The sequence below is a fragment of the Aspergillus steynii genome (genome assembly GCF_002849105.1).
Source record: "Aspergillus steynii IBT 23096 chromosome Unknown P170scaffold_6, whole genome shotgun sequence".
NCBI classification, from domain to species: Eukaryota; Fungi; Ascomycota; class Eurotiomycetes; order Eurotiales; family Aspergillaceae; genus Aspergillus; species Aspergillus steynii.
In genome coordinates this window covers 109,791-227,815 of record NW_020194403.1, presented here as the reverse complement: position 1 = coordinate 227,815, position 118,025 = coordinate 109,791, and the positions used below count along the sequence as shown (strand labels likewise).

General features: G+C 52.2%; 36 protein-coding genes across 36 annotated transcripts; 20 read left to right on the top strand and 16 right to left on the bottom strand.

The window, feature by feature from the left end:
- Positions 1-1,975: 1,975 nt before the first annotated feature.
- Positions 1,976-3,277, top strand: P170DRAFT_477251 (NADH:flavin oxidoreductase/NADH oxidase family protein; the record flags this gene model as incomplete). Its single annotated transcript, XM_024853432.1, has 1 exon — positions 1,976-3,277. One exon carries the CDS (start codon positions 1,976-1,978, stop codon positions 3,275-3,277), a length of 1,302 nt encoding a protein of 433 aa, XP_024701673.1.
- A 459-nt stretch (positions 3,278-3,736) lies between these two features.
- P170DRAFT_361960 (putative GABA permease) lies at positions 3,737-5,746 on the bottom strand (the record flags this gene model as incomplete). The annotated part of the gene is made up of 8 exons (XM_024844492.1): positions 3,737-4,225; positions 4,289-4,618; positions 4,690-5,087; positions 5,137-5,219; positions 5,269-5,358; positions 5,421-5,444; positions 5,498-5,568; positions 5,624-5,746. The coding sequence occupies 8 exons, from the start codon at positions 5,744-5,746 to the stop codon at positions 3,737-3,739; spliced, it is 1,608 nt and encodes a 535-aa protein (XP_024701672.1).
- Positions 5,747-6,696: 950 nt separating this feature from the next.
- On the bottom strand, positions 6,697-8,034 carry P170DRAFT_363647 (uncharacterized protein; the record flags this gene model as incomplete). The annotated part of the gene is made up of 5 exons (XM_024844592.1): positions 6,697-7,162; positions 7,217-7,359; positions 7,411-7,635; positions 7,714-7,818; positions 7,876-8,034. The coding sequence occupies 5 exons, from the start codon at positions 8,032-8,034 to the stop codon at positions 6,697-6,699; spliced, it is 1,098 nt and encodes a 365-aa protein (XP_024701671.1).
- Positions 8,035-9,900: 1,866 nt separating this feature from the next.
- Positions 9,901-13,938, top strand: P170DRAFT_411579 (ABC transporter ATP-binding protein; the record flags this gene model as incomplete). The annotated part of the gene is made up of 7 exons (XM_024846901.1): positions 9,901-9,981; positions 10,029-10,199; positions 10,250-10,851; positions 10,904-11,510; positions 11,564-12,134; positions 12,184-12,356; positions 12,403-13,938. Exons 1-7 carry the CDS (start codon positions 9,943-9,945, stop codon positions 13,936-13,938), a joined length of 3,699 nt encoding a protein of 1,232 aa, XP_024701670.1. The 5' UTR covers positions 9,901-9,942.
- A 208-nt stretch (positions 13,939-14,146) lies between these two features.
- On the bottom strand, positions 14,147-16,207 carry P170DRAFT_498170 (Zn(II)2Cys6 transcription factor domain-containing protein; the record flags this gene model as incomplete). Its single annotated transcript, XM_024854126.1, has 2 exons — positions 14,147-16,062; positions 16,149-16,207. 2 exons carry the CDS (start codon positions 16,205-16,207, stop codon positions 14,412-14,414), a joined length of 1,710 nt encoding a protein of 569 aa, XP_024701669.1. The 3' UTR covers positions 14,147-14,411.
- P170DRAFT_214706 (uncharacterized protein) lies at positions 16,108-16,892 on the top strand. The gene has a single exon (XM_024842827.1). It carries the CDS (start codon positions 16,341-16,343, stop codon positions 16,731-16,733), a length of 393 nt encoding a protein of 130 aa, XP_024701668.1. The 5' UTR covers positions 16,108-16,340; the 3' UTR covers positions 16,734-16,892.
- Positions 16,893-17,051: 159 nt separating this feature from the next.
- Positions 17,052-18,348, top strand: P170DRAFT_477246 (RTA1 domain-containing protein; the record flags this gene model as incomplete). Its single annotated transcript, XM_024853431.1, has 4 exons — positions 17,052-17,270; positions 17,321-17,456; positions 17,517-17,908; positions 17,983-18,348. 4 exons carry the CDS (start codon positions 17,052-17,054, stop codon positions 18,346-18,348), a joined length of 1,113 nt encoding a protein of 370 aa, XP_024701667.1.
- Positions 18,349-18,605: 257 nt separating this feature from the next.
- Positions 18,606-19,655, bottom strand: P170DRAFT_448281 (putative phosphoserine phosphatase; the record flags this gene model as incomplete). The annotated part of the gene is made up of 6 exons (XM_024850953.1): positions 18,606-18,730; positions 18,787-18,935; positions 18,997-19,296; positions 19,362-19,438; positions 19,494-19,507; positions 19,562-19,655. 6 exons carry the CDS (start codon positions 19,653-19,655, stop codon positions 18,606-18,608), a joined length of 759 nt encoding a protein of 252 aa, XP_024701666.1.
- A 1,362-nt stretch (positions 19,656-21,017) lies between these two features.
- P170DRAFT_362335 (putative class III aminotransferase) lies at positions 21,018-22,550 on the top strand (the record flags this gene model as incomplete). The annotated part of the gene is made up of 3 exons (XM_024844523.1): positions 21,018-21,333; positions 21,417-21,760; positions 21,843-22,550. 3 exons carry the CDS (start codon positions 21,018-21,020, stop codon positions 22,548-22,550), a joined length of 1,368 nt encoding a protein of 455 aa, XP_024701665.1.
- Positions 22,551-23,229: 679 nt separating this feature from the next.
- On the top strand, positions 23,230-24,735 carry P170DRAFT_498157 (MFS transporter; the record flags this gene model as incomplete). Its single annotated transcript, XM_024854125.1, has 3 exons — positions 23,230-23,466; positions 23,527-23,541; positions 23,608-24,735. 3 exons carry the CDS (start codon positions 23,230-23,232, stop codon positions 24,733-24,735), a joined length of 1,380 nt encoding a protein of 459 aa, XP_024701664.1.
- A 614-nt stretch (positions 24,736-25,349) lies between these two features.
- P170DRAFT_363201 (Dyp-type peroxidase) lies at positions 25,350-27,198 on the bottom strand (the record flags this gene model as incomplete). The annotated part of the gene is made up of 8 exons (XM_024844561.1): positions 25,350-25,585; positions 25,643-25,942; positions 26,004-26,083; positions 26,151-26,261; positions 26,326-26,415; positions 26,467-26,768; positions 26,842-27,076; positions 27,137-27,198. The coding sequence occupies 8 exons, from the start codon at positions 27,196-27,198 to the stop codon at positions 25,350-25,352; spliced, it is 1,416 nt and encodes a 471-aa protein (XP_024701663.1).
- A 2,412-nt stretch (positions 27,199-29,610) lies between these two features.
- P170DRAFT_427684 (putative galactose oxidase) lies at positions 29,611-31,704 on the top strand (the record flags this gene model as incomplete). Its single annotated transcript, XM_024847790.1, has 1 exon — positions 29,611-31,704. The coding sequence occupies one exon, from the start codon at positions 29,611-29,613 to the stop codon at positions 31,702-31,704; it is 2,094 nt and encodes a 697-aa protein (XP_024701662.1).
- A 500-nt stretch (positions 31,705-32,204) lies between these two features.
- P170DRAFT_511150 (Zn(II)2Cys6 transcription factor) lies at positions 32,205-34,290 on the top strand (the record flags this gene model as incomplete). The annotated part of the gene is made up of 6 exons (XM_024854857.1): positions 32,205-32,342; positions 32,404-32,475; positions 32,531-32,953; positions 33,011-33,232; positions 33,292-33,572; positions 33,638-34,290. Exons 1-6 carry the CDS (start codon positions 32,242-32,244, stop codon positions 34,288-34,290), a joined length of 1,752 nt encoding a protein of 583 aa, XP_024701661.1. The 5' UTR covers positions 32,205-32,241.
- A 29-nt stretch (positions 34,291-34,319) lies between these two features.
- On the top strand, positions 34,320-36,673 carry P170DRAFT_511149 (serine hydrolase domain-containing protein). The gene is made up of 4 exons (XM_024854856.1): positions 34,320-35,158; positions 35,220-35,315; positions 35,370-35,634; positions 35,691-36,673. Exons 1-4 carry the CDS (start codon positions 34,600-34,602, stop codon positions 36,490-36,492), a joined length of 1,722 nt encoding a protein of 573 aa, XP_024701660.1. The 5' UTR covers positions 34,320-34,599; the 3' UTR covers positions 36,493-36,673.
- A 207-nt stretch (positions 36,674-36,880) lies between these two features.
- On the top strand, positions 36,881-38,093 carry P170DRAFT_438178 (uncharacterized protein). Its single transcript, XM_024849531.1, has one exon. The coding sequence runs from the start codon at positions 37,163-37,165 to the stop codon at positions 37,901-37,903; it is 741 nt and encodes a 246-aa protein (XP_024701659.1). The 5' UTR covers positions 36,881-37,162; the 3' UTR covers positions 37,904-38,093.
- Positions 38,094-38,121: 28 nt separating this feature from the next.
- On the top strand, positions 38,122-38,952 carry P170DRAFT_411572 (HAD family hydrolase; the record flags this gene model as incomplete). The annotated part of the gene is made up of 1 exon (XM_024846900.1): positions 38,122-38,952. The coding sequence occupies one exon, from the start codon at positions 38,122-38,124 to the stop codon at positions 38,860-38,862; it is 741 nt and encodes a 246-aa protein (XP_024701658.1). The 3' UTR covers positions 38,863-38,952.
- Positions 38,953-39,440: 488 nt separating this feature from the next.
- On the bottom strand, positions 39,441-42,497 carry P170DRAFT_438177 (uncharacterized protein). The gene is made up of 8 exons (XM_024849530.1): positions 42,127-42,497; positions 42,002-42,056; positions 41,898-41,935; positions 41,653-41,830; positions 41,068-41,601; positions 40,595-41,011; positions 40,033-40,538; positions 39,441-39,967 (listed from the first exon to the last, which is right to left on the bottom strand). The coding sequence occupies exons 1-8, from the start codon at positions 42,239-42,241 to the stop codon at positions 39,543-39,545; spliced, it is 2,268 nt and encodes a 755-aa protein (XP_024701657.1). The 5' UTR covers positions 42,242-42,497; the 3' UTR covers positions 39,441-39,542.
- Positions 42,498-43,818: 1,321 nt separating this feature from the next.
- On the top strand, positions 43,819-47,719 carry P170DRAFT_438175 (uncharacterized protein). The gene is made up of 4 exons (XM_024849529.1): positions 43,819-44,264; positions 44,318-45,983; positions 46,032-46,091; positions 46,155-47,719. Exons 1-4 carry the CDS (start codon positions 44,106-44,108, stop codon positions 47,504-47,506), a joined length of 3,237 nt encoding a protein of 1,078 aa, XP_024701656.1. The 5' UTR covers positions 43,819-44,105; the 3' UTR covers positions 47,507-47,719.
- A 385-nt stretch (positions 47,720-48,104) lies between these two features.
- Positions 48,105-49,179, bottom strand: P170DRAFT_438173 (glutathione S-transferase family protein). The gene is made up of 2 exons (XM_024849528.1): positions 48,855-49,179; positions 48,105-48,779 (listed from the first exon to the last, which is right to left on the bottom strand). Exons 1-2 carry the CDS (start codon positions 49,005-49,007, stop codon positions 48,225-48,227), a joined length of 708 nt encoding a protein of 235 aa, XP_024701655.1. The 5' UTR covers positions 49,008-49,179; the 3' UTR covers positions 48,105-48,224.
- A 12-nt stretch (positions 49,180-49,191) lies between these two features.
- P170DRAFT_438172 (uncharacterized protein) lies at positions 49,192-49,663 on the bottom strand. The gene has a single exon (XM_024849527.1). The coding sequence runs from the start codon at positions 49,501-49,503 to the stop codon at positions 49,279-49,281; it is 225 nt and encodes a 74-aa protein (XP_024701654.1). The 5' UTR covers positions 49,504-49,663; the 3' UTR covers positions 49,192-49,278.
- Positions 49,192-51,947, top strand: P170DRAFT_465895 (glycoside hydrolase family 31 protein; the record flags this gene model as incomplete). Its single annotated transcript, XM_024852366.1, has 1 exon — positions 49,192-51,947. Exon 1 carries the CDS (start codon positions 49,560-49,562, stop codon positions 51,945-51,947), a length of 2,388 nt encoding a protein of 795 aa, XP_024701653.1. The 5' UTR covers positions 49,192-49,559.
- Positions 51,948-52,448: 501 nt separating this feature from the next.
- Positions 52,449-53,272, top strand: P170DRAFT_477232 (MFS general substrate transporter; the record flags this gene model as incomplete). The annotated part of the gene is made up of 5 exons (XM_024853430.1): positions 52,449-52,652; positions 52,717-52,793; positions 52,843-52,894; positions 52,946-53,121; positions 53,173-53,272. The coding sequence occupies 5 exons, from the start codon at positions 52,449-52,451 to the stop codon at positions 53,270-53,272; spliced, it is 609 nt and encodes a 202-aa protein (XP_024701652.1).
- Positions 53,273-56,118: 2,846 nt separating this feature from the next.
- Positions 56,119-69,489, top strand: P170DRAFT_477231 (lovastatin nonaketide synthase; the record flags this gene model as incomplete). Its single annotated transcript, XM_024853429.1, has 10 exons — positions 56,119-56,752; positions 56,807-57,454; positions 57,517-60,277; positions 60,332-60,552; positions 60,606-62,841; positions 62,894-63,591; positions 63,645-65,438; positions 65,496-67,310; positions 67,368-68,403; positions 69,222-69,489. 10 exons carry the CDS (start codon positions 56,119-56,121, stop codon positions 69,487-69,489), a joined length of 12,111 nt encoding a protein of 4,036 aa, XP_024701651.1.
- Positions 69,490-73,539: 4,050 nt separating this feature from the next.
- Positions 73,540-73,923, top strand: P170DRAFT_362060 (uncharacterized protein; the record flags this gene model as incomplete). The annotated part of the gene is made up of 1 exon (XM_024844504.1): positions 73,540-73,923. The coding sequence occupies one exon, from the start codon at positions 73,540-73,542 to the stop codon at positions 73,921-73,923; it is 384 nt and encodes a 127-aa protein (XP_024701650.1).
- Positions 73,924-74,742: 819 nt separating this feature from the next.
- P170DRAFT_411558 (MFS transporter) lies at positions 74,743-76,585 on the bottom strand (the record flags this gene model as incomplete). The annotated part of the gene is made up of 2 exons (XM_024846899.1): positions 74,743-75,576; positions 75,657-76,585. 2 exons carry the CDS (start codon positions 76,583-76,585, stop codon positions 74,877-74,879), a joined length of 1,629 nt encoding a protein of 542 aa, XP_024701649.1. The 3' UTR covers positions 74,743-74,876.
- Positions 76,586-77,505: 920 nt separating this feature from the next.
- On the top strand, positions 77,506-79,308 carry P170DRAFT_457035 (cytochrome P450; the record flags this gene model as incomplete). Its single annotated transcript, XM_024851678.1, has 5 exons — positions 77,506-77,553; positions 77,627-77,777; positions 77,845-78,287; positions 78,371-78,614; positions 78,677-79,308. The coding sequence occupies 5 exons, from the start codon at positions 77,506-77,508 to the stop codon at positions 79,306-79,308; spliced, it is 1,518 nt and encodes a 505-aa protein (XP_024701648.1).
- A 229-nt stretch (positions 79,309-79,537) lies between these two features.
- On the bottom strand, positions 79,538-80,017 carry P170DRAFT_477227 (uncharacterized protein; the record flags this gene model as incomplete). Its single annotated transcript, XM_024853428.1, has 2 exons — positions 79,538-79,872; positions 80,002-80,017. The coding sequence occupies 2 exons, from the start codon at positions 80,015-80,017 to the stop codon at positions 79,538-79,540; spliced, it is 351 nt and encodes a 116-aa protein (XP_024701647.1).
- Positions 80,018-80,571: 554 nt separating this feature from the next.
- P170DRAFT_363559 (FAD/NAD(P)-binding domain-containing protein) lies at positions 80,572-82,126 on the bottom strand (the record flags this gene model as incomplete). The annotated part of the gene is made up of 4 exons (XM_024844582.1): positions 80,572-81,453; positions 81,521-81,715; positions 81,775-82,013; positions 82,066-82,126. 4 exons carry the CDS (start codon positions 82,124-82,126, stop codon positions 80,572-80,574), a joined length of 1,377 nt encoding a protein of 458 aa, XP_024701646.1.
- An 834-nt stretch (positions 82,127-82,960) lies between these two features.
- Positions 82,961-93,340, top strand: P170DRAFT_465890 (acetyl-CoA synthetase-like protein). Its single transcript, XM_024852365.1, has 9 exons — positions 82,961-83,235; positions 83,329-83,448; positions 83,502-85,157; positions 85,204-86,045; positions 86,273-86,489; positions 86,560-90,253; positions 90,368-91,730; positions 91,943-92,928; positions 93,019-93,340. Exons 1-9 carry the CDS (start codon positions 82,999-83,001, stop codon positions 93,306-93,308), a joined length of 9,405 nt encoding a protein of 3,134 aa, XP_024701645.1. The 5' UTR covers positions 82,961-82,998; the 3' UTR covers positions 93,309-93,340.
- Positions 93,341-98,389: 5,049 nt separating this feature from the next.
- Positions 98,390-100,158, top strand: P170DRAFT_448261 (cytochrome P450; the record flags this gene model as incomplete). Its single annotated transcript, XM_024850952.1, has 5 exons — positions 98,390-98,588; positions 98,721-98,870; positions 99,050-99,126; positions 99,202-99,662; positions 99,750-100,158. 5 exons carry the CDS (start codon positions 98,390-98,392, stop codon positions 100,156-100,158), a joined length of 1,296 nt encoding a protein of 431 aa, XP_024701644.1.
- A 513-nt stretch (positions 100,159-100,671) lies between these two features.
- Positions 100,672-103,546, bottom strand: P170DRAFT_438161 (catalase/peroxidase). The gene has a single exon (XM_024849526.1). It carries the CDS (start codon positions 103,104-103,106, stop codon positions 100,860-100,862), a length of 2,247 nt encoding a protein of 748 aa, XP_024701643.1. The 5' UTR covers positions 103,107-103,546; the 3' UTR covers positions 100,672-100,859.
- Positions 103,547-103,680: 134 nt separating this feature from the next.
- Positions 103,681-105,430, bottom strand: P170DRAFT_438160 (uncharacterized protein). The gene has a single exon (XM_024849525.1). The coding sequence runs from the start codon at positions 105,388-105,390 to the stop codon at positions 103,975-103,977; it is 1,416 nt and encodes a 471-aa protein (XP_024701642.1). The 5' UTR covers positions 105,391-105,430; the 3' UTR covers positions 103,681-103,974.
- An 813-nt stretch (positions 105,431-106,243) lies between these two features.
- Positions 106,244-106,633, top strand: P170DRAFT_477218 (uncharacterized protein; the record flags this gene model as incomplete). Its single annotated transcript, XM_024853427.1, has 1 exon — positions 106,244-106,633. The coding sequence occupies one exon, from the start codon at positions 106,244-106,246 to the stop codon at positions 106,631-106,633; it is 390 nt and encodes a 129-aa protein (XP_024701641.1).
- Positions 106,634-107,223: 590 nt separating this feature from the next.
- P170DRAFT_477217 (uncharacterized protein) lies at positions 107,224-108,497 on the bottom strand (the record flags this gene model as incomplete). The annotated part of the gene is made up of 2 exons (XM_024853426.1): positions 107,224-107,284; positions 107,836-108,497. 2 exons carry the CDS (start codon positions 108,495-108,497, stop codon positions 107,224-107,226), a joined length of 723 nt encoding a protein of 240 aa, XP_024701640.1.
- A 958-nt stretch (positions 108,498-109,455) lies between these two features.
- P170DRAFT_477216 (NAD(P)-binding protein) lies at positions 109,456-110,603 on the bottom strand (the record flags this gene model as incomplete). Its single annotated transcript, XM_024853425.1, has 2 exons — positions 109,456-110,503; positions 110,560-110,603. The coding sequence occupies 2 exons, from the start codon at positions 110,601-110,603 to the stop codon at positions 109,456-109,458; spliced, it is 1,092 nt and encodes a 363-aa protein (XP_024701639.1).
- Positions 110,604-111,157: 554 nt separating this feature from the next.
- P170DRAFT_411542 (uncharacterized protein) lies at positions 111,158-113,136 on the bottom strand. The gene has a single exon (XM_024846898.1). It carries the CDS (start codon positions 112,870-112,872, stop codon positions 111,541-111,543), a length of 1,332 nt encoding a protein of 443 aa, XP_024701638.1. The 5' UTR covers positions 112,873-113,136; the 3' UTR covers positions 111,158-111,540.
- Between the last annotated feature and the right edge of the window lie 4,889 nt (positions 113,137-118,025).

The following is a 118,025-nucleotide window of genomic DNA, read 5'->3' as shown; positions in this document are numbered from 1 at the left end:
TCATCGGAATCCGACTCGGGCGATGAAGCTTATTCGGCGACAGGATCTGATTTCGAGATAGAAAACCACGACTCGCTCAGCGCCGATCCAGCGAACGAGCAGTATTCGGTGACGGTGACTGACATTCTCCAACTGTGTCAGAATCTGGTGATCGTTGATTCGCAACTAGGCGTGTTTCGATTCGCACACCTATCTGTCCGTGAATACCTACAAACGCGGCCTGGGTACACCGATGCCGAACTGCATTCTCTGGCCATGAGAAGGTGCATGGACGTGTATCTGACTGGAGTTAATCTAAACTCGGCGCATCAGCAGGCCCTCAAATCCTATGGCATGTTCTTTTGGCCGCTGCACTACAAAGCTCTCGAGGACCTGGCGTCTGCGGGCAAATGTACACCGGACGAGCTGGAGCTGTTTCTGCCTTTCTTCTTACAGGGAATGGAGGCAGCTTCTCCGTACGTGACATGGGCCACAGATATGATCTCCCGATTTACGATTGGCCAGCGAATCAATACTCATCTGCGACTAGATAGAGACAACTCTCTGGGTCTCCGACTCGAATCTGCGGCGTCTAAACCACCGAATCCGCTCAGGGCTGTCTGTGCTTTTGGTTTCAACCATTTGGCCAAGCAATTCGATACTCTCTCGGACGTTGAACTAAACGGCAGCGACCTTCAGTTGGCTCAGATTGCTGCCTCGGAGGGCCAGGATGAAATGCTGCACTGGCTGTTCCAGAGAAACGTGGATGTGAACACGCAGGACAGTACCGAAACGCCGCTCTGTCAGGCGGCGTCTCGGGGGCACCTTACTACGGTCAAGTTACTTGTAGAGCAAGGTGCCGATCTGGAACGGCATGAGCGGAGGCGCATGACGCCACTCACATGTGCAGTGAACAGCGGTCATCGTGAAATAGTCAAATATCTCCTCCAGGCAGGGGTCAACATAGAGGCTAAGGACAGGAATGACTGGACGCCACTTATCTGGGCTGTCTACCGGGGAAACAAGCCAATCGTCGACGTGCTTCTTAAACACGGGGCTGACTTGGAAGCCAGGGCGGACACTGGTTTTACGGCTTTTGTCCAGGCAGTGTTATACGAAGACGTGGAAATGATCAACTATCTTCTCGAACAGGGTGCCAGCATTGAGGCGGAAGACAAATATGGCCGAACCCCTCTATTCCAAGCATTAATGCGAGGCAAGCAAGCTATGGTGGAACTGCTTCTCAAGAAAGGGGCCAATACGGAAACACGACACGAAGAAGGTTGGACACCACTGACGTGGGCAGCCTTTCAGCCAAATGAGCCGATGGCCACTCTGCTTTTGCAAGCAGGGGCCGACATCGAGGCCAGGGAAGAAAACGGCTGGACACCGTTGTTCCGCGCAATTTGCCAGGGCAACGAGGGAATGGTTGAATTCCTGGTCAAGCACGGTGCCAACATCGATGCCAAAGACCAGGACGGCGAGACACCACGTTCATGGGCGAAAGTCATGTCAGAGTACGAGCTGGAGGAGTTGCTTGGCTGAGCGACGCTGTCAGGCAGACCGGACGAACGTCCTGACTCGGAGCGCACGGCACAGAGAAATTGATTTCGCTGGCCATTGCCTTCGATTCTTGGAATCAGAAAAGCGGCGGAGGGTCCCTTCGTCCGGATCTTTCTAGAAAAAGGCAATTCTCCGGCCCACAGTGAATAGTAATCATGATTAATGCAAATTATGCTCGGAATGATGTCAAATCCGTCGAATTGGCCACCGGGGAGAGTCCACCAGAGAAGAAAATGGGAGAATTGTGGATAGAAACCCACTTTTCGCATTAATAATAGGACTGTGAAGAGGATCGGCGCAGGGATGTTTGCCGCGGTCCACAAAGTCCCTGCATTTTCTAGCCAGACGTTGGGATTTAAGAGTAGAATCGACGGTCAAGCATATCAGGGACAGAGACATAGACCCGAAATCACCTACGCAAACCATATCCACGATGCCTTCCGACAGCGTTGACGTTTCGCCTTTGGGACAGCCTTTGCACTTGCCCTTCAGCAAGCGCACGGCGCCCAACCGTTTCTACAAGGCCGCCATGACGGAGCGCTTGTCCTCATGGTCTCCCACGGACCTGGCGGCTCGCGGCGTCCCGAGTCCGGAGCTGATCAATCTCTACAAGTGCTGGGGGGAGAGCGGATACGGCATGATCTCGACGGGCAACATCATGATCGCGTACGACCACCTCGAGGCGGCCGGCAACCCCGTCATCGATCTCGAGAACCCCTACCACGGCGAACGATTCGAGGCCTTCCAGCAACTGGCCACCGAGGCCAAGCGACACGGCAGTCTGGTGGTGGCCCAGGTCAGCCATCCCGGCCGCCAGGTGATCGAGCGAATCCAGCCCAACCCCGTGTCCGCCAGCGACGTCAAGCTGGAGCAAACGATGGGCATGACCTTCGGCCAGCCGCACGCCGCCACGATCGACGAGATCCAGGACATCGTGCGCCGCTGGACCCACGCTGCCGTGTACCTGCACAAGGCCGGCTACGACGGCATGCAGCTGCACGGCGCCCACGGGTATCTCCTGGCGCAATTCCTGTCCAAGACCACCAACCGTCGCACCGACCAATACGGCGGCAGCCTGGAGAACCGCGCCCGCCTGATCGCGGAGATTGCGCAGTCCGTCCGTCGCGAGCTCCCGTCGTCCACGGGGTTCATTCTCGGTATCAAGATGAACTCGGTCGAGTTCCAGGCCGACGGATTCACGGCGGAGGAGGCACGCGACGTGTGTAAGATCCTGGAGGAGAACGAATTCGACTTTGTCGAGCTGTCGGGCGGCACGTACGAGGCGTCGGCGTTCGGACCTCGCCGCGAATCGACGAAGCGGCGCGAGTCGTTCTTCCTCGACTTTGCCTCGCTCATCACGCCGGCCCTGCAGCAGACCAAGAGCTACCTCACGGGTGGTCTCCGCACAGCCGCCGGAATGGTCGAAGCATTGGAGGCGGTGGACGGCGTGGGCATCGGGCGACCGGCGACGCAAGAGCTGGACTTGCCGCGGGCGATCCTGGCGGGCACGAAGACGCGGGCGACGGAGCAGAAGTACGACCAGTACAACTTCGGACTGACGAGTGCGGTGGCGGGCACGCAGATGAAGCAGGCGGGTAAGGGCCAGGAGCCGATCGACATGAGCGACGAGACGAATGTGGCGGGATTCATGCAGCAGCTGAAGGAGTGGATGCAGCGGATGACGCAGGACGCGATGAAGGAGATGAATCTGTATGGCTTCATGGAGCTGCGCTGAGTCAGGGCTGAGTCAGGGCTGAGTCATGTGTTATGTAATCCGGTTCTGAGATCTGCCTCAGGTGTACATATTAAGCGAGCCATCCGGACTAGCGCGGCACGTGCCCCTGCGGTCTCCCATAAAAGGCGCCTCTGGCGGTCCGCCGTTTCCTTCTTTCTCTTTCTTCTCCAGCTCTCTTTGCCTTTTGGCTTAGATCAAGTGTAGTATCTGTTCTTTTCAGTTTAATCTCTGAAAGTGTTCTAAGGAACACAACATTGATTATTCTCATTTTTGGATCTCGTGGCTGGACCTCTGTGCTTGCGCATGTCTGGCCACACAGTGTCATCGGGCTCACACTACCCCCGATCGACGCGAACCTTTTCATCAATGCGGTCGGCTTGCCGGCGGGTTGGAGAAGAGTTTATGATCTTATTACATTTTCAGTCTACCTCTATGCTTTATACATTCATTCCCCTCTGTTCACTGGTTCAAGTGCACCTCCACGATCGGTCCCTCGTACACCCTCCTCGCCCGCAGAAAGTAGTACGCCAGACTCAGGAGGATCACGCCCACCGTGCCCACCACGCTGAAGTTCATGTTCTGCACCGTCACCTGGTTCTCCGGAGGCCAGAAACTGAAGAACACCGCGATGGTCATGTAGATGAGAGCGAACGTGTTCACCAAGACTCCCCAGATACCAGGCAAATGGAATGGACCCCAGACCAGTCGCGCGCCCGCTGTGTTGACCATCGTCTCGTCTCCGGGCTTCGACTTGCTGATGCCGCCCGTGACGCGTCGGTAGAGAAGCAGTCCGGCGACCACCATGTACGACAAATACAGACCCGAGATGGACATCGAGACCAGGTCGTTGAACGCGACGTCGGAGCCGATGTTGATGAGGGCCAGGAGGCAGGAGATCACCGTCGTGAGGGCGACCGAGTACGTCGGCACGGACGTACGCGCCGTCACCTGCAGTGGATCAGGTCAGTCTTCTTTGTTTATGACGGTGCAGTAGAATGCGTGTCGTCTTACCTTGCTCCAGATGCGCCACCCCGGAATCCCTCGATCGCGCGCGAACGACCAGAACTGCCGCGACGTCGACGCCAGCATGCCGACCGACGTGCTGATACCCATGGACGTGATGATGGCGCCCATCGTGGCAGTGCCAGCCACCGACCCCGTTGCCTGCAAGAAAATCCCCATAAACGGGAATCCCGTCGGGGACTCCAGCGCCGTCTCAATATCGCCGAGGCAGAAAAGCAGGGCGATGAGCATGCTGAAGCCGAGCGTGCCGTTGATGGCCACGCTGAGCATGATGGACCGAGGCACTAACACGGGCGCGTTGGCGATTTCTTCGGACATCTGTACGGCACCGTTAGTAGACGCAACGAGGCGAGGCCTTCGACTTTGAAGGAAAGAGATGGGTATCATACGTGCACTGCGGCATCTCCTCCGGCAAAGGCAAAGACGCAGCCCACCAGGCCGATGAAGAAGGACAACCCCTGCGTCGGCCATCCGCCCAGGTTCATAAACTCCGTGAACACCTCGCGGGCCGTGCCGTGGTCCGCCATGTACGTCAGGGGGATCAGGATGGCGAAGAATCCCAGGATGTGCAAAACTAAAATCAGCCCCTCGAACCGGGGGAGCACGTTTCCTCCGAAGCTGTTGATGCCGACCGAGAACACCGACACGGCCCAGAACAGCAGCGTTCCGTGCCAGGCTTGCGGTTCGTAGCTTGGGTTCGTCAGGACGATCAGGCCCTGGATCAGCGTGCCGCACAGAAAACACGACGTCGCGTAGGTCGCCTGCCATCCGATCACCGTGAGCCAGCCTACATATTGTCAGCGAAAGTTCCGAGCCAGCGAAAGAGGTACACGCACCTGTGAGGTAGCTGAAGAGTCGCATGGCCGACGGAGGCGCCAGCATGGAGCACCAGTGATACTGTCCGCCCGACGTGGGAGCCCTGGAGACGTTAGCAATTGGTCTGCAGGTCGCGAAACGCGCGCTCTTACATGGATGCCAGTTCCGATAGCACCACGAATGTCGCCGCCACGCCAGCCCAAACAAAGATAAACCCGTATACCGCCCCCGCTGGGCCGCCACTGGAACCAGGTTAGAATGCAAAGCAATGACCCCGATGGAAGGTGAGCGAAAGGGGTCGTACTTCTGGAATGCCTGCAGGAAAAGACTGTTCAGGCCGGTCAGCAAGGAGTCTCCCAAAATAACGTGCCGAGCACCTACACTGTAATGCCCTCCCAGGTGATCAATATCGTACAACTGAAGCCCAGCATGGACATCAACCCAAAATTCCGCTGCGCCAGAGTCAGTCTCGTTCGGGTCATTCAGTTGGAATCAGACACTACTTACCTTCAGGACCGGACGTTTTCCCATGCGTGCCAGCTGGATGTCGTCCATCTCCTTGCTTGAGGGGTTTCCCTCGATTTCGCGCAGACTGGCGGGCGCCATATGCTTCACCTCGTGCGACGACATGACGAAGAAACCGAGCAGTAGGCCAACAGCACCCGAATGTGAGTGTTTCAAGAACGGATGGCTGCACGACGATGCGCCAGATAAATAGAAACGAAAATTCGCAAAGAGAGGCTAAAGACAAACAGGAAGGAGCGAGAACGCAACAGAGCGAGCGAAAAAAATTAATTACCACCACCGGAAAGGGGACTACTGATCCCTGACAACCTGAGACTCTTCTAGACCAGGATAAAGGATTCCCGTGGGCGCTCACACATGGAAATGGAAATGCACTTCCTTGGCCGTGCCATCGGTTCATACCGGTTTAATATCGAATGTTTAATTAGCCCACGACACCAGCGGCCAGCCTGGCTCCTTAGTCCACGGGGAGTCCTCCATTGGTGAGGGCATGGCATGCAGCCACTCCGACGATGCGACATTGGCCACGGTTGAATCGACTAATTGGTGACCCGTTGGAGGAGAATCCCAGTCGCAGCTGCGTCCTTCGACCGTGGCAATCCAATGGGCCGCGGTTTACGAGCCCGGAATGTAACAAACTTGGACGGCGAGTCGGACAAGCAGGGGGTCAGAACTTAATCCGCCGACGACTTCAAAGAAATCCCTGGCGTCGCAGGTCGCACCAGACAGTTTCCTTACAGACCGACGAACCGGATCATTAAGCAGCTCGGAGCGCGTCCCACCCGCACGACCAAACAATGGGCCCACCGGCCAGGGTTGCCAATGATCGCCCATTATTGACGTTGCACCGCTAAGGAAGCTAATCATGCATCTGGCTCGAGGCCAAGCCGCTGGACCCTTGGGCCTGGCGATGGCTCCGGAGGCCTTTCCCTTCGCAGCGTCACTGCCGCCCCCAAACCCTAATATACTCTCGGGTTTTGCTTTGCATTGGAACAAGGAGTTGACATGCAGCGTTCAAAAGTACCGTCCTAATTAACTTCCATGCATGAAAACAGCTATTGCGAATCGCCCCCTGAACTGCGCGGCGCATCCGTCACCGTCCACGTTCGAACCTCCCGAATGATCCGCGACTGACTGGTCTGACTCTCCGCATCCCAGTCGCCTGCGCCGCCCGCCGTCGTCACCGTCGCTTGATGATGGCTGTCCTTCGCCGGCAGCGGCACCAGCTCGTGGACCTCGCTGCGACGCCGACTCCGGCTGTGCAGCGTCGCCGCGCGCGAGGCCGATTGCGATCCGTAGCCCTTCTGCGAGGTGCCGTATCGCGTCATCCCGTCGATACGCATCCCCGTCGATCGCAAGCTGTCCATGAACGGCTTGAATTGAGGCGAGCAGGCCGTGACGATGCTGAAACATTGCGCCAGCTGCGTCGAGATGGCTACGGGCCACGTATCCGAAGTAATGTTGGTAGAATTCGCCGTCTGCCGCGCGTAGATGATTTGGCACAGGATGGCGACAATTACGCTGCATCCATTAGCAGAGCTCCCACCTGTGAGTGTTTGGTTTGGGTTCACGAACAAGATGCGCAGCGCGAACACGCTGCCCAACGTCATCTTCTTCTTCACGTTCGTCTGAATGCGAGCGACCACCAGGATGGCTTGCACGATGATCCCCATGTCAGTCAAGATGTTGGACACTCCAAGATAGTCCCACCAGGCATCCTGCAGCTGCCGTTAGCTCGGGTCGGTTGTTTTGGGTCCACGGTGGCATACGATTCGAAAACATTGTCCCTCCATATAGTCCCATGTTCGCGGCGGCTTGCACTGAAAGGCGGCCGTGATGATGCCAACCAGTGCCCACAGAGAGGTCAAGACTTGTAGATAGACCGCAAAGCGTCGGTCGGATGTGGCAGGCGTCAAATCGCGAACAAAGCGAATCAGAGCCAATTTCGAGAAGCACATGCTGATGATGAATAGGATGTTGGCGGCGTATTGCGCCTGGTAACAGAGCCGTCGCTTGTCAGTAAAGGCTATCTCAACCAGGTTCAGTAAATCGGGAAACGGTCGTCGACCCACCTTCATGATATTCTGCATGCTGGAGTCAGACACAGTGTCGTAGGGTTCGCCATACCCATTTGCCGTGGCCATGGAGACCGCGATCGATTGTCCTGCGCATGATATCTGGCCCCATTAGCCCGGATTCTCCGACGTCCGGCCCCTAGGATAGAGATTGTATACCAGCGAAACCACGCTCCAGTAATCATCGGTGGTCAATTTGCGAAAGATCCACCACTTGGTGCCCAGTCGAGTCAACAAGCTGAGAACGGCCGTCACCAGCAAATACCAGGTCAGCACGTTCACCGCGGGCGTCCAGCTGTCCGGCGAGAATCTACCCATGATGGCACAGATCGAGGTCGATGGCCATGAAGAGTACTTCCGGGGAGGGATTCCGGTATTATGACCCCCCGAGAGCAGTCTGGCATGTCATCTCCGTTGGGAAACAGCCGGCTAGATTCGAACCCCCCTGTTCTGGAGGAGGAGCGCCTATTTTCCGCGCCATGGTAAGGAACCTCGGCCAGATTGGGCCAAAAGAAATGAATTGAGACGAAAGGGCCAGAGCGCGCGAGCTCCCGGCGAGCGATGGAGCCACTCCGTCAAAGGCTACCAGCCTACCAGGACTCCTTGACCGTGGCAAGAACGACAGGATCCGGCGATAATCCTTTGGCCGGCGGGACCTCGTATTGGGCCGTGCCGCAGGGGTGTCAAACTTTGATCATGATCATTATTATTAAATGCAGGCCGAGACTAGTCGGGATGATGGTGACACTTGTGCGACGTCGGTAGATTAAGCCGCCAGTCCAGAGGCTGGTCCTCTTGGCTCCGACCGATGGTTCACAATGGTGAAAGAAATTGCCATCGACGTTTCGCATTCCCCCTCAAACTCCGGACTCTGAATGCTGGTCGTGGAAGGTCAGGAATCCCCGGAATATCCGGAGTTATTCTAGTCCGTCTCGAGATCACGGGACTGTCGGCGCTCGATTGTTGATGTTTTGCTCCAGATGAAAGATAAATTATGTTTGTTCCATACTGATTGGATTTATGTATTATTATCATTATTATTATTGCTGTTTTTGTTTTGTTTTTTTGATCCAATCCGGGTGGAATACAAAGTGCTGTGATACGGAGTATATACTCGGTTATCACCACCACACCGGTGATAGGATATATATTTCGACAAACACAGCGGATTACACCCCCTGACAGTCAGAACAGCACTGATTTCGTCGCTGAAGAGATGAGAGTACATCCAAAAGACCATTAGTCATGAAAGCCAAGGAATGATGTTTTCAGGATAGGAGGACCGTGGTTCTGCGACCGGGGAGGGAGAGGGACCCGAAGTCGACACCTGAGGCATCACAGACACCCCAGGCTGCAGCAGTGTCAAGCTCAGGCAGCCACTGTGCGATCAATCAACTCTTGTCCTCTGGTCCTCTTGTCCTCTTCGTCTCCATGCGTCCCCTAGCCACTGACCACCAGCCACGAAGTCTCTCGACGCAAGCCACAATCCCGGACGCTCGTATCAGCCACCGGACTTTCGCCCCTGATTTATCCCCTCATCGACGTTGGGACAAAATGCGACCGTGCGATTGTCTCGCTTCGCTAGAGACGATGCAGCCTGAGCCATTCGGCAAGCGCCGGCGAATGGCGCCGGGTCTGACCTTATCGGGACACCGGGTGAAGATGATGATTCGCTGGGATTGGGACGGTGACACAGTGAGACGGTGAGACAGGAAGTGGCTAATGCGCCGATGACGAGTCCACCATGTTTCGTTCAGGGCACATGTCGCGCACGCCCGGGGCTTTCCGATGCGCGTCTTTAACCCCGTTGGGAGAATGAGTGGCATCGCGATCGGCAGGGTCTCCATGCACGATGGAAGATGGAAGGCTGAAGACTCGAACTGTTGCCTTTGAATACGAGCTCCTGAGTCACCATCGTCTCGGCCCCCGCGTGACCCGGCCATCCTCAAATAAAGGTCCATGGCGCGCAACGTTCCCCCGAGGCTGAACAGGCTCGATTGTCTGTCGCCGTCATTCATCTGATAAGATTATGAATTCATCTGCTCGGCCGGAAGGGGACGAGAGTCCCGATCAAGCCGGGAAGAAGGACGGAGATGACCCCGTGGAGGGGCCTTCGCTTGCGAACTACGGGGTATGTCATATAGCAACATGGCCTGACTACGTCGATTCCCCTGACGCAGACAGAGAATCCTGTCCTATGGAGCTCGGCATGGCGGAATCTTCGCCATGATAGCCGGCCTGATCTGTGCCATGGGCTCGGGAGTCGTAAGTCGTCATATCCCCAGGTCGGATCTCAAACACTGATCCTCCAGGCACTCCCATTGATGAATATCGTCTTTGGGCAACTCGTCGGCGACTTCAACGATTATTTCATTCCCGGAAAGGAAATGAGCGAGGACACTTTCAAGTCTACGGTCAACAAAAACAGTCTCTACATCTTGTACCTGTTCATCGGGAAGTTTGTCTTGACTTACATCGCCATGGTAGTTTGGTCCACCCGACTACGATGGAGTTTGCTCATGAGTGCATCTAGTTTTGCTTCCGGTTGATCAGTCTCCAGGCTTCGGCTACCCTGCGCTTGGAATACACCACCTCTCTCTTTTCGCAGCCCCTGAGCGCCCTGGATGAGATCTCCTCCGGCACCGTTACACACGCCATCACGTCGCTGTCCAACCAGATTCAGCAGAGTATCTCGGACAAACTTGCCACACTGTTCCAAGCGATAGCCCTTCTTATCGCAGCCTACGCTATTGCCTTTCGCTATTCATGGGCTCTGACCCTCGTGGTCAGCTCGGCGATTCTGTTTGTCGTCATCGGGTTCAGTATCACCGTGCCGTTTATCATCAAGGCACAGGCTCATGTGGATCAGGCGGATGCAAAGCATGCCTCCATTGCCGCCGACGTGCTGAGCTCGATTCGGACCGTACTATCTCTGAGTGCCGAGAGACCGCTTTCTGCAAAATATTCCTCCTGGATCGCCGAGGCACGGAAACGGGGAAAACGCCTGACTTTGGTCTCCGGTATTCACCTGGGATTGTTAATGCTGGCGTTGTATTCTAGCTACGCTCTCGCCTTCTGGTTTGGCCTGAAGTTGTTCCGAGAAGGCCATATTGATAACATCAATACGGTGATCACGTAGGCCGCGATGACTGCCTGTGCTGTGAGAATCGGAGCTAATACGTGCCAGTGTTTTCTTTTCGGTTCTGATCGTGGTGTCAATCATCGGAAATATCGCAAGCCCGATCATGGTTATTGGGAAAGCCACGAGTGCCTCCGGTCCGTTCTTTGACATGATCGACGCCCAGCCGCCATCCACTGCGGGACGGCGAGACCCGGAAGTCTCCAGCCACGCAGATATCGTCTTTCGCGACGTGACCTTCGCCTATCCAACACGTCCCGGAGTCCAGGTTCTGAAGGACTTTTCTGCACGCTTTGAACGTGGCAAGACTACGGCGCTGGTGGGCCCGTCGGGTTCCGGAAAAAGCACGGTGGTTGGTTTGATCGAGAGATGGTACCAGGTTCAGAAGGAGACCGCTACCGAGAAAGACGGCAGTTGCGGCGAGATTGAGGTTGATGGCCACAATTTGAATGATCTGGATCTCCGGTGGTGGAGAAGCGAGATCGGACTGGTCCAGCAGGAACCGTTCCTTTTCAACGACACGGTCTTGAACAACGTCGCGTTGGGATTAATCGGTTCCCGCTGGGAGAACGCCGAGGAAGGCGTGAAGAAAGATCTGATTACTCAAGCCTGTATTGAAGTCTTCGCGGATGAATTCATTCAGCGACTGCCTTTGGTAAATGGACCGACTTTGGAATCAATTATGAACAGACTGACTAACATCGCCAGGGATATGAAACGCTAGTCGGCGAGGGGGGTATCACCCTGAGTGGTGGCCAACGTCAGCGTCTCGCCATCGCTCGCAGTATCGTCAGCCAACCTCCTATCCTGATCCTCGATGAAGCGACCAGCTCTATTGATGTTCGCGGGGAAAAGATCGTGCAGGCAGCCCTGGACCGGGTCTCGAAAGATCGCACCACGATCATGATAGCCCATCGCTTGTCGACCGTGAGACGGGCGGATCGAATTATTGTTATGAAAGATGGGACAAAGATGGAGGAAGGGACCCACCAGGACCTACTTGCCCATGATGGCGTTTATAGCGGCTTGGTTCACGCGCAGCAGCTGGGTACACTGTCGCTCGACTCAGACGAGCAAGAAGAATTGCCTACAACGCTGACATCCAACCTCAAAACAACCGGCTTGGTCGGCCTGACCGAGAAGGAAACTGCAGAGAATCAACATCCCGAGAAAAAGCAGAAGATGAAAGGACTCAGGAGCTTCCTGAAAGTTGGGTCGGAGCAGCGCGCCTCTTGGCCGCTATTTGTTTTGATTTTGATTGCGGCAATGGCAGCAGGATGTATGCCGATTTCTCCCACCCTAACTACCTTTTCGCTGACTGTTTTCAGCTGGTTTTGCGCTGCAAAGTTGGCTTTTTGCACGCCTCATTGAAGTCTTTCAATTCACGGGACAGAAACTAGTCGATGCTGCGAACTTTTGGGCCTTGATGTTTTTCATCCTGGCCCTGGCCATGTCGGGATTTTACTTTATCCTCGGAGTAGGAGCAAACTCCACCTCAGTGGTAGGTTCCTCTGAATATTGACTTACAACAGAGCTAATTGCACTAGAACATTGCGTCTGTATACCGCACAGAGTATTTTGTCAATATGCTTGCCAAACCTGTTTCATGGTATGACAGCGATGAAAACGCGTCGGGCTCTTTAATATCCCGCCTTTCCACAGACCCTAAACAACTACAGGAGCTGTTTGGCGTCAATGGCGTCTTCCCGCTGGTATCGATCTTCAATGTCATAGGGTGCATAGCTGTCTCCTTCACCTTTGGGCCCAAACTGGCGGCTGTGGCCTTTTTTGCCGCCCTGCCTTTTCTATTCATGGCCGCGTACTCGCGAATTCGCTATGAAATGAAGTTTGAAGAACTGAATGCTGCTGTCTATGAGGATAGCTCTCGTTTCGCGACTGAGGCCGTCCGTGCTTTCCGGACAGTTAGCGCACTGACTATGGAAGAATCTATCATCAAGCGGTATTCCGACATGCTCAATGTACAGCGACGGAAGGCGATGCGAAAAGCGACCTACTCCACCCTGATCTTCGCGTTTTCCGAGAGCGTAGAGCTGGCCGTTATGGCGCTGACATTTTGGTACGGTGGCCAATTACTCGCGTCTCGGGAGTACGATATGGTGTCCTTCTTTGTTGTTTATATCGCCATCATTCAAGGTGGCCAAACCGCCGGTCAATTCTTCAGTTTTGGGCCCAACATGGCGCAGGCATCGGCCTCGGCGAACCGCATTCTGGGCTCCCGGGCGCCGGTTCCCAGCGAGGCCGAACTCTCCAAGGAACCTTTGTCATTAACGAAGGAGAACTCTCGCGCCGATATCCAATTCAAAAACGTGTCATTTCGATACCCGTCGCGAGATACGCCAACGTTCATGGATCTCAACTTGAGCATCGAATCAGGCCAGTTTGTGGCCTTTGTCGGGCCCTCCGGGTGCGGGAAGTCCACGATGATTTCTTTGCTCGAACGGTTTTACGACGCAACCCGCGGGAAGGTTGAATTCGGGGGGCGAGACGTTTGCGAGATCGAACTTTCCTCCTACCGAATGTCCCTTTCCTTGGTCAGCCAAGAGCCGAAACTCTTTGACGGCACAATCCGTGACAACCTCATTCTCGGCCTCGATCGCCCCGAGGGAACGATTGAGTCGGATATGATTCAAGCCTGTCAAGACGCCGAAATCCATGATTTCATTATCTCTCTTCCGGACGGATATTCAACGGAACTGGGCGTCAACGCCCAAACGGCCCTCAGCGGCGGGCAAAAGCAACGACTTTGTATTGCTCGCGCCCTGATGCGCAAGCCCTTGCTCCTTCTGCTCGACGAAGCTACCTCCAGTCTGGATTCGCAGTCCGAGCGATTAGTGCAGAATGCGATGGAGCGGTTGGCGGGCAAACGCAGCATGACGATCATTGCCGTGGCTCATCGGCTGGCAACGATCCAGAATGCGGATGTGATATTTGTCTTTGGCGAGGAAGAGACTGGCAAGGGGTCGCGCATTGTTGAGAGAGGAACTCATGCGGACCTTCTGCGTCAGAAAGGCGCATATTGGCAGATGGTAAGAACTAATCTTTTCCATCTTTTACTCCGATGAAGAATAACGTTACTAATTGATGTGTTTAGTGCCAAGCACAAGCGTTGGATCAGTAGGGTTTTCAAGACCCATACGCCGTTATGAATTCACGACCTATGTACACTATCTTATGCCCAGCTCCTTTTCAGTCATTGTATATTAGATAGAAACAGATCTTCTCCTCTCCAACCAGTCGGGTGCAACAAAGCAAGCCCCAGTAAATATGATGTGCATGGATGGCAGCCAGTCAAGGCAAGTTCCCGCTTAACGCAGCCAGAACAAATGGTATTTGGATCACAATTTGGCCGTTAATCATTCCCAGTCTTTGAAATCGTTTCAACTCCCACCCAAGAGAACTCCTTAGGAAAACAAAGGAAAAAGATGAAAAAAGGAAAGAAACTATTAAAAAAAGAAAAGAGAAAGAGGAAATAAGAGAAAATGGAGAAAAACAAGAAGAACAAGAGAGAAAGAAGAAAGAAAGAGCAGCCTCCTACTCACCAGGTTAAAGTCTCCTCCAGCAGCTTCGAATCACTGCCCATGTACTTCACCTGCACCATTCTGCCATCGCCAAAGCTACTGGAGATGGTTGTGATGCGCGCACGAATGGGCAAATCCGCTGGTTCATACGGCGCTCCCTCGGGAATCCCGGCCATAGTTTCTTCAATTCTGGCGACTTTGGAGGCCAACTCGGCAAACAAAACCGAGTCCCAGAGACCTTCACGGCGTCGGCAGCGCATCATCAAGTCTCTGGCGCGGTATCGGGTCTTTGAGTCACGACAGGCTGTGGCGACGATCCAAAGCGGCGGGAGTATGCCTTGCGCCACGGAGAATGTGCATGGCGAGGGCATATTGTGGGTAAGGAGTATGTGCTGGTGGGAGCTGAGTGTCGGCTGCGCCTGCATTGGGAGCGACGAAAGGCTGGCAGCTGCTGTTGGCGACGGGCTTCTCTTGCGCATCTCTGGCGTCGCCGAGATGTTCACGACTTCCTCGGCCAGCGACACCACCGTTGCCAGATCCGAAGTGAATCGATCCCAGCCGGTCTCTACAAGCGGCAGTTCCATCTTCAACACTACGTGCACCAGCGTCTTCCACATCTTCAGACTCACAGCCAGTCGTCGGCTGGTGGCATCCATGGCTTCCAGCGGGTGGTGCTCGAAGTATCTTTCCAGCGCAGCGGACCATTCCATGATTTCGCTTTGCGTTTCCTCGTAATCGGCGATGACTGACTCGGGAATCTCGGTTGCCTCGCCATCCTTGACTATATCTGCGTGGCCTGCTGGTCCGGACTTCGTCATCAATCGCAGCAGACGGTTGTAGAACAAGCGGAAGTTATCGCTCAGATCATCCAGGGTGCAGTCTCGTGAAGAGTCCACGGGAGGGAGATTGGACGGCTTGAGCGCAGCGGGATGCAGTTGGTCTATGGAGGTGAGTTCGTCGTCGAGCTCAAGCATTTGGCTTTCCAGGTAGGAAAACATCGATCGGATGACGTCCGCCGGAAGAAGGGTTTTCTTTTGCACGGCCTGACATTGGAGTTCTTGCTGCTTCATGATGCGCAGTCCCGACGCAACGTGTCGCAGGGCCACCTTGAAATGACCCTGTAGACTCTCAAAGCAGTAGAACAGCACGCACATGGTCAGGATCACGTCGACCGACCCGTTCGCCAGCCCCCCGGACATCTGTGCTAGCCCTTGTCGAATGGCGGTGTTGTACTGACGCAGGGCTAGCTGAGTTCCTTGCATGCGGGTGTCGGGGTACCGGGTCTGCTCGAACAGAAACGCACGATGCAACGAGCCCAGGGCCATGGCTGCCAATCGAATACTGGAATCATGGTAGGCCGATCGAAGCAGAAACGCCCCTGCTTTGGAACCGAAGCACAAGGTGGTCTGCAGGTGGAAGAATTCCAAGGACTGGTACTCATCCGCACGGAGAGGTCGGTCCCAGGAGGGGAAAACGCTCATCTGGACCGGGCGATCCACTATCGGGGTATGGTGTATGATGCGGATCTCATTACTACAGGCCACTGGCAGCTGGCCAGTGCTGGAAGACTGCGGTGGCGCCGAAGGAGCGTAGCCGTCGCATGTACGACCAGTCGAGCGGCATCTACGGCAGCTGGGTTTCTCTTCGTCGCATTTTACACGTCGAATCCTGCGGACGCTCGGTTAATCCTGGGCCCCAATCAAGAGCCAGCAGAAGGAACGGTAAAAAAAGAAAAGAAATCGGTGGAGACTGACTTGCAAGTAATGCACCCGGTCCGAGACCTGATTCGCACGATCGGGGTGGTTTGGGCCATGTCTCTCGTCTCTCTTCCTCGAGCCCCGTGTCCGAATTCAGAAGTATACTGTCATGGAGGGAAGCGGGAAACTCAGTTCACGGGGGAAATGGCGTGAGATAGAGGATGTGACCACTTGGCCGCCTAGCGCTCGATGCCTCTATACTGGACTCGGTTGGCGTCTGCGAGCCGGCCATTCATGACGCCGTCCGCGCTCTCCACCTTGGGGGCCAAGAACATCTCAACTTTAGTTTATTCAAGCAATTTGCTGCTGGGAGGGGCGCCTGCGAAACGCGCATTGGCTCACTCGTCTGCGCTATTGCGGATGGCTCGGGATGCCCTCGCGCGGTGTCCGTCCGTTCTCAGGGTCCTTCGTGGATCCTTTGGGCAATCCTTGCTCGTATTTGCTCGGCTCCTGACTAGATCTAACTACGTCTGGCCTGGGAAAAGACGATGCCTGCCGGTAGGGCTTGGGTCAGCCTCTGTGAAGGATCAATTGTGGAATTTCGAATTTGATGCTGCGAGGCTTAGCAAGGTGCCAGACTAAGGAATGGCTATCTGGAGTGGATGAGCTTTTGTTATTCTTCAGGATCAGAATCGTCATCAAAGCCACCAAGGCCGACACGTTTTTCTTTTTTTATCCCCGTTAAGCGTCTGCCTGGGACAGAGGGCCAGAACCCTGTAGGCTCGTACTCAGGGATCATGTATAAAACCCTCACATCCAAGCCTGTTAACCATGACAATGTGAATGAAAGTCATTCTCAATAAAAGAATGTTTATATGTTAATTTATTGCCTTTTACACACCTCCTATCTTATCTTGTTTTTCATCTTATTCTTTTAGGCACAGCTCTAAAAGCGTCATCATGAGTACTACCACGGTATCGCCGACGACAGCCAGCCCCTTGAGCACTGCTATCCCCACTTGCACAACACCCAAGCCTGGGAAAAACGGCTATCTACCTCCAGAGGCGTGCGATGTGATACTCTACTATGTGCCGTCCTTTGGTGCTGCTGTCTTCTTTTGCGTTCTATACGGGTTGTTGATGATTGCGCACATAGTGCAAGGCTTCATGTATAAGAAGGTACGATTGTCACGTAAAGTGCAAGACCTCCGCGCTCATCAATCTTGTAGAGATATACGTGGGTTATCGTGATGGGAGCACTCTGGGAATTACTCGCCTTCGTTTTCCGCTCGCTTCAAACGCGCCAACAGAATAACGAAAGTTGGGCTACGGCACACACCGTTCTGTTCCTGCTGGCTCCTCTGTGTACGCCTGTCTCATCCCGCTTACTCCGCGAGGAACCATGGCTAATTTCTTGCAATATAGGGATCAATGCATTCCTCTACATGACTATCGGTCGCCTGATCTACTTCTTGATCCCCGATAAGCGCCTCGGAGGTATCACCGCGAAGCGATATGGACAGTTATTTGTCTGGTTAGATATTGTGGCATTTATTGTTCAGGCCGTCGGCGCCATAATGACGACCGACACGCAGGCTAGCAATGCTGAGACTATGCACGGCGTGCATATCTACATGGGTGGAATCGGGTTGCAGGAGCTGTTCATTCTTATCTTCAGCGGCCTGGCTATCCATCTGCATCGTCGCATGATAGTCATGGAGCGCATTGGACAGCTGGATGACGAGAAGTTACATCGTGGACGGATGCCGTGGCGGTGGTTGTTTTATGCGATGTACACCGCGCTTGGGATGATCACTGTGAGTGTTTCCATGAAAAGGAATTGATGATAGAATCGATTATGAAGTTGCCGTACTGAACTTCTTCCCTCCAGATTCGAATTATCTTCCGTCTCGCTCAATACGCCGATGGCACAAACCCCAACAACCCCGTCCTGACACACGAGTGGTACGAGTACGTCTGGGATGCTGCCCCGTTGTTCATTGCCATCGTGCTGATGAACATCTTCCACCCCGGGTGCGTGCTGCAGGGACCGGACTCGGAGTTCCCCAAGTTAAGCCGGAAGGAGAAGAAGCAAATTAAGCGAGAGAAGAAGGAGGCAAAGAAGACGCTGAAGGAGTCCAGGAAGAAGGCGAAGCTAGGAAATGGAATTGAGTTTGAGCAGCTAAGGAGACAAGAAGAGGGAGGAATGGGCTATTCTGATGGGAGTTATGACGCCGTGAACTCGGATTCGCGATGATCATTGAAAACGCAAAAGCTAGAATGCGATATACAACGGGGCTGGCCTTCTGATGTTATTACGGCGTCATATAATACTTCTAAATAAGGGACTTCGTCTTCATAGCGATTATGTTAACTACTGTTCTGCGCATGTACCACCATGGACACTAGCTGAAGAAAAGTATAGTAGTCAAAAATTGCTTGGATTGAGAACTGGACTGAAGGCAAAATTAAAACACTGGTAAAAGGGAGTCACAAATATTTGTCCATCGCGTTTCAGTTCTTGAGACGGTCATTTCGCAGGCCGCCCTCATTGATATCTTGCACAGCAGCTCGAATAGAAGCCCAATTATTGAACGGAACAAATGGCATTTTGCGTTCGGCGCAGTATCGCGCTAGATCTAGTGTTGTTAGTGATTCTGGGTCCACCAAAGCAGTGTGAATCCAAACAACTCACCGAGTCCTTGCTTTGCAAAGAGAATATGAGATCCAGAAGCAGCCGACAAGTCCGACACTCCGTCTCCAGCAAACATGAGGATCGGCCGGATCCCCTCCGGAAGGGAGGCGTATGGCGTGATGGCCCGGGATTTATCGTGACCATACTGACTGTCTCATACTCAGCATGCCTGACTGGGGTAAGATTGATCGGGGGGAACCAATGGAGTACCTTTCATCACGATATTTTATTTGCCAGCCGCCGGCCTCGTCGATCAGCTTGCCCTCGCGTGCTTCCACGTCGTTGGCAATGACAAAAATGTTGCCAGATTCGTCGCCCAAAGCATTCTGCAGCAGGGCCTTGATAATCGGGGTCATGCCCGAGGACAGCACCACGATGGGAACGTTGTTATCGCTGGCCCAATGGTAGAATTCGACGAAATAGGGGTCGAACTTTATGTTCCTTTGCAGTATGCGAACGCATTCATCGAAGGGAAGCGGGACGCTGTCCAGCATGACTTTGAAGGCATCTCTGATTGTAGATCGTTTTTGATTAGAGAGCATGCCTTATTGAGCAACAGCCAGATAAACACATACCTGAAAGCGAGCTTGCCCTTTAGAACGTCGAGCTCGAGGGCTCGCCGTTTTTCAATGCCGAATCCAAGATTGTCGACCTTCGCAATGGAGAGTTAGCAAAATCCGACCACGGCGTTGTGATAGAGAAGATACCAGATGGTCATTGCCTAGATAATTTTAGCAAAGGCTCAAGAGAGTCATGAGGAGTGGAGGGCTCATACTATCTTCTAATGTTATTGTGCCATCAAAATCAGTGAAGAAGATGATGTTGGGGTCGCCTGCGATGTAGGGCAACTCGACGCACTGAGAGCCCATCTTGCCGTGAAATCACAATGGCCGTAAGAGTGGGTGAAAGAAAATCAAAAGGTTCTTTCTCCGGTGTCACTCCAAAAGGAATGAAGTCTTGAGAGAAATATTCGCTAAAATTTCCATGACTACGGCGTGGTCGAGGATATTCAGGATGTTCAGGTGAAGTGAAGGGATGCTCTGTCCGGAAACAGCACCCGCCGGTTGCATGGATGACACGGCGCAAGGCCCGGCTCGACAGCAGTCAAATGACAGGAATGGGGAGTCCCAGATCCCTGTCCGATGGTCTCATTCCTCGGGAATGGTGTGTAACGTTACGGAAGCAAGGGATGGACACCACGAATGCAGATCCCTGGCTTGCACGGGTTGGCTTGGACTCAAGGTATGGGTGGCTACAGCTGAACCAAGACAAATAAAAGACATATTTTTTGGTTGCGTTAGGGAAAAATGCCTCGCTGAGACAGGTTAGATTGAGATCTCAAGAGAGCTTCTTGCTAGAGAGCTCTAGGAACGAGGCAGTGGAGAAATAAATCACTGAAACAACCAGAGCGTGGACGGAAGCGGCCCACGCAATTTCGCCATCATTCGCGTGCTCAGGATGTGTTAATGGATGAAAATGGGAAGCTTTGCGCAGACCCCCAAACCACCTCACTGTATAGAATTTACTTTGTCCTGTCATTTAATACAGTCTAGCATGAAGATTTAATATGACAGGCAGGTGTCAAGCTTTTGCTCGCAAGGCGCACAGACTTTGGGGCCCACCAGAGAATGATATGATGCCTTCGAAAGGAAAGGTAATTGGTTACCAGAGAGATCTTTAACAGCTGCAATAGGAAAACTGTTACTCACGACGCATCCGGAGAAGGTAACCGGAGCATCTTTAGTCAACCACCGGCGAAGATGATCAGCCACAATGCGCGGTTATTCCACGGTAGACCCACCGTTACACCGACCTCCCGTCAACCGTAGACCTGCTTTCCAAGTCCGGCTGTCCCATCGGAGGTGGGTAAGCTGGAGGGGTAAGCTGGAGGGTCTATACCTGTCGTTGCCTGCCGTAGCTTGTCGATACCGCAATCGGTATGAGTATATCCAGGATGCTAGTCCATCGCAATCGACGATGGATGGTGTCTCGGATTACGCGGATGATGACTCCTGGAAGTGACTCTTGACCCAGAGTTTTGTTTTCGTCTGTGATGTCTATGCAGCTACGTTACCGTTACATGGTTGAGGAACCTAATCAATATCCATTACACACAATGACATGAAGACAAAATCATATAAAGTGCAGCAGGGAAAGGGGCGTCCCTGTCCGCGTCCTTTGAACATCTCACACCTACAAACACCCCGACCTTCCTTCTCATCACATCCACTATGGGTTCCGTAGAAGAGCCAGCCTACCTCTACAAGGATGTTTCCCAAAGTCCCGCAGGGTCAATGGTCACCTCGGCCCGGGGCATGTACCTTACACTCGAGAATGGCCAGGAATTACTGGACGCTACCTGCGGAGCTGCCGTGTCCGCCATTGGCCATGGTCATGAGCGTGTCAAGAAAGCCATCATCTCGCAGCTGAACCAGGTCGAGTACTGCCACCCGGGCTATTTCCCCAATTCTCCCGCGGTGCAGCTGGCAGAGTATCTGGTCCAGTCGACCGAGGGTCGCATGTCTCGTGCCTGCATCCTTGGATCTGGTGGGTGCCCATGTCTCCTTTCCCCTTTGCGTCAACGAGAGCTTGTCTTGTGTGATATATGACTAACGTCATGATGTACGAAGGATCCGAGGCCGTCGAGTCGGCCATGAAGCTGGCTCAGCAGTACTGGACGGAACTCACGCCGAACTCCCCTCGCACGCGTTTCATCGCCAGAAAGGGATCCTGGCACGGGTGTACTCTGGGTGCTTTGTCCTTGGGCGACTTCAAGCCCCGGAAAGCTCCGTTCGGCAACATCCTGCACAGTAATGTGTCGCACGTCTCCGCATGTGACCCCTACCATGGCCTCCGCGAAGGAGAAACCATCCCTGCGTACGTGGATCGTTTGAAGCAGGAGCTGGAAGACGAATTCCAGCGCGTCGGCCCTGCGAAAGTCGCTGCTTTCTTCCTAGAGCCAGTTGTGGGAACGGTGCGTATCTTCACAACCCGGGAAGGTAGCATATTTATGTCATGAGAAACGTTTTGGCTGATAAATACTACTACCTCTTTAGGCTCTTGGATGCGTGGCTGCTCTTCCCGGATACCTTCAAGCCATGAGAGAAGTGTGCGACCGTCATGGCGCCCTCCTGATCTTCGACGAAGTGATGTGCGGCATGGGCCGTACCGGCACCCTGCACGCCTGGCAACAGGACGGGGTTGCTCCGGATATCGAGATCGTCGGCAAGGGTCTTGGAGCTGGTTATGGTCCCATTTCGGCCGTCCTGATCAACGATCGAGTCATCAACGGCTTCAAAGCCGGTAGCGGCTATTTCCTGCACGGGCAGACCTACATGTCCCACCCCTTGGGCTGCGCTGCTGCGCTAGAAGTCCAGCGCATTGTCAAGGAGGACAGTCTTGTGGAGAACGCCCAGAAAATGGGAGACTACCTTGGCGGACAGCTGAAGCTTCACCTCGGTAACCACCCGTATGTCGGAGACGTCCGAGGACGTGGTCTCTTCTGGGCGGTTGAATTCGTGGGCGATAAGCAGACCAAGGCCTTTTTGGATCCTAAGCTCGCCCTCAGCAAGCGTCTCCAGGTCAAAGGCATGCAGAAGGGCTACGACATCTGCATGTTCGTGGCCAATGGAGCGGCCGATGGGTGGAATGGTGACCATTTCTTGCTGTCTCCTCCGTACAATGTGACCAAAGAGGATGTAGATGAGATCGTTCGCCGAGTCGTCAAGGTCATCGACAGTGTCTTTGAGGATCTAGCCCTCTAAGACAACACTGAGATAGTCTAATTATGGACCCAAGGAGTTATGGATAGGAAGCAGCGGGTATTTTGTCAGGGAAGAAAAAGTATAGTAATAATCTTAATCGAAAGGCTATTCTGTTTCTCAAGCCCTATCCCTTATTGCTGCGGTTGTTTGTAGCCGTTCTAAGCATACACCGGTGCAGTGCACCCCATCAGGTGTAAATTATTTTTGAGCACTGACGGACCGGGGAAATGGCGTTCTGTATGGACCGAGAAACGAGTGCCGTGAGTGATGAGCAGGTTACTGCACAGCCTCCGTTCGAAACAAAGAGTCGAATGGCCGATGCTACGCTGACGCTTGGAGTCCCAAGGAAGGTTCCTCTCGCTCATCTCGACCTTCCGGATGCGGAATTAGGGCTCGATTCACCGCAATGGCGGCCTGAAAACGTGAAACCGTTTGACATCAAGCTGAATTCATTTATGTCTGGACTGAACGAACACGTCGAGGTCGGTTTGGACCCGAGTCTTTTTTTTTTTTTCCACCCTAGTTTACGGAGTATGCAAGACCCGCTTCGTGGGATCCACATCGCTGTTTAGCGTTATTTAGGTCTTTTTTAGCAGCTTGACCATCCCTGCAACATCATCCTTGCGGCACCATCCTTGCGGCGGGCAGACCCTTCTCAAAAAGGACTTTTGTGAGAAAAATGGTGCGGACGACGCGTGAAGACGATCCCACTGCGCCGCTATTGCAGGGGGGAGAGCATGGCTATGAGGCTACCGGTCCGACTGCCTCTCCAGCCCAGGGAAATTCTGTCCCCATCGGTACTTCGAGTCCGGACCGACTGCCGGAGAAATGGAATCAGCCTAAGATCAAGGCTTGGAGAGTGCTCGCAACGTTCTACAGCTTTATCGTGGTCGGGGCAAATGATGGCGCTTATGGTGTAAGTTATACAACTGTTCTAGGAGTCCCTGCTAGCTAACAATCCGTTGGGAAACAATAGGCATTGATTCACTACGTATGTCCTTCATTTCCACATAAACAAGAAGCGAAAAAAGACTAACATGGCATTGCACATTGATAGTTGGGGAGCTACTATAATGCCGACTACGCGGTCGTCTCGGTGGTCTTTCTGTCCCAGTTTCTTGGATATGCTACCGCAGCGTTGACAAACAACTCCATTCACAAACGCTTTGGCCAGCGGGGGATTGCATGGGTCGGACCCGGAACGCACATCCTCGCTTACCTGGGCGCTACACAGCATCCTCCATATCCTGTGTTGATTGCTCTCTTCATGCTGGCGGGTCTCGGCAGTGGCCTGGTGGACGCCTCGTGGAACGCATGGATAGGCGCCATGCCGAATAGCAGTCAACTGATGGGCGTTCTGCATGCGTTCTATGGCTTGGGAGCTGCATTGGCCCCGCTCATTGCAACGTGGTTGATGACCCAGAGAGGCTGGCAGTGGTACGAATTCTATTACTTGATGGCTCCTGCCGCGGCCATGGAGCTCGCCACTTCTGTTGCAGCATTCTGGTCAGCGACCGGATCAGCCCATGAGCTAGAGGCTCTGGATGATCCTAGTGACGAGGGCGCAGTGGGCGAGGATGGTACGATCGCCGGAGCTCGTAAGAGCCCCACGATTGAGGCCTTGGGTCTGGGATCTACCTGGATCGTCAGCTTTTTCCTCTTCGTGTACGTTGGCGTGGAGGTCTCCATGGGAGGCTGGATCTTCACCTTCTTAGTCGACCTGCGCCATACTACGCCCTTCTCCGCCGGTATCGTCACATTCACATACTGGGGAGGACTCACGGTGGGACGCGTCTGGCTTGCCTTCCTTACGTCGTGCTTCAAGACGCAGCGCATGGCGGTGCTGGTCTATCTGGTGGCATCTGTCGTCCTCCACTTGATCTTCTGCTTCGTGGACGATTTCCTCATGTCCGCTATTTCAGTCAGCCTTCTGGGATTCTTCCTTGGACCACTTTACCCCGAGGCAGTCATTGCCCAGGCTAAGATCCTTCCCAGGTATCTTCACCTTGCGGCGGTTGGATTTGCTTGTGCTCTGGGAAGTGCAGGTGGCTGTGTGTTTCCTTTCGTCACCGGATTCATTGCGAGAACCTACGGCATCCACGTCCTCCAGCCGGCAGTCCTGGTCATGCTGGTTCTGTGTCTGGGACTCTGGATTGCTCTTCCCTCTGGGCCGAGGATGTCCTAACAAAAGAAAATGCCTACTCCAGCTGCTGCCCGGGGGTTGCAATCCTAGTCAAACACAGCAAGGGATGTATGCTAAAGGAGTACCTTTGTTTACATCTCATATCTCATACCAAATCCAACATTTCTACTCTCGTTCTTCACCGGATTGGGAAAATAATTACGATTATTCTTAGTATTGGCGTAATAAGTATTCCTTTTTTTTTTTTTTTTTTTTTTTTTTTTTTCAGAAAATAGCATAGCGGATCAAGAATGGAGCATTGTCAGAGGAATGATCACCCCTTGACCGACCGCCAAATATCTTCACACCATCTTAAGCTTTATCCCTGCATTCCAGATCCACGGCCCGAACCACCGGGGCGGAACCCTCCTGGTGATTGTCACCCTGAACTACCCTGGAATTAAAATGCTTTCGGTCGGAATCTGTGGTGGGATAAACTATTTGCTATTGCGTTTTATGTAGGATGATGTGCCAAAATCAGCCTTCGTAACCCAAGACAAATTAAATTAATGATAGAGACTACCGTAGATATTCAGCAACTAGTATGGCTCAGGTTTGCCTCTCGCATCTGATAGCACCAAAACCCTTTTCTGCGGGACAATTGCCTAACCTCGCCCTCATTTCTTGGTAAAGTCCTTGAGGGCCTTGATGGACGGAGTGAAGAAGTATTCGCCGCCTCTTGGAACCACGCAGGACTTGATGTTAATGCGGCAGTTTTTACTGTCACCATCGCAGAGGCTGATATCAAAAGTGTCTGGTGGGTTGGGCTGGCCGCAGATGGCATCATAACCAGGACCAGGATCTCCGGTCTCCTGGTCCTTGTCGTCCGGGAAAGTCTCCATGTTGCACCATCCTAAAATAAAGTCAATGCTCCGGCCAGGGCGGAATGAGAGGGGACACGATGTCTTACTTTCTTGCTGCATGCGGAATCCGTTGGCGATGTTGCTCTGATAGCACATGAAAAGAAGTCCACGGTCATCAGATGTCTTGTTGTCCTTCCATTCCTTGTGCGTCACTTCCTGGCCGTACGGAATACCACGACGGATGATTACGAATTTTCCAGGGCGACTCAGATCGGCACGAGGGTTGCACTTGCGCGCGTGAGCCGCAAAGGGACACTTATCCTGTTTATCAAGTGGCTTGTAATCGTAATTGTTGGCTCTAGCGAGGTTTGGGTCATCTTCCCACGGAGTCATACAAACGGGGGCACCTAAAAGAGATGTCCGTGAGAATACTGCTTTCCCCATAAACTTGATGTCAAGAGCACTTACCACTCTTCCATCTGCCCATCAAGCGTGCTTCAAGCTGGCCGCTGTTCAGGTTATGCTTGGGTGCAGTATCGTCCACCCATCTGAGTAAGCGAAGTCAATCATTAGTTTTCTCTCCTGCAAGACTTCATGTCAGAGGGGACCTCATACTTTTGGAACTCCGGAACATATTGTTGCAGCTTGCGAAAAACGAAGAAGCTACCGTCTGTAGCCCATTCCGGCTGCTTGGTAGCATATCCTGGCTGGTTATTGATGATTACGCTGTTCACCAACAGGAATATGAATCAGAACCGGTGGCACAAGAATTCAGATTGAAAAGGCATACCCAGGAGGGACGAGCGCGGGTTCACCCTCTTTAACATCGTCGTCCAACCCTTCGAGCTGGGGCTGGGAAACGCTGTCTAGGAACCCAAAGCTGGATTGAAGTTAGCGATATGGGTTTTAGGGGGATTTCTAAATCACTTACTGTTCTTTGCCCTTGTTCTCACCCTCTCTGGCGCTGCCTCTAACCGTGAACAAGCCCTCGACACTGGAATTCCAAGGTAGGATTCCAACGAAGTGATGAACTACATGATGAAGCTTTGCTTCAACGGAAAATCGAGATTCCCCTGTCACCAGAATCACACCATCTATGGGCTTTTTGGGGCTCTTGAACTTGTCTTCCCAGTCATCTGGGTTATCTCGGCCCTCTCCACCGGGGCCTCCAGCTCTGACATCTGCCAGCATACCGTTTTCGAAGTTTCCGGCTTTAAGATCATGCTTTCCCAGCTATAGGCACGAAAGGTCAGCCTTTCTGTTCCGAAAACTTATGGGGAAACTATGTTTGATGGGATTGCCGCACTTTACCAATACCACTGCTGGTAAAGGAGATGTTCACGCAGCCTAGGCTTAGAAGGTGAGGGGCTTTATTGCCCTTGGCTATCTCAATCTTGTGCTGTCTGATCATCCCCTTGTTCTGAACAGCCTCCTCGGCCGTAGTGATATCGGGAATCAGTGCAGCCAAGTGACCACGAAACTTCGATTCATCTTTGATCGTGAAGAAGTAAAGCTCTTGGTGCCTTTTGGGAAGACCAGGCCTAGATTACATTAGAATCTAGCTCCTGAGATTTGCAACATACTTTGGTCAAGCACCATACCAGATATCACCCTGGATGTTCGTGAGGTCGATTTTGGGCTTGTCAGATCCATTGGACTCCATTGTGGCTTTCCTTTTAATGGTCTTAGAATTAAGGAGAAATAAAGGTACTTCGGTTTATGCCGTATGAACTGAATTGCGATTCACAAAGATGATTCAAGACCACAACAGCTGTTTAAGTATACGTCAAGTAATATCATCCTTCCGGCTCCTCTCAGATTAGGTGGGAATATAGACGTCAGACCATCTAGAATCGAAGATGTCACGGTAAAGAAACCCGACTGCAACGTTGGAGTACAAGGTTCTGTCATTGATCTGAGACCACAGCCGATTGAAACTCTAACAACTAATGGTTACCAAAGAGCTTATCATGACTGGTCTGTCCCAAGGCCGGACTTTATGGCATATTCGAGTAATACGACACAAAGGGGAGACGTTGACGATTGAACGTACATCTTTCAAGTCTAATTCAATAACCTCATGACCATCTAGATTGATCCAGATAGCTGCTTTATGGGATGCTTGCATATGAATTGAACACATTGTGTCAATATCAGATTACCAAGCAAAAAGGGCTTCCACAGTCACGGAAACATCGGTTGCAATTAGATACGCTTACCTAGGTCAGAAGCAACTTAGGAAGCTAAGCGTAATGACCTAATATGGTACCAACTAAACAGCCTCATCAGCCTGTCATAACGCTCATTAACCTACAGCAGCTATAAGGGACCAATAGGAACAGCTCAATTTCAGAGCCACAGCTCTCCCCGTTGGAGTGGTGACATTATCGGGGCCCTACTTCAAAGAAGTGTATTGGTTCGGAGTGAAACCGTTTCGTTAGACGAGGGCTTCAACTCAAGTTACATCCAGACACAGCAGTCTGCGCGTCATAAAGCTGGATATTAAATCCTTGCTGGACATCTAATTACTGCTTGTATATTGTAATTTTCCGCAAGCATCGTGACCCTCCCCCTGTGTGAAGCTTTCGGCCTATGGCAATCAAAGATTAAAATGAGCTATCAAATTCTTCGCATGCCTATCCTCCCTAAAGCCGCAAGGACTAATTGCATGAATGTAATGCGCTTTATTAGGAGAGTACAAGGGGCAAGGTTGAAAAACGAGCATTTCTCAGCATCGATGCCGTAAGTGGCCGGGAACGGAACCATGCAACTTGCCAGTTTGATTCAGATATTTTGAACCGCGGAGAGTCAAGAGCTCATAGCTCTCAAAGTTATTTCCATCCTTCTTTTTCATTCCACTGGTTTACGCTTGCTCCCGGAATGTCTGATTGAATTCCGGAATTTGCGGGTTGCCAAAAAAAAAAGATAGAGAGAAACGAAAAAGGCAAAGAAAGAAAATGTTGAGGTGCTAAGATGATTGGAAGTGCTTGTTACAAAAAGGCTATGGACTAAGCATTCTGGAAAAGCAACAGCATGTGAGTGATGTGGCACTTCCTACTCGAATACTTTGCACGGTGCAGGTGAACAGAATGTCGCTTTGAAGGCTTTGCGATATTACGATCACGAGCTTGGCAAATGGTGGCGGCGAGGAACTTTATGTCTCATTCTAATTCCTAATATTCAAAGTCACAGATATTTACGATTTTGAATAGAGAGTGGAGGGGACTTTGTAGATGTCACACATCAAATTTCTCACACCACAAGGACTGGAGTTAATTTCCGGTCTTGTCTGCCGCTGTGTTTACCATTTTCGGCGCGCTGGCATACCAGAACGATGTTTCAATTACTGACAGAGCGGCCTCAAAAGGCTGATAAAACCAAGCCTCGCTTCTTTCAACGGTACGGTGTCGAATACAGCATATTTGCTGTGGGTGGAGGGGGGGATGGTTTTCGAGTTGTCGGGGCGAGGGCTCATCCGATTCCCGATTGGGAAGAATGAAGCCGCACGGAATGCTTCACAACATACCATGTAGCGATCGCGCTTGCCAGCCACTCTTGCCATCCTATGACAGGAGACTTGTCTAATAAGTGGCTACGGCCATAACTGATTAAGCACAGGGGACGGAATTGCGTGGTGAGTATGATTTGCTGAATACATACTGGTGGGAGTACGCGCGAGCTTTCACGGTCCCCGAAGCTCTCAGTATAGTTTGAATGGGGCCAGACCTTCCTTCATGCTGTATAGAGTGTATGGTAAGGTCTTGTGATGCGAAGAGTACATTTTATTTATCGTGATTATGATTTGCTGAGCGCAATGGAGCCCCTGTGTCCAACATACCACGTCTCGATATACGAACAATAAGGTGGGAAGCTCCTTGCGGGGATAGCCCGCGCCAGGTATTTTGCTACCCCCAAAATACAACCCTAATAAGCTGCTCAATCGAGGGCGATTGGCATGGCCTGCAATGCAAAAAATAGTGAGAGAAGAGCTATTTAGCTGCCCTCGTTCCCCCTCCTTCGACCTTCGAATACTGAGAGACATTGTTCATGCTTCGTGCTGTGTCGGACTGTCAAGATGAGCGTTAAATGGATCTCAACCCTTCTGCTTCTGGGCCTGGCAGAGGCCCGCGACTACAGCATTGAGGGATCCGTCATTGCTGCAGTGGGCAGGGCAGAAGGGCCCCCAAGCATGGAGTCTGTGTCCCCGCATGACGCCGGCGGCGAGGATACAGGGCTGTTCCAGGCACCGCCGTGGAACAGCCAGCGGCTCCCTCGGGATGACTGGACTGTGAAATGCGACTCTGAGCACGATGGAAACGAGTGCACCAAGGCCATTGATGGCGACAACGGCACCTACTGGGCCAGCGACTACAACCGAACCGCCAACGCGCCGCCACCCCACAGTATAACCATTGACCTGAAAGCCACCCAAAACGTCAGCGCAGTGGAAGTTTGGCCTCCTCAAGATGGAGGGCAGAATGGGTGGATTGCGGAGCACGAAGTCTACGTCAGCACGGACGGCGAAAACTGGGGATATCCCGTTGCTTACGGCGCTTGGTGGCCGGATGCCACCGTGAAGCTGGCCGTCTTCGAGCCTCGGGCCGTGCAATATGTTCGCTTTGTTGCTCTCTCCGAGGCAAATGGTAACCCGTGGATTTATATCGCCGACTTGGCGATCTGGGCCGCGAGTGACATTCCCGCGGCACCGGAAGGCCAAACCCTCGGCCAGTCCGGCGTCTGGGGACCGACAATTGATTTCCCACTTGTCCCCGTGTCGGCAGCGGTCGAGCCGAGCACCGGAAAGGTTCTTGTCTGGTCTTCCTACCGAAAAGATCAATACGGAGGCACTGGCGGAGGCAAAACCCAGACCTCTACCTGGGACCCGGTCAGCGGCGAGGTTACCCAGCGCGAGGTCACCGAAACAAAGCATGACATGTTCTGTCCGGGTATCTCCATGGATGTGGACGGTCGAATCATCGTGACTGGAGGGAATGACGCCACCAAGACCAGTATCTACGATCCCTCTTCTGAATCGTGGATCCGGGCAGCGCCCATGACCATGGCCCGTGGCTACCAATCGTCTACCCTCCTGTCCGACGGCAACATGTTCGTGATTGGAGGATCCTGGAGTGGTGGTGAGGACGACAATAAGAATGGAGAGATTTACAATGTCAGCGGCAACTCGTGGAAGGATCTTCCCAATGCCGAGGCCACTCCCATGTTGACCAACGACCGGTTGGGTGCGTATCACGCGGACAATCACGGCTGGCTCTTTGGCTGGAAGAATCGCTCTATCTACCAGGCAGGCCCGAGTCGCGCCATGCACTGGTACTTCGTGGAGGACGACGGCGACGTGACGGAGGCTGGAGACCGAGGCACTGACTATGATCAAATGTCCGGCAGTGCAGTCATGTTCGACGCTGTGAACGGCAAGATTCTGACCGCGGGAGGATCGCATGACTACGAGGATTCGGATGGCTCCAGGAATGCATCCATCATTACAATCGGAGACCCCAACACCCCCGGCCAGGTGGTCAAGGCCGGTAACGACATGCACCACGACCGCGTGTTCCACACCTCTGTCGTGCTGCCCGACGGCAGCGTCTTCCTCACTGGCGGCCAGATCCACAGCCTTCCGTTCGTCGAGAAAGACCCGGTCCTGACCCCGGAACAATACGTCCCTTCGAGCGATGAGTTTGTGGAGCAGTTCCCAAACAATATTGTGCGTGTGTACCACAGCTGGTCTCTTCTCCTTCCCGATGGCACCGTGTTGAACGGCGGTGGCGGTCTTTGCGCCGATTGCGACGCCAACCATTACGACGCCCAGATATTTACGCCGGCATATCTGTTTGACGCTGACGGAAGCCGAGCGACACGCCCGAAGATCACGGACGTGTCTCCCTCGCGCGTGAAACACGGCGAACCCATCACCATCACGGCCGACTCGGCCATCTCCGGCGCCTCGCTGGTCCGTTACGGCTCCACGACTCACACGGTCAACACCGACCAGCGCCGTATTGAACTCGAGCTGGAGAGCTCAGGTGACCAGACCTACACGGCGGAGATTCCTAATGATCCTGGCATTGCGCTCCCGGGATACTATATGCTCTTCATTTTCAACGAAAACGGCGTGCCCAGTGTGTCGAAGAACGTTCAGGTAATCCTGTAGTGGGGGCATTTGGTAAAGGCGGGAAAGTGCAGGGTGAATTGGTGAACTGGGTAGTTAATTGACACTAGAAATTAAAGGAGCCTGCCTGTCGTGTTCTGCATGTATCGTCTGCAGTTGGAGACGGCATCAACTATCAGCGTGACTTAGCACGAAAAGGATTATATATAGCTACGTTAGCCCGAGCAACGAAGTGAGAGGCATTAGTGCAATGGTGTCATCGGGATATCTCCTTGACGGATGATTGCAAATCACTGCAGGTCCACATTCATGGGCCAGTGCATCCACTGCGTACTTGAACAATCGGTGACGATTCACTTTGAGGATGAAAAGGTGAAAAGATGGAAAGCAGCGTGTGGTGATGCCTGCATTGTAAGGCAGCCGTGTCAACAGAAGGATCATGTGACATCACGTGCACCTACCCGATCGGGCTAGACCAGCTGGTCGTCTCCATAAAACCAGCGAAACACCGCCCAACTCCCAACAGCCAAATCGAACAATTCGCACGATCAGCCCGGGCAATGGCTCGCGTTGGTGGACATGGGAGCCACCAAGATGCCTGTCTCAACGACGTGCGAAAACTGTGCCCGATCCAAGGTGCGGTGTCGCCAAAATGCGGACTCTCCGGGCTCCTGTGATCGGTAAGTACTTCTGACGCAGCCAATACCAGCCCTTGTCCAGTGCTGACTGACCGGAGAGTAGATGCCGGCGCCTGGGAAAAGAATGCACGTATCGACAGGCTGGCCGCCGCTTTGACGGGTTTCGAAAGGACAAGTGAGCTACGAATGCCATTCATCACTTTAAACACCCATTCTGACTGATCCCCGAGACAAATCGAGGCACTCGAGGCAAAGGTGAATGAGCTTATGGCTTCCCAGCAGTCGGTGATAGTGCCTCCAGACACAGCCCAAATTACGCCCTCGAGATCGGCGGACGAACTCACTCCTCGAGGGGATGTCATTGAGCAACAAATCCTGAGCATGGAAACTGCCGATTATTTGCTGGGAGTCTTCAAAGGACGGATGGTGATGCACTTCCCCTTCGTAGTAGTCCCGCCTCATACGGCAGCCCATCACCTTCGCCAAGAGAAACCGTTTCTTTTTTTGGCGATTCTTGCATCCTCGTCATGCGAGAACTTGCCGTTGCAGCGGCGGTTGGGGAAGGAGATCAAGGAGCAAATCGCCGCCCGCATGGTCATCAACGGCGAAGTCTCTTTTGACTTGTTACAGGGTTTGCTCGTGTATCTAGCATGGTGATTTGCCGTTTCGTTCCAACGGCTCAAGTCCGCTGTACTAACCCTTCCCGACAGGTCTCACTTCCATAGTAAACCGCATCGTTATACGCAATTTCTGCAGTTGGCCATTGGCTTGCTAATTGAACTGCGTCTGGACCGCCCCCCACAAACCACGACTACCAAGACAGCACTACAGTGGAAATCAGATGGTTCCTCCAATGATCGAGTTTACACGCGAAAGTCATGGGGCCGTGACGAACAGCGAGCTGTTACAGGCTGCTACTACCTATCGTCGACGTGAGTAGGCTCGGTTCGGACCTCTGGCCTGACAACAGCAATCGTGACTCGAAATATAGGATTGCCATGTTGGTACAGAAACCTTCCAGCTTCCCAAATATCTCTGTTTACCTCGAAGAGTGCTGTCGATCTCTGCGCGAGGCAAATGAATACTCGAACGACGGATACATCGGCCACATGACCCGGCTGCAGCTATTAACGGAGAGAATTGACCGTCTAGTGGTGTCTCATGAATTGAGCCCCTACGACCCGAGCCCGGCGGCCGATCTTTACGTTGATAGTCTGCAAGCAGATTTGGAATCGTTTAGACGGCAGCTCCCGTTCAATTTGCATGATTGTCGTACGTATAAACACCAAAAGGATACATAGGTACCAAGCTAATAGTCGTCTTTGGCCCTCCAAAAGCCCCCTTGGCCATGCAGTTCCACGCAGCTGAGCTTTGCCTATACCAAATCGGCATCGGAAGCACCTCTGAGCATCTCCCCGGGTCAACGCATACTGGCCCCTCAACGAGCCGGCAGAAGGAACTGTCATTCGCGGGATTACATGCGTCTGAGTCGCTGTTCAGAATGTACCTCTCATTCCCCTTTGACTATGGACTCGGACTCAACAACAGCCAATGGATTCAAATGGGGTTCTCATTATTGGTCGCATGTAGGATGGTTCTTGCGAACGCAAAGGTAGACCCTCAAGCAAGCGGCTCCCCAAGGATGCACTGGTTGGAAATTATATCACAACTGCGCGATAGAGTCGCGTCCTTATCCACGGCACGCGTAGACCAAGACAGCGAGCGTGATGCCTTCTACGGCTTTTCTCACCGAGTGTCTCGAGTCATGTCCTGGCTTGGAAGCGATGCTAACGAAGGTGTCCATCGCCCCCGGCCCTCACAGAGTGGCGATCTTAATCCCGGGGCGGAAATGCCAGAACATGCGAATTTCCATTCATTGGTCGAACCCCCGTCGTTCCAGTTGGGATTTGACATGAACAGCGACCTTGATTTGACACAAGACGCATTTTTCGCCGCGGCATTAGGCGAAATGATGGGTAATTGGTTGTAATTCGCCTTGCTCCATGTCCTCTGGGACCCATCATCTCCCTTTTGCTCTTTCAGCTAGCATAGCGGAACCGTCATCCTTCGCGAAAACTAAAACGAACCAACAGATCCATCTCTGCGTGGCAGTGCTTAAATATTTGCCAAATGGACTCAGCATCTCCGACCCGACACTCCACAGCCGCTTGGGGGTCGACTTTAGCCTCAGGCCCCACATATTTCGACATCTCCGACCCGACGTGCATACTATATCTCGAAGAACCTTGCATCACAATAAGGTACCTTAAGCAACATTGGGCTTCGATCCGCCGTCAACATGCCTTCCTCTTCTCTCAGTCTCAAGTTAATCTCCTCGCTTCTCCTCCTGTCACCCTCGGCGCTCTCGTTCACACCATGCCCACTCCTCGGACCCGCCTTTCCTCCGTTTCAATTGGATCCGAGCTCTAAAGAGCTGAGCAAGGCCTTCAAAGAGCTTAAGCATGAATTGGATGATCAAATCATCTCGGGCAATGGCTCGCATGGTGTCACCTACCCCAAAACAACGACCTTCAGCTTGTCTCTGTTCTCCACGAACGAGGGACCCGCCTCCGACGGTCCGTTTATGTTCGACTACCACTACACCGCTCCTGCGCAGAAGCAGTCCAAGGATTTCCGCGCCGCCGATGCCAACAGTGTTTACCGCATCGGAGGGCTGAGTCAAATCTTTACCATATGGACCCTTCTAGCCTCGGCCGACGACGGTGTCTTGGCTGATCCTGTGGCCAAATATCTTCCGGAGCTTGGAACTGCGAAAAAGGATGCAGATGGCCTTGTTGAATGGGACTTGGTTACTGTTGGACAGCTGGCAAGCCATATGGCAGGAATCGCCAGAGATTGTGCGTCGCCCCCAGGACCTTCCCACCCGACGAATGACCGACTAACGTGGAAACTATGTAGCCTGCGTGAGCGACTCGAATGCTGAGGTCCATTCTGTCCATGGTTTACAGAAGTCTCCTGATTCGTTTCCTCTTTGCACGTCGCTTTCCGAAGAAGGTATGGCGATCCTACTCCATTCAAATGTTGATATAATTCTAATCATGGACACAGATGCACTTGCTCGACTGGCCCAACAGAAGCCGGCGGCTTTCCCCGATTCAACCCCCCTGTACTCCAACATGGGATTTGAGGTGCTTGGTTATGTCATTCAGAACATCACTGGACAGTCCTTTGAAGAGGCTCTCCAGGAGACGATTCTTAGTCCTCTGGGTCTGAACGAGACCAGTCTCAACCGGCCTTCGAATTCCTCGATGGGCATCATCCCGGCAAATGAGACGGCAAGTGGATGGAAGAACGAGTACGGAGGAGCGGCACCGTATGTTCCCTTGCATTCCTGCCCCCCGTTTATGCGAAGCTAAATCTTCTCAACAGGGCAATCTCGATGTTCTCCAGCATTACGGATCTTTCTCTCGCCGGAAAAGCGATCCTGAACTCGACCCTGCTGTCTCACATCGAAACCAAGCGCTGGCTTAACCCAGTAACCCACACCTCCAACCCGGCCAACTCGATCGGATATCCCTGGATTATCTACAGCGGCGGAGAATACCCGAATACTTCCATGGTCGACACCTACACTTACTACAGTGATATCGGTCTATATAGCTCCTACCTGGGTCTTGTCCCCGACTACAACGTCGGGTTTGCCATCCTTGCGGCCGACAGCATTGCTAGCCCGGACTTGAACGCGCACGCCGACATCATCGGCGACATCATCCTGGGAGCCTTGATCTCGACGGCGACGAATCAGGCTGGGGAGAATTTCGGCGGCGGCTACCGTGCTTCCGACAACAGCTCGTTGATCGCTGTCTCAGCCGACAAACTCCCCGGACTGTTCATCGAGGACTTTGTTAGCAACGGTGCCAACTTCCGAAAAACCCTTGCTTCATTGACTGGAGTTCAAGACTCTGACGACTTGAGCATTCGTCTCTACCCGACCGGGTTGATCTCCCAGACCAAGTCTGGCTCCAAGCAAACCTTCCGTGCCGTTCTCCAGGACAAGACGGAGTTGGCAGACAACGGCACTCCCACCTGTGTGTCCTTCCTGGACGTGGGCAAGCTGAAGTACAACGATGCTTCTCTGGACGAATTTATTTTCGACGTCAACAAGGATGGCGCAGCAGTCGGTGTCGAGATTCCGGCACTGGGCGTGACTCTGAAGAGGAGCCAGGACTAGAGAACGGATCACGACTAACCCGAGAATGCATGGTTGGGTACCCGTTCGATGATTAGATGTATAATAGTGTCTCAGTACGCGACGATAAACGGTTAGAGGTTTGGCTTTTCGGTTTTGGTTTATGGTTTTGATGGTTTGAATAGTTTAGACATATTGGCAATTGACACGGTTTACAAATTGCACTGCTTCGGAACAGCCCACCTGGGACGACTTCTGATAATCAACATGATCATGACTACAATATAGTAAGGAACAAGGCTCGGTGATCGGCTCTGCGGGTTACCCGAACAGGCAATTCCGCGGCCACGATGGCGCCACGCCAAAGGATCGGCGATGCTCGTCTCTTCCCTCGTCTCTTGGCTGATTCTCTCGCCGTTAACTAGTCTAGTCTTACTACTCCGTGTTTTCTCGCTGCTCACCGTCCGCTCGCCGTTTCTCTTCAACTTCACTCAAACCCCTCGACGGACACCCGACCCGGTGAGGCCACCTACCAAACCCTGCTGCCCCGTTCTGCTCGATTAAATGCTTCTTTACGAATTTGCCACTGATTCGTTCCGTGCGGTCTTCAAAATCAAAACCTGAACCCTTAGAATTTGTGTTTTTCGTTATATTTTACTTGGTTGCTTAACCCCCTATTCCGCCCGCCGCACCAATCCACCTGCCACGCAACATGCCCTTCTCCTTCAACCCTCACAACTACAGCAAACTGCAAAGAATCGACAGCGACGACGACAACTTCAAATTAGAATCGTTCGAGGAGCGAAACCAGGACCCCTCGGCACATCCTCCGCCCAGTAGAGAGCCCAAGCGAAAGAACACGCGATGGATGATCTCCACCGTCCTGCTCTCCGTGGCCATCCTGGCGGCCATCAGTCTCCTATCTCTTAAATTTGCCCGTCCGCGCCATCGTACGTCTGACTCAGCTACTTCATCTGCGACAGAGCCCCAAAGCACCATAGCGCCCCGGCCGTGCGGGACGTCGCCGCCCGAGGCCAGCGCCGCCGGATGTATATACGACCTGATGATGAACTCGTGGCTTCCTCGGACCTGCTTCGACGAGGAGCTCACGAACGAGTTTCGCAGTCTTCGAGAGTGGCGGTTCTACGCGGATGCAAATGGCACGAAGTCACTGACCGAGGAGGAGCTGGCGTGGCGCACGGAGGTGGTCTACACAACGACGGACTATCATTATACGCGCTGCGTGTATAGTTTGCGGAGGGACCAGCGTGCCGGGGAGCGCGAGAGAGATCTCGAGGTTCCTGTCGCGGTGGAGGGCATGGCACCTTGCTCGGATCTGTTTTTGAGTACGACTAAGCAGTTGAATGAGACGAGCAGCGTCATCATCCTGGAGGGCACGTTGACAGCACTCTCCATGGGCTACCCTTTATGTGCTCGGCCCACGAAGATGTGAGCCTCGGACATGGACCGAGATCTACCTCGCTTCAATGTGGGTCTAGCTTCGTTCATTGCCGCGATTGGCGTGCGATGTATATATATTCCGTAGTATTCACATAAGGCTACTGCTTTTCTCTACTTACGGCCAGCTTCATTTTCAAGACCCTCAGGACCCCAACTTGAGATTCACCCTAAAAGGTCTGCATTATAAATATTCATTCGTCTGCTCCTACGATGCCTGAAGTCACTTCATCGCTGCAAAACCTCCTCATGAGCAAGGATTGGGTGGGCTTTGATTTGGACGATACTTTACATGAGTTTCGGATTGCCTCTAATGCTGCCTCGTCGGGCATTTTCGACCGTGTTCATCGTGACTATGGTGTACCTCTGGAGGATCTCAGGTTATCATACCGTCAGATTCTGACAGATATGACCGCTGGTGCATTCGCTGACGGCAAGCTCTCTAGCGATTACCGTCGAGAGAGGTTCGCCGCTTTACTGCATAGTCAGGACATTGTAGCTCCTTCGGGATATCTAGAGTGTCTATTAGCCGTGTACAAAAGAACCCTTGCCTCGTCGCTCTGTCTGAAGGCGGGTGCTCTTGACCTGCTCGAGAGATTGAAGACCCTTGAAAAGAAAATAATTATTATCACGGAAGGACCCTGGGATGCCCAGGATTGGACGATCGAACAATTGGGCTTGAAGGACTATGTCGATGTTCTTGTCACGTCAAATGAGCTGAAGACTTCCAAGACGGACGGCCTGTTCGGACAAGTTCTGCGCAAATATGACATTCCAGCTTCTCAAATGATTTACATCGGGGACAACGAGCTTCGTGATATCCTACCAGCGGAAGCAGAAGGAATCATGGCGATTCATGTTTCCGAAAACTCAAGAGTTTGTGTTGATCCGGAACAGGGATCGATCAAGATTGATGCCCTGACGAGGCTGATGTGTCTGTTTAACGACTGTTAAAGCCGTGTGCCGTGGAGTTTCGATTGTGAGATAACCTGGGGTCTTGCACCGATTGCACCTCCCGACCATCCCGGAGGACTGGGCCGCGCGAGTCGAACTAGTATCACAGCAAACAATGGTTTTGTGGTAAAGCTGACGTGGCGTCGTTCTTTGCGTGGGGGAGAATCGACCGTTGGCTGCTTACTTCGTATAGAAAATGTGAATGCATTCTATCCAGGCCTGGGACTTGCGGGGTACAAGCCTTTGCTTAGCCCCAAGACCGGTGACGTATGTCCTGTACCTGTACCTAATATATTCCTTTCGTATCTAGTTCATTTCCCTCTGTTCTTCTGCTGCATCCCGTGTCGTCCGATCACAAGGAAAAGCCACCCCGGCTAAGATAGAGCGACTGGCGCCACCTGAACCGAGCCTTCCAAAGCTCCACAGAAGGGGGCCAAAGTCTTCATTCTCAATTATGGCCTGTGCGCTAGTGTGGACCAGATTCTTGCATCGAACAGCAAGTCTCGTAACAGCAGCTTTCACACATGGTTTTATTGCCGGCCATAAGGTACGTAGAGTAATGGGATCAGTGTATAAATCTCGCTGGTTGAATTCGTAGCGCATGGATATTAAATTAAAGTAAATCATGTTCAATCCAGCCCAAGTGCTTCGAAGCCGGCAGTATATACATCGTATTTATATCAGGGTCTCCCGTTATTAAAGTAATCTCTCTCGTCGACCTCTCTCGTCGTCTCCAACCTCCAATCGCCCTCGGAGCTCGAGAATTGTCCGCTTCCTTCGCGCACTCGCGTTCCTTCGGAGCTGACGCTGGTCTCCGAGACGTCCGATACGTGGCTCGGTCGGTGTGCGTGGCGCGTCGTGCCGCCATCCTCGTGAATCATGTTGGCGATGGAGAAAGACCGCACGCTGGAGAGACTGGAGACATGCCGATGATGTGCCGGTCGCACCGGCGCATCATCCGCCTCCTGGATGTCTCTGCTCGCCGTCTGGGGCGAGAGAGGCGAGACAAACCCGGTCGAACCGCTGCCGCCGCTGGGAGTCGGGCTGGGAAGAGGGTTGTTGTTATAAGAGGTTGGTAGCTCCACAGGAGGCGTGGTGCTATTGTCTGCAGTGGATTCTTATCAGAAACCCTATTTTTCTTTAAGTATGAAGGTAGAAATGAGAACATACCGTGCATCTCGAAAATCGGATCGCTTCCTGCTTCGATCGTCCGGGGCGAAGTCGCCGCCGCCGTCACGGATTGTTCCACGGTCGAGTCGTTGGCCTGATAAGTGCGGTAGCTGACCGACGCGGTCGTCGTGTCATTGGTTTTGGCTCCTTCCTCCATCCCCTGCGAGCCCGTGTACATCCAGCGCATGATGTGCGATCGCTTGCCCGACTCCTCGCTCGTCTGTTGCGACCCCTTGGCCCGGCGACGCCGGCGGAAACACCAGAACGCGATGGCGCCTGCGATCAGCAAGAGGCCGAGGACCACGCCGATGATGGCCCCAGCCCAGCCGGGGAAACCGTTCTTCTTGTCCGGCACGACGGAGACGGTCGGACGGGGAGTGCTGTTGTCGGTGCGGTTGTAGGGATACCACGAAGTGATGGTCTTGGTGTACTTGGACAAGAAGACACCCTCGAGTGAGGAATTAGTCCAGGACTTGGGCGATGTCGTTTTGGCACTGCCTTTAGAGCTGTGAATCCCTAACGTCAGCACAGCAGCAGGCACGATGGAGACAAAGCAACCTACTCTCCGCCAATTCGGCCGGTCACCAGGTCTGGCACCTTGTACTCGCCCCAATCCTGGGGGTCATACTTGTCCTGGAATCGACCGGTATTGAGGTTGAATACTTGCACGATGCCGCCATCAAGACAGTCCGTGACCGTCTTGTATTTACCACCGAGCACAAGCATCTTATCGGGGTACGGCTTGACGCATTTGTGGCCGTGGCGGCCATGCTGCTTCTGGCCGGAAAACAGTTTGATCCACTCGAAGGAGGGAAGCGACAGGACGTACACGTCGTCAGATGGGTCGCTGTCCGTTTCGAGGCCGTCATAGCCCCCGTAGATGTAGATGTTATGGGACGAACCATCGGATGCACTCGCGTAGACCGAGCAAAACTGCGCCAGGGCCGGCGGGATGTCTCCGGTGGTGTTCTGAACATACCTAACCACCCACGGCATTAGAAGGGGATATAGTTGACGAGTTGCCATCTGACTCACCATTTCTCGTCTGCGATGTCATATACCGACACCGTCTCCATGAACCCGGGACTCGCGCGCTGACTCGCGTTCATCTGGGCGTTGCTGAGTCCGTCGGTGCGATAGATCGACTCCGGGTTTAGGACGCCTCCGATGGCCACCAGCACCCCGGAGTCCGACACTGGCAGCCAGACCAGCTCTGCGTTGGCGCGCGCCGGCACGTAGTCCGGCAGAGAGGTGTTCGACCAGACGTTGCCACGCATCTCCGACATATCGACCTTGATCATGCGCTGGGACGATCGGTTGGCCGACTGATCGTCGGCAATGGAACCCCAGTTTGCGCCGTGCATCCCGCTGAAGTAGAAGCCCAGATTCTCGCTGGGGGCCGAAGCGCCGGCGCCGTGCGTGACATAGCGAGTGACGTCGTTGTCGAGCTGGTCTTCGTAGAATCCCGCCTCCCACGAGCTTCGATAGGGACCGTACTGGTATTTCTCATATCCCAGCACTCGATCGCCTGCCGGAGGATCTTGACTTTCCGTCGACCGGAGGAGACCCCTGTGCACGGTGAGAAGAAGTTACAAAAGCAGCAGAGCCTGTTGCGCTTACCCGTAAAGATAGAGCTGATCGTCATTGGCAAACATCACCCCGTCGCGATAGTTGGGAGCCAGATTGTTGGCGGCCGCGCCAGCCTTGGGGATAGACCCGAACAGCGCGGTGAGGTTGTCGGAGGAAGTGTCGAAGGTCGAGGAAAGATTGAGGTAGTACAGCTTGCCTTCCTGGTTGTCTTGAGGACGGTCAGTTGCGCAAATCTCTCCACTTTGTCGCGATTGCGCGAGATGAAGCAAGCTTACCATCGCTCGTGAATTGCGGCGCCCCTGACGTATATCCTCTGGAGACAGTCAGTTACCCAAAGCCCACACGAAAAGAAAAGATTGGAAGCTCTAGGACGACGTACTCCTCGCGCCATAGATATCCTCCGTCGAGGTACACCTTGTCACGGATCGTGTTGGCTGCAATGCGATTAGAAAGCTCCCACGCGCGACACGGAAAATTCAAAAATTCTGGAGCCAGCAGTCGCACCTCGCAGTTGGGCCCAGTTGCAGATCGAGACGTTGACTTGGTTTCTCCAGTCCTGCGCCGACGTCAGGCTGGCCAGCACCGTCCATAGGGCTGCGGCGGGCCAAAAAGGCGGCATGGTCAAGGTCAAGCAGGGAGGGACGTATGGATTAGAAGTGCCGAGTGCTCATGGCTGTCTCACGGGGATCATTGATTAGCCAGCATGACCCGGGGAAAAAGACAGAAAGAAAGAAAGAGAAAAAAGAAGAGCGACAGAGAAATCCGTTCGCCGGACAAGAAGGCGTTGCCAACGGAGCACAAAGAGAGACCGACTGGCTACGGTTACGCTGAGAGGGGCACTGCGGCTCAGCCGGATGTTTTTTAATTTGTTTTCGTTTGAACAGGATTTATTTTAATTTTCCCGACCGGTGCTGAGTTTTCTGGCTCTTCCCATCTGACTATTATCTGGTTTATTTTGCTTTGACGTTCGGGTCTGCGCGGCTCCCTCGTTCGCTCGATAACGAGTCCAACAGAGCGCGCGATCAATAGTGGAGAGCGAAGGAGGGTGGCTAGAGAAGACTAGACCCGACTAGACTAGAGGACCCCGTTCTTAGTGACGAGCGATATGGATTCATTCGGGAGCAAATGCGCCTACGAGGGTTAGCGATGGCTAGTGCCAACACATTCTGGCCCTAACCACCTCCGATGAATTGCGTCGGTCGCAACGCAAGGTGGCAGTCGGGTTGGTCTCAATCGGACGACGGGAATGAGTCCGGCTCTAGGATTAATCTGGATATTCCAATGATGTGATTCATTGCTGGTCTCCCTGGCCCCGGTGGGCGACGATGTGTCGCCATGTTTCTCCTCCTCTGCCGGGGGATGCGGGGGATGCCTCACTTCTGCCATTCGCAGCTCCAAGTCCAGCGATGCCTGCAAGAATTAGCAGGCTTTCTCCTCCCGGACGATTTCGAACTGGCAGGTCCCGTGCCCCGGCGTGCAGGGGGATACGAGAGGAGAGGCCAATGGCTGCGAGTCCGGCCACAAAGAACCTGCATGGAGGATACACCGCTGCTTGCCGATCGGGTGACGTGCACTGTCCCTTGCGGCCAGTCCTCCAGAGTAATCCGCAATAATCAGAATAATATCTCCCATAGTCCGTGGGATCGGATGGCATTCCTGTCTGGATCCACTGGTGGTGGCTGTCTTCCCCCTGTCTAGCCAGGTTCCTGCTTCAGTGTGATGATCGGGAGGAGCTTCGTCACCATGGCTAAGAATTGGCTAGGCGAGATGCGGAGGTGTCCTTGGTTGAAAAGAAAAGAGAAATAAATTCAATAAAAATAAATAGGGTCAACAAATTAAATCAAAAATGAGACGTCTGTAACCCTGAACGTGGGTGGTCGACCGACAAGGCTGCCCTAGAGGCTGCTAGAGCCCAACATCTGGCAGCTCCAATCCTCGTCAGCAAATAACATCCCCCAAACCACGAGAAAAACAGATGAATCCACCATCAGCCGGCCAATGCAACCACACGGGTGCGGCTCAACACGAACCAGCCGGACAATTGTCGATTCTCTCCACTTCTGGACGCTGAGGGATGCACGCCAGGATTGGCGTGCTAGCCTGGACCCGTTCGCTGATGGCCCGCGCGTGCCATTCGGGACTATTTAGTATTTATTTAGTGTTGACTGGAAGCTATATGACTGCCCAGTCCGAAGGTGCGTTTTATTTTTATCCTTCTTTGTTGTTGGATGCCGCCACCCTCGCCTGCCGTGCCGGTCTGGTCTGCTAAAGTCAGGGCAGATTCCGTCTTTCTTTGTCTGTCGCCTTCGAATCTGCTTCTCCCGCCTTTCGAACGGCCGTAGTCAAGCAGTTAGGGTTTGTGAGACGGAATTTGGACGACCGGATATCTCTCGCGGCGGACAGGAGAGTTGATCAGCAGCACCCTCTCCTCTTGCTTCCCTGCAGTCCCATCGGCCCCTAGGCTATAGCGCAAGGATCCCGCCATGAAGACCTCGCGTGCCCTCGCCTCGCTACTGGCGAGCTCGATGCTGTCACCGGCATTGGCCGCCGTCTCGCCGTCGGCGCTCTTTGGCGGCGGACGTCGACCGGTGACGGTGACGGAAACCAGCATCCGGACGGTCACCGTGTCGGAGACCTGCCAGGTGAGATCGAAAAGCTTCAATTGCGCCAGAGCATCGCTAACGGCCGCTTACAGGCCCCGACGACCGTGCTGCCGCCCAGCCAGCCGGCGGAAACGAGTGTCGTCGTGCCCCCCAGCACGCCGCAGGAGCCAATGCCGCCCACGACGGCCAGCAATCCGGGATATTCCACCGTGCCAGATGTCCCCAGTGCGCCGCCGAGGACGACGACGGCCGACAATGGCTATTCCACTCCTCCCGAGCCTCCCAGCACGCCGAGTACGACCGCTGTTGAGGTTCCGCCGGCCGTCACGACCAGCGCTGTAGTGCCGGGGGAGCCCGAGGACTGCGACTGCACGACGATCACCACGCCCTATACCACGCGCACCTACACGACCCTTCTCCCGGGGTCGACATCTGAGTCGACGGTGCCCGAGACAACTAGTCAGCCACCGCCGACCACGAGTCGCGTCACCCAGCCGCCCAGCTCGACCATCACCACGCCTCCGACCACGACCAGCACCATCGACTGCTACTGCGATGGCTGTGGTGGCTGCGGCGAAGATACGGTGACGATGACGGTGACCACGACCTTCACGTCGGTCACCACGTCGGTAGTCACGTCGACGGGCTATGTCACTTCGTTCGTTACGAGAACGGTGTCGCAGACGGTGACCTCGGCGGAGACGGTCTTGGTCCCCACCACCACGACGCTGACCTCCACTATCACGAATACGATCACCTCCTCGTATATCTCTACGCAGACCGTCACCACCACCAAGGGCTACACCGAGACCAACACCGTCTCAAACACGGTGACCCAGCCTGGAGAGACGATCACTCAGCCCGGTGAGACGGTCACCAGGACCCGATCCTCCAATGGCACCGTGACGGTCACGGACCGAGAGACAGTGACGGACACGGACACTGTCACCGAGACCGAGACAGTCCCCGGCGAGACAGTGACGGTCAGTCGAGGCAAGCCCGGGCGGACGGTGACGGTGACAGTCACCGTTGGGGATGAAGGCGAGACCATCACCGAGACAGTCACTCGCACACAGACCCAGGACACCACCCAGACGGTCACTCTGCCGGAGCGAACGATTACCCTGCCGGGAGAGACGATTACCGGGCCCGGAGGAACCGTTACTCTTCCTGGGGAAACGATTACCCTGCCTGGGGAAACAGTGACTCGGCCAGGAGAGACAGTCACTCAACCGGGAGAGACTGTGACACAACCGGGGGAGACTATCACTCAGCCCGGGCGAACCATTACCCTGCCAGGTGAGACAGTTACTGGCCCTGGAGGAACAGTCACGCTGCCCGGGGAAACCATCACTCTGCCGGGAGAGACCATCACCAAGCCAGGAGAAACCATTACGCAGCCCGGAGAGACCGTAACTGGGCCTGGTCAGACAATTACCAGACCAGGAGAGACAGTCACCTCCGTTTCTACATTGCCTGGAAGTACGGTGACTCTGCCTGCGTCCACCGTGACCACCACCGTCGTCGTGCCTCCGACCACCATCACCGAGTCTGGGTCTGTAACGACGCTGCCCGGATCAACGGTGACCTCGACCTTCACACAGCCTGGACGTGTGGTTACTCTGCCGCCGTCTGTGATTACTCTGCCCGGATCTACTGTCGTCAACACCAACACCGTCCCCGGCCCAACTTCGGTAGACACCGTTTCAGTGACGGTGATTATCAGCACAACCATTTTTGATACAGTCACTTTGCCTGGTAGGCCATATTCCCTTGAATTCTATTGGCAGGACTAACCTTCCGTAGGATCCAGCACGACTGTCACCGTCACCGACATTCCCGCCACCGGCACGGTGACTGCCACTGGTATGTCCCCCCTGCGTCTGCGAGACACTCTCCCCCTTACTGGACCGACTCTGACGCGAATAGGCACCACCACCTTGTCCATCTGTCCCAGCCTCACCATCAACCCGACTTACACCCCTGCCGCACCGCTACCGCGCGACTACACCTGGGGTTGTCCGCCGGGCTACCTCTGCAAGCCCAAGCATGTCGGCGCCGATGCGGGATGCAACCTGGAGGCCGGACTGCCGGCTGATACTTACGTGTGCAGTCCGGATCAGTGTATCGAAAGCCCGCCGTTCATTCACAAGCAGTTCTGGGGCGAACCGGGCGAGTCCGACGAGGTGGCGCCGACGTACAACGTCTCGAAGGGCTACTTCAACCTGAACCCTCACCTCTTCCGCCTGGACTACTCCATCTTCAAGTCCCCGGAGAATGCCTCGGCCCTGGAGCACTACTACAAGCGCTCTTTCGGATCGCGATTTCACGCTAAGCTGCTGTCGCGACAGTCGATCAGCGACGTGCCTCCGCAGTGCTTCGACGAGTGTAATGACGCCGCGCTGGAGGTGGAGTCGACAGGCAAATCGGAGAAGCTGTGCCAGTCCAACTCGGTGTTCCAGCGTTCGTTGGGCAGCTGCAGGAAGTGCAGCAATCGCCAAGACGACGACGGGTTCGAACAGGTCGTTTTGCCCAACTTCCAGCAGTTCCTGAACTACTGCGAGGATCAGTCCTCCGGCACGTCCACCGCGGCCGGCATCACAGAAAGCGCAACCAAAACTGCCTCCGAATCCACCACGTCGGCCCCGGAAACGACGACAGACTCTGGTTCGCGATCGACCGCCTCGTCGGCGTCCCGGTCTGCATCGGCCACCGTGACTCGGGAGACGACCACGCGAGCGTCGCAGACGACGACGCAGGGATCCCAGACGACTGGCACCGACAGCACCCGCAGCGGCGCCAGGACGACCACCCACGACTCTGACCAAACCGAATCCCAGACCACCGCTACGGCCACCGGCGCGACACCCTCGTCGTCCAGAACGCTGCCCACCGACAGCACGTTCTCCGCGACAGACTCGACCAGGGTGACGGCTCCCAGCACCGGAACCACCGGCGGCAGTAGCGGTACGACCCGAACCGCCAGCTCCGCCTTCACCTTCACGAATAGCGCCGCCACCGGGTCGCAGGCGTCGACGGTGACCGGGGGCAGCCAGACGATCAGCGCGACGCGTGGCGATGGCACGACAGATGCCCCCGGAAGCACCGCCGGAGGTCCGTCCTCAGGAACGGATGCCACGGACGCGACCGAATCTGCCGGAGCAACGTCGACCGACAGCGAGGAGGCACCTCTTGCCACCGGCGCTGCGATATCCCTGAGGGTGTCGTCACCCTGGAGTGCATTGGCTCCGATGGCTGCATTGTTTGTCCTGCTGGTCTAGAGCGCGGGATGCTTGGGTTGCATTTCGGATATTTCCTAGTTCTGCTGGCTTTTGCATTGAAAGGTTGTATTGTTAATCATACGACGTCCCCTCCTTTAATGTTTATATCGACGGGGAGGAAACGAGTTACGAGTGATGCGTAGCGTATCTACGAGTCTAATTTTATATAATGTCAGTTCCCTCGGCCTACTGTGATAGAATACTATAGAATTGCCGTCCTCTTACTTGTTCTTTCTCTTTTTCCTCTATTATTTTTCTTTTTTTCTTCCACTGCCCTCATTCCCTCTCGGCGAATCGCAAAGGCTGCCCGAAAGAGAAGACTGCAGGATCCGGCGTGCGTCCATGACTCGCACATCCCACCTTCGTCAGAGCGTCGCAATAGGCCAGGATCGCCAATCACACTGGATACGAGGGGCATCCCGGCCTGAACACGCGCCGGGAACGATTGGTGGAAAGTCCGGATTGCGTGCATTGAGCTGCAGATGGAGCATCTTGGCCGCGCCGGATTTCCCGTGCCTCGAGGGAACCAGAGGACCCCCGGTCTATGCGCACTTTTAGCCTGTTACGCGGCAGGTAAAGGTCTAGGGTCTGCAGGTCATCTCGATTGGTAATCATTCATCGCGTAGCTAACCAACTACTGCCAGCTGTGGTTCCTTGCACGCTGAATCAGCGCTATCATCATGGCATGCACATAATTCTGTATCTTCCGGGCATCTATCTAGTTCGCATTGAAGCCATATTTGGCCTTCAGTGCGTCCGACGACACCTTCGCGTCGAAGATGTAGTTCACGCTCTCCTGCTGCACCGTGGCCTCGGCCCATTTCTTGAACCGGGGCGTCCGCTCCAGCAACGCCGGCAGCTTCGCACTCAGCAGGCCGATCTCCGGGTCCGAGAAGGACAGATACCGCAGCAGGAACGAGCCCGTCAACACCTCCGCCAGCGTCACTTTGTCGCTGCCGCCAAAGAACGGACCCGCGCCCGTCCATTCGGCGAAGAGCGGCTCCAGATCCTTCTCCGCGGCGGCCACGAGCGCTTCGCCGGCGGCCTCTCGCTCCTCCTTGTTGGCGGCGCGCACGGCGGCGTTGAAATGCGGCTGCACCTTGCCGAAGAAGGTGTCGACGAAGAAGGCGATGCGCGCGCGTTGCAGGGCGCCATCGACGCTGCCGGAGGGGGCCACGAGGTGCGACGGATGGGCGTCGGCCAGAAACTGCGACACGATGGCGGACTCGGTGATGACGGTGCCATTATAGGTGAGCGAAGGGACGAGACCGCGCTGCAGAGACGTCTTCGTTCAGTCGGGCGGTTCTCGGAGTAGTTACGCCTGGAGAGGTGCGAGGGAAGAACCTACCGGATTCACCTCGAGATACCAGGGCTCGCGGGGTTTGGTCAGGTCAATGATGACCTCTTCAAACTCCAGCCCCAGTTCCTTCAGCGCGATGTGCGCACGGTGTGCCCAGGGGCATCGATGGTTGGTATAGAGAGTGATCTTGGGGGCAGCCATGGCGTGGTTCTTCAGTTGACGGGTGAGTTGACTGGAGTGATGCAAAGGAAGTCCCCAGTTATAAAGACAAGCAGATGATGTGCAGCAGAGCAGCGATGACGAGCTCTGGAGGAATTAGAAATCGTCGTTTTGAATTATTAATCGGCCGCTGCCCCGCATGGCAGATGAAGGCATCGTGGCGTCCCTTGAGATTTGGTTCTTGGGAGTCTGTCTCTTCGGGTTTCCAGTGTCCTCGTTGTTTATTGATTTTTTTTTTCTGCGTATTTTCCCCTTATGTTCCCTTCCGTGGCTCCTCTTGCTGTACGACTGCCCACTGGAGCGGATATAGAAAACTCCCTCGGTTGGATCCATCGGAATCAAAGCCGCTCTCGCCGCCCCATGCGATGGATGACGATGACATCAGAAGCCAGATACCTGGTGCAGCCACTGCATGCCAGGTCATCGTGCAGCAATGATCGGTAGAAGCGCGGACTTGAAATCCTCCCACGTTGGCCATCTTCTCGGTCAGATTCTCGTATACTCAACCCACCGGGGACTCCTGCGATATCAGCCATGGAGAAGTACCGATTCCCCACCAGTCCTCGGGCAAATCCCCAGGCCATCATTGCTGGCCCTCAGTACCGATTCACCGTCCTGACCGACCGCCTGGTCCGATACGAGTGGGCGGAAGATGGCCAGTTCGAGGACCGCGCCTCGACGTTCGCCGTCTGTCGCGACCTGCCGCTGCCCGAATTCCGCGTCGTCGACCACGAATCCGGCCTGGAGATCATCACGCCGCATGTCCAGCTCAGCTACGACAGGCAGAGATTCGGGCCCGCCGGCCTCGTGGCCCATCTGACAGCCCGAACCACCAAGTACGGCACTGCATGGCGGTTTGGCACGCCGTCGCCTCTCAACCTGGGCGGCACCGCGCGGACGCTGGACCTCTGCGACGGACGATGCGACGTGGGCGACGGCGTGCTGTCCAAGGCCGGTTTGGCCGTCATCGACGACTCGCACTCCATGCTCTTCGACGGTCACGGCTTCGTGGCGGCGCGACCGGCGGGCGACCGCGTCGACGGTTATCTCTTTGCCTACGGACGAGACTACAGAGCGGCCATCCGCGCCTTCCACGCCGTGTCTGGAAACCAGCCGGTGGTCCCGCGATATGCCCTGGGAAACTGGTGGAGTCGGTATTATCCCTATCGACAGGACGAGCTCCTGCAGCTGATGGACCGGTTTCGCGACCGTGACATCCCTCTGTCCGTAGCCGTGCTGGACATGGAGTGGCATCTGGTCTCCGACAAACAGGTGCCGCATGCAGGCTGGACAGGATACACCTGGAATCGGGACCTCTTCCCCAATCCGACGGGGTTCGGCCAGGAAATCCGTCGAAGGAATCTGAAGATGACGTTGTGCGATCATCCACACAGCGGCATCCACTCGCACGAGGACTCGTACCACGAGATGGCGCGCTTCCTGGGCCATGACACCGGCAACAACGATCCGATTCTCTTCGATCCAACCCGTCCGAAATTCATGGAAGCCTACCTGGCCGTCCTACATCGCAACCTGGAGCCGGAATGTGACTTCTGGTGGATTGACTGGCAGCAAGGCCCCTATTCCCGCATCCCCGGCATTGATCCTCTGTGGATGCTGAACCACTTCCACTATCTGGACCACGGGCGAGACGGAAAGAGACCTCTCATTCTCTCTCGCTACGCAGGCCCCGGTAGCCATCGGTACCCCATAGGCTTCTCCGGCGACACGTTCGTGACCTGGGCGTCGCTCGAGTTTCAACCCGAATTCACGGCGATGGCGTCGAATATCGGGTATGGCTGGTGGAGTCACGACATCGGTGGCCACATCCATGGCGGTCGCGACGATGAGCTCGTGACGCGATGGCTGCAACTAGGGGTTTTCTCGCCGATTCTGCGCCTGCATTCCACTTCCTCCCGGTGGATGTCCAAGGAGCCGTGGCTATACCGTCCGGAATGCGCGTCCACCATGTCCGACTTCCTGCGGCTTCGCCATCGACTGGTGCCCTTCTTGTACACACAGAATGTCCGGGGATCGACGGCACACGAACCGCTGGTGCAGCCCGTCTACTGGGAGCATCCCTACGTCGAGGAGGCATACTCCGTCCCGAACGAGTATTTCTTCGCCTCCACCCTCGTAGTCGTCCCCATAGTCCAGCCCCGAGATAAACGAACTAATCTTGCCTCGGCCAGGTCGTGGCTGCCGCCTCATCGCCGCCTCGTGGATATTTTCACCGGAACCGTGTACGATGGAGACCGTAGTCTGACATTGCATCGGCGCCTCGAGGAATATCCCGTTCTGGCACCCGAAGGATCGATCATTCCTCTTGATGCCGAGACGTCTCCTCCAAACGGCTGCTTAAGCCCCGATGGATTTGAGCTTGTCATTGTGATCGGTCAAGACGGACACGCAGAAGTTGTGGAAGATGATCCAACGGGGGAACCAAACCAGAAGGTTGCAGAGATTCGTTTCGAGCAAGCCTCGGGAACTTTGACGGCGAACGTCTGCAGTCGCGCTTGGAAATTCCGATTTCTCGCAGTCAGCTCCGTAGACGATGTTCAGATTTTGATTGACGGCGCTGATCGGACGACTGACGCCGCTATCACCATCGCGCAGCATCCCGAGGCGCCGGGGCTGCTGGTTGAATGCCCATCCATTTCGCAAGGGAAGCACGAGATCATCATTCATCTCGGTCACAACCCCCAGCTTGGCGTAATTGACCACAAACCGCGCCTCGAGCGCTTGATCATGGACTACCAGATCCAATTTGCCATGAAGGATCGGCTGTGGGAGTGTGTGGCCAGTTCGGATCATCAGCCGCTGAACGTGACGACGGGGAAACTCATAGCCCTTGGCTATGACGAGGCCATTGTCGGGCCTATTGCAGAGTTGCTGCTGGCCGATAGTCGCTCGCAGCGTTGACGGACAGCTTTTTCACAGTGACATTCCAGGCTGGCCTGCATTGCAGGGGTACCCTTTCGACCGCGGGTGTTGGTTTGGCGCCGAATTCGTGTCTGAGGACGAGCTGCGGCAGAAGCGTAGTAATTCTTCCAGGCCATTTCCAGATAGACTTATTGCCGTATAGCGAGGAGATCCATGTCGTGGCAGTCACCTCTTGCCCTACGAAGGACGGATAGCTGCATTCGATCAATTGACACCAGTAAACATGAACACGCTGCCGGAGTGGCTGCCTTTCCTTTGACTCTGGTGTGACGTCTGTCGATTCCCGCGAGGACAGGCACAGATGCCCTGGATAGGCCCATGGTTCGTTGGTCAGATCATGACGGAAAAGGTCTTCGGCCATCAGGAATCGACGTGCAATCATCGTCATGCAACCTTGTCGATGAAGAATTCTTCGCTGTTCTCCACCAACTCCTCTTCCACTTGCCACTCGCATCTTTCTTTATGCTACCCAGCAATCAAATGAGCTCCCCAGGACAATCGCAGGTTCAGCTGCAACCGCCCAAAGGCCCCGGTGCTGTCGAAAAAGATCCACAGGGCCTGGCAACTAGCGACGATGGACCGGATCCAGGCGAGCACCTTGAAGGCGCTCGAATGTACAGCGTCACGGCGGCCCTGTTGACAGCCATCTTCCTGGGCACTCTAGACGCGTCGATCCTTGCGACCGTTCGTTGGCTCCTCGTCACCCAAGCTCTGGTGGCCTTCACTGACTCCTGATCGATCCCTCTAGGCCATTCCCCAGATCACCGCGCGATTTCACTCCACTCTCGATATAGGCTGGTATGCCTCGATCTATATGATGGCCACGTGAGTTTCAACCGGTCGCATAGTGGAAACGCGGACTAATTCGCATCAGATGTGCCATACTCCCCATGGCGGGAATGTTCTACTCCTATTTCTCGGCCAAGGTTCTGTACACACTGCATCCGGGTTGACGCACACGACTAACCATGCGACAGTACACCTTCATGGGCTTTCTATTCGTATTCGAACTCGGATCCTTGCTTTCCGCCGCCGCCGTTTCCTCGAAAATGTTGATCGTTGGACGGGCCATCGCCGGGCTGGGAAGCGCCGGCATCTACAACGGAGGACTGACGATTATGGGAGAAAGGGATGAAGCCATCGACCCGGGCCTGTGAGTCGCGCCACCCACAAAGCAAGATGCACGCTAACACCCAGTCGATAGGGCAAATTGGACTCGGGACCTCGGTGGCGACCATGGGATCGGTGTTTGGCCCTCTGATCGGCGGTGCTTTGACATCGCGGGTCTCGTGGCGTTGGTGTAGGTACCCCAGTCCGACCATGACGAGTGAACCGGTCTCACATCATCATTTCGCCAGGCTTTTATATCAATCTTCCCCCGGGGGGTCTGGTCAACGAACGATAATTCCGTCATCGATGATGGCGATTGTAATGTTTTTGGCACACCGTCTGGAGATAAATAATACGTAGAACGTTCGTCGGAGCGGTTCTCGTTGCCCACATTTAGAGGATACCCACCTGGATTTGGTATCAAGTTGAAGAATAGATTGAGCACCCGAAGGTAGGCCGTTAGTATCAGAAGAGCCATGACATCTGGTAATTGGTGGCTGTCACAAAATCTGCTTGCCTGTCCGGGTATCCCATCGAATACGGATATCTCACAGTAGAAGTTTAGGACGTCCATCAGTTGCTGCGTAGAGTGTTCGAAGGCCATTCGTGATTGCCCTTTGCGCTGCGGAGAAGATCCGGATCTGCGTTGGTGAAGCTGTTTGTCCACGATGGCTCAAGTATAACAGTTGAAGGTGAAACTGCACCCGAACTGTCTTCTGGTGAAGATCTTGATTATAATTTAATTAGCACCAGCGACTAAAAGACCACATTCCATCAGTGACTCACAAGGAAGATTTGAGACCTGATTTTCAAACAAGGATCGCTCTTTTGACATAGATAGTTGATCTTCAAACTTCATACATGAAAAAGGCTTTGACGGCCACACGGGAAAGACTATATCTATTCTGAATGCTTCATCGAATCCCGGGGTTCCGCTGGTAGACCTCAGTCGATTCAGAACTCATCTACCCATTCACTTGTTGTGCCCAGCCGTCCATTCGTATCCCCACCTTCCAGACCAGTTCTACCTAGGGTGCACCTGCTTTTCGATGCCGTCGCGGTCTACTAGTGCGGAGGGGCTGACTGAACATGCATCGACTTCCAGCCGTGTGACGGCGTCGACAGGTGCTCGCATTGTCTGAGTATTGCACGCAGCGCAGCTTCTGGCGATGACAACGTTCACAAGCTTGTCGTCTATGCGATTTCCGATGGATGGACATTTCGGAATAAGGAGAAAACTTGAATGAGGCGATGTTCGGAGGATGACATTCAGTTCGACAGGTGTTTTCTTCACTTCTCAACAGCAGGTTTCATTCCATGTATGTTCTGCTATGGACTGCAGTTTGCGCCGGGTAAACAGATCCTTCGTCAATAAATCTTTTTTTTAATACGGTCATGTCATAGAGGCGCATTGCAGCTGCTGGTTCTCATTTGACGCCTTCTAGAGCTTGACAAGGCTTGCCTTTGACCCCAAGCTGCTTCATCTCCTGTCAGAATGGGCCCTTTGTCTCGAATATATTATCCGATCGTCAGGCTTAACTTATCCACCGAAACTCGGGGTGAGCATGCAGGTCTTCATTCACTGCGACCCTTAATCCATAGACCTGTTGTACAGTCACTAAGGAAAGGATCATTAAACCCGAATCCTAGACCCCACCCAGGAATAGGTATTCGTTGTGTAAGAATATGGCACCATAATCTCACCGAGTGTACGTTTCGGAACGTGGCGGCATTGCACTCTTCAAAGATTATTCAAATAGAATAAGCCAGAGAAGTACACGTAAGACCAAAGAGCGGTTAGAGCCGCTAACATCTTGCATAGACATGGTCTCATACAAGGCCATGGAGACGATTCGCCCCCAACACAATGAAATCCCTGTTGGTTAGATAGCGGGATGTTTCAGGTACGCAGAAACAAAGACTTAGCATCTGTCTGCAATTCTTCGCCAAGTCTAACGGTTGTAGGGATGGACCATGCATTCGTCGCGAGTTTCTTTGTGAAGGCAACAGTACTGGTTCGTATCAAGAGCAATCTGGCCCGAGTAGAACTGCTTACTTGCTGCGTTGTAACCCCCACACGGCCACACGGACCCCCGGTCATAGATCCAGATTTCTTGGACCTCGGGACAGGTCCACGGAGGATTTCACCGCGTGGCCTGAGAAAGTTTCTTTTCTCGTCTGTATGAAGCAAGGGCCCCTGTAGGTGTTAATGTGTTGATTGGATCATCGTCACGTCGGACGCCTGAAGGAGTAAGCTCTATTTGGCGACGGCCGACTTGGCCCGGGGTGTTGGCCTGTCATATAATGAGGGGCTGCATGCCTAGAACTACAATGAACCAGAAGCTGGGCTTGGTTCGGTGCTTTCACTACGCTAGTAGACAGCAACACAAATCGTGCTAGCCAGAGAGGTATTAACATAAGCGACGGAGGGGTTGAGACTTTCTAGATCGAGTCTGTCGCTTATCATAGCCGATTAGAGAGTTGTGCCCTGGACGATTAATCAATGCTGTTGATTGCGTAGCCTTGCTAGCCATCAGGGTACCGAGAGGCTAGACAAAAGCCCGTAATTCTGACGGAGATGAGGCGTCCAAAGGCTCAGCCTAGCCGGTTGCGAGGCAGAGCAGAGGAAACCCCGTCTTCGCGGAATTGAGTTGATTGGCGACGATTTCTAATAGGACACTCCCTTGCTGCCCTGCTTTAATAGCACTGCATCAAGGGCTTCCCGTAGACAGGCGAATTTAAAATATGGCAGGTGCTATTAGATCTGAGTGGCGCTGCAAGGAAAGTTCGAATTAGGCGATCCTCGGGGCCACGGTCAAGGGTCGAAAAGGCAGGCAGACACTCCGGGTTGCCTAGCTAGATCGATTCTGGGGACGGGAAACCAAATGTTCGGTGACTTTCACATTCGGGGTAATGCATTCTCAGCTTTTACGGCGTCTCGTGGAGGAGCAAGGATCCGTAGGATCGCAAACATAAAGTCCCGGAGGCGCTCGTTGAGTGGCCTTCCACCCCGCCGGTTATACACTCAACCAGTATCAGAATGTACTCCAGTCAGTCAGAGCCTATTGCGATAGTTGGAAGCGGATGCCGTTTCCCTGGGGGCTCGTTGTCGCCCTCGAAGTTGTGGCAGCTTCTCAGAGAGCCTCGAGATGTCAGCAGAGAAATCCCCGACGATCGATTCAGCACCCAGGGTTACTACCACCCAGATGGATCCCATCATGGTACAACCCATACTACCCGGTCATATCTGCTGGATGATGTTCGACAGTTCGACCCGCAGTTTTTCAATATACAGCCTGCCGAAGCGGAAGCGATCGATCCGCAGCAGAGACTGTTGCTAGAAACCGTGTATGAGAGCATCGAGTCAGCTGGAATGACACTAGAAGGGCTCCAGGGCACTCAGGCAGCCGTCTTTGTGGGACTGATGGGATGCGACTACTCCGACATCGTTCTGGGTGATCTGGAGTGCGCGCCGACCTACACCGGGACTGGAACTGCCAGGAGCATCCATTCGAATCGAATCTCGTATTTTTTTGACTGGCACGGACCGTCTATGACAGTTGATACGGCTTGTTCCTCCAGTATGATGGCCGTTCATTTAGCGGCACAGGCCCTTCGCAGTGGAGATGCGCCGGTGGCTGTTGCAGCAGGTGCCAGCTTGAACATCGGCCCAAGTAAGTCAGTCCTCTGTCGAGATGGGCGTCCCGACGCTGACAAAAAGAAACAAGATAATTACGTGCTTCTGAGCAATCTCGGCATGATTTCCCCGGATAGTCGATCCAAGATGTGGGACGCCGAAGCTAACGGCTATGCCCGTGGTGAGGGCGTCGGGGTGGTAATTCTCAAGACCCTTAGTCAAGCGTTGAAAGACGGCGACCACGTTGAATCTCTCATCCGAGAGGTCTGTGTCAACCAGGACGGTCGTACGCAGGGAATTACGATGCCAAACGAGCTGGCTCAGGCGGCCTTGATTCGTCAAACCTACCAACGTGCAGGACTAGACCCGACCAATGCAACAGATCGCCCGCAATACTTCGAGGCCCATGGCACCGGCACTCCTGCAGGCGACCCTAGAGAGGCAGAGGCAATCTCGAGAACATTCTTCCCCGAGGGCTGTGGCGCCTCGCAAGATGAAATCATCTATGTCGGCTCGATCAAAACCATCATCGGCCACACCGAAGGGGCGGCGGGAATCGCTAGCATCCTGAAGGCTTCGCTAGCCCTTCAAAATGGGTATATTCCTCCGAACCTTCTTTTCAACCGCCTAAGCTCTAGTGTTGCTCGGTTTACCGAGCATTTGCAAGTCCCTACATCTCTGATCCCCTGGCCCCAAGTGGCCGACGGGGGTGTGAGGAGAGCGAGTGTGAACAGTTTTGGTGAGCCATTCAGTCCTTCCCATGAACAGAGGTGTGGGATACAGACACTGACGTCTATGCAGGATTCGGGGGATCAAATGGCCATGCCATCCTAGAAAGCTTCCAACCGGAATCAAGAACCACGTCTCATCCAGGGAAGGGCAAGGTGGTATTGACCCCATTCATCTTTTCCGCTGCGTCGGAGCGCAGCCTAGTCGCTGTTCTCAAAGCATATGCGCAGCATTTAGGCGCATTGGACGACGTTGACCTGCGCTCGCTTGCCTATACCCTCCATTCCCGTCGCTCCGTATTGCCCTTTCGCGTTGCAATATGGGCCAATAGTCTTCAGGATTTGCTCTTTAAGATTGACGAGAGACTCGATGATTTCGCCGCCAAGCAGACCCTCTCACTAGGGGTGCGTGCGTTGAGCAAATCAAATCGCAAAATACTCGGGGTTTTTACAGGACAGGGGGCGCAATGGGCGGGAATGGGCAAGCAGTTCCTGATACACCTGCCCTATGCTCATCAAATCATCTGCGAGTTGGACGCATCCCTTGCAAGCCTTCCGTTGGAGCATCGGCCTTCATGGACACTGCTTGGACAGCTCTTAACCGACCCAGCACCCTCGCGAGTGCATGAAGCGGCAATTTCACAGCCTATTTGTACGGCTGTTCAAGTCTTGCTAGTCTGCCTCTTGCGATCGGCAGGGGTTCATTTTGGGGCCGTCGTAGGTCACTCCTCCGGTGAAATTGGGGCGGCCTATGCGGCAGGGATGCTATCGGCGTCGGATGCCGTTCGAATTGCATACTATCGAGGCTTTGGAGCTAGCCTTTCTGGTGGGCAAAATCAAGAAAAAGGAGCCATGCTCGCGGTCGGTGCCTCCTTGGAAGAGGCCACAGACCTATGCAAACTTCATGGGATCAAAGACCGCGTTACTGTGGCTGCATGTAACTCGCCCTCGAGTGTGACATTGTCTGGCGACATCGACGCCATCAAAACCGCAAAGCTCGTGCTTGACGATGAGAGAAAGTTTTCCCGGATGCTCCGGGTTGACACCGCCTATCATTCTCATCATATGATCCCATGTGCTGGGCCTTACATGGAGTTTCTTCGACAATGTGGGATCAAGCCTACCATCCCTGGTCCGACGGCGCCATCATGGTACTCAAGCGTAAATACAAGCACCGAGCCCATGCATCTCACCGACAGTTTGGCCATAGAGTACTGGAAGGACAACATGGTCCAGCCTGTTCTTTTCAGCCAGGCAGTCGAAACTGCCCTCGCATCGGCTGGCCCCTTCGACATTGCTTTGGAGGTCGGTCCACATCCGGCTCTCCAGGGGCCATTCAATCAGATTATCGAAGAGGTCTCCAAAAGTAACATTCCTTACTCGGGGTCTTTGAAGCGTGGCAGTGATGATATTGAAGCTTTTGCGAATGCCTTGGGTTTCGTCTGGGCACATCTTGGACTTTCCGCTGTGAACTTCAAAGCATATGAGCAGGCCCTGCTCCCCCAAGACGAGGATGAACTCTTCCTAAAGGACCTGCCGACTTATCCCTGGAACCACGAGGGATCGTATTGGTTTGAGTCACGGATCACGAGAGTTCAGCGCGAACGGAAAAGGCCGGTGCATCCACTACTCGGGATTCAAGCAAGCGATAAAACCGACAGTGAGGTCAAATGGCGCAATTTTCTCAAGAAAAACGAGCTGCCTTGGCTCAATGATCACCAGATCCAGGGCCAGGCTGTCTTTCCGGCTGCAGGCTACGTCTGCATGGCATGGGAGGCAGTCATGGAGGTATCAGGTGCTCGTCCGACTCGACTATTTGAAATTCACAACATGAGTATCGGCCGGGCCATTGTTTTCGACCGAAGCCTCGTTGGCGTTGAAGTTGTCTTCGCACTCTCAAACATCGCGAGAGACAACGATGACCCGGGGTTTCTTCGCGCCGACTTCTCGTGCCATTCATGCTCGAGTCGTGACAATAACCTGCTGATACTCAATGCCTGTGGGACGATCACTGTCTTCTATGGTGATCCGGGAGCAGACAGTCTTCCTGCGGAAAGCCCTGAGGTTCCAAATCTGGTCGATGTAGATGCTGATTCTCTCTATGATTCTCTCACGGACCTTGGCTATAGATACACGGGTCTCTTTAAAATCATCGATTCGTTGAAAAGGAAAAGAAACCACGCAAGGGGTCGGCTGCAGAGGGTGTCAACGAACCTTCTCATTCACCCAGCGATTGTCGATGGCGGCTTACAAGCACTGCTGGCAGCGACAAGCTATCCAGGTGACGGTGCCCTCTGGTCGCTTCATATGCCCGTTACGGTGCGCAATATTCGGCTCAATCCGTACTTTTGCCATCTTTCTCAGAATGAAATGCCTGTCTTTGAGTTCGACGCGATCGTGTCAGACTTTGGCTCGTTCGGTAGCAATGGCAGTGTCCAGGTCTATCCTCCGGGGAGTTCTCATGCCCTGCTGCAGATAGAAGGAGCCAAGGCAGTGCCGGTTGCCCCCGCCACCGCCAAAGACGATCGGAACATTTTTTCGGAAGTCATACTTGACCGGCTGAGTCTGGATGGCGAATGGATATCCGAGGGACATGTCGCTTCCCCCGAAGAATACCATCTTGGTTACTTATTGGAGCGAATTGCACACTATTATTTACGACAGCTCCATGAGAGGGTCACAGCACAGGAGAGAGAACAAGCCGAGTTCCATCATCAGCGCTTGTTGGTATTCGCAGAAAATATTGTGACATCTGTTGCCTCCGGTCAGCATGACTGGGCTAAGCAGGAGTGGGCTCAGGACACCAAATCTGATATCTTGGAGGCCAGTGAGCGGTGAGCTTTCTCAGGAGGCTTTTATAGTCCGTCGGGCATAACTAATGCTGCTAGGTACTCCCACTTGATCGATATTCGAATGATGACCTCTATTGGAGAGAACCTGCTCTCGGTAGTGCGAGGAGAATCCACATACCTTGAGCACATGGTTCGTGATAACATGCTGGAGGAATTTTACTGTCATTCATTGGGATTTCCGGTGATGAACAAGTGGCTCGCTCGCATGGCCAAGCAACTCGTCCACCAATACCCATCAATGAAGATCCTAGAGATCGGTAAGACCACGATCACCCTTCATAGGCCGGATTGAGTAACTAAGAGGAATAAGGCGCTGGCACCGGTGGAGCAACCAAATTGATTTTCAAGGCCATCGGGCGCAAATTCTCTTCCTACACGTACACCGACGTGTCCCCCGCATACTTCGATCGCGCTAAGGAGGACTTCCGGGAGTTTACCAGCAAGATGGAATACAAAATCCTGGATCTGGAGAAGGACATGTCAGAGCAGGGATATACTGAGGGAGAGTTCGACCTGGTTGTTGCATCCAACGTGCTTCACGCCACAAAGAATCTAGAACATACTCTGCGCCGGGTGAGGGGACTCCTTCGTCCAGGAGGGCATCTTTTGATGCTGGAAATCACCAGCACCAGCCCCATGCGATTCGGGTTTTTTATGGGCGGTCTTCCCGGATGGTGGGTTGGTCATGATGATGGCCGTCAAATGGCGCCGGTAATCGAGCCGGTTCGATGGCATTCGTTGCTGCGAAAATCTGGATTTTCGGGCATTGAAGCCATCACTCCAGCTTCGGATATTCTCCCATACCCGATGTCCGTCATGGCAGCACAAGCGGACGACTATCGCATCCAGTTTCTCCGCGATCCAGCCTTCGAACCAATCCCTCAGGCAAGCCCGGGCGCGTTACTGATTGTAGGAACGGAAAGCCTGGTGACCACTAAGCTAGCTGAGAAGATTTCGAGGATCCTCGCAAACAAATTCGCACACATCGCGGTCTTTAGCAGCATTGAATATCTTGGACGACCAGGAGTTCGCATCCCACGGAATGTCATCAGCCTATGTGATCTAGATGAACCAACATTCTTGCACATGAGCCAGGAAAGATTGAGCGCGTTGCAGCTGCTCGTAAACAACGCGAAGAATATCTTGTGGGTGACTCAGGGCAGCCAGGGAGAAGAGCCATACAACAACATGAGCATTGGGTTCACGCGGTCTCTGAGATACGAAATTCCCGATATGCGGCTTCAAGTGCTGGATACCGACAGCATAAATACTTTAGATGCACAGTATATCTCGAACTTACTGCTCATCCTCAGCGCCACAGACAGCTGGGCGCGGCTTGGTGAGATGGATGATGTCCTTTGGGGAATCGAGCCCGAGATCCATCTGAAACAAGGGTCTGCGTACATTCCTCGCATCATCCAGGACCGTCCCCGCAACGATCGGTACAATTCAAAGCAACGGCCACTTTCAAAGCAGGTATGTCCGGGTGAACAGCCAGTCTTTCTAGATGTGAGCGGTGACTTTTATGTGTTGCGTGAGTTCGCTCCGAGCTCAATATTCACAACAATGCCAGCCAGTTTGGTGAAAGTCAAAGTGGCCACAGCAACAATAAACGCCGTCCAAGCAGGATCATTTGGTGCTGCATTTATTGCGTACGGCACAGTTGAAGCAACCTCAGAGCCGGTGGTTGTATTCAGCGATAAAAATGCCTCGATACTTGAAGTTCCCGAGAAATACGTCGTGCGTTATGAAGTTGATCCCAGCAAGCAGCATGTATTCCTACAGGCGACCATGCTCGAACTCATAGCTGATAATATTCTCTCCTTATGCCAATCCGACGGAGATCTTCTTCTGTATCGGACGCCTGAACCGCTCTCGCCCGTCGTACAGCGTCGAGCAATCGAAACGGGTCGCCGCGTGTTCGAAGTCACACACGGTCCTGAAAAAGGCACATCGATGGTCTCTATTCATTTGCGTGCGTTGGAAAGCCACATTCGAAGCGCTCTTCCAAAGAATCTTGCAGCCTTTGTGAACTTTTCAGTTGATACGACCGAGGTCGATTTTGCACGGCGCGTTTTGTCCAACTTGCGCGTTGAATGCAGAATAATAGGCCCTGACAGGGTCTATCAACAAGCAGCAAGTTTGGTCTCGGAGTATGCAGTAGACAATTTTCACTCGGCCTTGAAAAGGGCAGCTTCGCACGCCGCTGAGATACTCGACCGCACGCAACTTCCTCCAATCGAAGTAATCACACTCCACGAGAGTCTGGAAATGAGACGGGCAAGCCACAAATACCAGATCATTGACTGGACAGTGGACTCGACCGTCGGTGTTCGAATTGAATCTGCAAGCAACCAAGTTGCGCTGCATCCAGACAAATCCTACCTTCTCGTAGGTCTCACAGCGGACTTGGGCCAAGCCGTGTGTGAGTGGATGATCGATCATGGAGCTCGGAGCGTCGTTCTGCTGAGTCGAAACCCACGCGTGGGCCAGCGATGGCTTGACTTGCAAGCGCGCAAGGGCGCAACGGTAACTGTCTATTCTGCGTAAGGATTCATGTCCCAACCACCTTTATACGATACTAATCACACCATGCAGAGACGTAAGTGACCGGCAAAGCATCGGCGAAGTTCATCGCCAAATTGCTGCATCGCTTCCAGCGGTTGCGGGAGTCGTCAATGCAGCAATGGTCCTTCAAGACTCCATGTTCTCCAACACGAATCTTGACATGCTCCGGGCGGTCATGGCGCCGAAGGTTGATGGCAGCCGTTACCTTGATGAACTCTTCTCCGATCCTACTCTAGACTTCTTCATCCTCTTCTCCTCGCTTGCTTGGGCCGGCGGGAACAGTGGCCAGAGCGTTTATGCAGCTGCCAATGGGTACCTCGTTGGGCTGGCAGCACAGCGACGAAATCGGGGGTTGCCAGCATCGGTGATTGATCTCGGCCCAGTCCTTGGTCTAGGATACATCACACGGTCGGGTCAAATAACTGCGGCCGACATCGATGCCTCTGGGTCCTACCCAATTTCGGAATATGACCTTCTCGAGCACGTTGCCGAGGCTGTCTTGGCCAGTCCCATACAATCAACTGCAAGCTACGAAATCATCTCTGGCATCCGGGAGGTCGACCCAGAATTGAGTGACCGAGTCAATTGGATCAACAATCCAAAGCTTTCGCACTTCGTGGTGGACAAAGGTGACGTCAAGGCAGACACGGCAGACAAAAGAGCGATGCCGATCAAGGACCAGTTGCGAGAAGCGCAAACTGTTGCAGAGCTCCGACAGATCATTACAAGTACGTAGATCTGTTGCTCAAGTGCTCGTGTATTCTGCTAACAACTGATCAAGATGGATTCACGGCCCGCCTCTTGCTCCTGTTGCAGCTCCCAGCCAATAGCATGAGCACAGAAGTACCTCTCGTGGAGCTTGGGGTGGACTCTCTGGTGGCAGTCGAAGTGCGTTCGTGGTTTTTGAAAAATGTCAGTGTCGATCTCCCTGTATTGAAGGTTCTTGGTGGATCCAGCCTTCTGGATGTGGTTGAAATTTCGCTCGAGCAGGCATCACCGAAGCTGCTTGCACAAACCAGCGGTGTTGAAGGCATGCTAGAAGATGGCAATGTTTCCAGCGTGGAACGAAGCAAGCACCCTCATGCGGAAATCCTTACAGACCGTTCAACAGAAGGGTCGTGGTCACCCCCAAGCACCGGTCAGGTGGAGCAGTCCTCGTACAGAGACGACTCCAAAATGACACCGCTGTCAACTCCGCATTCAGAACAGTCGGAGATGCACTTTCACCCGATCATCGAGAGAACAGAGAAGATGTCATTCACGCAGAGAAGATTTTGGTTCATGCACCACCATCTAGCCGACCCGACTACGTTCAATGTCACATTCTCCCATCATCTAGAGGGAGAAATGCACGTTGCGGACATGGCCCAGGCCTTGGTAGCTTTAGGAGCAAAGCACGAAGGACTCCGTACATGTTTCTTTGACACCAGGTCAGAAAACAGTCAGCCAATTCAGGCAGTTCTTGCTCAGTCCCTCTTGCACCTTGAGCATCGTCATATCGAAACAGCTGATGTCGTCGACACAGAGTTCAAGAAACTCGTAAACCACGTCTACAACTTGGAGAATGGAGACGTCATGAAGGTTATCCTGCTTACCCATACCCCGAGGTCACATTTCCTCATTATTGGATACCACCACATTGCTATGGATGGAATTGGGTTTGCCGGCTTCCTGCAAGAATTGATGCAGATTCGCACGGCAGCATCTTCCCCTATGCAGTATCAGTACATCGATTATTCCAACAAACAGCGACAGGCATACGAGCAAGGCGACATGGCAGGTGAGATCGAATTCTGGAGAAAGGAAATTTCCAACCCACCGCCGCCATTACCACTTCTGCCCTTCGCAAGAGCCAAGCATCGTCGCGCCCTCAGGGAGTACTCGCACAGCACGAGTAGCTTCAGGCTATCATCGATCGTCACGGCCAGGATCAAGCGCAAGTGCCGCAGTTATCAAGCTACAAGCTTTCATTTCTACCTGGCTGTCTTGAAAACGATGCTATTCAAGATGCTGGACTCGGACGACCTTTGCATTGGCATTGCGGATTCAAATCGGACCGACGGAGATATGCTGCGCACGATGGGTGCATTCTTGAACCCCCTGCCCTTGCGATTTAGGCGCGACATGAGGCAATCCTTTGGTGACGCGGTGAGAACTGCCCGTCAAAAGGTGTATTCTGCCATGGAGCATGCCAGGCTTCCGTTCGATGTACTTCTCGACGAGCTGAAGATTCCGCGCTCTGCCGACCATTCCCCCCTTTTCCAAGTATTTCTTGAATTCCGGCAGGGCGTGCAAGAGCAGATGGTGGTAGGAGACTGGCAGGTGCAGCGCACCCATTGGGATTACGGAAAGACACCATACGATATCATGCTAGACATTATCGAGAACACTAGCGGCGAGGCTGTGGTTTCTCTGAGCACGCAGAGAAGCTTGTACTCGCAAAAGGATACAGACTTGCTTGGCCGAGTCTTCCAAAATCTCTTAGACACGTTTGCAAGCAACCCGGCACAGCGAGTAGGAGACCCCCAGTTGTTTGCAAGGGCGGACATCAACAAAGCCATAACGGCAGGAATCGGTAAGGACAAGCTCCTCTCTCACGAAATATCGTAATATTACTTACTGAGATGCTCAGGTCCACACGTACCCACCACCTGGCCTGCCAATGTTGCCGATTGCATTGGGATCAGCCTGTCTGCAGGTCCCGATAAGATAGCATTGAAGAACGAAGGTGGTATTGAACTCACCTATCGTGAACTGTCCGATCGTGCCGATCGCATTGCAGCTGCAGTAAAGCACGCAAACATTCAGCAGGGTTCAAGAGTTGCTATCTTTCTGGAGCCCGGTACAGATCAGGTGGCTTCGATGATAGCAATGTTCAGGTTGGGAACTGTATACGTTCCCTTGGACCTCCGACAGCCGGTTACTAGACTGAAATCTCTCCTCAAAGACTGCGAGCCAAGTGCAGTTCTATATCACGCCGCCACTTCGGGGACTGTTGGTTCTTTATTGCCTTCTGACACTTCAAAGCTGCTCGACATTTCGAGGGTGGATGCAGCAAAACCATCGCCATCGTGCTTTGCTCCCGTCGGAGGGCACTCTCCAGCCATGGTTCTCTATACCAGCGGCTCAACAGGAGAGCCCAAAGGAATTGTTATATCTCACAGTAACATCTGTCACCATCTTGAGAGCATGAGCCAAACTTTGGGGTTCGGCGCAGAGGTTATGTTGCATCAAAGCTCCCCTACCTTCGACCTTGCCGTGAGTCAGGTTCTCATGGCACTTTGTCACGGTGGAACGCTAGTTATTGTACCCCAAGCGAAGCGGGGCGACGTTCTGGAAATAACGAAGATCATGGCCGAGCAACGTGTGACGTCCACAGTTGCAACGCCATCAGAATACTCTGCATGGCTCCGATATGGCTGCGTTCATCTTGACTCGTGTCCAACTTGGACCTTAGCTCTGAGCGGAGGTGAACAATTGACTTCCAGACTGATTCATGAGTTTGACGTCATGCGGACCTGTTCTCCTCAGGTTGTCAACATCTACGGGCCTGCAGAGATCACTATTTCAAGCAATTGTCTAACAGTCCCCGGGGTGGAAACCGCTGGCGCCATTCCTGTCGGACCTACCCTGCCTAATTATTCCATTTGCATCGTCGACCAGAACATGGAGCCGCTGCCGATCGGGATGTCTGGCGAAATTTGCATTGGCGGATGCGGTGTGACCCTTGGCTATCTGAACAATGACAGCCTTACCCAGCAGAAATATGTCACCAACCCATTCGCGTCTGAAAGCTATCGGGCTAGAGGGTGGACTCGAATGGTGCGAACCGGTGATCGCGGGCGGCTCTCCAACGACGGCTCTTTAGCCTTCGAGGGCCGCATGGGTGATGACTCGATCGTCAAACTGCACGGCATTCGAGTGGAGCTGGAGGACATCGAGATTATGATTCTCCGGCAAGCGGACGGAGGCATCGACCAGGTCGTCGTTTCGGTGCGTGGTGATCCACAGTTCTTGGTTGCTCACGTCATTCTGTCTCGCACCCTCGCCGATGTCGACCAGAGCGCATTCCTCGAGGACCTGCGCTCCAGCCTCCCGTTGCCGCTGTATATGTGCCCGGCCATACTCGTTTCTGTCACCGAGTTCCCTTTCAACGCGCACTTCAAGGCAGACCGTCTCGCTATAGCCAAGCTACCTCTGCCATCAACAGTTCCCCGAAGCCCCGGCACAGGATTCGATTTGACGGGCCTTCAAAAGCAGCTGAAGGATCTCTGGGACGAAGTTCTTCCCCAGGAGCTCATCGACATTTCCGCTGCGCATCCAGATCTCAATTTCTTCCAGGCCGGAGGAAATTCTTTCCTTTTGCTCAAGATTCAAGACTTGATCAGAAAGCGCTTCCGGGTCACGCTATCCCTTGCCGATCTTTACGAGGCCAGTACTCTGGGGCGTATGGCGGCCAGAATCAAGGATTGAGAGAGGGTCCAGCAGATTGATTGGGACGCAGGGGCCTCAATCCAACACATCACTCCAGCAGCGCCTGTCCAGAGTAGCCCCCGGCGCAACAACAATGGCCTGGTGGTCGTGATGACCGGCTCAACCGGGGCGCTAGGATTCGAGCTCCTACGACAGCTGGTGGGTGAAGCACGAGTATCCCGCATCCATTGCGTCGCCGTCCGTGAACCCAGTGGTGATACCAAATTTGATGCTCGCCGGCCTCAACTTGACATGGCCAACGTGTTTTACCACCAGGGTAATCTGGCCGATCCCGATCTAGGACTCCCCAGGGAAACATTTTGTCAACTTGCCGCCGAGGTAGACCTCATCCTGCACAGCGGCGGGAACCGCTCTTTCTGGGACCGCTACCCAGCGTACCGTGGAGCCAATGTCCAATCCACCAAGACACTTGTGAGCATGGCCCTGCCCCGGAAGGCCTCCATTCGCTTTCTCTCGTCCGACGGGGTTTCAGTCATGATCGAATCGCCCGCTACCGATGGCACAAACGGATATGTCGCGTCAAAATGGGTGAGCGAAAGGGTTCTCGAAACGACGGCGAAGAAATTTGGCGTTCCCATACACATCCACCGCCCGATGCCTGCTGTCTCAGAAAACCCAGCAGCTCATGAAGAGGCCTTGGCTGAGCTTCGACGGGTCACCCATGATCATCACATCCGCATACCGACCGATCACGTCTGGGGTCATATCGACCTATTTCAGGTGGACCAATTAGCGGGAAAAGTACTTGGAGTCATGTTTAGCGAACGCACGACCATCATGGACCTCGGCGTCGAAGGGGTCCGGGTTTCCCAACACCATCATCATCCTCTGTCGTACATTCACTATCAGAGCCCATTCCGACTCACGACCGAGGATCTTCACAGTATTTGGGATGCGAAAGCTCCAGATTCGCCCAATACAAAAAACCCGAGCGGACCGGAGTGGATTGGCGCCGTTACAGCGGCCGGTTTCCCGTATATCGTGTCGTCACAAGATCTCCGCATTATTGGAAAGGACGAGGATTACGTTCGATTTGTGAGTCGGCGGTAAAGATTTCCAGGCTTTTTGTGATCAATCGACTTGTTTGATGGACTGAGAAGAGTAGAGAAGGTGAAAAGTTGAGAAGAGTCGAGAGGCGCGAACCCGACGGAGACCCGTGACGCGCCACGCGTCCGCAACTTTGCCTCAGGCAAGGACAAGCCGCTGGGCACCTTCAACCAATCGGTAGTAGGGATAGAAGGTAATGAAAGCTCGAATCATTAATTCCGTATGCTTTTATCTGTTTTGTGGACAGCCTATTCGTAAGAATTACGGATGGGTGCCACAAGTGCCCAGGGAACTTGTGAAGTACATATATATCTCGGCATCCTGCCACTTTTCCCCACCACCTTCCACCAATAAATACTGGTAGTAGTAGAGGAATAATTTTCCCGCCTTTTTAAATTCATTAAATCTTTCTATCACGTACAAAGATTTACAAAACAATTGTTCCCGGACTGTGACGCCCGGAGCAACAATAAACAATCTTTCCCATGTTTGTTGCGTTGGCCTCGAGTGAGTCGACAGGCTCAACACTCTCCGATCCACAATCGTAAGGTATGCTTGCGGAATTAGGTGCGTGCGTCTGGACCCCTGTCAATGATAGCGGGTCATCTAAAGCGTTGAAAATGACGTCTCCATCCAATCATGTCGTCGCCCAGCCATCGTCTTGGCTTCATATATGGTACGCTAGTGTTGGATGATGCGAGGAGTGGATGTTATTTACGGCAGAAACCGCTCGATGGAATCACCATGGAAATTATACTCCATTAACCCCCCGGGGTGATTCATATTAAGCATGATGACTAATTTCCTCTACCATGAGGGCGGCCGTTGTTGAAGGCGGCATTAACCCAGGCTATGAAATTCGCGATGCTGATGTCCCGACGGACCTGGCAAGTCATGCAATAGGCTTATGCCTCCGCGGTACTACGGTCTACGGCGCAATTCTGGCCTTCGCGGCAAAATCCGGGGAATGGCTGAATATGGTGGGTATCGACGGTCTGGAACACTTGGGCGTTCAGAACGCCAAAGCGCGAGGATGCAAGGTCATCGCTATTGGCAATCAAATGGAAGCCATGGACACAGCCTAAGTGGTCTCCTCGCATCTTGAACCGGGTAACCCGTCGTTGAATAACTCCGGTCCTCGTTCGACAACACCAACTCCGGTGTTGACCGAGTGGTCATCAATGCCGAAGCCCAGGAAGCCTGTTAGATTCCCCCGGAAATTTCTGCGAAAAGGCAGCACTTTGAGGGACGGGTGGATTGCCTTCAGGCACGACCTTAGAGGTTGACCCGTTTGGTTTGAGCTTCAAAGAGCAGACCGTCCGCGGGCGATTGATGAGTACCCCTGAGCAGGGCCAGGACACGATCAGCCTGCACGCAGAGAACAGATGCGAGACCCACATCGAAAAGACGTATGGGTGGAGCAGATCGATGATATGTATGATCATTACCGGCGCAGGGATCTAAAAGGGCGACTCTGCATGGCGTTTTAGAAAGGCCGACGCCCAGGCGTGGTTGTGAGGTCGCATGGTGATGTTCGCGCTCGTGTTGACCGAGGGAGCAGGGAGGGAGAGCAGGGAGGGATACGGAGAACTGGCAATGGCGCTGAGAGTGGGTTGAAGACGAGATATGTCTAGGAATGATGCGTTGTGCCTGTTGATGAATCAGTTTGTTGTATGTTTCGAAGCCAGCCGGGGGATAGGCTTGAAATGAGCTTTTGCGGAAAGAATGCACGCTGTCGTATCCAACGTTGAAGATGGAGAACCTTGGCGCAAAGAGGTCTCAGCAGTATGTTTTAATTTGCACCAATGTCTTCAGAAGCCAACCTAGCCAGATTCACAAGAGACCCGGCCACGAATGCCAGACAGGACGATTGTTGTCAGCGGCGCATTTCACAAGATATTGTGACCTGGCATGCTCGAGGCTTGCATCTCCGTGAAAATTATTCCGTGCAACAAGCGGACCTATCTTGACCTATATTGTGTCGCCATTCAGTCAGCCAACCTTCCACGTTGAATATCCCTTTCTTGTCAGACTGCAGCGACCGGGACTCGGCGTATGTGGATGAATTATATTATGTCGCTCGTTGGGCGTATTCCGAGCAATGGCCTTGGGGGTGACAAGAGATTGAGACCGATAGTACACCGTAATGCCGCAGCGATAGCAGGGGAATGGGATATGAGGAGGAAGAACGAAGGGGATGTTCGAAGGGGATGTTGGTCATGTTTGTCACATTTGTGGGGTTTGTTGGGTTTGTTGGGTTTGTGGGGTTTGCTATGTTTATCTGGTTTATTTACGGAGATGCCAGATTGGGATTAGTGCCATTCTATTTGTGGACGGACTGTGGCTGCCTTACGGATCAGGCCAGCAGGCGAGGTTGCACCGCCCGGAGAGGGAGGAACTCAATACCATCTCACAGGCCTGGCATAGCCTCGACAATTGTTGGCCATACAGGCAACAAGCCATCCATGGAGTAAAGCACCCTAGCGGAGCTACACCCCAATTATCATTTGGCACTTGAAGTCTCGTAAGAATGTCCTGAGGATCGTGTGCGTGATAGGTCTGGCCTACGTTGCACTAGAAACACCGCTGACTGCTAATCCAAGAAGTCGCAAGGTTGACACTATATATGGTTGCACGGATGTCTGTCTGCTATAACCGTACAACCAAAGGGGGGCTGAAGAATACGACGTAGGCGTATCTCGGGGCATTTTCGGATTCTGACAGGGTCTTTGAACCAATCAAACATTTATAGTTGCATTCTCTTCCTCTGGTGGGAAGTGAAGGCTTTCTCAGAGACTATTGAAAACAAAGTCATATGCACAAGTCATGGAACGAGAGGAGTACGCGCATCCGTGTGATCTAGAAGAGCAGATGGCATGGGTTTGATTTCTAATTCCGTGGTTATACCAAGAGGAGACAATAAGGACTTGTCCACCATGAACACCTAAACCGGCTCGAAAGGTTTCCCAGCATGATATACGGTGGCAGCTTGCTCGCATACCTTTATTTGGAGGCCATTTTAGACGGCACACAACCGAAGGAATCTGGTTGCACGACTTCTAGGTGGAGACCCTTAGCTCGGGGCAAGGAAGACATAAATACTGGCATTAAGGGCGGCGGGGAGGGCGGGTGTGAAGTGGAATCTATTGTGGATGACACAAACTCAGTGTGGTGCTTGAGCCCAAAAGTATGGAGCCATATGATACCTTTGCCAAGTACACATCAAATGAATTTGTATAAGCCTATGCTTCTTACTGTTATCCTATTACCTTTGCCAAGGCAATCTCCTCGCTTTGAGCAGAGCTTGAACCAGACAATATTCGAGATTGGTCGGGCTGCTCAAAGACCGGGGACGATCCCAACAGGAAGTCCTCCTTTTTGGGGTACACCAATCCATAACCAGATGGACAACAAAGGTTTGAGTGGATGGAACAAAAGGCGCATTCTAATTCTGGAAGGCCTCAATATGATCATGAGGTTTAAGAAAACCAAAAATGAGGATAGCAGAAGGTTCATACCAGGATTATTTTGTGGTTAGGATCGCCTTGAGGTAGAATGGGGCCACCTGATCATCTGGTTCAACTCACTGTGAGGCCCTACCTGAAGACCATGATCATGAATTGACCTAATGTGTTGCTGACTGATCCGAGACCATGATTCACTAGTTGTGTGTGAATGCGAGAGTATAGATCCTACCGATATCAGCAGATTAGGAAATCACGACGACGACAGACTACATGTCTCTCCTACCTGTCAATAGGAACACGAGAAGGTACCCTGATCGCGTAACTGCTAACCAAAATAACTTGATACGCCAGGCGATGACTGGGTTTTCGCCCCCCCTACCCATGCCTATATCCACCAGATAATATCTGATCTTACAGCCGACAGTTATCCGCGAATCGTTTGTATCCATTCAACTCGAGTCCGTTCCGAATCGGACGGAAAAGAAAGCCTCCCACAGGTCGTTTTGAGGCGGCTGGTAATTGATCGGATCAGCGAAGCGATTGGTATGTGAATACACGGCGATGCTGAGGCAATGCGGGCTAGACTGCCAGCCACGCATCCCAGACCGCAATTTTGTCAGGCATGAAAGCTGTTTCCAAATCCGTCCCAAAGAAGAGCTGTCAACACGGCTTACTGAGACATGTATAGCAGGGCTGATGCAACCCTATACCATAACCGGAGGGATCTACACAGAGGCCCCGTGATAGGAGGAGACGCCGAGGGAGCGTAACGCCGATTGGAGCTGGTAAAGGTATCAGAATGGTGAATGGTGAGGATACTTCTTGAATACGATGTTGGCTTTGGGTTTCCAGGCGTGGAACCAGCCCAACACGAGAATCCGATGCTGAGCTGCGCCCCACGGCGTCCACATGTCAGATTCCATGGTTTTCATACAGCACTCTACTCTCGTCGTATTGAGCAACAGCAGAGCGCAGAAATGAGAGATATTCCGATCTGACTGATGATGGGATGCCCGATTCCTCGGTCAGTATCTGGTCCGCGTCTCCGGGTCGGCGAAGACATCTGCCTCCATCGACTGACGGTGAATACGAAGAGTGACTTTCAGGAAGCTAACAAGCGACAGAACAAGTTCATCGGCGAATATCGATCTCGACAGGTCCTAAACCTATGATGCAATCGATTCGCCGTCCCCGCGATATTGTCAGAGCATGACTGCAGGTGCATTGCCAAGGAACCTTCGAATATTGGGAAGCCTATGCGGACACGAACTGCACACATCGGGATCCCTGGTTCACAGCTGCATGTCTCAGAGGGAAAGGTGAGTCTCTTCATTGTGAACAAGGCTTTCCAATGTTTGACCTGGCAACCCGGGCTAGAAGGCGGGGCTGAGTATAGATGCCTCCGGCACTATGAGATTGAGAGCTCCAAGAATAGCCACAGCAGGGAAACCGCAGGAGGCCTAAACAGGGAGATGTTCACCCCGAGGAGGACAGAAAAAGATATAAATACCGTCCATGCGCTCCTCGTTGGGATATCCTATCCATCAGCTTCATCACAGCAATCCCCAGCATACAAGCCATCCAGACTTTTGAATCTCAATCAGGTTCCTCCACAGCATTTTCCTGAGCATCCTCTAGAAACTCAAGCTTTCGTTTTTAATACTCAAGATGAAGTCTTTCACTGCCATCGTCTTCTCCCTCCTTGCGGCGTCCGTTTTTGCTGCTCCCGTCGAAGAGCGCGCCCTCCAGGTGACCGTCTCTCTGGCCAACGATCAGTCTGGAGCCAACGCCGGCGTCCAATTTCCTGCCGACGGCAACAACAGAAGCATTCGCACGCTCTACGGCAACACCCCTGTGGGCGCCGGGGGCACCGTCCTCGCCTCGTCGGCGCAACTCACGGCCTTCCCTCAGACCATCAACTGCGTCATCAGGAACAATGGGGCCGTCATTGCCACCCTGACCGCGCAGAGAACCTTTGCCGACCTCGACGGCAATCCGAATGCGGCGATTCCCGTGAATCTGAACGGTGGTGTCATCAACTGCAGGGCGTGATGGGACTTGACCCGCTCTGCCACACGATCAGGATAGGACGTGGAATGTTTGGATGTTGTCGAATGGGGACAGTGATCAAGGATGAATTGCTAGTACATGCGAGCTGTTGATAATTGCAAGTCATAGTTAGATTACGTGGTGTGCTTAGTTTTTGGGTTTCACCAATCGAGTCCTCATTTTCTTGGAGCGTTGCCCTTGAGATGTAGACGGTAGAGTAAAGTATCTTTGCCTTGGGTATGCACGAAGACATTCATGATCCGAGCAGCGAATCTACGCAGTAGGAGGCTTATTTCCTTTCTCCGGTTCAGGCTCCCGAGACATGGGCGGACGGTATCGGGAAGCTTCTCCGGATCCTCAACATGACGTGAACTGGATGCTAAAGATATCGCGCACAGCACAGACAGGCCGGAGAGTAAGAACAAAGAAATGGCATTTGCCGCAACTGGATCGCGGCCGGGGAGTTTAGTCGCCATGTGGATCACTTCCACGAGACTATCATGCAAGTGGCTACCCGGAGACTTGTGTCGTGACGTCAATGGGTTGGAGTGCCCACGGGTGAATAATGAATCATGACTCTTGCGGCTCCTGTGGGAAAGATGATCGATTGCAGCGCTATCCGGACCAAGTATTGAACCGTGGGTTGGGGGCCTATGAAGCTATACGAGACACGGGGCTGCACCGCCACCGATGCGTAGGTGGCAAATTACCTTGAATGATGGAACGGTGGAACGGAGTAAGTAGCCGTTGAATTATAGACAAAGGAAAGACAGAGAGAGTGTGTAATTACCATTCTGACGATGATCCTCACTATGGTCTATTCCCGTTAAACTAATATCTGTCACGACGTGCGCTAACCCTCCTTTCACCCTGAAGAAGTATTATTAGATAAACCCTGAGGAGAGATAATGAAACCACAGCATGCCGACTGTCGCTCGATCCCCTGCAACCGATCATTAGACATGTCCGGGCTCCTGCCTGGTTTCTTCACCGGTCGTCATCTCCGGTTGGTCTTTCGTGGGCTCCGGGGTGGGCTGAGCCATCTTGCCGAACAGGGCCTCCATGAAAGCATCGGACTCGGCGGCGTAGTGGCAGCGCGTGCGGATGGCGGCACCGTAGCGATAGAAAAGGAAGGGCATAGGTACGCAAACGACGGCCAGGAAGGCGGGAATAGACGAGGCCCAGTGGATGCCGAGATCGCGATACATGTAGGTGGTGAACAGAGGAAAGACGGCGCCGAAGATGGAGCGCAGGGCCGCGTTGGCAGCCAGCACGGAGGCGGCGTAGATGGTGTAGGCGTCGATGAGGTAGTTCAGCACGGGCAAAAAGACCATGACCATGCCGTAGCCGAAGGGGACGCCGGCGGCAATGGAGGCCATATAGTGCACCGATGGCGAGTTCGTCCACGCAAACCAGAACAGACCGGCGGGCAGAGCGAGAGCGGCGATGAAGGAGTCGGGAAGTCGCGCCTCCGGGGGCACGCGGCCTTGAATCGCCAGGACCTTCTTCTTATACCGGAAGTACATGGGGAAGGTGGCCACGACGGCGAACAGAATGCCCACCAGGATACCCACGAAGGGAAGACTGCCGATCCCTTCGCTCCAGCCACGACCCTGCTGATAGACGATGGGATAGGCGGCAAATAGCAGGTACAGACTGCAGGCCATTGAGTTCGTTAGCAATTGCACGGCAGATGGAAGGGGAACCCTGGTCAGCAAGGAGGTTCGGTGACTGACATTCCGTAGATAATGGACAGGTAGATGGACAGGAGCAGCACGATGGGCTCGCGAATCAGCAACACCCAGGGTCGCGACAGGGCAGTCTTCAGCACGGCGCCGGCCGATTTCTTGCCCTGGTCGACGTCGACCTTGCTGCGATAGACCTTGCCCGTGATGGACGACAGGCGCGCGGCGCGCTTGCGCAGCAGGACAGGGGCGTAGGTTTCGGGCAGCGTAAGGATGATGATGATCCAGAGCAACCCCGAGAAGGCGGCCAGCAGGCCCTCGACCCAGCGCCATCCGGCCGACTCGGACAGAAAGCCGCCGATAATGGGCCCCAGGGTTGGCCCGAGAAAAGGCGCGGCGCAGTACAAACCGCTGGCCAGTCCGCGACTGATGGCCGGAAAACAGTCGGCAATCACGCCGCCAGCGACGGCGAATGGCGCCGAACCCAGACAGCCGGCGAAGAAGCGCAGGATAATGAGTGTCCAGATATTCTGCGAGCCCGCCGACGCGGCCGTGAACGTGGTCAGGCCAAAGGAGCTGGCGATGAAGATGAATCGACGACCGTAGATCTCACTGAGAGGCGCCCAGACCAAGGGACCAACCGCAAACCCGACGACAAACAGCGAGATGCCCAGGATGGCCACCTCCTCGCTGATGCGAAAGTCGGTCACCACCTCGACGATGCCGCCAGTGTAGGCGGACGAGACGAGGGCGACGGCCATGGTAGCGATGCCCACCAGGAAGGTGATCAGCCACCTGGCCACGGCCGAGTACTTCATGGGATCGCGCGGATCATTCTCCAGCCAATTGACCACGAAGGGATCCTTGTCGGTGCCGGCGCCCTCGTAGGCATGATCGATCACCGGCTGCGTGACGGCACCCTGATCGAAGATCAGTCGCCAAAGAGGCGTCTTGGTCGACTGCGGTGCTTCGCCCGTCATCTTGTCCGGTCGATGGTCTGCAGAGGAGACAACAGACTATCGAGCTCGTGGATGGCGACAATCGACCGGCATAAGAATGTTCGATGCAGCCCGACGATCCATGGCTGCGTTGGGAGAAAATTTTCAGCGCGGTTCGGTCGATCCCCGAGAACGATTAGTCGATTGCTGCGTCTAATACTCTGTATGCTGACCATGAATCACGCTGAGGTTGATGCTCAGTGCGCACTACCGGGCCACGGACTGCGGCCGAGATCGAACGAACAAAACACCATGTCGCCGGGCCAGCATTACGCTCACAATCATTGGTAGAGGTACGGCGGACCCAGGGCACGCACGGCAGCAACCCTATGCAAGCCGTGGATGTGATCTGTCGGTGGAGCAGCCGATCTGGCCCTAAGAGGGTCGAAAAAACCTGAGATAAGACACGACCCACTCGAACCAAGCCTGCCAGTTCCACCCGACCGCATCCTGCCAGATGCTGGCTCCTCAGGGTCGCCAATGAGCTCCGGCGGCCAGAGGACGACCGACTCAGACCGTCTCAACCCAATCTGAGAGACGGAAAAGGCCTCCGTCGCGAGTGACATCACGGCCAGCCCGGCCCTTCAGATGCACCGCCAATGTCGATCAGGGATCCATGGTCGCCGGGAAGCTGTATGCAGTAAGATCGCCAATGACGCCAGATATTTCCACTTCCCAAATGAGAAGGTGGGAAATGACCTGGTTCTCTCGCTGCGCAGTCCCGGTGACGTGGCGTGGGTGACTCCTATTCCCTGCAGACACACTATTGAAAGGACGACAGTACGAGAGTATACGTCGCAGGACACAACGCTGAAAAGCAACAAGACCAAGCACGGCAAGGCCAATTTACCTCACCAGAGAAGGAATTCCTTTGCCTTCGAGCAACCCTGCCCCAAAGGGTCATGAGCTTCACGCTGGCTGCCGCCGTGACGGCGTCTCTGCTTCTATATGTGTGTTCTTAGGCTCGGTATCCGTTCGATATCACATCACTTGTGCTGGGATACTAACCGGGATTGGCTGCAGGTCGGTGCCTTGATTGTTTATCGACTGTTCCTCCACCCCTTCGCGAAATACCCCGGACCCCGGCTGGCGGCCATCTCGAACTGGTATACCACGTTTTACGCCTGGCGCGGGGACCTGCATCTCCAGGTCCGCCACTGGCATGAGCAGTACGGTAAGAGCTGATCGACGACGATCACGATGCGCCTGCCCGGCCTCAGTTCAAGGCTCACGACGCGCAGGCGATGTCATGCGATTCGGACCCAGCTCGCTGAGCTTCAATACTCACACCGGGATGGGCGTCATCTACGGCGCGCGCGCCAACGTGCACAAGGCCGAGGGCTACGCCTCGATGAGTGCCAGCCGACGTACGCCCAACACCATCACCGCGGTCGACAAGACCGTGCACGGGTTCAAACGGCGGATCATGGGCCAGGTCTTCTCCGATCCGGGCTTGCGATCCGTCCAGGAGCGCTTCCTGATGAATATCCGCGACTTTACGGCCCTGCTGTGCCACGACGACCGGCCGTGGAGCACCGGGAGCGGTGAGTCTGAAGATGGTTGGGGGCCGACGAAGGATATGGGTCGAATCTGCGGCTGGTTGGCATTCGACATCATCAGTGGTCTCTGCTACGACGAGGACTTCCACATGTTGCACTCGCCCGAGTTGCGATGGTTCCCGTCCGTCATCCAGAAGATCGGACAGCGGACGATGATGGCATGACCTCCTTGCCTCCTATTCGACAGACGAACTGACCATATGGACAGTGTATCGTGCAACCCAAGGTGTTTGACTGGAAGATCGACCGCGTGCTGCTGGCGACGCAGTACCGGGAGATGCTCGAGGCCGGCAGTTGGATCCGCCAGCGCGCAGAGACCCGGGCACGCCTGGGCAACGACATCAAGCAGAAAGACCTGTTCTACACGATGATGAACGCGACGGATCCCAAGACCGGCCAGACCTTTACACAGAAGGATTTGTGGCTGGAGTCGATGCTGCTGCTGACTGCTGGTATGCCCTGCCATGCATCGACTTGCCATTCCTGCATCCAACGCTGACACAAAAGCTCACAGGATCGGACACCACGTCCACGGCCATGAGTGCTGTATTCTTCTACCTGGCCCATCATCCGGATGTGCGTGCTCGACTGACGCAGGAAATCCGGACGGCATTCTCCAACGAGGAGGAGATCTGCATGGGGCCGCAACTGAACGGCTGCGAGTTCCTACGTGCCTGCGTCAACGAGACCATGCGACTGATCCCCTCGGTCTCGGGGGTGCCGCCTCGCAAGGTCCAGACGGGCGGCATCACCGTCGATGGCGAGTATATCCCGGCCGGAATGACCGTGGGTACCTCCATCTACACCATTCAGCGCAATCCGCGTTATTTCTGGGCGGCCGACGAGTTTCACCCACAGCGCTGGATTGCAGACGTGAGGGCCGGTACCGACGAGGAAAGCGTCAAGACGGTCTGGCAAGCCTTCTGTCCGTTCGGCATCGGTCCGCGCTCCTGCGTTGGCTGGCGTCTAGCCTGGATCGAACTCAATGTCTCCGTGGCACGCGCCATCTTTCTCTACGACATGCGCCTGGCTCCGGAAGCTCCATGCTGTGGCGGGCAATCCACACGATGTGATTACGGCTTCAAAGGCTGGATGACCTCCGCCGTCGAGGGACCGTTGGTCCAGTTCCGGCCGCGGCAGTCTTGACTGGATCATGGGTTTGAGCCAAGTCTAGAAACTTTCAGCGGCCTGTGGAAGTCCTTTCCTCTCTTTGTACTCCCCGGCTTTCCAATGAGAAGGGGAATCTAACATGCATTGGTCCGAGGTGGCCGCCATACTTTGGGCCCCTTAGTAGTAGATAGCGAGTGACATTTAGCGAAATCATCAAAGATTTCTTTGAAGCGCTGTGTACAGGTAACCTAATTGTAGGTCTATTCTATCTGACGGGCACCCATGGCTCACATGGAAGCTCCTGCAGATGCTGCGCCAAAACGGATCGCTTGCAGTTCAAGGCCTCCACGGCCTTGCCCTTCTCCCCCGGCAAGTTATCGATGTGGACCCAGATGTCGTCGAACGCGTTCATTTCCAGCTTCAGGTTCCCGACCACAAGTTGCAAGGCTAGGTCTATCTGTAGGGTCTGGCTGGCGATGCCGTGGAACACGCCCAGGTGGATGCCACATACTTCGACCTCCACCATCGTTTCAAACGTGAGAATGTCGACCCAGCCACTCACCTGGTCATGGTTAGCTTGATATGCTTGCATACGAGCAGCTGTCAATGGTCAGAGAGAGGGTTACAGTAAATGCATCGATCGTGACTTGGATAGGGCGGCGTGTTTTGTCGCCTGCTAGGGATATTTTCGAGACGATTCCGTTTCCCTGAAGCTCTTGTACACTATACCTGCCGGGCTGCTCATTGTGCGTGGCGAGAAGAAGGCCTGTTGGCGGTATTTAGCTCCTGATCGGGGTCTAATCACTCTGCCATCGCCCCCATGCCGCTATGATGCATGTTGGTGAATAATGCCAGGGTATTTGGCTGCAACGAAGGGAGACGGGTCGAACTCCGCTGGGACAGGTTTTCCTTTTTATATTCGACAAAGACTCAGGACTCAAGACGTGTCATTGCATGAGAAGTCGGTGAAACAGGCGAGGGTGGTGCCAGCGCCGTCCTCAGCTCCCCTTGATTTCCAGTGACGCGGTGCGATGCAAGGGGGTTAAGATCTAGGAGGTGCCATTCTCAACCAATGAGACAGCTCGGGGAAATGCTACCATACCAGTAAGGACCATCTAAACACTCACTGGCCGTTTATCGAGTTTCTGCTGGCTTTCTGCACGCGATCGTGGAGATCGAACGAAGGGCCTGAGACTTCGGGCAACTTGGGTCCGTTCAATCGCAGAGAAAGTGAGCATCCGCATTCTGCACTACAGGGTTCTATAGCTAAAGATCCCGGTTTTCGCACACATGGCCTCGTTAGAGTCGAGATAGTCGCTCTGCCTTGTGCTGCTGCGAGGCGAGCGTGCCTGGTTCCATCCGTCGTGAGAGAAGACTTCTGGCCTGCGTTGCGATATGGCCATGTATATCGTATCTGCAGGGAGAATTAGCGCTGGGATTATGCTTGACCAGGCCGAGAGCGCAATAGATCACATACTCATTGACTTCCTCGATAGTCAACTTCTGTCCTTTATGGGCTACTTTGTACAGGCTGCTATCTTTCTGGCTGGAGAAGCCGATGCGCTCCGAGAGGTTCTCACGAGCTCGGGCACTGGCTTCCTGTACACGGCTGGCGCGCGGTTTGCGAACCTGCTCGTACAGGCGCAGACCGGCGGCCACGTCTGCGGTGAATGTGTAACGCGGGCCAAAGATGATGCCCAGCGCGGCGGCATCTTCGATGGCCTGACAGGCCCCCTGGCTCTGATCGGGGAGCATCGGATGAGCCGCATCACCCAGAAGACCGGTGCGACCACGATGCCAGCGGGGGTATGGGCTGTGGACGTAAAGGCGCCAGGGCTTTATGTCGCCGGCATGGCTCAACACAGCGCGCAGGGCGGGATCCAACTTGGGGAAGGGCGCCAGAAGCTGCTCTCGCGACCCGGAAAAATCCCAGCCCTCCTCGGCCGTCTCTCCCCTGGGGTTCGCAAAGAACGTGTAGAAGGAGTGTATCTCACCCCCGCGACAAGCCGAAAAGATGATCTTGCTCGGGCCGTGGCCGCCCCAATACTCCAGGGCGTTATGAACCGACATGTCCGGGAGGCCGAGGCGACGCACTTTGGCCGTCGGAATGATGCAATGATACGAAGTCGATGTGGCTGCTTTCCGTTCGGGATGGATCCCCAGGGACTGACGCACGGCGGACTGCATGATGAAAGATAGACCTTTTCGTCAGGGCTGCTCACGCATATTCAGAGAAAGAAAATCTCACGCCGACACCATCAGCGCAAATCACCAAGTCATGGCGCGCCCTGGTTACACTTCGGAACGTCACGACCCCCGTACGATGGTCGACGGTTTCACAGGCATGATTTAGCTTCAGGACCGCTGGTTTTCCTTGTCCGGGACCGGTGGCGGATTGCATCAGCATGGCGTGCATGTCCACTCGGTAGAAGTTGTAGTAGGGCTGGCTCGTCAGCCTGGTCCTCGTTGGCCAGAATGGAGACTCGCGTATTTCCATCGTACGGCATAGTCTGCCAAGTCATAGACATCCTGGACCTCCCCAGTTTCGAGGTCGTGTCGAATCAATTTCTCAATCACAATCGGCCGACCCACGCTGATATCGACATTCCAGTCTTCCAGCCACCGGGTGCCATTGGCGCCACAGCTAATAGAGGCGCCCACCTCACCCGCATAGTCTGCTCGTTCGTATATCGTGACGGCGTGGCCTGCCCGTCGTAGCGACGTCGCAGCAGCCAACCCTCCTAGAACAGGCGATTAATGCCCTTGCACAGCGCTTGTGGTGGAAGGCCTTACCGATTCCACCTCCAATGACGGCAACGTCGAGCGGCCGCCATCCAAAATGCTGGGACTCCATTGTTCAGAAGATGAAAGAGGATAAAGTTTTTAGAGCGTCTGTGGAAAGATTATGTTGGACGAGTCCAAATTGACTTTATAGAAGGCCGGATTGATACTGCCAGCTAGGATATGCTTGCAAAGGGGCTGTTGGCACGGAAAAATGACCGCAACATTGGATCCAGTCGGTGACGAATAACCCACACCCAAGCCTTCGGATCTTCCTGCATTTCACACGGTGTTGCTCTTGCAGATCCTTGCATTTATAGTTTCCGGTAAGGGATAGGGAACACAAGGGCGAGTATATCACCACTATCTTGACTGGCTTCTCTGCTAAGAAGGACGCAAGGGATACGGCCACAGAGGCCTGAATGAAAAGCCGAGACACGGTGCTTAATTTCCTAGGAGAAGCGGTATAGACTAGGCGATGCGAACCGTCACCTGCCACCTGTACGGGACGGAGAGAAAGAAAAAAGAAAGGGCAGCTTCGAGATGCTGGATGGTGCATGACGGAAGATGGATCCAATTCTATGCTGCAGAGCTGTAGCTGAAATTAGACAGGCACGCTAGGAAATCAGCTGTTGGCGACGTCAGCCATGGAGAGTGTCTGGCCGAGGTCCAAGAAAAACATCGATTTCGAGACCGCCACCAAGAAGGCATGGCACAAGGATCCTTGCAATCGTCCAATTGGTTGACTGCAGGTAGACGATGGGGACGAAGATGACGTCCTGGCCACTGATAGCCGTCAACATTTCACCGCATTCACCGAAACCAACCCGCGCCTTAAGATATCGTTGTTTGCCAGCCATTTCAGAGAGTAATCAATTTACTGAATCTACGTGCCTGAAATTGCCTGAAGTACCAGGCGGATCGGAATATACATAAAAGACCGAGATGAGTGAAAGCAAACACGAATTGAACGAAGGCATATTCCCGTTTTTGAACGACCGAGACGAGGGGGACGGGACTATTCTGGTCCATGAGATCGAATCCTCGTCGGCGTTGCTAAACAAGACGCTCGGTTTCTGCGAGTTACGAGACATTTCTGTGACGCGATTAGTCCAGGCTGGCTGGGCCATCGTCGTAGGGCAATATGCCGAAACGGACTGTGTTGTAATGGGCGCCGCGGAGGTGACGGAGCAGCGGCTGTCCCAAGGCCAGCTTGATCTTCAGCGATGGTCATTGACCCCAAAGATCCGGGTCGAAGACTTTCTGACATCGTAGGAAGGCCAGACCGGTGTCGACAAGAGCCATGGGACTGCGCATAACACGGTGGTGCTCACGGCTTGGGACCAAGACACGGAGGAGACGCAGTGGCTCAATCCTGTGATAAACACAGGAGAGGTATGTCATGGAGACTATGTTTGTAGCCAGCTGGGGAACTGACAAAGAGATAGGGTCACGGTGCCCACGACGTACTCGTTCTCATGAATCTGAACAGCTCGGCACAGTCGATGCGGCTACGACTGGTTTGTACGCGCCAGACAATGTCAGACCGACAGGCGAGCAACGTCGCCACCACATTGTGCCAAGCGGTACAAGAGCTGGCGAAGAGCCCAGAGCGACAGATCGGTGACCTGAGCCTGTTCAGCTCGCAGAACCTGACCGATGCGCAGAAGTGGAATAAAAAACCATGGAACGGGACTGGGACTGACAGGCTGATCCTGGATGTGGTCCGAGAGCACGCCAGGCAACGACCAGAAGCCACGGCAATTGACGCCTGGGATGGACAGCTCACCTATGCAGGGTTGAATTGGATGATCGCAGGGCTTGGCCACCGTCTGCGTGCCGCCGGTGTTGGGCCGGGTGTAATGGTCCCCGTGTGCTTCCCACGTTCCCTGTGGGCCATAGTGGCCGAAGGGGCCGTGATGCAGGCCGGAGGCGCTTTTGTCCCCGTTGACCCTTCGCATCCGGCTGAGCGAATGCGCCAAGTTGTGAACCAAACACAGGCTCGCTTGGGGGTGACTGCGCCGCCCTTTGCAGAGACGATGGCCGCGCTGGTGGAGGAAGTAGTCGTGGTCTCCCCAAGCCTGATAGACCATGCGGTGGGCGACCACAACGTGCGGAACCTGCCACTCTTGTGCGATATTGACCGCGACAGTCCGGCGTACGTGCTGTTTACCTCAGGAAGCACGGGGCAGCCCAAGGGATGCGTCGTATCCCACCGGGCGTTGGCCAATGTGGAGGCGCAAGCCGATGCCTTGCACCTCGGACCGGGCAGCCGGGCGTTGCAATTTGCGTCATACAGCTTTGGCGTATCCCTAATTGAGATATACTGTGTTCTGGTGGCGGGCGCCACCATCTGCATTCCATCAGACGCGGACTGCCTGAATCGACTGACGGAAATCATGCAGGCGATGCGCATCAGCTGGGCATATTTGACGACAGCCACGGCCGGATCGCTGAACCCCGGGAGAGGGCTAGCGGACTTGCAAACACTGATCCTGACAGGAGAGCCGCTGGGGACGCGACAGATCCGGCAGTGGGCCCCGTGCGTGCAGCTATGTCAGGGATTTGGATGCACTGAATGGGCCGGCGTCTGCTGCGTGTCCCGGCCGATTCAAGAGCCGGTCGACAGAAGAACGATTGGAACGTCACCTACGGCCAATCTGTGGCTGGTCGATCCCGCCAACCCCAACCGTCTGGCCCCAGTGGGCAGCGTGGGCGAGCTGGTGATTGAAGGGCCGGCCTTGGCCCTAGGCTATCTCAACAATCCTCCTAGAACCGCCGCAGCATTTCTGCAACAGCCGGACTGGTGGGAGGCGTTGCGTCCAGGTGTACCGTGTCGAGTATACCGAACCGGCGATCTCGTGCAATATGAGTCCGACGGCAGCCTTCGCTACATCACGCGTCGAGATACACAAGTCAAAGTGCGAGGCATGCGCGTGGAGCTGGGCGAGATTGAATACCAGATTCGGCGCACGGCATCTTTGGACCGCGTGATTGTAGAGGCCGCCACTCCGGCGGATGGGCATGACGGGCCAGCGCTGGTTGCATTTCTGCAATCCGGGGCCATCTCAGACCTGGGTCATGGTGGCCTCAAGACGACAGACGTACCGCTCCTGGGGAATCAGGACCCCAAGCGATTCGCCGCCACAGGAAATCGTGCATCCCCGAAGCATGACGGAGAAGGCCCTCCACCGGCTGTTCGCGACCGTCCTGCAAGTGGACGGAGCAGCATTTGGCATTGTGGACAGCTTTTTGCGCCTCGGGGGTGACTCGCTCCTGGCCATGAAGATGGTAAATCGTGCAGAGGAGCAACATCTGCACCAGCTGACCCTTTCCGATATCCTCGCGCACCAGACGATTGAGAAGATCGCCGAGGCCATAGGACGGGTTCAAGAGACACCAGTGAAGCAGGCTAACCCTGCCTGGGAGACCCGGCAAGCGTCGTCGGATGTGACCGTCGGCGATGGCGATTTGGCAGCACTGGTGCGCGACACCGCCGACGTCAAGCACGCGTTCTCCTGCTCACCGGTTCAAGAAGGGATACTGGTCAGCCAGATTCGGCGCCCGGAACTTTATCAGATGAAATTAGTGTGGGAGATTGTCGCTACCACCGGTGGGCCGCTGGATCCCAGTTGTCTAGAAGACTCCTGGCGACGAGTATGTGCTAGGCATTCTATCCTCCGCAGTCGATTCTACACGAATGCTACTTCCCAGCACTTCGCCGTTCAGGTGGTGTTCGAAGAGGCCTTCCCTGATGTCACCCGGACGCATGGCGTGATTCAGGACCCAACGCATCTGATGGAGCAAGCCCAGGATTCTTGTAGGCCACGACTTACTCTGCACATCCGGTCGTCGACCTGTGTTTGGGCGATGCTGCAAACTTCACATGCGATGGTAGATGCCGTGTCCACTTCGATTATTATGCATGACTTAGCAGGATTCTACGAGGACGACATGAGCCCGGACCTAGGGGTCCTATGTGAATACCGAGAGTACGTGTCCTACCTCGCGCACCTCAATAATGACGAGCATCTGCAGTTTTGGGCCTCTCATTTGGCTGGCCTTGAGCCATGCCTTTTCCCCAAACTGGAAGGACTGGACCAACCGAGCCGATTGCACTCGGTCTCTCTAAAACTGGACGCGATGTGCCGCTATCAGGGATTGACCAGGCCGTCGGGCCCTTCATTAATATGGTGTGCCGGATAGATTTCGCACGCAGTTCGTCGCTTCAGGACACCGTGCAAAGGGTGCAGGCCAATCTGATTGAGACCTGGAGGCATCAGCGGGTGCCTTTGTCGCAGATCCAACACAGACTCGGCCTCAAAGGTGAACGCCTATTCAACACCAGCATGACATTTCCTCCCGGCCAATCAACGGAGAGCTCCAACCAAACGTCCATCACGGTGAAGGAGCTGGATCGCAGGGATCCCACGGAGGTAAGTGTCGTATCACCGCTGCCACAAGCCATGGTGGATCGTCGTAGCTAATGGAAGGGGTTCTGTCTAGTATGACATCATGGTGGAGATGGAATGGGACAGCAACGACAGGCATGGGGCTATCAAGTACTGGTCGTCTCTGCTGTCATCCGAACAGGCGACTGCATTGGCCGACGCCATTTGCCTGGCCTTCTCCCACATCGTGAGCCAGCCGGGGTCTTCGCCGCCCCAAGTGGACCTTTTCGGCCCCTCCGACACCCGGCTTGTGAGGCAATGGAACCAACACGAGCCCGAGGACTGTGAGACGTGCGTGTACGAGCGCATTCTGACTGTCTGCCGAAGTAATCCAAATGCGATTGCAGTGGACTCCTGGGACGGTCGATGGACATACAGCGAGTTAGATGCAGCTGCCTCGGTGCTAGCCCGGCACCTACAGACCCGCGGGATTGGACCGGAAATCTTTGTCGCTATTTGCATGGTCAAGAGTCGGTGGACACCGGTTGCAATCCTGGCCACAATAAAGGCTGGGGGCGCCTTCGCGCTGATGGACCCCGGGCATCCAGTGGATCGATTGCGCGGTATGTGCGACCAGTTACACGCGGCCTTGATACTCACAAGACCCGAACAGGCGGTTGTTGGGGAGCAATTGGGCCGTGAAGTTGTGGTGATAGGAGGCGACATCCCCCATAATCAAGATAGGGAGACCAGAGTTGAAAGCACCGTGACCAGCCAGAATGCCTTATACGCCGTCTTCACCTCCGGGTCGACGGGGCGCCCTAAAGGAGTGGTTGTTGAACACCACTCTTTCTATGCGTCAATGATAGCTACCATCAAAAGCTCTAATTTGACGTCGTCGGACCGCATGTTCCAATTTGCCTCCTACTCTTTCGACAACAGCGTGTTTGACCACCTGGTGTCATTGTTGGCGGGCGCTTGTCTGTGCATTCCAAGGACCGAGGATTGCCACAACACGCTTGCAGCCACTATGGCCGCCTTTCGTGCGACGTGGGTGATTATCACTCCGTCTGTAGCTCGTCTCATTCATCCTGCGGAGGTGCCCAGTCTGCAAACGGTATGCTTGACCGGAGAGTCTGTGTCGGCATCCGACCTTCAAACCTGGGCACCCAACGTACAACTATTCAACCTATACGGCCCGGCTGAGTGCTCGATCATCGCCACTGCCCATCATTACCCGGACGAGGCAGCAGATCCGCGCATCATTGGCAAGGCGCTCCAGTCAGTGGCCACCTGGGTTGTCGAGCCGCAGAACCCGGGTCGCCTCGTTCCGGTCGGTGCAGTTGGCGAGCTGGTCGTGGAGGGCCCTGGGGTTAGTCGAGGATACCTCCATCATCGTGTCGGCGAATCCATGTTACCCTTCCTGTCGGATCCGCAATGGTTGTCCGGATTCCGGGTTGGAACTGGCCGTCGAGCGTACCTCACGGGAGATCTGGTAGAGTACACAGTCACCGGGCAACTGCGGTACCTGGGACGCAAGGATACGCAAGTCAAGATCTCCGGCCAGCGTGTGGAGCTGGGCGAGATCGAATCCATCATTCGTGCCTTCGGGGATGGCGCCTGTGAGGCCGTGGTGGACTTTGTGCCTCGACCCGGCCGCAAACCCATCCTGCTGGCTTGTTTGCGCTCTGACGATGCCGCCGAAGGATTGGACCTGGGTGACGGCAGTCTGATTGGTGTCCCAGATGACGCGTTCAGGGAGCATGTGGCACGGCTGGATCATCATTTGCACTCGGTGCTCCCTGCTTTCATGGTGCCGGCTATCTTCTTACCCCTGCGCCATGTTCCCCGATCACCGACGGGCAAGATGGATCGAAAGTCTATACGGCAGGCTCTAGCTGCGCTGACTCTAGACAAATGGGAAACCTCGCATGTAGAGCGCCCGCCCGCAGCTACTCCATGCGAGCAAGGACTGCGAGCTCTGTTTTCGCAGCTCCTGCACATTCCCCAAGGTCAGATCTGGGCTGACAGTCACTTCTTCCGACTGGGCGGTGATTCTCTGCTGGCTATGGCGCTGGTAAAGTCGGCACGTAGCGCCGGATGGCAGGTCACTATGGAGCAAATCTTCCAATCGCCAGTTCTGTCAGAACTCGCCTCGGTAGTACGCCCAGTGGGAGACTCGATCAATATTGATCCTGTGCCGGCCTTCTCACTTATACCCGATGACGCGGTGAAGACCATTCGAGTGGAGGCTGCGCGAGTGTGCCGGCTTGATGCGACACATATCGAAGACATTTACCCATGCACACCTATGCAGGAAGGCTTGATGGCGTTGTCGGCCCGGGAAACGGGGAAGTATACGGCACAATGGGTTTACACGGTCGCCAGCAACACTGACCCGGCACGACTCCGACAGGCCTGGCAGATTGTGGTAGACGTGAACCCCATTCTCCGCACCCGCACGGTCGCTACGCAGATGCACGGCATCACGCAGGTGGTAATCCTGCCGCGAAGCCATCGCCTGCAATGGGAAGAAGCGACGAATGTGGCCGACTATCTCGAGCTGGATAGCACTCGTCCAATGAAGCTCGGCCATCCACTGCTACGATTTGGATGGGTCGAGCCCCAGGAAAGCCTGAAAATATCGCATCTGGTCGTGACAATGCACCATGCAATCTACGACGCCGTGTCAATGAACCTGTTCCTGGACCAGGTAGAAGCCGCGTACCGTGGGGCAACTCCGACAAGTCGCGCATTCAACCAGTTCATCAAGGATCTTACGACTGCGGACACAGATAGGCAACAGGCGTTCTGGACAGCCGAATTCCAACATCTGGAGGCATCTGTTTTTCCTGCTCTGCCGGTGGGGATGAAGACGCCGAGGCCAAGTGCAACGGTATCCCGGATTATGGACATTCCCCGTGCACACAAGGGACTCGGGGCCACGATGACAACGATATTCCGAACCGTTTGGGCGATTGTCCTCGCCACATACACTGATTCGTCCGACGTGGTGTTCGGGGTCACCGTCAGCGGCCGCAGCGCCGCCACCGCGGGCATCGATCAGATCACCGGTCCGACACTAGCCACTTTTCCCCTGCGTACTCACGTAGACATCGGTCAGTCTATCGAGAACACGCTCCACGCGGTCCAGGAGCACGGGGCGCGCATTATTCCCATGGAGCAGACGGGACTGCAACACATTCAACGTATCACTGCTGAGGCGCAGGCTGCTTGTGGATTCCAGAGCCACCTGCTCGTGCAGCACCAGCGACGAGGCGAGCGGGAGCAAAACCTTCTTCTCCTGCAACAGGAGTTCCTGGACTATGCCAGTGTCTCGAGCTACGCCTTTGAGCTGGTATGCGATTTGAACGAGAAGAGCGGAGCAGCCAGCGTTACTGCCGCGTTCGATCCCCAAGTCTTGTCTGAAGACGACGCAACTCGTCTTCTGTCACAATTTGAGCATATGGTGCAGCAAATCTGCCTGGATGCTAGCCACCAGATTAAAGAGATTGAGCTGGTCAGCACCGAGGATTTGACCACTCTTCATCAGTGGAATGACAAGGTTCCCGTGCCATATGAGAGCGTCGTGCACCAAATGTTCCTAGATCGAGTTGACGAGTGGCCGGAGAAGCTTGCAGTGTCTTCCTGGGACGGAGAGCTGACATACAGCCAGCTTGAGGCATCGACTGCCCGCCTGGCGCATCAGCTCCAACGGCTCGGGGTCCGTCAAGGTGCAGTCGTCCCATTATGCTTTCGCAAAAGCATCTGGCCAGTCGTCGCTATGTTGGCTGTTCTCCGAGCTGGAGGTGCCTGTGCAAATATTGACCCGAAGCTTCCCCTGGGCCGAGTGGCACAGATGCTCACGACGATCAAGCCCGAGCTCATTCTCTGCGATTCGGAACAGTGACAATTGATGGAAGGCGCGTTGGCCTACAAGGTCCCGATTCACTGTATTCCGGATATCATGGAAGACGGTCCAGCAGTCGGCAAATCCTTATCGCTACCCTCCACTGTTCCATCAGACGCGGCATTTGTTGTCTTCACCTCTGGGAGTACAGGAGCTCCCAAAGGCATCGTCGTCGAACATGGTAACCTGGCGACTTGTATCCACCATACCCACCGTGCATTGGGCTTGACACCCAAGAGCCGTGTGCTGCAATTCACTGCGTACGCATTCGACGTGAGTTTATACGACACCTTTGCCCCTTTGGTACTGGGCGCAACGACATTCATTCCGTCGGAAGAGACACGTCTGTCCTATCTGAGTCTCTATATCCAACGGCATGGCATCAATGTCGCGATGTTGATCCCGTCGGCTGTGAGTGTGATTCATCCAACGCAGGTACCGACTTTGCAGACCCTCGTACTGCTAGGGGAATCAATTTCACGAGACGTGGTCAACGTCTGGGCTGCACGCCTACACCTTGTTAACGGATACGGTCCGGCCGAGGCCTCCGTCGTCTGCGCAGCGGGGGTTGTAAAGGCGGACACCTCCCTCCTGGGATCCGTGGGCCCGATGCAGGGCACCGTAGGATGGATTGTGGACCGACATGATCCCTCTCGCCTGATGCCTATTGGAGCCACGGGCGAACTTCTATTGGAAGGCCCGATGGTAACGCGTGGATACCTTGACAAGCCGGACAAGACGCGCGAGGCTTACATTGAGGCGCCGAGGTGGCTTAAGCAATTCCGACAACGTAATCAGCCGGGCCGACTGTATCTTACTGGTGACCTAGCCCAGTGGACATCTCGTGGGACGTTGCGCATTGCTGGCAGAAAGGATAACCAGATAAAGTTGCGTGGTCAGCGTATCGAGCTGGAGGAATTAGTCTTTCACGTTCGACAGCACTTTGATCCCGCCAGCGACGTGGCCGCCGAAGTCATCCAGCGTCCTCAGGGAGCCCAAGACTCATCCTTGCTGCTGGCCTTTGTCAATGAGCCAAACGGGGGCTCGATTCGAGACGCGGGCATCATTGCGCCACCAAGCCAGGAATTCTTGAACAAGTCTTCTGCAATCCACCGCAAACTGCAGGAGACTTTGCCTCTTTACATGGTTCCAACCGCCCTGTTGCCACTGACCTCCATGCCACGCACGCAGTCCGGCAAGATAGATAGACGTCAGCTAAGACACGCTGGAGCAGCACTAACCCCAGACCAGCTCAAAGGATACTGGCATCACGGGTACAATATTCATATGAAGCAGGGTCCGGTGAGTCCAGCCGAGGAGACTCTGCAATTGCTCTGGTCAGCGGTCCTTGGTATAGGTGCTGAAGATATTTCACGGTACGATCACTTCTTCCACCTAGGGGGGGGGAGTCGATTGCCGCTATGAAACTGGCCAGCATGGCGCAGCGCCAAGGGAACGACCTACTGGTTACCCAGATCTTTGATAAGCCATGTTTGTTTGACATGGCTTTGATACTCGGCACAGATCCTGCCATGGTTCTGAGCCCCCCCCCCCCCCCCCCCTGCTTCAGCCTGCTGGAAGCTACCAGGGACCGGGCACTGACAGCTGCTTGCGACCAGTGCCATCTGTCTCCAGAGGATATAGAAGACATCTACCCCTGCCCGGCCTTGCAAGAAGGCCTGATGGCCGTCACTTCCAGAGACCCAGGTCAATATGTCGCAACGCATAAGTATACAGTGCCTCCCGGTCTGGACTGGGATCGATTCGTCAGCGCGTGGGAGCGAACCTCCCAGGCACACCCAATCTTGCGGACGCGAATCATCCATGACAATGAAAATGGGAAGACCTTTCAAGTGGCGACGAGGACGCCTGTACGCTGGGAGCAATATGTCGTTGACAGCGAGGATGATGTCTCCAGTTTTGCTGTCAGGTCCGGGTTAGGTGTCGCACTATGCCGATGCTCTTTGCTCCTATCCAAACAGTCTCGGCCGATCTGTTGCGTCATCTCAATGCATCATGCACTATACGATGAGTGGTCGAACAACGTACTGTTTGACGAGCTTGAACGAGCATACCAGGGACAATCCTTGCCGCATCAATCGTTCAGCGCCATCGTAGCATACCAAATAGGTGTCCAGTCCGCAGCGGCAGACTTCTGGGCACAAAAGCTGGCAGACTACGACGCGGCACATTTCCCAGCGCTGCCCTCAGCCATCTATGTGCCAGCTCCAAATTCCACCTGCAGCATTTCAATAAAGCTTCCTCCATCCGCGCACCAGATCACACTGGCAACACAAATTCAATGCGCATGGGGAATGCTGATATCCTTGCATACGGGAAAGAAGGATGTCGTGTTTGGCCTGACGACATCCGGCCGGGGTACGCCCGTACATGGAATCGACCAAATTCTGGGGCCAATGATTGCCACTAGTCCGCGTCGGATGCACGTCAGACCGTCATGTCATGTAGCGGATTTCTTGCAGCAGATTCAAAATCGATATTTCGCCCTCATGGCGTACGAGCACTGGGGGCTACAAAATATCAGCCGCCTCGGAGACTCGCATGCGGCAGCCTGTGAGTTTCAATCGCTTCTGGTAATCAATCATGTTCAGAGAGCGGCAAAGGAGCGATTGTTAAAGGACCCACGACTGCTATCCACAGTAGCTCAGTTCACAAACTACGCAGTTCAGGTTACCTGCACCGTGTTTGGCAATACAATCGAGGCACACGCCACGTTCGACGATCAGGCAATCTCTACGCCCCAGATGGAACGGGCTCTGCGGCAATTCGAGCACCTTCTCCTACAGCTGCGCGGAGCCTCATCGTCCATGACGATGGCTGACTTGGACACAATCAGCGAAATGGACCGGTTGGATTTAGATCGATCAAACACGCTTCAGTTATATCCAGGCTCGGATGCCTGCATGCATGACTGTGTCCGCCGTTGGTACTAACTACAGCCGGACGCACTCGCCGTCTGTGCCTGGGATAATAATTTAACTTACACTAAGCTAGACCGATATTTTTTTTATCTTATAGTGTATCTCCAATCCCGGGGCATAAAAGCAGAGCACTTCATGCCACTTTTTTTTAATAAAACTTGTTTAATAGTGATATACTAGCTTACCGTCCTAAAGGCCGGCGCTATATTTATGTTTTTAGACCCAGGTAACCCCATTTACCAGGCGCGACAGCTTTGTGAATAACTAAAGGTAACTCTAGTTCTAATATTAGATTACTAATTAAGCACCGCTGGGTTACTAGGAGTAAAAATAATTATTATTAATTTAAGTTTATATTATAGTAATGAAAGGGTCAACAGAGCTATTATAAAAGATAATATTTATTTTAATAGCCCGGCCTATACTAGTTACACGTCAGGGTCCACAAGGTAGCCAAAAGTCTTTATATTTAAGTATTACTTAGTATACTAAGTATTTCTGGCCCTTAGCTTATATTTTCCTGTTAGTCTTTAATCTTGTGTTTTCTAGTTTATGGGTTATACCTTTAATATTAGTATTATAGACCACTTGCTTACTTTTTTTACCAGTGTGTGCCTCTGCGTGCCCTTAAAGAGTAACTATGATAATCACTTAATAGATATTATAGTCTAATTTTAAGTAAACTATGCCTGTCTTACGACATTTATTTTACGAACCTTGTTCCCTATGGACGTGCCTTATATAAAGATTATAGTTTAAATTAAAGAAGCTATAACACAGGATCTTATCAGCTGGTAGGCTGGAGCCTGTTACCTGATTAATATATATAGGCCGGCTAAATATACTCTTATATATAATATTATTAGCCTTTTATAGGTTAGCTCGGAGGCAGTAAATATTAAGACTTATATTACAGGTATCCTCTAGATAATAAACCCCGAAGACTGTTAGCGTCTGCTACCCGTTGGCGCTATAAGTAAATTAGTTATAAAAGGCCCCCAGGTTAATCAAGGATACTATAAAGATATTAAAAAAATAACAGCCAGCTTTATATTAAATCCTCCTTAGCTTAAGTAATTTTTGGGTTAACTGTATTCAGGAATCCAGATATATTATATTAGAGATTTAGTAAGTCAGGCACCTAATAAAACTTTATAATATCTAGATTATAAAGATTTATAGATAAAGCTAAGAGGACAAAGGGTAGATTTTATAGCTATAGAATATTATATCCTTTAAGTCTTTCTTAGTACTACTGATATAATAGCTAATATAATCCCTAATAGTAATAGCTAGCTGCTTTAGCTAATAGTATTTATTATCTAAGAGACTTCAGAGCCTAAAGAAAAGTATAAAGGCCTAGGCTAAAATTATTTTTTTTTACTATTCTTTTTACAGTTTTCTGACGCTGCCCGCGAAACCAAGGGCTAATTATAATTTTAGCTACTCTTATATATAGTACTTATACTTTTTATCCCTATCCTGCGGATCTCTCTTAACTTAAATAATAAGATTAATTAATATTAAATAGCCCTCCAGGCAGTAAGATTATTTTTAAAGCATAAATAAGCCTATTAAGGGGCCTTGTAAGTTATTATCAGTCCTATAACTAAGGTGTAAGACTATATTTATAATATTTAGGTGGTAGTGTTATATCTGGAACCAGATATTATTAATATATATAATAACTTCTTTCGCATTAGTGGTAACTCTATTACTTATATATAGATTATCTTGTAATACTAGTTAACCGGCCTTTAACTAACTACTACTAATCTCTAAAAATATAAAAGTATTAAGAGATTAACCAGTAATTACCTCCTGGATTTATTTAATCCTGTGGATAAAAGATAATAAGTAAATTTATCCCCTATTTAATAGCTGTTCTTTTAATGAAATTATTATAAAGATCATATATTTAATCAGGGCTTTACTTTACAGGTTAAATATCTCCTTAATTCCTCTAGTATTCGGGAGGCAATTTATACAATTATTAAAACTTATAGGATACTGCGGGTATAATTTTAAGAGTTCTTACCAGATTAATAATATTAATAAGTTATTAATAATATAAAAGGGAGTTTTACTTTCCGCAAATAGATTATTAAGAATAAAGTAAGTATCTTCCTTATTATAACAACTACTCATGCGCATTTAAATGTCCAGGAGGGGCTAATATTTATAATAAATATATTATATAATTAAAAGAGTTATTAACAGTATCTCTTAATAATAGCCTATTATTTTATAGTAGATACTATATCTTAGGGAATTATTTTTATTAATTTAGAAGATTCCTTACGCGGCTGTAAAATCCTAATTCTAATAATTTCTTTTATAAACTAATGCTTAAAATAGGCTAGTTATATAATATAATATCTTCCCCTGGACCAAGCTTTTCTAAAATATATAGCTAGTAAAACAGATATTTGGATAAACTCAGTAATAATAAAATATTAAGGAATAGATAGATTATTAAACATGTTAGCAGATATAATCAAGTATATATTTACCCTTAATTATGAAATAACAGCAACTTTAATTAATATTATTTAAATAAAGGCTTGTACTTAGTTACCTGTAATTATCCATGCATGCCTATTATATACTTTCTTAAATATTTTTAGTAACCGTGCTATTCTTATTATGTTCGTGGAGGGCCATAGTCATGAGCTATAAAATTAAGATATTAACTTAACCCGCACTATTAGCTGGTTTATTATACTTTTTTTGATGCTAGACGATACTGCCAAAATAGGTATTGTAAGACTAAGAGATAATATACTACATAATCTTCTTGAATTTGGGAGGTGTCCTGAGTGTACGGCCAATATTCTATGATATATATATATCAAATGGGGTCACCTAATATCACATGATTCACCGGAATCACCTGATTTACTCCCACAATCGAAATTTACTATGACTTTACTTTCACTTTATTGAACTCTCACTTCCACCACCAAATTGCATGGAAAAGTGAGGTCAAACTGAGCTCAAAGTGAGCGAAAATTGAAAAGATCAGATTTCTGAAGAATTTTTTATTTTAGACCAGCTTACCTTCCTATTTAGGAAACACCTGACTATTTCCTAATTTGGAAATTAAAAGTTTATTCTTTTATGTTTGTAATGTTTGATTTATTTCAAATGTCTTTAAATATGTAGATAATCCCCTGCATATTTTTATTCTTTCTGACAAGTTGATTTTACTGTTTCAATTTGACAAGTTGATCACATCTATTTAATTTACTTATTGATTCATTTATTCATTAATCAATTTCACCCTTTCTTATCAATTCAATTAAAGTCGAATAATAGAAACCTTTGAACTATCATTTTATAAGGTACTGCTCTAGGATCAGGTGACTACTACCTTCCTATTCGATCCTAGCCTACCTTCGACGTCTGACAATATATATATTAATATTATTATTACACGCCGGCTATCTTCTAGTTCTGGCGCAAACTATTATATTAATTAGTTATAACTATAATTAACCCTCTTCAGATTAACGCTCTGAGGCTAATAATATATATTAACTAATAATAATAGATGGCTGTCCTGCCGCGACTGGCCTGTTTTATACTAACTATTATTTATAAGGCAGTATAAGCTATCACTCTGGCGCGCATAATAAGATTAAGTAACCTGTTATTTAAGTAGGTTGTTACGGGTCGTAACACGCGCCAGTCTAGTATTAAGGAGATATTAGACCCCGGCACTAACGCGGTACTAATACGCGTAATATTACCAGCGGGTGGCAGTATCAAAAAAATACTTTACTAAGTTTAAGCCTGGTACCTGCAGGTAATAAAGTATAAGATAATTAAGTTCAAGAAAATTATATAATATACCATCTCCTGGCCCCGTAATACCTACTTTAGTAATATTATTTAATATTAAAATATTTTATTATAAATAAGGATGCTATTAGAAGACCAGGACACAGTGTATAAGATACTACAGTTTAATATTCTTTATTTATATCCTTATTTAATATTTACTTTAGTTAATAATAACATGCTGAGTTTATTTCTCTCCGGATTTAGTAATTAACTTAATACTAATTATGCTAATCGCCTTCTGTTAATATTTAAGTAAGTATTTAGATATATTATGAGGGATCCTAGTCAGGAGATAGATGGGTTGTTATACCCAGCTTAATAAAATTAGAAGTAAGTCTGTTGGCTACTATTGCGCGTGGTTTAGGGGAGAGACAGAGAGAGAGAGACAGAGAGAGAGAGAGAGAGAGAGAAGGGGGACATAGCTCAGCGTCGGTAGGATCTCGGGTAGAAATTCTGTACCCATGCTGAGCTATGCATAACACGGGTGCTGACAAAGACTTTGTGCATATCTATGGACACTACTCTAATATGTAGAAATATATAATGGGTATGTATGCTCCTTGATGAATATTCTGCACTCTGGAGGATTACAGTGCATCTCATCCGGCGTTTGGCGTTTGGCGTTTGGCAGGTGGCATTTCAGGTCTGTTTCTTGGCTTTTGTTCCTGCTTTTCTGTTTCTTTTCCTTTTGTTTTATCTTGGAGTTGCCTTGTTACTTTTAGTACCCCGGGCTCTGTTCTGTGTTATTACTGTATTTAAGACATATATTCATTCTCCGAGCATCGTGCAGCTTGAGGTTCCCTGACGAGACCAAATACCCCCCAATTCCATGGTCAGATCTCGCACGTAGACAGGTTTCTTCAGCATCAGCGCCTGTAACCCCGTCAGTTATCCCATTCGTCGACCATGTGCTGCTATGTCTTCCGTACTAGGTACATGCAAAGCCCCCCCCGTGGGTTCTGGCCCCGACAGCAAACCCGATCCTTGCAGGGGGAACCACCGTCAGCTCAAAAGCCATTGTCAAATGCAAGGGTTGCTACTCAGGCCCTTGCCGGAACTAAATCATAGACAAACGGTGTTCACGTCACCAAGCCCACTCACCGCAACTTCCCGTCGTTCATATTTTTTTTTTTTGACCCAAGGGGCCACAATGCATGGATAGACCGAGCCAGACCTATAAGTTGGTCGATGCAGCCGAGCCCTCAGAAATCCCTAGAAGCTCCCCGGCCCTGAGGGATACATAAACGATGTGGCTGGTTTCTGAATCGCTGGCTCTGGTCGTGCTTGTCGCCGTGACGGCGCCACTGCTGAGGCCGCATGGCATAGCCGGCTCATCAATTCCCCTGGTCAATTCGCGGCAGCCATTCGAGCTGGGATACACCAAGGCCCGACAGCGATGTCTGGCTGACATGTCGGGTTTCATCACGAAGGGTCTCGGCAAGGCAAGTGCAACCAATGGCCCTCGTTTCCTGTCGCGGGGCCTGCCGTGGAACTGACAGACGCCGGCACAGTCGAAGGTGTTTCGCATGATGACGGACGACGGCTGCCTGATCGTGCTGGCTCCCGAGTTCGCCAAAGAAATCCGAAACAGCTCGGCCCTCAGCGTCGGCCGCTTCATGGCGGAGCGTCTCCATGCCCATCTCGCGGGATTTGAACCCTGGCGTCAGGTCTCCGCGCCGGATCGACTCTTTCCGGAGACCATTCGCACCAGGCTGATGCAGCCTCTCGGTGAGTCGCCAACCTCCCGGCCCGTGGCGAACATATCGGGGACGATGGACCGGAGCGTTGGGTTGACTTGCTGCCAGGGAACTTGATCCATCCGGCCTCCAAGGAGGCAGCGAGCATTTAACGGCGCGAATGGACGGACGCTGCCGGTATGTCAACCCCCCTCTTCAATACTCGGAAAGACACGAGATCCGGCAAGCGTGACGGGATGATAGAATGGCACCGGGTGGTGCTGAAGCCCAGCGCCTTGGCCATCGTGGTCCGCCTGCTCTCAGTCGCTTTCTGACCCGAGTCCCTCCACGGCGATGCCCGCTGGCTGCGCGTCGTCGAGTAGTACTCGATTGACTCGTTCGTTGCCGCCGACGAGCTGCACCGCTGGCCGAAAGTGTTCCGCCCCGTGATCGCTTGGATATCGCCGAGCTGTCGCAAGATCCGGGGTCAGCTGCGCGAGGCCCGGGCCCTCATGGAGCCGATCCTTCGACAGCGAAGCGTGCGCCGAGAGACTGGCGTCCCGGCGCCTCACGATGATGCCCTAGAATGGATGGAGGAATGCGCTCGGGGCCGCCCCTACGACCCTGCTGTCATGGCACAGATCGGCATGGCGACGGTCAGTCTGCACTCCACCGCAGATATGCTGACCCAGGTGCTGTATGATCTCTGCGGACGCGACGATCTGATTCTTGCCTTGCGAGACGAGGTCCGCTCGGTCGTCGAACAGAAAGGGCTGACGGTCTCGGCCTTGCATGATCTTCAGCTCATGGACAGCACCCTGAAGGAGTCTCAGCGTCTGAAACCGTCGCTGGCGGGTGAGCTCCCCCAATTCTCTCATCCATCCTCTCAACCCCTTGCTTTTCCGACGCCATGTCTGACAAGACCCTTTAGCGGTAATGCAACGGATCTCCACCGAACCGACGCGATCGTTCTGTCCGATGGAACACGCATCCCGAGGGATTCATACATCATCGTGTCGGCGGACCGCAGATTCAACCCCGACGTGTATCCCAACCCCGCCACGTTTGATGCCTACCGATCGATGAAGTTACGTCAAACGGCGGGAAAGGAGACGCATGCGCAGGTCAACACGCCGTCGCCCGAACACCTCGCCTGGGGACTCGGGAAGCATGCGTGCCCCGGGAGGAACCTCGTGGTGACGGAGATCAAGATCGCCCTGTGCCACATCCTGTTAAAGTATGACATCAAATTGATGGATAATGTGCGTCCACCGCCGGTGAAAAACGGCATTGCCATGAGCGCGAACTCGACTGCGGCCATCCTAGTCCGACGGCGCTAGGACAACCTTGCTTCATTGTTGTAGTGATGGAAATTTCAAGCCGGCCTTGGGGTTGATCAACAAGAGGGGATACGGCGTTCATCGAATATGAAGGCATCTTTACTAAAGGCCTTATACTTTGGCGAACGTAAATGGTTGTTACAAGGACGAGCCTTTAACCAGCCAGCGCTTTTGGTCGGGTTAGCAAGATGTGGCTTCTAACTCCCTGATTGATGTTAGTACTCAGGAGATGAATTTGATTTGCATGCGGACCTCCTTTGCTCCCTGCTTCCATCTTCATGTTCCCCTCTTCATTTTTCTTTCTATGTCTCCTCGAAGGTTGGTGACCTTGAGTCACCGGACAGACGTGCGATGAGAAGAGTTCCGACTGACCTTTACGGGTCGCGATAGATTGATGCGGGTCACAACTTGGGAAGAAAAAAGAGAGGAGAAGAAAAGAAAAAGAGATGCACTGTACGGTCAAGGTTTTCCCCTGACTCAGAAGGCTTCTCCGTACTACATAATAACGACCACCAATTCGTACCCTTCGACGGGCAGCTGCTACGGACCGTCCACAGCCTATGTCACAAACTCTGCTGCACGAAAATACCGAAAACTTGATTCGACTAGACAATTTTACTCATAAACTCATGAAAGATACACAAGATAGGAAGCAGAATATTCGCCGTGGAAAACTGAACCGCAATGCGAGCTAGCACCGACTACAGGCGCGGACGCGTCGGAATGGCCGAGTAGACCAAGTCAAAGCGGTCCAGCTGCATGACCTTGTCCCAGGCGGCGACGAAGTCCTTGACGAACTTGGCCTGGCCGTCGGCGCTGCCGTACAGCTCGGCCAACGCGCGCAGCTCGGCATGCGAGCCGAAGACCAGGTCCACACGGCTGCCCGTCCACTTCTTGGCGCCCGTCTTGCGGTCGACGCCCTCGAAGCGCTCGTGGTCGGCGCCGGTCGGCTGCCAGACGGTGTTCATGTCCAGCAGGTTGACGAAGAAGTCGTTGGTCAGCTGGCCGGGGCGCTGCGTCAAAACACCGGTGTCGGAGCCGTCGTAGTTGGCGTCCAGCACGCGCAGGCCGCCCACGAGCACCGTCATCTCGGGCGGCGTCAGCTGCAGCAACTGGGCGCGGTCGACGAGATACTGCTCGGCACGCACGCGCGGCGTCGAGCCGCCGTAGTTGCGGAAGCCGTCCGCCAGCGGCCGCAGGTACTCGAACTGCTCGACGTCGGTCTGCTCCTGGCTGGCGTCGGTGCGCCCGGGCGTGAAGGGCACGGGGTGGCCCGCCGCGCGCTCGACGGCGGCGCAGCCGGCCAGCACGATCAGATCGGCCAGCGAGACGCGCTTGGCGCCCGTCTGGGCGCCGTTGAAATCGCGCTGGATGCGCTCCAGCACGCGCAGCACCTCCTGCAGGCGCGGCGGGTTGTTCACCTCCCAGTCCTTCTGGGGCGCCAGGCGAATGCGCGCGCCGTTGGCACCGCCGCGCTTGTCACTGCCGCGGAAGGTCGAGGCGGACGCCCAGGCGGTGGTGATGAACTTGGTCGGCTCGACGCCGGAGGCCAGAATCTCCTTCTTCAGCGCCAGGGCGTCCTCGTTGTCGATCAAGGGATGGTCGACCGCCGGCACGGGGTCCTCCCAGAGGAGCGTCTCCTTGGGCACCTCGGGCCCCAGCCAGCGCGCGCGGGGACCCATGTCGCGATGCAGCAGCTTGAACCAGGCGCGGGAGAAGGCGTCGGCGAACTCGTCGGGCTTCTGCAGGAAGCGACGGGCGATCTTCTCGTAGGCGGGATCGAAGCGCAGCGCCAGATCGGTGGTCAGCATGCGCGGCTGCTGCTTCTTGTTGGCGTCGTAGGCGTCGGGGATGATCTCGGGGGCGTTCTTGGCGGTCCACTGGTTGGCGCCGGCGGGACTCTTGGTCAGCTCCCACTCGAACTTGAACAGGTACTCGAGGAAGCCGAGACTCCAGCGCGTGGGCGTCTTGGTCCAAGTGACCTCCAGGCCGCTGGTGATGCTGTCGGTGCCGCGACCGGACAGGTATCCGTTGCTCCAGCCCAGCCCCTGCTGGTGCAGGTCGGCGGCCTCGGGCTCGGGGCCGATCTTGTCGGCGGGCCCGGCGCCGTGCGTCTTGCCAAAGGTGTGTCCACCGGCGATCAGGGCCACGGTCTCCTCGTCGTTCATGGCCATGCGACCGAAGGTCACGCGGATGTCCCGGGCAGCCGCGACGGGATCGGGGTTGCCGTCGGGGCCCTCGGGGTTCACGTAGATCAGGCCCATGTGCACGGCGGCCAGGGGGTCCTCGAGGTTGCGGGTGCGGATGTCGCCCTGCTGCTTCTTCTCGGCGTCGGTCTGGGCGGCGTAGCGCACGTCGTTGCCCTGGGGGAACCAGGACTGCTCGCCACCCCAGTAGGCGGCCTCGTCGGCCTCCCAGGTGTCGGGCCGGCCGCCAGCGAAGCCGAAGGGCTGGAAGCCCATGGACTCGAGGGCGACGTTGCCGGTCAGCAGCAGCAGGTCGGCCCAGGAGATCTTGTTGCCGTACTTCTGCTTGATGGGCCACAGCAGGCGACGGGCCTTGTCGAGACTGGCGTTGTCGGGCCAGCTGTTCAGGGGCGCGAAGCGCTGCTGGCCCTGCCCGCCGCCGCCGCGACCGTCGAAGACGCGGTAGGTGCCGGCGCTGTGCCAGGCCATGCGGATGAACAGGCCGCCGTAGTGACCGAAATCGGCGGGCCACCAGTCCTGCGAGTCGGTCATGAGGTGGTGCAGGTCCTTCTTCAGGGCGTCGTAGTCCAGGCTCTTGAAGGCGGCGGCATATTCAAAGTCCTTGCCCTGGGGGTTGCTGGCGTCGGCGTGCTGGCGCAGAATGCTCAGACGCAGCTGGCCGGGCCACCAGTCGACGTTTCTGGTGCCACCGCCGGCGACATTGGAGGATTTCTGGCCGTTGTGAAACGGACACTCGCTCATGATGAAGTGTCGGAGGATATCTGCGAGGGAAGGGGAAGGGAAGAGAAACGGGGGACAGGTTCCCTGGGAAGAGAGAGAGACGGGAGACGGAGAGAAGGGAAAGCAAGAAGCAGAGGCACTCGGCAGTTTTATAGGCAGCGAATGACGGGAAAGGGATTGCGAAACCCGCGGGAATCAGAGGTTCTCCAGCGCAGCGAAGCGTCAGGAGCTGTCCAGCTTGGGCCACGGGCAGTGGGCGGCCTGGCGAATCAGGCACGCCGGCGCGATGCGGGGTGCAGGCGGGGTAATGGGGGGCCTGCCGAATGAGGCAGTCAGGCAGTCAGGCACTCCGGCACTCCGGCAGTCACAGAGTCAAACAGTCAAACAGTCAAACAGTCAAACAGTCGGTCGACCCAAGGAACAGTGAGGCAATGCACAGATTGCACAAACCCACTGACCAGACCGACCCAAGGGCGAGGATTTATACCGGACCTGCAGGGACAGTGGCAACGCAAAGTTCCTCCGCGTTACTCAGACAAGGTTAGCCAGACCAAGTTCCAGTCCAGACCGATGACCAATGGCCGTCCTCAGGCATCGCATTTCAAAGCGTCCGCGGTCCAGGCGCCTGACTCAGCGGCCGCCGGACTCGCCTGCCTCTTTGGGCCGTTCAGGCATCCCCGGCAGGTGACGTCAGGCGCTGAATCATCCGCCGCCCGATTTGTCAGGCCGCCCATCGAGACTGCTCTCGCCATCCCAGGAGCCCCTAATGTCGACGATGTACATCTTCCAGTTCTATACGAGCACTCCATCCATTCTGTGATAGAATTGTATTCCTCAGGACGCCCATGTGTCAAAATACTCTAAACACCATCCTTCCAAGCAGCAGTGGCTATTGCGTGACTTCCAATTCCTTTAACAAGTCCGCCTGCACGTCGAGAAGAAACTCCCTCATCTGCTGCGGAGTATGAAAGGCCTCGTTATACACCAGCCGCAGCGTGAGCTGATCACGGAACGTCCACACAAAGACCACGCCCTGGCGCGAAAGCATCTCCACGCCCACGCCGGCATGCGCGATGCCAAACCCCCGCTCCGGGGTCCCGTACTCACGCTGCAAATATTTTTCTAGGACGCCCATGCTGCTGATATCGACGTCGCTGGGCGGTTCCGCCGGCGTCGGCAGCTTTCGAATCACGTCGACCAGAGTGGACGCATATTCGCGGTGCGCCTGCAGGTACTCGGGGCTGATGCCCTTCTGATACTCCGCGTGATACATGCGGGCGTTCTCCTGCCAGGTGCCGGAGGGGTCGACTCGCGCCAACCAGCCGGAGGTAAACAACCCGGCCGCCGCCGCGGGGGTCGAGTAGGGCTCCGGGAGATACGGCCGCAGCGACTGCTTGATGGTGCTGGTGTAGTGGCGGCCGCGGTGCTCGGTGATGGCGCGCCGGAAGTTGGCCGCGGCCAGACTGGCGTGTAGGGCCGCCGTGATGCCCACGCCGCGGGCCTTGGCGGCGGACACGGCGGCGGACGTGGTGGCGGGCGAGAACGTGAGCTCGACAGCCAGCGTGCCGGCGGGAACGGTCGAGGCATCCCCGGTATAGGGCACCCCGAGGGCTCCCGCCGCTCGGGCGAAGGTGCCCACGGCCCCGTGGGCGACGGCCTTCTGCTCGTCGCTGGCGGCGAGAGGCATGTTCCCGGCCTCTTCGACCGGCGGCGACAGTCTTGCGACCTCCGACCCCCAAGGGAAGGAATCGAACGGATCTGGGAGGTTCCGGGACAGGAGGGAGTCGGCATGGGAGACCATCAGATCCACCAGCTGACCCAGGAGGAGCAGACCGCCGACTCCGTCCATGCGCCAATGTGCGCTGTGCAGCAGGAGTTCCCCCGACCGGGGAATGTAGTAAAGCCGGGCGTCCGGAGCGGGTGCAATGGTGGGGATCACCTCGTCGGCGCACTTGGCCTCGGCCACCACGAGAAAGGTCTCGGATGCCCATTCGCTCAGGGCCTCTGCCGAGCCGGGCACGGTGTAGACCAGCTGGGAGTTGGAGGCATCCGGGTGGGCGGCCAGACTGGGGTGCTGGAAGCGCAGATGCAGCCAACTGTGGCGGATCAGCCGGGGGAGCAGGTCGCGCGGGCCCGTCAAGGCCGCGAATGCGCCGCGAGGATGGACGGTGGCCGTGTAGTTGACAGCCCAGTGTTCGCGACCCAGCGGATGGCCGGGATCACTGACCAGCTTGATGAACACCTCGTTGGGGCCCAGGGGCCGGCTGACGGTGTTCGGCGAGGGCTCGGCTGCTGTCCATGGCATGTTGAGGGAAAAGATCTTGTTGACCGATCGGTGCAAGACAGATCTCTAGCCGGGCATGGCGGTCAAGTAGCTGAAGATCGGACGCCGGCGGCTTCCACCGGGACGGCGTAATGGGCGTCGTCTTTTGGGGGCCAAACGGTGGCCCAACGATGTCGCAGCAGATCGCCTCGGTGGGTCGTCGTCCGGCCAACCCCGAATCCTTCCTACAAATCATGCAATACGCTCCCTGGAAAACGCCTACATGGGCATCCGCATTAATTCGGTGGCTCCCTCGTACATTTAGGGACCATTGATGCACAGAATTCCTGGATGAGGCGTGCCGTCAAGAATGCCATGCTGGGGTCTAAGCCCAAAAACAGGTAGAATACTGTCTCTCTGGTTCACATCTCAAGTGTTCCTCAATCCACGGGGGCTCCGCTATAGTTTTGTCTTAACGTATGTACATTCAAACGTTTCATAAACTCCTGCATCAGAGATTGGATGAAGCATTCTTGATTGAATTGGTGAGGCCATGGCTCACCTTCATACCCCCAATGTGCAAGGGTTCTATTGCTCATCTGGAGAACAAATACATTGGCCTTCCCAGACACATGGTACTCTTTGTTTTCCCAGTCTGCCAACAACAAAGCCAAAGTCAGAAGACAGCCCCATTAATTGTTCTCTCGTAACGGAGGGTTTTCTTTCCCAGGTAACACACCCGTGCCATCATAAAGAATGTCATGGAAACTGCCTTTCACAAACAATGAAAGGCCTCATCATGTCAATCTATATAAGTACCATTCGACGGCATGACCTAATTCGGCTGCACGTACTCATTCCTCAACCTGTAACTAAGAGGCCTCGCTGAATGAAAATGCCCTTTCACTACGTTTTCATCGGCCCTTTCGAGAAGGACGCCGTGAAGTCCCGCCGCGACTGGATCGCCGCCTCCCGTGCCACCCTGGGCCTTCAAGAGAAATACAAAATCTTCACGGCCTTCAATGAGCACCTGATGCGCGATCACTTCCTCTTGCTGCTCTTCTCCAACCATTCGACTCGTACGGATGACGAAGAATCGAGCCTGCTGCGAGATGCCCTCGGTGCTCTGCAGGACCACTGGGAAGGGAAAGAGACACCGGCCGGCCGTTCCATGTATGTCCTGCCTTCTTTCGACGAGCAGGCGGTGCGCGGGCCGACCTGGGGGTACATAAAGCATCTCAAAGAACGGGCCAAAGTTCTAATCTTGGATCTTCCGTCTACGTAATGGTCGACCTGCATTAGACTCTCACTCGCGTTGGGCTGCGTGACAGCCCTGGTATGTGGTTATTAGTATATACCTGATATGCAATTTCTATATTTGTTGCCAATCCACAGCGGGCAACGCATTCTATTCTTCCGCCAATCAGTATCTTGTAGCACCAGTCTACATTTGCAATTTGTACGATATACCTATTGCGAGGTATTATGCGGGTGCTTTTCTGAGAAAGACAGAATGGCAGTAAATGATTACTGTTATCTTTTATAGGATGGCATCAGCAATAGCTGCTGATAACGCACGAATGAGTTCTGCATACATAGGTTGAGCCAGAAGAGTCCCGGGTGGCTGGGGTCTCGTATCCTGACAACAGGCTCAACACAAAGCGTCTCATGAATGCCCCAATTGGACTAAATGTCCATAACGACATATACAACTGGAAAGGCTCTTTTTATGAAGCCTACGGCCTGACGTACTCAATTTATTCCACATTGTTTGTTCACACCTGCCCACCCTTTTCATCGTGTGACTTCCTCCCCATGTCTTCCTCCCACTACTAGTAACAACAGTTTGATTCTGTATAATTAGGTAGATCATGTTTAAGCTGTCTGGTTGTCCTCGACAATTGCATTGTAGCCGACGAATACACCCCAAATAGCACTATGCTGACATTGTCAGACTATAGAATGCGTTCATATCGCATCATCAGACGTTGTTTGAGTTTACCAAGTGAGAGTTTTGGGAATGCATGATAAGGACGATAACTCACCTAAGGTTTGGGACAGTCTAACATATAACTTACTCAAATTAGTGGCCAGGTAAAAAACGGTCGAGATTCTTGCTTGCCTTTCTAGACTTCATACTTCATTTGAACGAGTGGAGATCTTTTTCTACTAGTTTCTACACGACTTAGATCAGCATGATGACTATGTATTTGATATTCAAACACAATAGAAACAAAAAGAATAAAACAACAATAAAAAAAATATTCAATGAATGAAACCACTTTCTTCTCTCTCGCTTCTTTTTTTTTCTTTCCTCCATCCTTTTTCACTCTCCCTTCCCCTCCCCCCGTTCTTTTTTGGGGGGTTTAAACGTGTATACACAGGTTAGCAATGAGAACTAGACACCGTAACGCCTACCCAAAAGACACAAGCAATGGAAATTGCTACAGGCAGAACACCAGCGCAGTTACTACCTATGCCTCTCACATCATCTCAATCGAGGCCCACTGGGAGAGGGCTTCTTTATACTGCTCCCCACTGTGGACAAGCGTCATCACCTTCTTGGTAGGGAATTCGCCCGACATAACACCGTAGTCCTCCTTCATCATCTCCAGGAAATTTGCATGACGAGTACGCAGCTCCGCCTCAATCCCAGGAACATCCTCGGAGTGACGCCATGCCAACGAGTCGAGGAACTCATCCGCAATATGAAGCCACTGCAGCACATAATGAAACCGGTCGTCAGAAATCTTCTGATCCTTCCAATCGATCGCATTCTGAGTCAAAGCGTAGTATGCATATGCGAGGGCCTCCTGACCGATCTCGAAGTTCTCCTTCTGAGCAGGACCGCCTGATTCGGCCAATTTCGAGGCGTGGCGCATGAATGCATCGCTCATTTGCTGACGGCTTTTGATAGCACCCGATTCGATCAACGGGATGAGAAAAGCGCCATCCACGAAGACAAGTTTATTCTCATCATGGAATACCAGAGTTCGCAATACATATCGCTTGGGATGACCAACACATTCCAAAAAGGCATAGTCCAGGTCCATCAGGTCTTCCAAGTAGTCCTTCACCCCACCAATGCCACCAGGGGTGCGGACGATGACCTCCTCCTCACTCTTCGAGACAGCAATTCCATAAGACATCGTGGTAGGAATGTAGAATAGTCTGTGTCCAATCTTTTGTGAAAGTCTAGCCTTTCAAGAGCCCAACCTTTTTGGAGTCTAGCTGCTAATTCAGAATAACTAAGCCTATGGTAGGTTTTGCAAGTGAATTGTGTAGATGATGGTGATGATGGTGATGATATCGAATGGATGTTTTCAGGACGGACTCGATGCCTTTATATAGTCTTTTTGGAGATACCCGAGCGATGAATACTACTGGCAGATCCCGTAATGATTTGATATACCTTGGTAATGCTCGGCCTTTCACAGAAGGTATACAAAGAAAAAGCAGTACTTGAAGAAATGCAATTATTGAAGTATAAATAGACAAGGAGTCTGGAGATGGAGCAGCCCTTTTTATTGGCGAATTTTATTATCACGTTTACGGATAATGAAACAAGGAGCTAGATTTTCCATAATAAATTTATAGTGCTTTTATGTGCATGGGTCTTGGTCTTGGTGATTATGAATTTAGAATCATTCCGTGTTGTGGGTTCAGCGAGTTGGACTCCACTCAAATTAGCCGGACCATCAAATCTCTAGTCCCAACATTTTTAGGTTATTGATTCGGTAACGATTGTGTATTTCTAAATAGTGCTGCTGCTAACACAAGATTTGCAAGGCGGGTAAGACTATGTGGCTAGCTTCATGGAATTGAAGGAAGTTGTATGGCAAAGTATATTCCATTATTATTCCTTCATTGAATGGGAGGGACATTCCGATAGTGACAAACGATTGCCGATATGAAGTTAAGGAAATGCCCGATCATGACAATTTGAAACCTAATACACTACAGACCACCTTTTTCTTCGACTCAAATTCTAACCACACAATGTAATTATCTCTCGGAGTGTTCGTGCTCAACAAGCATATTGGTCCTTCTTCTCACCTGGCGGGAGGTAAAAATCAAGAAGCAGGATCCAAGCCGGCCTTCATTCCACTATGAGTGGCCAAACAGGAGGGTAAAATCATCCAGAACAGCCTGCTGAAGCTCAATCCCAACCTCTGGTTTCCAACCAAGTTCTCGACCCAGTTGAGCGGATGTCAGAGAGCTAAGGAAAAACGCATCAGCCCGTGTGACAAATAACTTGATGGGGGGTTCATACTTCGATGCCAGCCCAACCTCGGCTAAACTCTCATCTCCGCCAGTATATTTGTCGGCTGCTTCCTGTAGACTAATTGACTTTGACACAGGCGAGGTCAGGCGCCCAAGGCTGTAACCAGCCTTCGCTATGGCGTCTGCCAAATCCTTCCAGGAATGCCTCTGGGTTTCAGCAAAGTAAATACCTGTCCGTCCAGTGGAAAGACCTCCCCCCCTCAAGATGTGGACTACAAGAAGTTCAAAAAGCCCAGCGAGATCAACAACGTGAACATAATCCCACACCCCAGTTCCTTCGCCAATATGTTCGGCATTTCCAGCTGCGACAGCACCTTGAATAAGAGCAGGAATGTGAAAGGACTTGCGATTGAACAACCCCGTGCCCCTACCATAAATAAGGGGGGCTTTCACAACCAGGGTGTTGATACCAGCACGCTCTCCGACCTCAACGGTCTTAATATCGGTGGCGCGCTGAGGATAAGGATCAATAGCTTCTCTTTCCTTGAGGTAGCTATATATGTCCTCTTTGTCCGAGAATACTGTCGGCTCCTGGATCTGTTTTGTGATCGGCCTGTCGCCTAGGCTAGATGTTCCGCTGACATGAAGAAGATATTTGGGTTTGCTAACTTCCTGGCTAGATGCAAGCCCCAGAATCAAAGCCTCGACTGCTGCAGGGCTCGTTGAGTCCGCGGCGTGAATGATGATGTCATGGCCACTAGCTATATCCCGGAGATCTTCTGTCGCTTCCAACCCATTGAAAATGAGAGGAGTCACGCCTTTGGAAGCATAGATGGCGGCCTGATCCTTCTTCCGAATCAGGACTGAGATGGCCAATTTTTTGATCTCGGGAGAAGCCGAATCCAGTAGCTGCGTAAGGACAGTACCTCCGCTAAACTAGGTTAGACGAGAACCCATATTTAATTCATGAGCAGTAATTCTACTTACATGTAGCCTGTTGCCCCGGTCAGGAGGAGCTTGGTGGGTGCCATGGTAATGCCTTCTGTCGATTGGAATAAGTGAGATGAAGGGTTTGCGAGGGAATGGATTTCGGTCTGTGGTCAGGGGGACGCACAGGGGGTTTAAATTTACCAGTCTAGAGTCGCGAGCAATACTAATGATCCCCACCTCACTAAGCCTATTCACATAGCCTTATCATATTAACGTATCATTTGGGACACACATCCAAGTTTTCGATTGATCAGAGGACTCTCCGCCGAATTGACATATGTTATACGAATTCGGCCCCCACGCCGGAATCCGGTATGGGTACTCGGTGCTTCGGAATAACCATCAAGTGCTGACAAGTGCTGACATTTACTTTGTAGTGCAGCCACTAAGATGATGCAATGGATATGAGTCATAAGCTAAGAAATTTCTAGTACCTACTAAATTGTTCTCATCCATCTCTCTTGTAGTTGAGTAGTGGATTTCCAAGAATAGGCACGGGGACCCGGTGCCGAGTGGCCTTCATACCGATAGGGGAGACTCTAAGTTCCGCGAGCAAAAAAAGCCCTATTCTATGAGTTTGACTCGAAGAGTGACCAGGTGTTGACCATATTCATGTAGAAATCAAGTGGCATTTGTTACACAGGCTTACCCTGCCAGAAATAACAAAGCATACAGCGTACGCAGCCTGCTGATGGTAACACCACTACCCCAAGTTTAGAAGGCGGCTCGGCATTCTCTCACAAAGCCCAAGAACCACTAATGAACTCTGCAGCAGTTTCAGCATTCAACCGAAACATATGTTGTGCCATAAATTGGAACGCAGCTCACCCTCCCGGAACCACTGTGAGTCGCAGCCAGCTGACCGGTGATATCGAGCCCTATCCTAGATCCCTGGGGGGGAAAGTTGACATTCGGGACCGCAAAGCCCGCGCTCGTACCACACCAAACCATGTGATGCATTCCGAAGAGACAGGGCCTTTAATAACGAAAGGCAATCTCACTGAGATCAAAACAGTCATCCATTAAACAGAACCAGCCCGCCTTATCAACATCCTCAGCCTGACGATAAAACTCCACTCCACCCTCCACCCCGTTCGCCCCGACCGTCCACATCCCTTCCTCGACTAGTACGCGCCACTGGTTTAACATCGTGCCTAACCGAGTCGAGTGGTCCACATAGAATGGACATTCCCCTTGCTGCCACAACTGAGTTGCAGATGGCCGGGTGACCTGCTCTCCTGTATGGTCTGGATAGGACGATAATACATATGGTAGGACCAGTCTGGCCGTATCAGCCCATCCTTCATCAGGACAAATCCAGAGCCCGGCCCCCTCCTTGATATACCCCACGGCCGGGAAGAGGATTAACGGGTCGTGGAATGCTTCTGTATAATGCATGGAGGGCGCGTCATAATCGTTCGTTGTGGAATCGGCTCTCGGGAGCGGCGGTGGTTGATTCACATCATATATCGTCAACCCCGGCGCAATGAATTGGAAGGAGGGCTTAGAGGCGGAGAGGAGAAAGGCGCGCGGAAATCCTTTGACTTCTGCGCTGAGGAATTCGTCTGTCGCTAGAGGTGGTCGCTGGTCCTCAGTCGGAAATGGAAGACGTGCGGTTATTGCTTCGACAAGAGCGTTATAAGCATCCAGGGTTTGTTTCAGAAAAGGATCTGTCCAGGGCACGACTTCCCAACATAGAATATCAGGACTTAAAGGTTTATAGCCGTCTTGCGCACTGCCATAGGGGACAGGGCGGTACTTTCCCACCTCGATAATGGCATTCAGTCGTTCAAGAAGCACTCGAAGCGGATACCAAGACGACGCTTCCGGATTGTCAGGGTTAAAATCATAGATTGAGGGGAGATAGCAGACCATTAGGTCCGACAGGTCCATCAGTACCCCTGGACAGTCGGTCAAACAGTAAAGATTATTTCGAAAGAGAAGAATGCAGTCATCGATTTCCATCCAGCTCGAGCCCGGTCCCAGAGCCAGCGTCCGTGTCGGGGAGGAGACCACTTGAAGGTGCTGCACGAAGGCATGGTGTTTTGGATGACCATCTTGATCAATGATTACCTCGATTTGCTCCAGGAAGGAGGTGAGGATCTCTGGGAAAGTCTCACGACATTTGTGCACGTGTGGATCATTCCGCCAGGCGTGAAACCAGTTCTTGGCGAGACGGTCACCTCGTTGGCCACATTGGCTCCCCTCGAAGCCGATGTGAATGATACGGTTGTAGAGCGCAGCACATACGGCCGGGTCAAAAAACGACTCTACATCGTCTACTTGGTCTTGCACGGCCGTGGATGTCATTGTGTCCTATTCGTGAGAAGCGAGGGTTGAAAGGGAAAGGCCAAGAAGCAGAGCCGGACGAGAAGCAAGAGCGAAGCCCCGCCTTTTAAGCCAAGAACCGGCTACATATACACCCGCAGATCTCGTCCATTGTCAAGGTGCAGGATGGCTGTGTCGAAATCAATGAACCAAATGAGCTCTAGTGAAGTGTATGAGTGAGGATGTAGTAGAGATATATATCAGTGTATTGTCAAGGTGCGGGCTGGCGGGTTAGTAGAGTTGGTGCAGCAGGGGCAGGCAGGGCAGGCGGTCTGGCTAGATCAGGCGGGCTAGGTTTACAAGGTCTTTGATTACTATTATAGTTAGGCTATATATAGAATAATAAATAAAATATAGCTTAAGGAGTTATAATAGGATCTTTAATATTTAAGCTTTTAAGTAATTAAAGAATTAAGATTAAAAATAGGTTTTTCTAACTTAATAGTTGTAAGGATCCATATGGGATCCTCCCAAGGATGCTTAGTCAGAACGGGTGCTTAGTCATAGCCTAGTGAACACACAATAAAAACATGTTCTCACGGGGGTTCCCCTGAATCCCAGCAATAATACTTTAAGCAGAATATACTATATATTTAAGATCCTTAGCTAATTACTTTTATACTATCTTATCCTTAAGGTATTAAGATATTTAATCTTATAACTTTATTATTTATACTTAATTAAGGCGGCCTATTAGTAAAATAGCTAGTAAAAAGGAAGAAACTCGCGGATAAAGCATTTAACCACTTATTAAGCTAACTTATAAAAAAAAGTCTTTATAGATTTAGAAAACCCTAGAACTAATAAAACCTTATAAGATTATTAAAAAAAAACTACTTAATAATAAACTAAAACTCTCACAGGTAAAAAAACTATTAATCTTAAATATAAAAATTATCTGTAAATAAGTTATATTATTAAAAAAACTTTAAGAACTCTAGTATATTTTAATATTATCTTTTAAAAAATATACTCAGATAAAAAGTTTAGAGGAAATTACTCCTTTTATAAAAAAAAAGTCTGATTTAAAGATTAAGCCTTTTAGCGAAAAGGAGTAATATTTAACATATGATTATATTATTTACTATGTATTTATTATTAAACAAGAATTAACCGCAGAGGTAAATAGCTAAAATAATAAAAATAAAATAAAAATAATAATTATATATTTAAATTATATATTAAGCAATCTTTAAAAGAATAATTTTTTAGATAATTATTATTTGTAAGAATAAAGGGGCTTTTATGAATTCTTAAAGAATTAATTAAATAATTTAAAAAATTATAGATAAAATATTTAATCTAAGATATTATATTTTAAATCTCGTGAAAATAAGAGTAATTATACTTACTTTTAAAAATAAAAGGAGGCCAAATCTAAGCTTAAAAATAAAGTAAAAAAAATAGACTATTTATAATTTTATTTACTTTATAAAATATTTAATTAAAATTTTAAATAAAAAATTTATAAATAATTTAAATTTCTAAAATTAGAACAAGAGCTAATCTTACTAATCTTATATTTATATTTTTTTGCGAAAAACTATTAATTAAGACTTAAGAGAAACTAATAATTAAACTTATAAGACCTAAACCTAGACTAAAATTATTTAGGATAAAGATCTTTAAAGTTTATAAAAAATAATTAAGTATAGAAAAACTTGCTTAAAATCTTGTGGGAAAAGTTACTTAATAAAAAGATAAATTCTATAAAAAAATAAGGTAATTTATTATAAGTTAAATACTTTAATTATAATAAGCTGGGCTATAAAATATCTAATTACTAATTAAAAAAATCAATATAACTCTAAAGCTTATTAATAAGAGATATTAGCTTATTACAGATAAGTAAGAGAGAGAAATTAGAAAAACTACTTCTTACAAAATTTTTATTAATAAAACTATAGAGATAGCTAATACCCTAGGGCCTTATAAAATAAAGTAAGATAATATTTAAGCAGAAAAAAAAGGACTTATTAAAAGTATTAATTAATACTAAAATAAAGGTGAATCTAATACCCCTTAACCTCGCGAAAGAGATAGGATAAAAAAAATTATTTACTTAATTTAAAGTAGCTAAAATAAATAGCTATAAAATCTCTTTATAGGGGATTATATAATTTTATTTAAAGTTAAAAAACTTATAAGGTTATTATAAGATTTAAGTAAGACTTGTGATAGTATTTTCTAATATATTAAAGATAATTTTAGGAATACTATAAATAATTTAGAGAGAATTTACTACTTATTTTTATAAATATTATTTAAAGCTTTTTCGCGAAAATTAAGTCTATATTACTTTAGTATCTGCGGAGGAGTAAATAAAAGAATTTAAAAAAAATAAATTTAATTAGCTAATTATAATCTATATCTAGTAGATTAATATAACAAAATTAAAGAGATAAAATATCTTAAAATAATTAAAGAATTTTGTAGAAATCTTCTTAGAAGATCTTATAAAAGGCTTATTTTTATACTATAAAAATATTAACTTAAAGATTTACCTTATAAAAGATTTTAAATTATAAACTAGTTTAATCTATAAGATATCTCTTGTAAAAAATAAGATATTATAAAAATATTTTTAAAAAAATTTAAAATAGGAATAGATTTAGACTTTAAAGTTACTTATTAAGGTGCTAATATTATTTATAATAAAAAAAAATAAAAGTTTATAGGTATATATAGGTTTTTATGATATAAATAAAATATCTGTAAAAAACACTTATCTATTACTAAAGATTAATAAGTATATTAATATATTAGTTACAGTATTATAGTTTATATAGCTTAATCTTTATAATACTTATTATAAGATTTGTATAGCTATAGGTTATAAATAAAAAATAGTTTTCTAAATAAAATTTAGACTATTTAAATACTTAATAATATTATTTAGTTTAATAATGTCAAGGTGCGGGCTGGCAGGTTGGTAGAGTTGGTGCAGCAGGGGCAGGTAAGGCAGGTAGTCTGGCTGGATCAGGCAGGCTAGGTTCACAAGGTCTTTAATGGCTATTACAGTTAGGCTATATATAAGATAATAAATAAGATATAACTCAGAGAGCTATAACAAGATCTTTAATATTTAAGCTTTTAAACAGTTAAAAGATCAGGATTAAAGATAGATTCTTTTAGTTTAATAGTTCTGTCTAGTTCTGGTAGGCTTAATAGCACTCTTAAATCTATACTATAATAATATATCCCCCTTTTATGGCCAAGCTCTATTAAGGCTGAAAAAGGCCAGGCTTATTAAAGTATTAGTAATAGTAATTTTAAATAATTTATTTAATATACTTTAGGTAACTAGCAGGCTTAGTAATAAGATCTATATATTTAATTTATTTTATAATATATATTAGGTGAGGGCGGCTACGGCCGCAGTAATCCCAGAATAAATTAAAAATATTTTTAATCTTCTATTTTTTAAATCTATTAACCTTAATATAAAGTAAAAGAGGATTTTACTAGTTAGGTAAAATATTTAAGCTAATAAAAATAAGTAGGCTTATATTAAATATAAAGTAAATTCTTATATTAGGCAGGAATTCCAGGCGGTAAACATATAAGCTAATAATCTTTTTAATATAATATAGGCTTAAAATATTCTAATTTAGCTTTTTATTAAATTATAAGGTCTTAATATATTAGGTATCTAACTAAACTAGTTAGTCTTCTTTAAATAAGTAAGCGGGATAACGCTAGCAGTCTGTTTATTTAGTATAATAGATTTAAATAAATAACATTTTAGCTCGGGCAAACTTAATAATAGCTTATATTTTTATAGTAAACTATTCTACATCTCGCATAATAGAATAATTATAAGTATAGTAGTTTTTTATTAGGACAGGTTTAAATCCTATATATAGGTAAAAACTATAGTTAGCGAAAAACAGGCTAGTCTTAATTAAATTAGAATATATAGTATTTAAGGAAAACTTAGTTAAAAAGAGCTAAATACTTTAATTATTTTATAAGTAACTTATATAAACTTAAAAGTATTACTTTAATATAATATTTATATATTTAGTCTAGCCGTTAGTTTTAAAATAATATATAATTAATAATTTACTAGTAATATCCAGGCGTTAAATTAAATATTTTTAAAATTTAGTAATAAACTAAAATCCTTAATCTAATATAATAGTTTAGAGCAGGCTATACAGCTTTTATATATACTATATATATATTATAGCCACAGCAGATATATTTATAGTTAAATTATAGGGGATTAAATACTTTATTTTAATTAAATAATCTATAATAATTAAAATAGTATTATAATTCTGGCTCTCTAGCAGATGCGTAATAAAATCTATAAAAATATTTTATTAAATATATTTAAGTACAGGTAGGGGTTTTAAGATACCTTACTTAACCTCTTAGGATAAAGTAATTTAGCGGCAGATATAGTAGTTTTAGATCTATTAGACTATATAATAGTATATATTAGGCTAAAAATATTTATAAATAAAAAGTTTATATATATAGTTTCTCTTAAGATATCCAGACGCAAGTTTATTATATACTAAATAAATTAATTTAGCTCAGAGTTTATTATTCTTAAAGATCCATAAGTAATTTTTATAAAATAAAAGATTACCTTATTTTTTACAAGTAGCTAAAATAATCTTTAAATAACAGTTTTTTCTACCCCACCGGGCCAAATGGGACGCACCCCCATCCTATCGGTGCGGGTCTACAGGCGGGCACGCTGATTGGCCGGCCTAAACCCTACCCGGGGGTATATCTTATATACTTTCGCGGGTATATCTTATTTAGATCCCCTGGCCCGGTCGGGCTTAAATTTAGTAAGTAAATAAATAAGTTATGGATTTCCTATCTGATTAAATCTCAGCTATCGCGATCACAGGGGGGTTAGGCTATTATATAGTAAAATTAGTTAATTTAATTTATTTAGATTTTAATAAAGTATAAGATTCTGACCAGGAAAGGTTAAATTAGCTTTTCTAGTTAGTTTATATAAGTGAGAAAGGGATCAAAATATATATATATATTTTTATTAATCTTTCTTTCTACCCCTACCGATCTGTTTATATTTTATTTACTTATTTATCTATTTTATTTAGATTCTCTTCTTTACACTTTTACCTATTAATTAACCCTTTTCTTCTCTT

Coding starts and splice junctions, on each gene's coding strand:
- P170DRAFT_214706 (XM_024842827.1), top strand. CDS start 16,341: ATGCCTCTATACTGGACTCGGTTGGCGTCTGCGAGCCGGCCATTCATG.
- P170DRAFT_511149 (XM_024854856.1), top strand. CDS start 34,600: ATGCCTTCCTCTTCTCTCAGTCTCAAGTTAATCTCCTCGCTTCTCCTC. Junction 35,159..35,219: donor GGCAGGAATCGCCAGAGATT/GTGCGTCGCCCC, acceptor GAAACTATGTAG/CCTGCGTGAGCGACTCGAAT. Junction 35,635..35,690: donor GAGTACGGAGGAGCGGCACC/GTATGTTCCCTT, acceptor TCTTCTCAACAG/GGCAATCTCGATGTTCTCCA.
- P170DRAFT_438178 (XM_024849531.1), top strand. CDS start 37,163: ATGCCCTTCTCCTTCAACCCTCACAACTACAGCAAACTGCAAAGAATC.
- P170DRAFT_438177 (XM_024849530.1), bottom strand. CDS start 42,241: ATGCCGCCTTTTTGGCCCGCCGCAGCCCTATGGACGGTGCTGGCCAGC. Junction 41,602..41,652: donor GATCAGCTCTATCTTTACGG/GTAAGCGCAACA, acceptor CACCGTGCACAG/GGGTCTCCTCCGGTCGACGG. Junction 41,012..41,067: donor GACATCGCAGACGAGAAATG/GTGAGTCAGATG, acceptor GTGGGTGGTTAG/GTATGTTCAGAACACCACCG.
- P170DRAFT_438175 (XM_024849529.1), top strand. CDS start 44,106: ATGAAGACCTCGCGTGCCCTCGCCTCGCTACTGGCGAGCTCGATGCTG. Junction 44,265..44,317: donor CCGTGTCGGAGACCTGCCAG/GTGAGATCGAAA, acceptor GGCCGCTTACAG/GCCCCGACGACCGTGCTGCC. Junction 46,092..46,154: donor CGGCACGGTGACTGCCACTG/GTATGTCCCCCC, acceptor TGACGCGAATAG/GCACCACCACCTTGTCCATC.
- P170DRAFT_438173 (XM_024849528.1), bottom strand. CDS start 49,007: ATGGCTGCCCCCAAGATCACTCTCTATACCAACCATCGATGCCCCTGG. Junction 48,780..48,854: donor GGTATCTCGAGGTGAATCCG/GTAGGTTCTTCC, acceptor ACGTCTCTGCAG/CGCGGTCTCGTCCCTTCGCT.
- P170DRAFT_438172 (XM_024849527.1), bottom strand. CDS start 49,503: ATGGCCAACGTGGGAGGATTTCAAGTCCGCGCTTCTACCGATCATTGC.
- P170DRAFT_465890 (XM_024852365.1), top strand. CDS start 82,999: ATGAGTGAAAGCAAACACGAATTGAACGAAGGCATATTCCCGTTTTTG. Junction 86,046..86,272: donor GTCCTATGTGAATACCGAGA/GTACGTGTCCTA, acceptor TTTCGCACGCAG/TTCGTCGCTTCAGGACACCG. Junction 86,490..86,559: donor ATCGCAGGGATCCCACGGAG/GTAAGTGTCGTA, acceptor GGTTCTGTCTAG/TATGACATCATGGTGGAGAT.
- P170DRAFT_438161 (XM_024849526.1), bottom strand. CDS start 103,106: ATGAGCGAGTGTCCGTTTCACAACGGCCAGAAATCCTCCAATGTCGCC.
- P170DRAFT_438160 (XM_024849525.1), bottom strand. CDS start 105,390: ATGCCATGGACAGCAGCCGAGCCCTCGCCGAACACCGTCAGCCGGCCC.
- P170DRAFT_411542 (XM_024846898.1), bottom strand. CDS start 112,872: ATGACATCCACGGCCGTGCAAGACCAAGTAGACGATGTAGAGTCGTTT.